This window comes from Ostrea edulis, chromosome 9 (genome assembly GCF_947568905.1).
Source record: "Ostrea edulis chromosome 9, xbOstEdul1.1, whole genome shotgun sequence".
Lineage (NCBI taxonomy): Eukaryota > Metazoa > Mollusca > Bivalvia > Ostreida > Ostreidae > Ostrea > Ostrea edulis.
Window position 1 is genome coordinate 10,586,253 of NC_079172.1, and position 121,936 is coordinate 10,708,188.

Consider the following 121,936-nt stretch of genomic DNA (forward strand, 5'->3'; position numbering starts at 1 on the left):
TTCTATAAAACAGTCATTTCCTATCATTTCCAGTTTTTCACTATTTTTGTTTTAGAAAAAGGTAGGTTTTCCTACCTAAAATGGTATTTTTCATATATATTGCCAATAATCTATATATCTTACTTGTTGAGCAGTTTTTAAAATAAATCCTAACTACAATTTTTTATTGGTAGACTCAAATGTATGACAAAATGTGGGGTTTTTTCTTAAAATTTCAATCTTTAACAATTATATTCAAAAAAGCAAGATTTTACCCAAAAAATTACAGTCAAGGAAAGAATATATTCTGCTGTAAAAAAAATTAATCGAACATTTCCAGGTTGAAATTTGAGATATGAAACTTATTTTCACTGCATGTTACATAAAATGGACATTTTCTTCAATTTCCAGTTTTTAGCGATTTTCATGAAAAAACACATCCTTTTACCCCAAAATTCCAATTTTCCCATGGAAATACAAAAGCCGATTTTTAATATGTTGTTTGCATGTGTTTTCTTGCATGAATAATCAAAATTTCATTTCTGTTGCAATTAGTTTGAGGTTTTGCTCATTTTTGAGCTAGATTGACTAGACTATACAGTAAGTAGCTAATCGTAAATACATCAATATTGTTATAATCAGTTATTACAACACGTTCTTTGCATACAAGTCTTACAAGACATTAATTATCAAAGACAAAAATGTTCCCTTCTGTTTATTCCGTGTGGTACATAAGTATTTAATTTTTTCTTCCATAAATTTTCTCTAAAGCGACGATAAATGTCATCTTTGTAAAGTTTTTCTATTCCTATTATAGAATAAAGAAATCAATAGCAACAGGGTCATCAGTTTCTGGTCTAATAAATGACAAGTTCAAATCATGCCTTTGGTATAGGGTTACCCCAGTTTCTCCCACATATACAATTTTGTTGCATTTTTTTCAAAACACTCCATAAACTACATTGCTGGATTTACAATTGATATAATTTTTGATATATTTGTTACCGTTGCAGTCCTCAAATTGATTGGTTTTAATGACATATTGACATAAAGTACACTTTTTAGCACCACACGGCTCGCATAACTTTTCTAAACAAGAGGCCCATGGGCCACATCGCTCATTTGAGTCACCTTGGGCCATATCCGAAGACTTTTCATATATATTTGCATGTAAAACCTTGGTCCCTATTATGGCCCAAACTACCCTTTGCAAACTTGAATCTACACTATGTCAGAAAGCTTTCATGTAAATGTCAACTTCTTTGGCCCAATGGTTCTTTTAAAGCTTTTTTCTATATTTGTATGTAAAACTTTGACCCCCCCCCACTTGTGGCCCCATCATACCCCCCGGGGATCATGATTTGAACAAACTTGAATCTGCACTATGTCAGAAAGTTTTCTTGTAAATATCAGCTTTTCTGACTCAGTGGTTATTGAGAAAAAGATTTTAACTATATATTTGTATATAAAACTTTGATCCCCCCCCTTGGGGCCCCATCCTACCCCCGGAGTCCATAATTTGAAGAAACTTGAATCTGAACTATGTCAGAAAGTTTTCATGTAAAAATCAGCTTTTCTGGCTCAGTGGTTCTTGAGAAGAAGATTTTTCCTATATATTTGTATGTAAAACTTTGATCCCCTATTGTGGCCCCATCCAACCCCCGGAGCCCATGATTTGAACAAACTTGAATCTGCATTATGTCAGGAAGCTTTCATGTAAATCTCAGCTTTTCTGGCTTAGTGGTTCTTGAGAAGAAGATTTTTAAAGTTTTTCCCTATATATTTGTGTGTAAAACTTTGATCCCCCCTTGGGACCCCATCTTATCCCCGGGAGCCATGATTTGAACAAACTTGAATTTGCACTATGTCAGAAAGTTTTCATGTAAAAATCAGCTTTTCTGGCTTAGTGGTTCTTGAGAAGATTTTTAAAGTTTTTCCCTATATATCTGTGTGTAAAACTTTGATCCCCCCCTTGGGGCCCCATCCTATCCCCGGGGGCCATGATTTGAACAAACTTGAATCTGCACTATGTCAGAAAGTTTTCATTTAAAAATCAGCTTTTCCGACTCAGTGGTTCTTGAGAAGATTTTTAAAGATTTTTTCTATATATTTGTATGTAAAACTTTAATCCCCTATTGTGGCCCCATCCAACCCCCGGGGCCCATGATTTGAACAAACTTGAATCTGCATCATGTCAGGAAGATTTCATGTAAATCTCAGCTTTTCTGGCTTAGTGGTTCTTGAGAAGAAGATTTTTAAAGTTTTTCCCTATATATTTGTGTGTAAAACTTTGATCCCCCCCTTGGGGCCCCATCTTATCCCCGGGGCCATGATTTGAACAAACTTGAATCTGCACTATGTCAGAAAGTTTTCATGTAAAAATCAGCTTTTCTGGCTTAGTGGTTCTTGAGAAGAAGATTTTTAAAGATTTTTCCTATATATTTGTATGTAAAACTTTGATCCCCTATTGTGGCCCCATCCAACCCTAGGGGCCCATGATTTGAACAAACTTGAATCTGCATTATGTCAGGAAGCTTTCATGTAAATCTCAGCTTTTCTGGCGTAGTGGTTCTTGAGAAGAAGATTTTTAAAGTTTTTCCCTATATATTTGTATGTAAAACTTTGATCCCCCCTTGTGGCCCCATCCTACCACCGGGGGCCATGATTTGAACAAACTTGAATCTGCAATATGTCAGGAAGCTTTCAGGTAAATTTCAGCTCTTCTGGCCCAGTGGTTCTTGATTAGAAGATTTTTAAATGACCCCACCCTATTTTTGCATTTTTGTGATTATCTCCCCTTTGAAAGGGACATGGCCCTTCATTTGAACAAACTTGAAAGCCCTTCACCCAAGGATGCTTTTGGCCAAGTTAGGTTGAAATTGGCCCAGTGGTTCTGGAGAAGAAGTCGAAAATGTGAAAAGTTTACAGACAGACGGACAGACAGACAGACGGACGCCGGACAAAATGTGATCAGAATAGCTCACTTGAACCTTCGGTTCAGGTGAGCTAAAAATAGATTATTGTGTTTCTAATGTACCAGAATGTCTTTTAAATTTTTGTCTCTTTTAAAAGCCACTATGGGTATATCTCTAAAAACGTTTTTGAGGCGGTCAGAATTTTCAAGAATTTGTTGACGGTTTTTTTAAAATCGTATGAATATTGGGAAGCCCTTTAGAATGTAAAACTTATACGGTACCAATTTGGATGCACCAGATGCGCATTTCGACAAATAATGTCTCTTCAGTGATGCTCAACCGAAATGTTTGAAATCCGAAATAACTATGAAGTTTTAGAGCTAAATATAGTCAAAAACAGCGTGCCAAAAAAGTGGAGCCAAATTCGTCCAAGGATAAGAGCTATGTATGAGGGAGATAATCCTTAATTTTGAAATGAATTTCTAAATTTTATAACAGCAATTAAACATACATCCGTATTTTCAAGCTAGTGACGGAGTACTTAGCTACTGGGCTGTAGAGACCCTTGGGGACTAACAGTCCACCAGCAGAGGCCTCGACCCAGGGGTCATAATGTGACAGGGTGATATTTTTCTAAAGTAAATATATTATTTCATTATTTAGATTATGAAGATTAGTACATGACAAAAGTTGTCTTTACTTTTAATTTATTTTATGTACAACTTAATAGTATATGCAAATATCTCTAAAGTTATTTATAGATTATGAGATCATAATGGTCAGTAATAGCACCATGTAAATATTTATAGAATATAGAACTCTCCAATTTCATTGGTTGTCTAAGTTCCCTCTCTTTACTATTGTTCACATTTTGAATTGTCTTCTAAGAATATAGAAGTGTTTTCCAGAAGATTTTCCTAGTACAATTTGACTGTAAGTAAATATGACTTTCTCTTGAGTTTTTATGATCATATATAATTCAAAGTACATGTGCTTACTTTGAATTGATACATTTGCTGAATAGTTAGATTTTATGCATTTTCTATGATGGTAATTGAGTAAGAGTGATCATATGCATTTCTACATTATCTTTAAGTTATCAATTACAACTAAAGAGTAAAATGTATATCAGTATGAATGTATATTAAAACTATAAATCATGATTGAATCAAATGTAGTAGTTTAAATATGTTATGTGTGAATGTCAGAGTGTTCGAGTAGTATTCAGCTATTTTTACTTTTTATGATTTCCTTGTGTGAATAAGTAATGTAACATTAGTTTCACACAAGTATTTGATATTTCATTATTTCTATATAGATTTATTACCAGCATATAGAATATTTTGGACCTGACCAGAAATTTGGCTCTGTGTCACACATAGGTATGACATTGCATTTTTTTGTATATTCTTTGCATTATGATAAGTTCTGAATATTCTTATCAAGTTTATTAATAGTCTATGATTAATTAAGTGCAATAGTCGAGTAAGATAAATCTATTTATTATTTATACCATATAGTAATCAATAGTCAAATATATCCTTATAAGCACTATTAAGGGGAATAACTCTTGGTTGTAAACTGTGCTGAGCAAATGAGTTTTCTTTGTTGATATTTTTATACTATATGTTTTAATTCATGATATATATTATATGTGATATTCTTGTTATATATTTCAGAGTTGATTAGAAAAGAATACAAACTCTGATAGAACCCTACCATTGGTGTTGAGTTGTTTATATACCTATACAATCCACACTATTACAATAATGTAAAACTTATACGGTACCAATTTGGATGCACCAGATGCGCATTTCGACAAATAATGTCTCTTCAGTCTACCACAAAGGGAACACGGTTACCCTGCTTCGTCTTTGTTCTGTAGTTTAGGAGATTTGATCGGTCGAGTTTATCTACTTTAAGTTCATTTTCTACATCATTTTCCAAATAACCGCGTTTTCGTAGATTTTTCTTTATTTCTTTCCGCTGAATTTGATATTTTTCTTCTGTGGAACAAATTCTACGCGCACGGAGCCCAAGTCCAAAGGGAATGGATTTTTTTGTAGATTCGGGGTGGCTAGAGGTTTTATTAAGGTACATGTGTTTATCGGTGGGTTTGCAGTACAAGTCAGTACAAGGGATTCCGTCTGTTATTGAGATTGTTACATCAAAGAAATCGATTTTGGTGTTTGGTAGACGTAAGTCAAGCTGAATGTTTGGATGTAATTCATTCGCGGTTTTATGGAATTGTTTAAGTTCTTTTTCTGTACCCGTCCAGATGCCAAAAATATCATCAATATAACGTACATAAAATAATGGTAGTTGTTTTGATTTTTCAAGAAGAATCTGTTCCCATCCCCCCCCATGTAAACACAAGCATAGTTTCGCCCAAGTTTGGATCCAATCGCGGTCCCTTCAGTCTGCATGTAATGTTTGTTATTAAAACTAAAATTATTATTGTCAGGAACAGCATCCAACATTTTTAATATACTTTCCGTATCTACCTCTTTTTCGTGACGCTCTTGTAATGCTATTTTATCGATATCGCGAGCTTCTTTTCTAGGTATACTGGGATAAAGTGCTTTCACGTCCACACAAAATAAAATAGAAGAATTTGGTAACGGTTGCTTACACTTGAAAGTTTTTTCAAAAAATCTGTAGTATCCTGGACATAGCTACCAAGGGATCTATTCGCACTCTCAAGTTGCGACTCAACGTACTCGGCTATCTTTTCTGTCGGGTGTTGTCGGCCATTTACTATAGTCCTGAGTGGATTGTTATTTTTGTGTATTTTTGGGTTAGCTTGGAGTTTTCCTGATGTTACTTCGGTGGGTAGTAGATAATGTCTTAATTCAGACGAAATGGATCCTTTTTTATACATTTCATTAACTATTTTTTTTTTATTTTGTTGGTAATTTGTTTGCTTTTATCGCACTCTACTTCACTGTAAGATGCGCTATTAAGCATTTCATTCTCTACTTGGTCAACGTATTAATCCGTATCCATAACCACTATCCCAGATCCCTTGTCTGCAGGTCTTATTACTATATTTTGATCTGTCAGTAGTTCTTTCATAGCCCTTTCTTCGGCGCGTGTAATATTACTAGAAAAATTTCTACTTAGACCTCTGATAACGTCTTCTTTGACTTGTCTAATGTATTCATCAAGCCATTTATCTCTTCCTTCCTCTGGTATCCAATTCTTTTTCAAATTATTATTTTTGAAATTTTCATCATTATTGAAAGAAGATTCATTCTTTGACTCTTTATCAAAAAAATATTCACGCAGACGCATCCTACGTTCCCATGTTTTTAAATCTGTTAACTGAGTAAAATCAATATTTTTCTTTGTGGGCACAAACTTCAAACCTTTTCCTAACAAACATAACTGTTCATATGTTAATTTCTTTGAAGACAGGTTGATTACTTCTCTTTTTGTTGTTGTATTTGATTTTATAGTTTCATTTTCAAACTCCTTGTCTTCAGGGGAGACAAACACGACTGAAGACCGGTAACACCGTCGAAATATTTCAACAAAGCGTTCAGTATTTTACTTCCAAAAAAGACTTATATATATATATATATATATATATATATATATTATATATATATATATATATATATATATATATATATATATATAATATGTATAAGTAGCGCTTTAGGAGCATAACAAAGCTTCCTTTTTTAGGGAAGTCGTTGTGGCCGAGTGGAGTTATGCATTGGTTTGACAATCTTGCTAGGCGGTGGGTGCCGTACGTCGCTGGTTCGACCCCGGGCTGGGGCGAAAATTTTCAGTACCTAGTTGTGATTATTTAGTGCTTTATATATTAATTGAATATCCCATGTATCGTTTAGATCCTAGGGGTAAACGTAAGGTAGGGTGTTATAATTGTTTGTTTGTGCTTTATATTAAATATTCTATACAATTGCATCGAGAGATCCACTCTCCTTTTAAACACTGAATGACACAGTGACTGTGAGATTGCATCAGTGTGTATAAGTAGCGCTTTAGGAGCATAACAAAGCTTCCTTTTTCAGGGAAGTCGTTGTGGCCGAGTGGACTTACGCACTGGTTTGACAATCTTGCTAGGCGGTGGGTGCCGTACGTCGCTGGTTCGACCCCGGGCTGGGGCGAAAATTTTCAGTACCTAGTTGTGATTATTTGGTGCTTTATATATATATATATATATATATATTTTCACGTGGTCAAGCTGGCCTTCTCCATTAATCACACAAAATCAAAGGATCAAAGTTATAAAGAAAGTTATTTAACAAGAAATAAGAGGAAAAAATATAAATAACTTAATGAAACTTCCACACTCACTCTCTCGCCCAGATTCACTCAAAAATATTCTTACTATTTACAATTTTGTTTTAATAATAACAATCAAATTCGAAACCGCTAAACTTTTACATGTATTCTTTTCACATTTACTCCCATGTTATTAAAAAAAAATCTAATGAAATATAAGCTAGCTATTGTTGCCAAACTGTCCGAATGTTTCCACTATTCCTATAATACACTGCTGCGAGTGCTCCAGATTTGGTCTGCTACTAATCATCAAATGACTAAAGCGTTCTTTGGAAACTTATCTGTCTCCCTCTGAATTAGTAGTGGTATTCCCCACACTTCCGGACTGTATTCAGGAACCTCGGTGGTAGATATACCCATGCACAGACGCTTTGTCCTTGCGAAACCCCTGTTGTATCAGGCGGTCTTCACGATCACTGGTAGTCCATGATTATACCCCTGACACTACAACAATGAATGTTTATTAAGTCAAGTGTTCTATAAAATGTTTGGCAACACATACGTATATATGTTTGGCAATGTATATATCCAATGCAAAACTTATTGACTGTTAACAATGTAAAATGTAAATAAGAAATCCTTTCCAATATGGCGCCCCATACTCACAACTTCCGGTCATTCACTTCCGCCCCGAAATTTTAACTAAGACATTTAAATGAACAAAATATTTCCAAATAAAGCGACAAATAAAAACCACAGCATTAATACAACGTTATCGATATAATACAAGAGCCATTCAAACACTCGATAGCCGTCACACTTGAGCACACATACAGGTAAAATATAGCGAGAGCTGCCCAAGTGCATGAATTGGAACGAATTGCGTTCAACAATGAATTTAACTTGAAAAAGAAATTATACTACAAAACTAACGAGTAAAATCACAAAATACAACTGTACTCACCACAGACCTTTCTCCGTGCCATTGTCAAGTGTTTTAAAACATAGCAACTGCCAATGTATATATCAGACTAGTTATATGTCGGAGTAGTCTCCTGACCACCTCTACTCTGCTAGAATGCTCGGCCGGTAATGACCCAGCTGCCAAGGTTCAGACTGGCTGATCTGACTTTGCAATGAATGATGGGAACGATTCCCAATCGCGGAAAATTTAAATTTATAAAGGTACAAGCATATGGTGATTGTTACACACACACACACACACACACACACACACACACACACACACACACACACACATGATCACGAAGAGAAGAAATGTAGGAAACCAAAACATATAATCATCCTGCGGTCGATAAGCGACTTCGGATGAGAGTATTTACATACATGAATACACCCACCCTAAATTATCTTAGTTTCATTGTGTAGCATCCGTAATTAACAGGTTGTCATTCTTACGCTTGATCACGATGGTTTATTATCACCACATTAGTTGTTTAATGTGTATCCCTACATAACCCATTTCATTATTAGCATTGTTTAGTTGTTGGATTGATTGTGTCTATACACTGAAGGGTAATAGAACGAAGTTTATTTTCATCTGGTGAATTCAATTGTTGGTCATAAACTTGATTTAGTATTCCGGAAGCTGCGTTTCCATTCATAACAGTCTCAAATGGACGCTGTGGTCTATGTAACGAATTGAGTTTCCGGTTATATTATTAGTCACCCTGCGGGCATCGTAATCGTACGAGAGTACCAAAGCCCGGATGTGTAAGGAGGAAACAGGAGTATAAATGTTTAAGAGTTGAGTGATTGGCCAAAATCAATGATGACAGTCACATTATATGCATCAAAATAACTAGGAAGGGTCAGGGTCATATGCTCATTTAAAGGTAACCATGGCAATTCTTCAACAGCATTTATGCTGCAGATATATCAACATTCAAAATGTCCATGTCACTGAATACATGGATAATTTACCTATACACTTGGTGAAAACACTTCTAATAGAACACAGCCCGCAATGATGTACAATATTATTGTGCCTATCATACCTACCTGACTCGAACTCATACAAATAATCAACCTTACCTCCAAACAAATACATTCAAATATACTCACTATCTACACATCTACACTGGGGTCTTTCATAAAATTATTACCCGTCTATAAAATACCAAACAATTTATTGTAGTAAACACGAATATCGTCTCGGATCTCAAATATACATGTAGGGGGAAAAGTACCAATTCATTTTTCATAAACCAAAATGCAAAATGTTGTCTCTCTATTATTATGAGATTGATCAGTGTCCGTTATCTTCGCCTTTCATTGATTATTACATTGGTTTGATTATCTTCTCTTTGGAGGGGGCACGATCCGTCATTTTTAACAAACTTGAATCCCCTTCACCCAAGGATGATTTGTGTCAAGTTTGATTGAAATTGGCCGAATTGTTCTGAAAAAGAATTTCCTCTATATCAGTATTTAAAACTTTGATCCCCTAATGTAGCCCCACCCTACCCTCTGGGGCGATGATTTGAATTTGAATCTACTCTATATTAGGAAGCTTTCATACCCACTCTTATAACCCGATGTCCCCTATATATTCACATATAAAACTTTGATCCCCTATTGTGGCCCACCCGACCCCCAGGGTCATTATTTTTACAAACTTGAATTCCAACTATGTCGTGAAGCTTTCATGTATATTTCTAATCAAGTGGTTCTTGAGAAGAATATTTTTAAATGACCCCATACTATTTTTATAGGGGGGTATACAGGAATCACTCTGTCTGTCTGTCCGTCCGTCTGTCTGTCTACAGATTCGTGTCCGGGCCATAACTTCTTTGTTCTTTGACATAGGCATACCATATTTGGCACACAGGTGGATCACCATGAGACTGTGTCGAGTACTTTCATGACCTCTATATGACCTTGACCTCAAGGTCAAAATTAAAGGTTTTTACAATGGATTCGTGTCAGGGCCATGACTTCTTTGTTCTTTGACATAGGCATACCATATTTGACACATGAGTGTATCACCATGAGACGATGTGTCATGTACCTTCATGACCTCCATATGACCTTGACCTCAAGGTCAAAATTAAAGGTTTTTACAATGGATTCGTGTCAGAGCCATGAATTCTTTGTTCTTTGACATAGGCATACCATATTTGACATATGAGTGTATCACCATGAGACAATGTGTCAGGTACCTTCATGACCTCTATATGACCTTGAACTTTGACCTCAAGGTCAAAATTGATTATAGGGTTTTGACATAGTCATACCATAAGACATGGATGTATCACCATGAGACTATGTTTCATGTGCATTCATGACCTTTTTCTTTGATCTCAAGGTCAAAATTATAGGTTGATGCCATGGATTTGTGTTCGGACTATATATTCCATTTCTTCTACAAAGGCATACCATATTTTTACACTCAAGAAGGAGGTAATTTATACCTATTAACAACACCCTTTGGGAGAATGGGGGTAAGCGGGGGGTATTCTTAGTGAGCATTGCTCACAGTAACTCTTGTTGTTATCTCCCCTTTGAAGGGGGCATGCCTCTTCATTTCAACTGTCTTGATTCCCCTTTATCCAAGGATGATTTTTTCTCAGGCTAATTGAAAATGGTCCAGTGGTTCTGGGGAATATTTTCCTATACATCTGCATGTAACATTTTGATCCCCCATTGTGGCCCCACCCTACCCCGGGGGCCACGATCTGAACAAATTTGAACTACTCTATATCAGGAATCTCTCTCCTGTCCCAGTTGTTTTAGAGAAGATTTTCTTTACATAATCACATGTTAACTTTGACCCCCTATTGTGGCCCCAGCATACCCCAGGGGAGTCATGATTTTAACACGTTTTTATGTAATTTTCAGCTTTTTTGGCCCATTGGGTCTTGAGAAGATTTTTAAATTACCTCACCCTATTTTTGTATTTCTATGATTATCTCCCCATTGAAGGGAGCAGGGACTTTTATTTCAACAAACTTAAATCCCCTTCACCCAAGGATGCTTTGAAAGTTGAAATTGGTCTAGTGGTTCTGGAGAAGATGAAAAGTTTATGACGACGCCGACAGATAACGGACAAATTTCAGGTGAGCTAAAATACCCCAAAAACTTCTATTTGAATTTACATAAAAGGTGATGGTCAAAGGTAATAAAAAATGGCACGCGACACACTGTCTTATGGTATACCAAATGCCTATGTTAAAAGACAAAAAATTATGGTACGGACAATCTTTGTATGAAAAGCGAAAGAAGAATTCACTCAAAAAAGAATATGCCCCCTTCTGGGAAGAGGATACATAATGAATCTGCCTGGCCGCCACAATTGCAAAAACGTTTGATGACAGTCAAGGAATTTTTCTTATTATGGCCTGATCGAAATAAAACTGGAAATTTACTTATTCAGTTGTTATTTTGTTAATGTTTCCTTTGATCTGATTCAAATTAAAAGCTTACAATCAAGTGAATTCTGAAAAGTAAATTTGATGGAATCAGTAAAGTGTTGTTATTTATTGATTATATTTAAACTTGAAGTGTCCCTGTTACATGACGTCATGAGTGAACAATTCCCAGGAGGGACGTTAAACAATATACAATTAATCAATACAATCCCTGTACATCACTCAAGGTTAATGAATTCAATTTTAATTGTATTTTAATTAGGTCTACCTTGGTAACAATGTCCTGATACCAATCGTCAATTTGCAATAACGTTAAGAGTACGTGATATATTTAGTCTGAAGTATTGGACACAAAGCTATGAGTGATTTAACAAAAAATCCCTTGACAGCGAATTCTTGATCAATTTTGGTAGCAGCTTTTTCCTTAGTAGTAGTTACTTAGTTTGTGTGTTTGATGTTCAGAAGCCAACATCATTTCTTTTAAAAATGGCCCGCCCTACCACCAGAACTCCTGACTAAGGGGTCATTAATTTCACCGTTATGGAAAAGCTTTGCATTCTTACTATGTACTCAATTATTTTATGTGCACGAGTCAAGAAGATGATTTTAACAAGATGTGTTTGTGAAACACAAATGTCCCGATAATGGCCAATTCCAAAGATGGCCAAGGTCACAAGGATAAATATCTTGGTAGTAATAGAAAGATTCTGTCACAAGAAATGCTCAAGTGCAATATGAATGCTCTAATATTTACCATTTAAAAGTTATGTCAATTGTTTTAAAAGTAGGTCCAATGCCAAGGTCAAAAGGTTTAGTACCCACGGAAATGTCATATCACACGGAATACTCATGTGAAATATCAAAGCTCTAGCACTCACTGTTCAAAAGTTATTAGCAAGGTTAAAGTTTTTAAAAAGTAGGTCAAACTCTAAGGTCAAAGGGTAAAAAATGGTGGTACGCACGGAAAGGTCTTGTCACAGGGAATACTCATGTGAAATACCAAAGCTCTAGCACTCACTGTTCAAAATTTATTAGCAAGGTTAATGTTTTTAAAACGTAGTTCAAACGCCAGGGTCACTGGGTAAAAAATATTGGTACCCACGGAAAGGTCTTGCCACAAGGAATACTAATGTGAAATATCAAAGCTCTAGCACTTATTGTTCAAAAGTTATTATTAAGGTTATAGTTTTAGACAGAATGACAGACAGGACAAAAACAATATGCCCCCGATCTTCGATCTCGGGGACATAAAAAAGTAATTGTATTTTCACTCTATGAATGATAAGATCTCATCCTAACACCTGTCTGACTCGAGGGCCATGAATTTCAAAATCTTGATAAAGACCTCTCTTATCCGATTTGTTGTATATGTTCATAGGTTAAAAATGGAAGACCTTTAAAGATGTGGGCCATGAAATTCACCTAGCACCACAACCATTGACTCAGGGGCTATAAACGGACACTTCTGGTACAGGCATCCTTGTTCATGTGTACAGTAGATATACATGTTTCTGAGTAAAGAACTTCAAAACAATTTCTGAATAATGCATATTTTTAAAAACGCTTTTAGTCCACCCGTCAAGCCTAAGGGATGCAATGTCCTTAAAAGCCATAGTGTAGTGCTTGTAACCCCAAAAGATGTTCCATACCAAATTTTAATTAAAAAGTTGATTATGTTAAAGCGTGACGGATAGCTACCAATTGCAAAAGGTCTCCCGAGTGACACGGACAAACTAAGAAGGCGAATTCAAGTTATACAAAATCATCTTTGTTGTAAAATTTTGTGTCATATAGAAATTTTTAAAATCCTCTGCACTCTAACCTTTTCAAATAGTTCTTTCAAAGGATCTAACATTGAAAAGTCTATGTCTTATAGAAATGTATGTAGGGTCACTGTATTCCAACATAAAGTGCTGTATGATTAATGGCAGTCACAAAAAAATATTTGATTAGGAAAGAAGTTTACGACTCGGCGAATATGAGTGATTCAATTTGGAATTAAAAGTTTGGATTCTTGAAAGGATAACCTGGTCTTGATGTTTCAGACCAAGATCGATTTTCTTATTCACTCCGTCTTGTATACGAAGTTGCATGGTGATAACGATAAACATATTGGTTGGAATGTCATCGTCGTCGTATTTACAACACGCGACAATATATTATCAATTTAGCTGTTGTTATGCTAATAATATGTGTAAAGTGTACAATTCATCATCGTACTATTGACAAAGTGGTCATATTTATATCCTCATTTCTCCTAAGTGATGTATTGTTGCCATGACTTTAATTTATTAAAATTTTAACCTCTCAGTTATTGGTGGTTCCTATGATAAAATTATTCAAAACATACTCTATACGTGTCATGAGTCCACAGTTACATGTCTATAGAGTCTTAAAAAAGTTTTAATGAGTAACAAGAGAAGCATTGCCGAAATTAAAGACGAAATACTCGTGACGGAAATATTGGGAAGATTTACTAGTTCCTTACTATGAAACTGGGAGGTAGAAGCAAGGCTTCTTTATTGTACCCAGGAATGCCTACTGTGACACGGGGCCTCCGTATTTAGAAGCATATTCGAAAGACCCGTGACTTTCACCTCCATTTAACATCTAAGTTTGATCGAGCTTCGCAACTAAGAGGCCCAGGTTCGAATCTCGATCGCGATGTCGCGTCAAACTTATGATGTTTATACATAGTGTTTGCTCCTTCGCCGAGCGCCCGTCATTCTAGATGAGATTCACGGGCTCCTTTTTCATCATATCTGATACAAAGGTACATGTAGTCGATCCTCCAGTTGAACCTTGAAATGCATTTTTTTTTTGCCATCATCTTTGAAAGCCAAGGGGTTTTCGGCCCACTCCGCTCCCCGGCAGAATACGCCATAAAAACTCGTCCGTGTTAGCGACATCTAGCGAACTTTCTGAATTTGAAAATCTAGCCAATCTGGTAATGCTTTCATGATACTGTTCGTTATAAATGCAAATAGGTATGGCTTCGCGTGTTGACATCTGTGTTTCTGTTAAATGACAGCAATTTTTTGATTGCTTCTAAGGTTAAAACCTGGAACTAATTAAAACTTGGCTACAGTTTTCGTGGCGTAATCTGCCAAGGGTATGTGTGGAACGGAGTGGATCGAGAAACCTTGCCTTGCGAAGATGTGCCACTACAGGAATGTCAGAGTTCTATTTCACTAGCACGAATATATGAAATTCATCAATTAAATTCTCCGCGGGGTCCTCCCTGGCTGAGTTTTCTAGTTAACATTTAATGAAACTCTCGACATTCAATTTCTCCAGAAATGTTTTACTTTAACAATGTAAAAATTATTATAATATTTTATATAAAAGTTATAGCTGTAAGAGTACATTTCCTAGGAAACATAATATAGTAGGAGATACAGCTCTACTGCCGGAACACCGTTTTTATCCCATTTTCCACTCCTCTCAAATTTGTTAACATGGTTACTTCCGATGTACACACACTTCTATGGAGCACCAAATTAGCATAAACAAAATAATTAGGGATATTGTTAATTTTTTAAAGATATCATCAATTCAATTATTGCGCGCGACAACTGAATTGAGGGGATTGCTTACTCCTCCTAGGCACCTAATCCACCTCTGGTATATCCAGGGGTCCGTGTTTGCCCAACTCTCTATTATACATTCCTTGTAGGAGTTATTAGATTGATCACTGTTCGTTATCTTCACCTTTCATGTTCATATGAAATATTAGGCCTCGTCCACTTTGGAATATAATAGAATCTTACAGTAGTAATGAGCAATATGAAGTTAAGCATTGAAGGGGCAAACGTACGGTTTAAGAAGATACATGTAGTGACCATGTTATTATTTATACATACATTGTATACAGAGTTAATTGCAAGGTTTGATTGATTGTGGGTATACGCCGTTGTGGCAATATATCAGCCATTTTACGGCGGTTAACTAATTGAAATATGTTTGGTTGCGAGTGTTTGAGTTTTCCTGGTGGCCTTAACTGTAAGGATTAAAAATCTCCGATCTATGTTACATGTAGGGGGAAACAGTCTTGATTCGTGTTTACCAATGCTCTTTGGGAAAAGAGTAATGGAGGTTTTCTTAATTTTTACAAGAATGAAAAAGCGGCTTCTTGATTTGAAACAACGGGTGACTCCAATTACAAAATGTTAATAGACACATAAAATTTATAATGAACTGTACGTTACACTGTCCATATAGACATCACTTGTTTAAAGGTTCTATGCGGGGTCCTGCCTCACTGAGTGAGTTTTCTAGTTAACATTTAATCAAACTCTCGACATTCAATTTCTCCATAAACGTTTTACTGTAAAAATGTCAAAATATTTCCTGAAGATTAAATAGTAACACATTTTATATAAACACAATAGTTGCAGGCATACCGTTCCTAAGAAATACAACCGGATCACCGTGGGGAACGTTAAGTAAGAAATACATCATATACCACCGGATCACCGTGGGGAGCGTAAGATTAAACAAAAATGTTATAACAATGAAATCTGATTTTTGTTAAGTATATTGGAGCAGGTGGTTCGTTTTGCCTGGGGGTTGAAAGTACGTTTCAAAGCAAAAGAATCCTATTAAGGATGGATTTTTGTCATTCTTCAGACAGATTTGAATATATTTAGTTATAAAACAAATGGGTCACGGAGCCACATTGATTTGTAACAATCAACTCGAAAATAGGTTATGGAAAACGTCAGTTGTATGGGACTATATTTTCGGTATAATCAACGATATAGTAGACTATCACTCCAAGACTAAACCTTCACCTGAAGAAAATGAAGTTATAACTTGAAGTGTTTCCAATGGGAACAATGCATTTTCAAAAATAAATGATTGTAAAATGTTAATTTACAAAAAAGTCAAACTATGGACAATTTGCACAATATGCTGAACTTACTATTCTCCTTCTCAAACCATTGTATATATCCTATCCCTATTCGTTTGTCAAGGAAAAAATGAACATAATTTTCTTTCTTGTATGATCTGATACCCCCTATTCCATGTTATTATACCGTATTACATCAATGTTATTATATATAAATAAAACGATAATTTAAAAAATATTTACAAGTAAATATACACTAAAAGAAAACAAAACTTACCAAGCATACAGTCTAAAATCATATCAAATAAGAAATAAGATCAATGTGCGAAGGTGTGAACTAACAATGTATCACTAAAAATTATCCCTAACTAAAGCCCCCTTCAAATGCGCTGATTTACCCACGGGGTGCAAATTCTGCATATATGCAAAATCTGCACCCGGGTGTAAATTTGAGCATGTGAACGCAATTGCATATATGCAAAAGTAAATATACATATGTGCAAATATACACCCGGGTGTAAATCTGCACCTACTCAGACCAGATGCAAATTTACTTTTGCATATGTGCATATTTACTCCTAGTGTATTTTTCGTTATGTGAACGCGCAGCAAATTTTACACACGTATGCAAATACTGAAATCGATGCACTATGTATTGCGTCATTGCCCAGTTTAATGAAAGCGCGCCAAGTTAAGACAAAAATGGCTGTCAGAAGAAGGGGATCCGCGTGGCCAGAAGAAGAAACACTAACATTGCTGTCTATTTGGGAAGAGAATGGAGTAGAGGAGCAATTAGAAAACCCAAATGCAAACAATACGAGCATTTACAGAACTATTTCCACCGAAATGACCGACACAGGGTATGAACGGACCCCAGAGCAATGTAAGATTAGAATGGATACACTGAAGCGTTCTTACCGACAGTGCTAAGGTAACATGAAGAAAAGCGGTATGGGGAGGAATACATGTAAATATTTTGAACTTGATGCCATTTTCGCAACACGACCAGCATCCTCCCCAGTTAAGGTGATCGAAAGTGGAACCCGCAAACACAATGCCGATTCTTCTTCGTCAGGCGAGGAAAGTTGTGACGAAGGACATGAAATCGAGAAACAGGCATCTGAAAAAGAAGACTAAAATGCAGATTTGGGCAATGACGCAACAGACCGAGGAAACAACATTGACTGGGGATAAGAAACGGAAGGAAACACCTAAAACAAGCAAAATTAATGACACGAAGGACCGAAAAAAGGAGGAAAGTAAATTTAAAAAGGACAGTAAAGGGAAGGAAGCCCCCCCCCCCCCCCAAAAGTAGATAAGTGGTAGCTCTTGGAGCCGTTATGGAAGGTTTCGGCACCACAAACGAAAAGTCAGAGGACAAAGTGGACCTTGAAAAGAATAAGCTTGAGATCGAAAAGAAAAGGATTGAACTTGAAAGGGCCAAAATGGAGTCGGAAGAACGACAAAAACGAGAGGAACGTCAACATCAGTTCAATATGATGAACTTGATCATGGGGATGGTTAGTGGACAACATTCCCCTGGGCTCATCCCAAGCATACCCCAGTCCTCACATTTTGGAGGCCCAGGACCTATGTGCTACGTACTCCCCTCTCCAGGTACCTCTTACGCCTTACCTACTCCAGCGTCAAGGGAAAACGTTCCATCAAAAGAAGACAGTACCAGTAGCTTTGGTGATGCATCTTACTATAATTTGTAGGTGTGAACATTTTAGACTAATTTTGTGCATACAGGAATATGCAAGCATCAATCTCGTGTACGCATGTTTTCCTCTTGAAATATTGTTGCATAATGTTTAAAACTCATTGTGTTTTGTCAACAAATGTAGGTGACTGTTCATTATTAAATTTAAACTAGTTCAATGCAAGGTGAAGATAACGAACAGTGACCAATTTCATAACTCCTACAAGCAATACAAAATAGATAGTTGGGCAAACACGGACCCCTGGACACACCAGAGGTGGGATCAGGTGCATAGGAGGAGTAAGCAACATTTCATTGAAATAGACATTAGAGTAACTTTCCATCATTTATTTTAAATTTCAGTGAAAATTAAATCTTTAACACAGCATGCAATGTCAATAGCAACTGATTTGTTGCAATTTCACTGTGCATAACGTAACATGTAGATAATAGGTTCATCGTGTATAACGTAACATATAGGCTAATCGTGTATATACCTTCCAAATTATCAAAATGTGTCTCAGCCGACATCATCGAGGTCATAAATGCTTTTAAAACATTATATGAATTTCAAATAAGGTCATTTGCAAAACAAAGCACAATGTCATCACGGAGCTGCTTAGCACATGGATATTCCGTCGCCTCAACATCGTCGTCCAGGACGTCATCATCTTCACGGTTGTCATCGTTCCATTCAGACCTGTATATTTCGTTACTGAGTTCGCATATGTTGTGTAGAACCACACATCATGACATGTAGCTATCACTGTACAGGCAAACTCAACATCAACGTCTTGTCGCTTTGATAGACATTTCCATCGACCTTTCAGTCTTCCGAATGAATTCTCTATTGTCATCCTGGCCCTGCTCAACCGGTAATTGAAGTCATGCTGAAGGCGCTGGAGGTTAGCTCTGTTTGAAAATAGTTGCATTAGCCATGGTTTTAGAAGATAGACAGGGTCACCAGCAGTACAATGGGCATGGATATTTCGCGCCCTTGAAACTTAACCTTTTTATCCCAGTTGGGAAACAACGTTCCGTTTTCGCCCATGTGAAAGATTTCTGAGTTGGCGAAAATTCGAGCAGCATGCACTCGTCCGGGCCAGCCAATATTTATGTTCCGGAAAATATATTTATGGTCGCACACAGCTTGCATAACCAATTCAGCTGGTGCAATGATTGGCACATGTGTTCCATCAATAGCTCCACCACAATTTGGAAATCCCCATCGATCCTTGTATCCTCTTATAACAGTTTTAAGGTCCTCTCCAGATGGAAAAGAAACATATATCTGTAGAAGGTTATCGTTAATGGTGGTGCAAACCTTGTGCACACACTCACACACGGTTGATTTTCCAACCCCAAACAAGTTCCCGATTGTTCGATACTCTGTTGTCGATGACAGCCAGTATAATGTAATAGCCACTTGCTTATGGACATTTAGTGGTTGACGAACACACTTCAGATGAAGTGCAACATTGTCTGATCGAAGCGTGTCTCTCAGGTCTGTAACAGTGGGAGTTGTCTATCATCTTAACGCTTACCATGTGAACGCTTAGTAATATACTTCTACACACGGGTGCAAATTTTGCATGTATGCAACATTGCATCCCGCGAGTAAATCAGCGCATGTGAAAGGGGATTTAACCTTATGGGATTTATCAGTGTTTAGTAGTTCTGCTCTCTAAAATGATAAAAATATGTTCACATCCAGTACCTTAAAAGAAGGCACTATTGTCTGCATCAATTGAATTTAATAGTCCTCGTAAATGAAAAGACCTTTATGAACTTGACTAACCTTGACAAGAACCGCAACACCCGGTTTATTCTGTTTCAAAATACTGAATTTATATTCAAACTACCACATCTCAACGCGTCCATTAAATACGAGAATGATATATCCATATCTTTAACATCGTTTAATGATTCCCCGCCCACTCCTGAATTTTTACATCTACATTATTAAAGTATGATGTGTTTGTGAAACACGTATGCCCCCGTACTTCTGGTACCCAAAGAAGAAAGATCTGATCACAGGGAATAAAGATGTGGAATATCAAGCCATATCACTAACTATTCAACAGTTGTGACCACAGGCTAACAACGTTTTAATTATATGTAGGGGTAATAAATACAACATCTTCCAGTAAACAGTTGTATCCACCATCTTGGTTTTCGTTTTTACCAGCTGCATCGCTTGCAATTTTCGTAGAAAAGTTCGATTTAATATGATGATCATACCCTACCGTTTAGAAGCTACTTTATGAAGGTCGTCATGGTGAACTGGAAATAAAGTCCATTTAACGGCTATAATCAACCGTCGAATATCGTCTTGTGCTTCTCAAATGCGAGAAATCGGTAAAGAGGGTTACGAGATTGATCACTGTTCGTTATCCTCACCTTTTCATAAGAAATACAAAATAGAGAGCTGGGCAAACACGGACCTCTGGATATACCAAAGCTGGGATCAGGAGCCTAGGAGGAGTAACCACCCCCTTTCGACCGGTCACACCCGCTGTGAGCCCTATATCTTAATCAGGCAAACGGGGTAATCTATAGTCAGAATCAGTGTGTCAAGAACGGCTTAACAATTGGTATGAAATGTTATGGCCAAGGGCTATAGCGGACAAACATATTGATTGGTTGGTTTGTTTTTACGTCCGGTTTTGCACTCACTTTGAGACGTGAGCAGCTATAGGTACACGTTTAGCAGTGAGGGTTCTTTAATGTGTTAACGCCTTTTTAAGGTCACATCCGGAAGACCTGCCGATAGTGTGGCGAAGGAGTAATTACTGCCTATGTTTGCAAAGTCTTAGGTTTTGACGCGGCCATGGCACAAGCGGGGCCTAAGTCCAGACATCCCAGTTACGAAACGAACGCTCTACCACTTAGCTACTGCGACCAGTCGGACAAATAGACATACAAAAAAGTATACGTCCCCGAATGTCCGATTACAAGGGCATAAAAAGAATGGAAGATTAATTTTAACATTTCATTTCAAGAGCAAATGACGAATTTAAATTGTATCATTCCACAAATTTTCAAAGGGGGAGGATGTTGCACCTTAAATGGTATTATAACTAGGGAATGTAGTTCCTTATTGCAGCAAACACTAAAAATTCTAAATGAAGATAGCTCTTTAGCCAAAGTATGTCCTCTATATAGCCAAAAGCATGTCTCTCTATAGCCAAAAGCATGTCTCTATATAACCATAACCAAAAGCATGTCTCTCTCTATATAGCCAAAAGCATGTTTCTGTATAACCAAAAGCATGTCTCTATGTAAAACGTATACGGTACCAATTTTGATGCACCAGATGCGCATTTCGACAAATAATGTCTCTTCAGTGATGCTCAACCGAAATGTTTGAAATCCAAAATAACTATGAAGTTTTGGAGCTAAATATAGCCAAAAACAGCGTGCCAAAAAAGTAGAGCCAAATTCGTCCATGGATAAGAGCTATGCACGAGGGAGATAATCCTTAATTTTGAAATGAATTTCTAAATTTTATAACAGCAATTAAATATACATCCGTATTTTCAAGCTAGTAACGAAGTACTAAGCTACTGGGCTGTAGAGACCCTCGGGGACTAACAGTCCACCAGCAGAGGCCTCGACCCAGGGGTCATAATGTAAAACGTATACGGTACCAATTTTGATGCACCAGATGCACATTTCGACAAATAATGTCTCTTCAGTGATGCTCAACCGAAATGTTTGAAATCCAAAATAACTATGAAGTTTTGGAACTAAATATAGCCAAAAACAGCGTGCCAAAAATATAGCCAAAAGCATGTCTCTATATAGCCATAGCCGAAAACATGTCTCTATATAGCCAAAGGCATGTCTATATAGCCAAAACATGTCTCTATATAGCCAAAAGCATGTATCTCTATATATAGCCAAAACATGTCTCTATATAGCCAAAATCATGTCCTTCTCTATATAGCCAAAATCATGTCTATATAGCCATAGCAAAAAGCATGTCTCTATATAGCCAAAAGCATGTCTCTATAGCCAAGGGCATGTCTTTATAACTACACCGTTTTCATTATGAGAGAAAATAAGTGTTTTAATTCACTCACCTTGATTTATACTTTCTGCCGCGTTAATTGTGGCAGCCCCGGTTCCGTGTGTTAGGATAACAGGTGTGATCACCAGCTGTAGGTTTTAGTTTTATGCATGGCGTTCAGATCATTGTTTGCTCTATTATTTACATGAGTCATGATAATAATTTTGGATACGGACTGCTCCGTTTGACTGACTACAATGTAGGGCTCATGGCGGGTGTGACCGGTCAACAGGGCATGCCAACTCCCATTGGGTGCCTCTTCCTACATCTGGTATGTCAAGAGGTCAGTGTTTGCCCTTCTCTTAATTTTGTATTCTTCATAGGATTTATGAGATTATCACCTGCATATGGTGTTTATATCTCTCAATTGATTCGATACGCAAAAGCTTGTTCTGCGTATAGTCAGGTTTAAAATCGAGGAAAGCTACTGAAAAACAAGTTGATGTTACAGGGGTTTCAACAGCCTTGATTGAAATCAGCATGTCGCTAATTATATGGTCGTTATAACGATGTAGTTCGTCAATACAACCTATCATTGGGTCAAATGCTGTCTGACGTGTTTCATACCGATTGTTACAAAAAATTCAAATAAAATACTCGAGAGCTTGTATCACTCTTTCGATAGTGAAATCATACTTCATAATAGATGTTTTAATGAACCGTTAAATAAAATGTTGGTGTAATGAGCTACCCATCTTTGCAAAATGTGAGCTACCTTAAAATCCGTTACTTTTTTATCCGTTGCCTTGCTGGTAATTTCCTGTTTCTGTTTTTTGAAAGCCCAATTGCAATTTCCCGTGGGATCCGGGTTAGAATAGGTCCTCAGTACTCCTTGCTTGTCGTAAGAGGCGACTAATTCTATCCAGTTAATTCTGCTATCTAAACTTTTTTCTCCCTTCGTTGTTCAAACAGTATGCTCTGTTCTTTTAGAACGAAGATATTTAGGAATTACAAAAAGGTATTTGATATTTTCATTTTTATTTAACAAAAGTGTAAAACACGGTATTGTAGTAACCGATGATCTTACCTCTGGGTTTGAACTGAACACGTGACTCACTCGATTTATCTCCTGAATAATGAATATGCATTAAAAATGACCAAGTGACCGTTTATAAGTACCGCTTTAAAACCAAATAATTCTGGTTAAAACAGGTGAAATACCCGATATTGTAGGACATGTCGTACAGACTCATAAATACGTGCAATAATTTAACAGTGTTTTTACGAGGTGCACAAAATTTGTGAAAGTCGGTCCATACAGATGAGTTAAAAAAGGGGGGAGCAAATTTTAACGATATAACCCTTTATATATGACTGTATCACATTTCCATTCTCAATGACCGTGTAGCGTGTAACATCGTGGCGAGAATATTCCATCGCTATCAAAAACAAGTTTTTAGAGTTGTCTAGATGGTAGAGTGCTCTGGACATTGCTAGCCAGGGCATTTGGTTTTGCGGGTCGCGAGTTCAACCACGGGGCGGAAATGGTTATCCATATATAGTGAATTTCTCTGTACTTTTTAATTGATTGAATATTGTTTAACGTCCCTCTCGAGAATATTTCACTCATATGGAGACGTTATAAAAATACATCAAATACAGTGTGTATCATCTATGATACTCGTAAATTTAAGTCAATGTGACTGTCCCATTTACATTCTCAATGACCGTGTGATGTGTATTTAATAGCGGGACGAGAATTCAATCGCCATTAAAAGCAAGTTTTTAGATTTTTCTAGATGGCCAAGCGGTCTAGCGCGCTGATCACGCGATTCTAAGAAATTTAGTTTCGCATGGCGCGAGTTCAACCTCGAATAGGGACGAAAGTGATTATCCATATATAATGAACCCCCTACTCCTCTCTCTCTCTCTCTCTCTCTCTCTATATATATATATATGCTACGTAAACATTGATTAAAAATATTCAATATTTTAAAACGGTTATTGAATTTTTAAAAAATCGAAAGAGAAAATGATATAATTTCCGGAACTGCAATCAAGTTTTGAATTTTCTTACAGACAATAGCTTTATTCTATGTGAAGCTAGTTTGGTTTTATACAGTTTAATGTCCCTCTCGAGAATTTTTCACTCATATGGAGACGTCACGAAGTACTTAGTAACTGTTTGAAATGAAAATTAGCGAGTGTTTTTGGCACATATTTCTATAAATATTTGGGAGAGGAAATAATTTTTACTGTCAAATAAAACTTATACTCCTTCCACGAAAGAAAAACAGCAATAAAAATCATCATGGAGCAGAAGAAATTAATTCTGGCCATTAAAATTGACAGATATAATTTATTATGCATTAGCAAAGTCGATAAACATTGTAATGAGCATAAAATGTTACAGGACATCTCTGGTACGAAGAGAGTCGTTCTTGATGCCTTTTCTGCTCATTTCTTCCATTCAATTACTTCGCGTTAATTCCATTTGATGATTTGCATCACGTGAGCACTCTTTTATGCTATAGTTATGATGTACTAGAATGTTGTACTTCATGAAAGATGTAACAATGGTGTCGAATCAAAAGGAGTTTGTCAAAAGTTGATAACATTTACTGTTCGTGCTAGCGTTGTTCATTATATATACATGTGTGTAATAGTGCCATTTTCCTTATTTAGACGTAAACATATAAGGCATAAACGCTAATCTCAAATAATTATCTTTCAAGGAATTTAGCGGCTAAGGTGAATTTCAGAATTGAATTCAGATACACTCCCTGTAGGTCGCTTAAATTAACACGCAAATTCATTCCTGCCACTGCAATGACGCACAGGTTACATGCATACAACTGTATGTCGATATCATAAAAATGACTCTTATTCAATTCTAATCTTGCCACAATATTTCATAAAAGATTTCTTGTAAAAGTGGTCTGTTCTTAAATTGATACATAATTGCAAATAAACCCCATAGTACCTCAAAATACTCCATTATTCACTATTTCTTTCTTTTCAAAACGCTACGTGCTGTAAAAATAGTTAAATTGTCCAAATCATTTGTACCATTCCTTTGTTATGTAAACATAAAAATTGTAAATAGATTCAACTATTTTGGCAGTATATAGATTATAGACGCCGGTGTAATAGAGTGAGAATTCTCCCATAGTGACACTTTTACCAAATGTCTGGCTTCAAAGTGAGACTGCCGGAAGTCTGTCACTAGATTAGAGCCACTCTACAGCCAGTGTTGCCAATCCCCGAAAAGTCAAACTCCCCGCAGAAATCTGGCTGTAGAGCGAGGTTTCCCTTACGGGGGAAGACTTCAGTTGATTGATTGATTGTATCTTGTTTAACGTCTCACTCGAGAATTTTTCACTCATATGGAGACGTCACCAAGATCGGCGAAGGGCTTCAAATTTAGGCCTTTACTCGGTGCTTACGGCCATTGAGCAGTGAGGGTTCTTTAGCGTACCACACCCACTGTGACACGGGACATCCGTTTTTAAGGTGATCTCCAAGGACCCGTGACATTCCATCTGATGCTGAGCGTTTGGCGATGGAACTGTCACTACCTGTTTTAACGACCTTGGTTTGTCACGGCCGGGAATCGTACCTCGGCCTTCTGCATGCGGGGCGAACGCTCTAACATCTAGGCCACCGCGGCGGTTGTTCAGAGCAAGTCTTCCCATCCGTTAAAATCTCTAAAGTGAGACCCGTCAGAGTGAGCTTTGAATCTATAAAAAGAAATTCCTCACAGAGTACAATTCACACCAGAACCAGTCTCCCCCGCCTCGAAAGTGCGACTCCATGCATGAAATAGGACTTCTCCTATAATCAGTCTTTTATCATCCCATTTGAGGTTTCTGAATACTAGCCCACCCCAGCACTAAACTGTAGTAAATGTTGAAGATTAGAAATTTGACCAAATGACTCCTAGTCCACCTATATATAGTGTAAATTCAGATTTTGAATAGTTCGTGATCTCAAAGATCAGAAACATCGTGCCCGTAATTCAGTGAATTACAAATGTTCATGGTCCGTCGGAAGAGACGTAAAATGGCGTTATGTGTTTGGGATCACAACCCTTTTAGCACGCGCAAGACGGTTCTCATGCGTGGTGTACGATAATATACTTATCATGAGCCGCTAGGATGATCCAAAGCTTGAAACCCGACACTGATCCAAGTTAAAGTAGAAATATGAATGAAATATCGACACCTTGCCTTCAAACCTCATATAAACAAACAGGAGGTCTACAGGCCATATCGGTCACCTGACCATTAGTTAAAAATATCACTGGTACCAAGGGCTCAGAAACTTATAATAAATTTCTTCTTCGGCATATCTAAGCTAAATTCTAATATCCAGCGACAAATTAAAACAAGAATAGAGATAGATATTATCCTTCTAAAATTACAACCCTCCTCCCTCCCTTCTGAAGCCGTCAACATTGGTAGCTGGTATTTCCTGAAATCGTGTCCATGTCCATTGAAAAGAAATGGAAAGGTAGTTATCAAATGCTAAATTGTTAACGCACGACGACGGACGCAGACTAATAGCTGTAGGTCACCTGAATGACGAAGGAGACCTAGGAAACCTAAACTTGTACAATATGTAAAAATCGGAGTTCAGTTTGTACAATTGCTACATGTTTACTCAAAATATTAAACATCTCATTCTGATAAAGCATGTATCTTTTGAGCAACATTTTAGAAATATTAAGATGGCGGATTTTGACTATTTATAACACAATTGCATGCATCTTTATAAATAGTACTTGTGACGCAGTATTTCAATAAAAGACAATAAGCTGCAATAACTGCATTTAAACCAAGCATTCTGAAAGTATTGCATAAACAATACATGTCCCCATTAATCCATGATGTACTAAAGAATTTGAGGAAACATAGATTTGATGTTGTTTGACATTGAACTGTGACCCGATACACTGGTACCAAGTCACCATGTTTACTAGTGTCGAATTAATTTAATGTTTTGTTGTTCGTACTGATGTAGTTTTAGCAGGGATGAAAAGGTAGTCTTTGTACAAAATACGTGGGGAAAATCTTTAAATAATCGTGCAAATGGGACACAAATCAACACACCGATATAATATTCATATCTGTATGTTAAATACTTATAAAGGACTTCAAAATACTACTTACTATCAACTGTTTGAAGGCCGATGGACTGCAGGAATGCGGTAAATTGAGAACTACCGAAGCACCAGACCTCGCTCACCGACTACATAAAATACTCGCGTAATTAACTGAATTGATATATATTTTTATTGATATGTTCCTTTGCGCCACATCGAACCTAAGACGTTAAACGGAAGTAAGTGACTGATCCTTTGTGAAGCGGCTGGCATTTGAAGTGAAAGCCATGGCCATGTCCATGTCCCGTATCATGGTAGTCATTCACACGACAAAGAACAGTCACTGCTTCCTACGACAATAAGTGCATGCACAGGTCAAAATTTGTGGCAGTTTACAAATTCCTTATCGTACCAACACCTACAATTGTACCATGAGACACGGGGCCTCCGTTTATAATTTTTTGAGGTCTCGGGCTGGATAAGAAGGAGAGCACGTGTATGACAATTGTTTTTAAAGTCAAAGTTATTTTTACAGAGAGAAATTAAAATTGTCATTCCAGAAACGCCCAGTCACTACCGTTATTGTGGTATCATTGAAAAACAGTTTTATTATCCACAGGGAGCAGGTGCTCCGAGGTGATGTATGCTACTTCTCACACGAGCACTGATACATGATTAAACACTAGCATTAATTCATTTTGAAACAAAAATAAATCATCACATAATGTACATCGCTTAAGTCAGCAGCCGGGGGGTATATCTTTGTTTTGTTCTCTATTGGATTTACGGAAATTATCGATCTATTCTTTAAACAAGAGGCCCACTGGCCGTATCGGTCACCTGAATATTAGTTAAAAGTATAGATCAATAGCCTCCTGGGCTAAATCTAACCTAAATTCTGATATTCAGTAACAGTATAAAATGAGACGTGTTCTTAAAACCTTTAAAGATGCCCCGAAAGTGCCTCTTGCCACAATATATGTAACAGTGGTAGGGTAGAATAGTGGTAAACCGTTCTTTTCGTAAGCAGGATGTTGTGAGATCGAGCCCCACTCAAACCTAAGACATTAACACAGGAAGTGATCATAGGCACTCGACGTTTTAAATATTTATAACTTCCATCCACCTTTCAGCGATTTTTCGCATTTGAGGACGCAACTCCTCAGAAACTGCGCAATGGATTTTGTTCATATTTTGTAGTATTGTTAGTCACCATATGTAGTTGATCATATGTGGCTGACATTTTGATTCGACAATTTGTACAGGAGTTATGGGACTTTGTTGAATTTGTACATGCTACACTAAAGGAACACTGTCGGTGTGACTCCTCAGGTACCGCTGAATAGATTTTGTTCAAATTTTGCAAGATTGTTAGTCACAATATATAGTTGATAATCTTCCACATCAATTTATATTTTACAAATTTTACAGGAGTTAAGGGACTTTTGTGCTTCAATCTTTCTTTGCGGCGGCGGGGGACATATGGCTAAGCGTAGTAATCTTGTGTTAATTTAAAAAAACAAACATGTCGTTGTTCACTGGCTCATGCATGTTGAATAGTTATCTATGAAATAATATTCAGAAGTTAAATTAAGCATACCTTAAATATTCTGAGTAACGCTCTACTACAGAATATATATTCTTGCATTCACATCAATTACTTCCAAGATATATGCGACATTCAGAATTTTAAAAATCCAAAATGTTCATAAAATTTTAATTAATGAAGCTTAGAATGCTATTCTGTGGCATTGATGAACGTTGAAAGGCAGAAATACCAGAATTGATGTACAGGAGTGCAGCCTTGTAATGAAATCATTGGAAACTTATTCATATGAGCAATTACCTATAAAACAATGTATACTATTGAATTAGGAGGCAGTTTGTTTGTTGTTTTTGAACGAACAATCCTCTGACTCTGTAACGCATTTTAAAAAATGTATATTCCATGACACCGTTTGGACATGTTGTGTATATCATAACTTCCCTATGGCATCATTTCTCCTCTCTTAATTATTCTATATTGAATATCGATGTTATCGGTATTGATAGAATATGTGGGTTTGGAAAACTATTCTAGTAGATTGGCGTATTCTATGAGGTACCGTCACGCTTGCTTCATGATCGAGTGGCCTAAGGGATCCTCAGGGGAAGTAACAAGCGCTCGTAGTCTAGACTTCACTTAATTGTTGGACGTGAACTTATCAATTTTTCAATACCTGTATCAATTTTTGGATTTTTTATAGTTGAAAAGTTTTCATATCAAGTAGAAATCTACTTAAGAGTCATCCAATATTAAAAATAAGTGATTGAAAATGAAAGAGCCTACAGAAAAACCTATTTATATTGAAATAATGATTTTAGATACCGGTATATCGCTTGTGCTAGCAAGGATCAGAAAATATCTCGTGTTTTCTACATGCATCACTTTTGGAATACTTAAGTGTTTCCCCGGACATCCAAATGATTGACTTTCCCCTGACCATCTCATGCCACAACCCCTGACACTCTCTGGAGACTCAAAACTTACATGGAAGCAATACAGACTTGAGTTAATAGTACATATTTATTGATCAAAAAGATTTCGGTGATAATTTTAAGTTCTGGAGTGAACTGAAAATTGCTAATATTACATTTTGAACATTATATTTTATCGAATAATATCTAAGGATTTATTTTTTTTTTTATACAAAAAACACTTTGCTATGCATAAAATCAGTTCTGCTCAAATGTTAATTTCATGCCATCAGTTTATTATCTTTTCAAAAAATGAACTCTTTTCGAAGATAACGAACAGTAATCCATCTCATATATCCTATAAAGAATTCAAAATTAAGGTAAGGGCAAACAAGGGGCCCTTAACATACCAGAGGTGGGGTAAGGTATATAGGAAGAGTTAGCATCCTCTGTTGACCGGTCACACCTGCTGTGAGCCCTATATCTTGATCAGGAAAACGGAGTGATCCGTAGTTAAAATCAGTATTAAAGAACAATCTAACAATGGGAGGAAACATCGACCTAACGAGAGGCTGTATTTGTAAATTAGAGCATTATAACGACCATATCATTTGCGAAATGTTGACTTAAATGAGATTGTTAAAACTCTAATAACATCAACTTATTTTTCAGTAGTCTTTTCGATTTAATACCCGCCAACACAGAGAACACGCTCTCGTGTGTCGAATCAGCTGAAAGAAGATGCGTAAACACAATACGCAGGCTACGATGAACACTGCTACACAAACATGGGAAACCGATGTCATCCCGCATGTCACAAAGCCGCTCCTCCAGCCTGCCGTTGACATCCATGTTCAACAAAATATCAAAATCCGTGGCCGAGTGGTTAGAGCATCGCGCTCAAAATCACACGGCCTCTCACCTCTGTCGGCGCGGGTTCGAATCCCGCTCGCGCCAGTAAGTGAGGAAGTTTCCCAGTTTACTTTCGGAAGGTCGGTGGTCTCTTCCCAGGTAAATTGTATCTGGGTTCTTTCTTCCACCAATAAAAACTGCGCGCCACCATATAACTGAAAAATTGTTGAGTGTGGCGGAAAACATCAATCAATCAATCAATCCATGTTCCGTTTTTTATTGAAGAAACAGCTGTTCATGATGTAAAAAGCCTGGTCTCTAATTTATCATGAGGAATGGTTGTGTAAAGTGTTGAAAAGCCGCATTTCCTGATGCGTATTGATTTGGTAAAAGTTTTATGATTTCAAATTCATCAAAATCGCTTTAGAAATTTGCAGAATTCACATTAAATCTCCGCCACTTCTTGTATATACATGTATTGCGGCATAACACGTCCGAACCCCCACCCATTAGTTTCGTGAGTGTGAGAAAGACGAGAAATGAAAATATAAACTTGGTGTAACATTGCTTGGATCCTGCAATGTATCTCTTTAAGGGTTATTGTGTACATGTAATTTTGTAATCCAGTACATGTATGGTAATTCATAATAATTCGTATCAAAGCTGAAACATGTTTATGATGGTTGGTTGGTTGTATATGGTTTAAAGTCCCTGTTGAGAATTTTTCACTTATATGGAAACTTCACCATTGCCAGTGAAGGGCTGCAAAATTTAGGCCTCTGATCGGCGCTTACGGTCTTTGAGCAGGGAGGGGTCTTTATCATGCCACACCTGCTGTGACACGGGGCCTCGGTTTCTGCAGTCTCATCCGAAGGACCGCCCCATTTAGTCGCCGCTTACGAGAAGCAAGGGGAACTAAGTAACGATCTAGATTGCCAATACAATCTGTCTTTGGGTCAAATGCTGTTTGACGTGTTTCATACCAATTGTAAAGCCGTTCTTGGTACACGATTATGGTTACGGATTACTCCGTCAACCTGATTAAGATACAGGGCTCACGGCGTGTGTGTCCGGTCGACAGGGGCTGCTTACTCCTACTAGGCACCTGATCCCACCTCTGGTATGTCAGGGTCCGTGTTTGCCCAACGATCTATTTTGTATTCCTTATAGGAGTTATGAGATTGATCATTGTTCGTTATCTTTAATTACCTTTTCATGTAAGTGAAAATGTTATGTTTGCCCAACTATTTTGTATTGCTTGTAGGAGTTATGAGATTGATCACTGTTCGTTATCTTCACCTTGCATATTACTACATAAATATGGGAAGCTGGAGTAATCACGTTTGTCATAAAGTTGAGGTTTTACTTTGCCGTTACCATCGATGTTCATTAAAATAAATGTCAGTATGAAGCAGATGTGGAAGAGGATGGACAAGGGAAAGAGAAGGAAAAGTAAGTAATTCTTTTGTAATGTCATACACATGGTTCCTGTATCTGCCCTTTCGGTATTAAAAGTAATACAATTTTATGGACTGAAATCTCGCAAATGCCATTCTATTTGTTTTGTTTGTTAATTTCTTTACGTCCCATTCGAGAGTTTTTCACTCATGTATAATCACGAGTTTTGGGTAAAGTGAATCGTTTATCTTATGCGTCTTACTTACGGCCGTTTGAGTGAGAGTTTCTTTTGTGCTATAGCCTATCGTGTTTTTCAGGTCATACCTGAAACCACCTTGACTTTCTCTTCTATTGCTGGGCGAAGGCACAGTCACTGCCAATGTTAATTTGCTAAGGATTGATTTGGGATTGGGAATCGAACCATAAGACGTTCCGGTTGCTCTATGAGCGCCCTAACCACCAGACTACGTATATAATCAGATCGCTGTTTGTCTTGTTGGTTGAAGTTTGAAATGACACCAAATGATGTTGATTAATTGTATATTGTTTAACGTCTCTCTCTAGAATCTTTCCTCATATGGAGACGTCACCATTGCTGGTAAAAGGCTACAAAGTTCGGCACTTACGGCCTTTGAGCAGGCAGGGATATTTATCGTGCCACACCTGCTGTTTCTGCGGTCCTATCTGAACGACCACTCCATTTCGTCGCCTCTTACGACAAGCGAGGGGCACGAGGACATTCTAACCCGAATCCCGACGTGAGAAAATGGTGTGGAATCAGCATTTGCATTGTATTTGAATTCAACAGGACATATTCCCATCATGATTTCTTGATAGACAGGAGATATTGTTACATTGAGAGAATGGTGTACTACATGTGCTATGTATACCTGACAGGTATATGAAAATAGCCGGTCATGTGGCTTGAAACAAAAGTAAGACTGAGTTTTCAATGGTACTATTTTATATTTATATAATCAGGGATGACAATTGTTTACCGGTTTACCAATCGAAACAACGATAATCGGTTGAAAATATGTAATCAGTTAATCGAAATTTATTTTAACTGTATGTATAGTTGAATGCAGTATCATTAAAATATTAATTTGCAATTCAATTTCATTTATAGAAAGGGTGACACCCTCTCCTTGATTGTTGCCAATCATTGAAGATAATTTGGTTAAATAATCATACATACAATGACATGGGTTACCCAATCATAAAGCATGGCTTTGAGGGGTACCGAGTGATTTCGAATTTGCAACAATCATCTGTATAAGGTGTGACACACGTACTAAGGATAGGTTGAAAACAGTCCACGCTCTTGTCCGATATCTGAAAATGACCCAATTCCCCCACTAGTCTCAAGTATTTTCGAGACAGACGAAGTCATCCTGGGCGAGGTTCGTGAAATCGTCAGTCATTTGGAATACACCCAGTTTTGTGGTGTAGACATGAGAAACTGGCTTTATACAAAATCCTACTGAGGAAAAGAAAAGAATATTTTGCGACAAAATCAAGAGAAACTCGAGCATCTTAAGATAAATACAAGTCTCGCGTTGACAGACTTATTGAGCTCAATGCACGAACAATATTGAACGAACTGCCCACCGGTGAACACTTTAGGATCACTCCAAACGGTAGAATTGTCAAAAAGGCATCATCTGAACAATGAAGACGTGACGAAGATGCATTCCAAGATAGATAAAACAACATAGAATCAATCAGAATAGCAAATCATTATCCGAGATAGATAAAACAACATAGAATCAATCAGAATAGCAAATCATTATCCGAGACGTGGATAAAATAATTGACTTGTGATGTACAATGTAGTTAATGCGGATTTAACTCAACTGATAAAGATGAATATCAGATCTAGGGTTATAAGTGGAAACGATTCAATAGAGCAAACCTGCATATTAACACACCGAGAGGCTATTTTGGGGCAACGTTTCTTATTAAAAAAAATTGCATATTTGAGATGCTGGATTTAATCGTAGTAGATCAGTCATATGAAGGGATTGTCGGTGGAGATGTCCACATGTTACCTACCGCCAGAAATTGGCCTTGTGGTCGAGCGGCATCCATACTGAAACATTAAAATTTGAAATTTGTGGTTATTTTAATTGAATGGAAGCTACAACAACACAATCTACAACATAAAACGCAGACTTGTAAAAATCTCACACTGAATCAACACGGTAACGCTTTCATTAACTTTCCGAATGAATCTAGGTGTTGCATATTAAACGGGCGATTTGGTGAAGATTCTAAGAAATACATTTTCCAATTGTCTCATGGTCACTCCTTTGTCGATTATACATGCGTTCCCCTCTATGGAGAGTTTCGTCTCATTAACTGTAAGGATATCACAGAGCAGCAGAACATCTGTCATCATTAAGCGCTAGTATTCGACTTTAAAACCAGTTACGGTATTGAAATTACAGACACTGAAACTGCACAACAGCCCACCGTTACTTCAAACAAACTCAAAAATAGTTTAAGGAGAAATAACAGCCTTATTATAAAATCTTGTGTGAATGGAAAATAGAGGATACATGTATGTACAATGATACCGTATAAGCAGAATTTATAGCGAGGATTTAATTTTGGCATTATTAGTGATGAGGTCGCTAAAATTGAATATCGCCAATAATATATTCCATATCGGAGGTAATACTTGCCTTCGTGGAATTATAAAGTCGCTAATAGATTATATACCCATTTTAAAGGGATAATTGCAAAATTTGTGTCTCGCCAAAAATTCCACTTATACGGTATTTTGAAATTGAACTCAAATTTACCTTACTTAGTTTAGAAAATACAGTTGTAGTAAAACGTTATCTGAAAAAAAGAAGAAGAAAAACCGTGCAAGACTCCAACCCACACTCTACAGATCAGTAGTCGACATGTTAACCTACTGAGCTACCCAGCTAGGCAATTAGATATGAAATGAATATTCTAGTATTATATATATTTATATTTCCATTCATGTTTCAAAAGAAAGTCAGCCATTATGACAGTGTGTTGTTCCTCCTGAATTTGCGACACATTCCCAACACAATTATGAACTCAGAATCAACGAAACATGATTACGAAAATCGAGTAACAACACAAAATCACGCTGACTTATTTGTATGGTGAATTTTGTATAATTGGTGCAAATGAAATGAAAGTATCACCCCACAACTGGTCACCTACTATAACCAGGTATATTCAGGGGTCCGTGTTTGCCCAACTCTCCATTTTGTATTTCTTAAAGAAGTTATGAGATTCTTCGCACACTGATTTTGACTATGGATTACTCTGTTTACCTGACAAAAACATAGGGCTCACGGTGGGTGCTACCGATCAACAGGGGATGTTTAGTTCTCCTAAACACCTGATCCCACCTCTGGTATGTCCAGGGGTCCGTGTTAGCCCAACTCTCTTTTTTGTATTGCTTATAGTAGTTATGAGATTCGTTATCTTCACCTATCATGCCAGTGAACTCGGAATAAAAGACACCACATTCTTACATGTCTGCTTCATACTTGGATATCTTATTGAATATAGATGTTAATGGAACACTAACAACTCAACTTTAGAACAAATGGGATGATTTCAGTTTCTCCATCGTCAACTTCCCATATTTATGTAGCATTATTCGATTATCACATGCATATGGTGTTTATGTCTCTGAACTGATTTGATACGCAAGAGCTTGTTCTGTGTATCATCAGTTTTTAAATTGAAGCAGACAACTGACAAAGAAGTTGATGTTACAGGGTTTGAACAGTCTTGTCTTAAAGGCATTGGGTCTATCTTTTATCTCAAAAATGACATCACAATATTTTGCAAGAACTCCTAAAAACAAGTTTGTAGTATTAATTATGAGTTATCTATAGCTGCAGCGGCGCTTTGAAATTGCAGCCATTTTGACATCTCAGTCCTTTATAAAATGTTTGTCCGGAGGACAATATATTAAACTGGTACCCCGCTGATAGTTGGCTACACACAAACATAAGAGATGCAAAGTCAATAGGGTATCAGTTTAGGCAAAGGAGAATTATTTTGTAATTACTATCGTATCCAATGTGTTTGTTAACATTCTGAAGAACTTTTCGTGATTTTCTAGTTATGATCTTTAATTTCACCACCGTTTTGGAACATGCAAAATTTTACCAATATCTTAGACCCTATGCCTTTAAAGTCAGTATTTTTCAAATTCTATTGTCTAATTTGCCAATACAACCAGTCAGTGGGTAAAATGTTGTCTGATGTGTTTTATACCAATTGTAAGACTGTTCTTTGCACACGGATTTTGACTACGGATTACTCCGTTTACACGATCAAGATATAGAGCTCACGGCGGGTGTGACCAGTCGACAGGAGATGATTACACCTCTTAGGCACCTGATTCGGCCTCTGCTATACCCAGGGGTCCGTGTTTACCCAACTCTCTATTTGTATTCCTTATAGAAGTTATGGGATTGATTACTGTTCGTTATCTTTACCTTTCATACAGTAATGAATATGAAAGTGACTGTCCCATAGCTACTTCTGACATATGTGTGTATATGCATTGAATATCTAGAAAATGTCTTACTTTCAATTGTAGCATCCGAAACCTTATTGCACATCTGCGGATTAAACACAATTATTCTTGTTGTTTTCGATCATTTCCATTTGGTACTTAGAATCAATGACACCCATTTCTTGCTTGCTCAACGGCCTTTATAAATTATGTATAAGAAAATGTCTGATGCATGAATTTATGATAGTCAATATTGCGTCTTCTGTTTACTAATGGGTATGCTAGTTATTTACTTTAGCACATTTCCGATTACGATTTTTATATGACGGAAAAGATATTACTTTTAGCAATCAAAAGCTACTTATTAATAAATTCATTTCTTAAGACACGTGCCGGTGTTTGTAGATTGAATGGCTGTCTCTTCAGAGCCGCTCAATGTCAGCTTGTGGTTCGGTTTTACACCAGAAAATACCCAATACATTTCGTAACTAAGCTTGTTCTATATATGATGTAAAGGAATGACACCAACATATGGCGTCACAGTTGCTGTTCACAATTTTCGCAAATATTATTGTCATTAAAACGATATAGTTTGCCAAAACATCCTGTCATTAGGTCAAATGCAGTCTGACGTGTTTCATACTAGTTGTTAGACCCTTCTTTTACACAATGATTTAGACTACTGATTGTTCTGTTTATATGATCAAGATATAGGGCTCACGGCGGGTGTGACCGGTCGACAGGGGATGCTTACTCCTCCTAGGTACCTGATCCCGCCTTTGGTGTGTCCAGGGGTCCGCGTTTGCCCAACTCTCTTTTTTTGTATTGCTTATAGGAGTTATGAGACTGATCACTGTTCGTTATCTTCATCTTTTCATTTTTTTTTTAAATTTTCCCGTACCCATGTCACGGTTCTTCCAGATCTAGAGGGACACTAAACACTCAAGTAATCTTTATAGACATATATACCTGTAATTGAAAATGGGAGACATACCTATCAAAAGGAACCGATTTTTCAATATTGCATTTGTTCCCTGCGTATGTTCCAAGTCAAAACAGTATGATGAAAAAGTGAAGATAATGAACAGTAATTAATATCATAACTTCTATAATGGATACACAATTCAGGGTTGGGCAACGACTAGCTGCAATAATGTAGCCCTATCCAATTTTTTTTATTCTGACGTTTTCGGGATAGGGCTACAATTCCATAGGATCTCCGTAATGGTGCAAAATAATTTTATGAATAACCGATAATAAACTCTCTGTGTATTAGTCCCAAATGTTGTTTACACCAAAAGGAGTACCAGCTTTGTGATCGGGCATGTCTAATAAAGGTCTTTTTCATTAAATATAATGTACAGCATGCAAAATTCTTCGTCTGCTCCGCCATGCTTGTTATCGCGAGATCTCGTAGGTGGATCTAATGAAAAACCTAAACATTGACAATCAGCGCGAAAATGTAGTTACTCGAGCCACTTCGACAAAGAAAGGAAAATCATATTGTTGCAGAAAGAATTTACACTCTGCTGTTCGGTTTTTAACTTGATATTAAATTCAAACCTTTTCAATACCGACGAAATAGCTTTCGCCTCCATACTTGTCCATTGATGTAAATACTACCTTATATGGCATATGCAAATGACTTGACAATCGGAAGTTGAAACTTCAGTACATCAAACATGGCACACAAATATGAATGGAGAAATTGGAATTTATCGAAATTGTTGCAAACGGTAGAATAGAGCCTCACAAATCTTAAGTTGCAGGTTGTAAATTTATATATTGACTAAGAAACATAAAATATCATTTTATTTACGTAAAGAAAGTCAGGAAATGTTTAGAATGAGCGCAAATGTTGCGGGAGTGAATCACTCCCGCATTTGCACCATTACGGAGATCCTAAGGAGTTGTAGCTCTCTCCCTAAAAAAAAATCAGAGAGGACTACATTATTGCAGCTAGGCAACGACGGATCCCTGAACACAACAAAGGTGGGATCAGCTGCTTAGGGGCAGTAAACATCCGGTTTTGACTGGACACAGAAGCCGTAAGGCCTCTATCTTGATTAGGTAATTCGTAGTCAAAATTAATATGTACATGTAAAGAAAGGTTTAGCATTTGGCATGAAACATTCTGACAACATTCGACCTAATGACAGGTTGTATTTGTAAATTAGATCACTATAACGATCATAGAATTGGCAAAATGCTGACTAGACGGTTGAAACCTTTTAACATAAACTTATTGGTCAGTAGCATGTCTTTATAAAAAAAAAAACTGATTCATACTAATGATACTAAAAGAATATATTGAATTAGTTGTCAATCATCTAATAATTGGAAATATTTAGATTGTTTGTGTATCAATTGTGTCGTCTTTATTTATTGCAACTTTAACAAAGTTTATTTCATTAAATAAAATTCATACCGATTGTTATGCCGTTCTCGACACACTGATTTTGATTGCGGATAACTACGTTTACCTGAACAGGATATAGGGCTCATGGCGGGTGTGACCGGTCGACAGGGGATGCTTACTCCTCCTAGGCACCTGAACCCACCTCTGGTGTGTCCAGGGGTCCGTGCTTGCCCAACTATCTATTTTGTATTGCTTGTAGGAGTTATGAGATTGATCACTGTTCGTTATCTTCACCTTTCATGGAATAACGATAATCTTTTCTTGTTGTAGTTTGGAACTTATCAAACAACTGCGCTTCTCAAAAATTCTCCAGCCCATGTTGTGGTAAAAACTCGAAGTTCTATTTTGTTATAAAAAAAAAATAAGTACAAGTACACCCTTGGTGTCATTATAGTCGTGAAAATTGTCTTTGACGTCTTTTAAATTTTTCAAAATTGTAGACGGTGCAGTGAACGATCTAAAATGAGTTTAAGTTCAAGGTCACAATCTTTTGATACCAGAATATTATGACATTCCATTGTAGAAGAGCTCAGTGGCATTCGCGAGTGGCGTATGTTAATTTACCTCCTAATTTGATGCATGAAGGTATGTCTGTCTTTTAACAAAGCAAAACGAACAGACACCATCTAATTCAATAAGATTTGAGGTAAACCTAATTTCCTTCGATAATTATAGAATTCTGCATATCGATCGCTATTTCTGTCATACTTCTAGACTAAATGATAAGCCTTGACAAACCATTTTTACTGTCTTTATCAAGGAAAGGCTTGGAAAATGATTTTACTAAAGTTTACGTAACGTGTTAATTATGTATAGGTTTTTTTAATTGTCTTGATTTTGAGCACTAAAGTGTCGGAAGTTCACAAGACAATTACTATGGTTGATGATCGAATTAGGCCCATTATAAACCTTAATGGTGTAATGTTTTGTCGCAAGGCCCTGTATCTTATATTGGATGGGTCAGAACATCCTATTAGGATGTTTTTGTTTAGTAACAACATGCGCAAATTAAGGTATTTTCCCATTCTGCGCAACGCTAATTTGATGAACTTTAACTGATGATTTTTATCAAAACATTATTATTCTTTTCAATATGAAAAGCATTACCATCGTTATTTATCTATTTTCTACCAACCATTTCTGTAGTTTTAACCATCTTATATTTTTATTGCACTTAAAAGTCTTATATTCAAACGCTTCATTAACAAACATTTGTCGTGATTTCAGTTTTCATGTGGCATTTAATTTTTCTTAAACATGGGTGGTTCTAAAGAAGATTTTTGAAAATTGGTCAAATTTGGGCAGTTTTTGCCCCGACCCTAAGGTCCCGGGGGTGCAGGAATCTTGAAATTCACAATTGATGTCCCCCTTGTTCCAAAGATGCTTCATACCAAATTTGAATACACTTGGAATGTTATCAAGAAGTTAGAAATGTTCAATTGTTAACGCAAGACGACGGATGACAACCAATTGCAAATTCTGGGTAAACTCAAGTGACCTAAAAATTATGAAATAAAAAATAACAATTTCCGTCCGTCCCCCCCCCCACTTTACGTAAATTTCGTGGGCAATTACTCATTAAATTTTTAAAGACCTTTCTAATGATTTAATGTTTCTAAGAAGTAAGAAAATTGGCCTGCCATTGCAATTTTTCTTTATTTGCTCGGAGTGAAAAATCGTTTTTCAATTTACATCAATATCCTGTTTTACTGTCTTTATCAAGTAACAAGTAAAGGCTTCCTTGGCAAGATCATATTAACTAAGGAACATAAAATCCCTTTTTCATATAATAACACTGATATAGTATGGTGCATAATGATATAAAATAGCGGTAAAGCATCACATAACAAGGAGAATAATTTTCTCATCATTTTCCTTATAGGTAAAGAATAAGCACAGAACATCTAAAATGTTGTCAAGAGCGTATTATTACATCATATTCCCCCATAAACTGACATTTTCCAGATCCAATTCAACGTTAATAGTTACAACTGTAGAAAAGATAAACTACAGAGGCGGTGACAAATTGTTTCATTACAAGAGGCCTCAGGCCTTATTACAGGCCCTATCACTTTCCCAAGGGCTAAAAATCTAGAAACAATGTCCTGTTCTGAATATCTATTGGTTGATGTTTTCCGCCACACTCAACAATGTTTTAGTTATCTGGTGGCGCCTAGTTTTTCATGGATGGAAGAGAGAACCCAGATACAATGTACCTGGGAAGAGACCACCGACCTTCCGAAAGTAAACTGAAACTTTCTCACTTACCGACGCGAGCGGGATTCGAACCCGCGCCGACCAGAGGTGAGAGGCCGTGTGATTTTGAGCGCGATTCTCTAACCACTCGGTCACGGAGGCCCCTTCTGAATATCTAAGCTACATTCTAATATTCAACAACAGTATAAAACAAGATGTGTTCTTTAAACTTCAATGCCCTAAAAAGTGCATATATACTGATGAAAGGCTTTACATAATGCATATGTATTGTCATTAAACGATATCACTAATTTGGACCCAAACTAAAGTAAATTAAAAAAAAAAAGGGTTTGCAAAATTCACCATTTATTGTACATGATCTTTTCTGCTTTTCCTAAATATGCATTTAGTTTTTATACTTAAAAGTACATATACTGGTGAAAGGCGTCACATAGTATGATATATATAGCAATAGCAATATTCCATTATCGCATGCATATGGTGTTTATATCTCTCAACTGATGAGATACGCTAGAGCTTGTTCTGCGTATAGTCAGTTTTTAAATCGAGGTAAAATACTGACAAACAAGTTGATGGTACAGGGGTTTCAACAGTCTCGATTGAAGTCAGCATTTCGCAAATTCTATAGTCGTTATAACGATCTAGTTCGTCAATACAACCTACGGTATCATTGGGTCAAATGCTGTCTGATGTGTTTCATACCGATTGTTAGGCCGTTCTTTATACACTGATTTTGACTACGGATAACTACGATTACCTTATCAGGATATAGGGCTCACGGCGGGTGTGACCGGTCGACAGGGGATGCTTACGCCTCCTAGGCACCTGATCCCACCTCTGGTATATCCAGGGGTCCGTGTTTGCCCAACTACATGTCTCTATTTTGTATTGCTTATAGGAGTTATGAGATTGATCACTGTTCGTTATCTTCGCCTTTCATATACGATATCACTAATTTGGACCCACCCTTAAGTCAAACCCCGGGGTTGTTGTATCAATAAACTTAAAGAAGTCCTTGAAATGATAAAGACAATAATCACTATAATGATTTTGGCTCCACCCTGAAACCAAAGCCTTACCCCTAGCATCATGAAATTTACAATTTTTGTAAAGGACTACCTACTCCTTCTAACTATCTACTGAGTTTTAATTTAGTATTAATAACATTAAAGCAGATATCATCTACATGTTTTGCACATATACACTATGTATACCAAGTTTGACCCCGCCCTGAAATCTGAATCTCTACCCCAATGATCATGAAATTTACAATTTTGGTAGAGGCCTTTCTGCTTTATATCACTATGCATTTAGTTTTTTTTTTTTTTATAGATATGCAGTTGTAGAGAAGATTCTTTTAAAATTCGTCAATTTCTGGCAGTTTTTGTCCCGCTCATAAGGCCCCAGGAGTCTTGAAATTTACAATTTACACCCCCTTTGTCCAAAATATGCTTAATACCAAATTTGAAAGGAATTGGAAGAAGTTAAAAATGTTTCATTGTTCACCCTTTTATGAACATACCATTTGAGCCCCCACCATGATATTAAAACCCTACCCCTGGGATCATCAAATTAAAAAAAATTGGTAAAGGACTCCCTGCTCTTTCTAAATATATATTTAATTTTAATTTAGTATCAATAGCACTAAAGAATATCTTGTGTAAACACTATACAGATACAGATAGTTTAATGCTAAATAATGGGCCCCAGATACAGATAGTTTAATGCCAAATAATGGGCCCCTAGGGGCATAAACATTTTAAGCATTGCAATTAAGTACAATACCAAGTTTGGCCCCGCCCTGGGGTTCGAACCCCTACGCCGGGGACCGTCAAATTTACAATTTTGGTAGAACTTCCTGCTCTACATTATGATGTATTTAGTTTTTCTTACACATTCGGCCCCGCCCCGGGGTCCGAACCCCTATCCCGGGGATCATCAATTTTACAATTTTGGTAGAGCTTCCTGCTCTACATGATGCATTTAATTTTTCGTACAAATGTGTGGTTCTAGAGAAATCGATTTTTGGAAATTGATCAATTATTGCGCCCCCGGGGTGTGTGTGTGTGTGTGCAAGAAACCTGAAATTTACTATCTATGTCAACATTGTCGCAAAGTTGCATCATACCAAATTTGAAAAGAATTGGAATGGTAGTTATCAAGAAGAAGTTAAAATTGTTCAATTGTTAACGCACGATGGACGACGCACGACGACGGACGCAGACCATTTGCAATAGGACACCTGAGTGATTCAGGTGACCTAAAATTATTCAACACCAAGTCATGAAACAACATGCATGCACTATCTAGAATCTCTGATAGAAAACTACGTATAGAAAACAATTATTAAACTCATGTAGCCATATTGCTTATTGCCGTGATGTTCGTAAATTTCCTTAACATGTTGTGAAACCTTCTTACATATGTACATCAAAAGATATCCTTGTAAATATTGTTTCTTGTAACGCTACAATAGCTAATGGTATTTTGTTAGTGGTGCAGTATTATCTTCTTGGTGGGTGCAAAAGCTTTATTGTTTTCTCTATACCATTTAATATTTGAATTCATTCTACACCAATGCTCTTATCATCTCACCTGTCTCTGGATGATTTAAGATCTCTTCTTGATTGTTTGACCAACAGAAATATTACTTTGTACTAACTAAAGCATGCAATGGCACGAGAATAGTTACGAAATATTCGATATGATATCAGTAGTAGATTGAAAAACCGAAAAATAATCTGTTGGTAGTGGCAACTGTTTTATGATAGTTATTATCTTTGGTGTCATTATAACCCTTTTATCATTGACAATTTTACCTAAGAATTGTACTTCCGTCAGATAAAAAATATTTGGTTTTAGCATCAAATTGTCGTTCAGAAAATTAAAGAACCACAATTTTTTAGAATATCTTCAAAATGCTACATTTTAACTAAAACTGGACATACAGTGTAGCAGAGGTTAGATCATGTGCCTAAGAGTACCTATTCCCTGTTGACCGGTCACACTCACCGTGAGCCCTATATCTTGATAAGATAAACGAAGTTTACCGTAGTCAAAATCAATACATTAAGAATAACCTAACAATTGGTATGAAACACGTCAGACAATATTCGCGCCAATAATACTGTACTTTGTATTTCCAAATTAGATCATTATAACGACCATATTTGTGAAATGCTTTAAAGGAGACTGTTCAAACTACTGTGACATGAACTTATTTGTCAGTAGCCTGTCTCGATTTAAATATTGTTCATATGCAGAACATGTTCTACAAGGAAGGTTTTGATGGAGAAGCTGAGTGAAGTAATCTTATTTGTCAGATAGTTGTTGTTAGTTTGTTGTTGACATCTATGTTCAATAAAATATCCAAATATTACACGGGTATGGAAGACTCTGTGGTATCGTTTATTTCGCGTTCGAATCGAATCAATGAATGAAAATGAGTATTATAAATAGATAAAACGGCATTGATAGATCTAAATGTCGAGTGGATGGCCACAGCAAGATATATTTTTCTGCTCATGGTTGGTTGGTTGGTTGTATATTGTTTAACGTCCCGCTCGAGAATCTTTCACTCATATGGATACCATCACCGGTGAAGGGCTACTAAGCATGGACCTATTCTCGGTGCTTACGGCCTTTTAGCAGGAAGGGATCTTTATCGTGCCACACCTGCTGTGACAAGGGGCCTAGATTTTTTCGGTCTAATCCGAAGCACCGCCCGATTTAGTCGCCTCTTACGTCAAACAAGGGATACTGAGGACCTCTTCTAACTTGGATCCCCACGGGACTTCTTCTCATGTAGAAACATTTGAATGAATTCTGCATCATAAGAATATATAAACAGGTCAGCTATTAATGGAACACAATGTGTGACCATGGGTATTCCAACAGTGTTTTGGAAGACTTGATCACCGTAGACTATGTAAATATTGTCCATTAGTAACCACCATCTTTTTCATATGAAATTCAGAGTACTTGTGAATAGAATCAGTGTGGCGTTTAACAAAGTGTGGTTTTGGATGACTAAGCACAATATGAATATTTCCGGCGATAGGAAAGCATACTTAATGGTAACTTAATTTTAAGGTTTTTAAATCCTAACTAACATAGGAAAAGAAGACCAGTGGCATACAGAAGGTTTTATTTGCAAATAAAGAGATTCCAGATTTCGCTGTGATTTAATGCATGATATGAATATGTAATTAAACATGCCTAAACGACTCAGATAGACGTTCTAAGTTTTTTAATAAAACATATTTATGAAAATTTAAAATGTTATTTAATATTTTTTCAAAATCTTCATTACATGTATCTAACTTATCTTTGTAAGGCGGCATTTATTCAAAAGCCTCTACATGAAAAGAAAAATATCTTGCTGTGGCCTTCAACTCGACATTTTTATACATCGAGGATGTTTTAGTTCTTACTAATATACTCACTTTCATTCATACGTTGATTAGGTATATCTTACTGAACTCGAAAAAACCGTAGTTCTTCATATTTGGATGTTTTATTGAACACAGATGTTAACAGCACACTAACAACTCAACTTTATGAAAAGCGGTATGACTTCAGTTTCTCCATCGTGAACTTCTTATATTTCTTTATCACCTGCATATCATGTTAATGTCTCTTAACTAATTCGATACTCAAGGGCATGTTCTGCGTATGATCAATTTTAAATCGATACAGCCTACTGTCAAATACGTTGATGTTACAGGGGTCTCAATAGTCTCGTCTGATCTAGTTTGTAAATACAACCTGTCACTATGTCACATACTGTCTGGCGTGTTTCATACCAATTGACAACCTGTTCTTTACATTCTGTTAATGGTAACTTAAATAATAACTTAATAAAACATTCTGATTTTGACTACTGGTTACTCCGTTTACCTGATCAAGATATAACGGTCACTACCTATGTTAAGGAGGTACTCTACATCGTCATAATAGCTGACTTCCTTTTAAAACATGGATGAAAATATAAATATCAGCAATATTTGCCTATTCATTTAAAAATTCACCGTCTAACTGAGTAGCTCAGGTCCGAGTCCAGCATAGGTTTAAATCTTTTGCAGATTGCTTTCTACTAAAAATGCATTTTTTTTTTTTACTAAATAAAGTAAATTAGAAAGTTTTCAATTTCAAAATATTGTTGTGCATATCCTCCACTTTTCAAACTTATCAAATTTCTCTGATGCAACATGCCTCCTGTTTTCGGTTTGCTGTGGCGTCAGGATCGAGAATGGAAGCGCATGCCTTAGCATCTAGGCCGTGATTTGGTGATCCGAGAAGACTTAATCACGTGTGTGCACATGTACATGTATGTTTGAAAAAACCCACATTTGTTTAGACTAAATATTTTAATTAAAAAAGATAAATTCATTAACAAGAATTAAAGCAGCGGAAAAAATACACAAAGCAAAGAAGAACAAAGCACAAACATTACTTATTTGTTACAAGTTCTTATTTGTAACAAATTGCGTGTAAATTCCAGTAGAAGCTAATATGATGGCTATTTTCATTAGTTCTGCAAGTAATTCTCACAGAAATAACTGTAGTGACTTTTAAGTATGGGGAGATGGCATGGGAGCAATATTTGTATAATGGGCGGAAATAATCAGCAAAATTGTCAGGTCTTGTAGAAAATCCGATAAAATTGATAGATCTTTAAAACCAGATAAATCTTGCATTAAATGTTAAACATCAGCCTTTGAAGATGATAAAAACAAAATTTGATGTCGCATTTAATTGGATATACCCTTTTTCAATATTTATGACTTTAAAGGATTTTCCTTCTCATAAAATGCCTGAATTATGGATGAACAGAATTGACTGCGAGGAAATACTCCCTCCCTAAAAAAGACGGGGAAATTTGTACACAGAATTACTGGGGTAATTTCCAACTGAAGTGTTTCCCTGACGAATCTTAAAAGGGGGAAATATGGGGGCGCCTTTCGTGGTCCGAATTCCTTTGGAATTTTGCCATGTTAAATGATATAATTCATTACAAAAATTATTTTGCTTCCGATAATCCAACCCGAACGGCTATATACTCAGTATTTCAATCATCAATCTTTGCTTGTTCAGTATAATCTATATATTATATAGTAACGCATGATTGCATTATAAAGAAGGTTGAGTTGTAGGGCATAAGGATCAATATTTTTCTTATATGAATATATGGAATAAATGAAAGGTGAAAATAACGAACAGTGATCAATCTCAGAACTCCTATAAATGTAAAGGATTTTATTATATAAACAATGCAAGGATTGCAAGCATGTGGTAATTATAATGAGATTTACACATTTATTCCAATGACGAAGCCAGAAAATTCAAAATATTCAACCAAAGGGGGTGCAACCCCCTCTTGATCCGCCACCGTATTTCTTAACTTAAACTTATTCAAAAGCTTAACCATGATTAAACTAAAACATACATTATATGACAAATACAATGTATCATCTACATTCTTAATCAATATGTTGGTTAGAACTGCAGGACATGTAAAATTGCACTAAAATCAAAACGTTCTACAGGTAAGCATCCTTACTTTGTTTATAACACGGTGTATGTGATTTCGTTGTATCATATAATGATATTGTTTCCATTCATTAGGTGTGTATCTCCATATTTCAGTCAAATGGACACAATGCATATAAAATGATTGTCAAGATACAATTTTCAAGAAAGAAATCAAAATACAAAGAAATAAAAAAAATGAAAAAAATACCCCTTTAAAATTTCACAGTCTGACAATAATCAAAAAATGAATAGGGTAAGGGCTCTAGACCGAAATGAATGATATAGTGCATAAGAATGGGAAGTTGTTTTGTTATTAAATGCTGGAATCAAAACAAGTAATATTCTTGATACACTGAGTGCCTGTATTGCTGTACTACATGTAAAACACAAAACTCGATTTTTAATCAATCATCACGGAAGACTGGAGATGATGTATCTTGAACGCTTCCGACCAAAGTTTTCTCTATCCATTACAAATGAAAACTTGCCTTCGCACTCTACTAAATTATAAACTTCTACATGTAGTTGCAACGCGCGCAAGCGGATTATAATAGCATATTAATAGACAGATGAAAATCAGATGTGGATGAAGCAGATAGAAATAATATTATGTCAAATATTGTGAGATTGATCACTGTTCGTTATCTTCACCTTGCATATAAAATAATTGTGTCATTGGCTGGGATAAGACTTCATTTCTAGTCGTCTCTATTTTGCAATTATGTAACGCAAATTTTGTCATATTACTTGTTCTTGCATAATCTTATCCCAGCCTTTAACTTTGTTTTCAAATCATTTGTTCAAGAATAAATGACCAAACCTCACTCAGATTTCATGTTGTCTGTTGTATAGACGTTCATCTGATGGGAAGATGCAAAAACAAGCTGCGTCAGTCAGATAGCTCAAGTTTTCAAATAGTTGTGGATATAAATAATATTATGTCCTTAGCAGGGTTCTGTCACCAGCAGTCACCCCCAGTAAAGGATATAAGCTTAAAAACTGTCCATTCTGTAAGAGAAAGAACTGATCGAGGCCCGTTGGGCCGAGATCGGTTCTTTCTTTCGCAGAATGGACAGTTTGAGACTTATATCCTACTTTGAAATATAATGTCCATTGTGTGAAGAATTTACAATATCCGGAAAACATGTTGACACTGATGATGGTTACTGTAATGTACACTCCCTGGTATTTATTTAATATATCATACTTTTAAATACAGTAGAACTTTTTTAAATACGATGCTGGTTTTAGATGATATACGGCTTGTATGAGGGTTTTTTTTTTTTTTTTTTTGGTTTTTGGTTTTTCATAACACAAAACCATTTCTTGATATACCAATGATTTAGCTCATTATTGGGATGCAATCTCCTTAATTTACTTAATACCTGTATACGTAATTTGCTGTTTTCAGAGGTTTGAAGCACTTAATTAATTACCCGGTGTGCATATAAAGTGGGCAGTAGAACTTGGAACATCCACTGAAGTGGTATGGGAACAGGATTAGTCAGGTTCCAATGCGGTCAATTAATTATTCTTTCAAACCTCTGAATTGCTGTCCTTCAGGCGTGAAGCCCTTAATTACCTAGTATGTACTTGTGGCCTGCCGGATTTGAATATTCCATTAAAATTGTGAATTAAGGGGAGGGGATTATAATTATAGTAAACAAACACGAACACTATCTGATTCTCATGACTGTCATAAGCTGATATCTTTTAAAAAATCTGAATGCCAGCGCCACATTTATTATTTACTATGCAAGGGGAGATTAGAAGAAATGCTTATTAATTATAAAATTTCTATCAATTCAAATTACTTTTACTAGCGCCGCACCTCTTATTCACTAAGCATGAAGAGGTTAGAAGAAAGGTTTCATTTATTATTTAAAAAAATCATTGATCACTGTTCGTTATCTTCACCTTACATTCTAGTGAATTATATAGTTACTATTTTTATTTTCTGTAACTGATTTCAATACATGATAGAGAGATAAATTATCATTAATAAATAATTCTATTTAGTGGTACAGTACCAGGGCCCAGCTAAAATAATATGGCTGGCATTTTTCTGAATTCATTTCTGCATGCGGTATCTCAGGAAGGATAAGGGATTACGGGATGGACTTCGGTTGTAATGTAGATTGATTATGTGTGAATATATTAGAATACAGTGTGCAATTTTGTACCATTTGGTTTATTACTTTTTTATCGGCGAACTCGGATACCCAAGTTCAAGTTCATTTATTCACTCAAACCACATTATATATGGTACATGAGGTGCAATAAATAAACATATATTTGAGTAAGAATAAGGTCAAAGTATGTACAAATATACAATATACATATATTGAAAAAGTATTAACAAAATATATTAAGGAGGACAGACTAACTCATAGATTTTTGAGATAAACATACATATTTTTTTTAAAAGTGTTTTAACCTTATTGGTTGACATAATGTCATGAAATTTAATAACATTAGGTCTTGTGTAGTACCTACTGTGTAGGTAGTTTTTTCTAATATTTGACAAAGCACTGCATTCTAATATATAATGGAATTCGTCTGCAATTTTCGATTCGTTACACAAAACACAAAATCTTTCATTATATGGAATACCAATCCATCTACCAGTCTCTATAGGGAGGCGGTGATTTGTTGTGCGAAATTTAAGAAAAATAGTTCTGAATTTTTTTGACAATTTTTCTAAATATTTTTCTGGTCCAAAGTCTATTTTAAAAGTTCTTTACATGAATTGAACATATCGCTCGACCATGTTTGAATAAATTGATCCTTAAGTCTTTGTTTGACAGTATTTGTTATCCATTTTCCATTTACGTTCCCTTGTTGATGCCATATATTTAAAAGTCCACAAATGTTTAAAATTCTATGAATACATTCAAACCAGGGGGTTTTAACAGTACCGTTAAGATATTGTGTATGCAAACATTTATAAAATACATTAACAATTTTAAAGTCACAACCTTGCAATAATTTAGCCCAGTATGAAATCATTCTACTATATACATTAATATAGATTGGGAAACGACCTGTTTCACCATACCATAAATGAGGGCGTAGAGCTTTTCAGCTGAAAAATGTGTTTCAGAAATTTTAAGTGAATGCGCTCTACAACTTGTAAATTTTCATACTCCCTTATATCACATCCATAAATTAAAACTGGTAAAACTACTTTGTCAAACAGGTCAAATTGACAACTAAACAATCTAATTTTCCTTATAATTCCACACATAGCTTTCTGGGCTTGTTCACATAAATGTATTTTAGCTCTACAAAAAGACCCTGATCTAAAAAATATAATACCGAGATATTTGAATTCTTTTACATTCTCTATAACACCCCCATTGTAGTAAAATTGCCTTTACATCAATGGACCCTTTGAGAATATCAAAATTTTTGTTTTATCGACATTAACATTCAATTTCCACTGAGTACAGTACATTGTATATAAAAAAATTATTCAACGCACATTGTAAATCACCAGCAGATTCAGCCAGTATAACTGTATCATCTGCATATAGCAGAATTAAAAGTTTCAAGTACAACATAAGTACCTCTTCAATTGAATTAGTAACACTTTGTAGGCCAATAATGCCTTTCTCTTGTAAAAAAAAAAAAAAAAAAAAATTCAAGATCGTTAATATACAATCCTCAGCGCTGCTGTCATTTTGTCCTCTGTGATTTTCTGGGCCTGTGTGCACTGCTGTATGTTTTTCTTACAGTCAGACACTGAACTTTTATTGCTTTCGACGGATTCCTTAACTGAATCGAACACATTTCCCAAAGAGTTCATGTTAGTTTCTAGACACTAGATCTTTCTTAACACCTTTTACATCTTCATCTAGAAGGACGATATGTGATTTCATGGCACTTGGAGAACTCTGCATTTCATGTAGAGATGTCATTTTATGCTGTTGCGAGTCGTGTTTCTAGAGACTCGTTCTTGAGTTCTATATTTGTCAGTTTGGTGTTCATTTTATGTCAGGAGAGAATGAATTGAAGCCAGGTTTATGTTTCCGTAAGAATCATCATAGATACTAGAATGACTCTCTGCCACCAGGATAGTTGTATCAGCATCACGTACAGACATATTTGAATATATTTAGATAGACAGTGTCCACTGATGTTCAATAGATCACATCACATCATGCACACAATACACAGGCAAGAGAGTTCATATTAGTCAGTGATCAGATACAATGGCCGTGAACAAAACTCACAGGAGTCGCAAAAACGCCAAAGTTCTCTGGCATAATCATGTTATTCGCTCCGCGATAAAGTGTAAGATTTATTTTTCCTTTAGTAGGAGTTATTTGCTCTTTAAATTTGGTTTATTCCGTTAAATTATTATAGGAATATGCAAATATTCAAACATTTGCATATGGCATCGGTGAAAGAAGTATAAATTAAAATAACCTTGTGGGTGGAGGTGGGTGCTAAGCATTCTGAAAGTATTGCATAGCAATATTGCATAGCAATGCAATACATAGTCCCCTACCGGAGGGAAGATTGGGAAACCAGAGTTGGAAATCAACTACTATTCAGGTACAAAGACTAGACCAGGAAAACTTCAAAATCGATCTGTAACTTGTTATGGCAAAGTAATCATCATGATTTACTGAATATCAAATGAATAACTGTACGCACACCACCAACAAAAAAGTTAGGAAAACTGACAATTCATGTTATTTTTCTAAGTCCAAGGGCCATAACTTAGTGAAAAATCTATAAACCAAGAAAAAATTCGAACTTGATCGGTAACTTATTATGGCCAAGCAATGTACCAAATATCAAATTAATATCTGCCAGCACATAAAAAAAAATAGTCCCGAAAACTGATAATTCATGTTATTTGGGCCATAACTTAATTAAAAATCAATGGACCGAGATGAAATTCGAACTTGATCTGTAACTTGTTATGCCAATGTACTAAATATCAAATGAATATCTGCAAGCACAATCAAAAACGTTCGGAAAACTAATAATTAATGATATTTTTCTAAGTCCAGGGGCCATAACTAAGTGAAAAATCAATGGACCGAGATGAAACTCGAACTCGATCTTTAACTTGTTATGGCAAAGCAATGTTCCAAATATCAATGATTATCTGCAAGCACGTCAAAAAAAAAAAAAGTCCGAAAAACTAATAATTCATGCTATTTTTCTAAGTCCAAGGGCCATAACTTAGTGAAAGGTCAACGGACCGAGACGAAATTCGAACTTGATCTGTAACTTGTTATGGCAAAGCAATGTACTAAATATCAAATAAATATCTGCATAAGCACATTAAAATAAAAATCCGGAAAACTGATTTGCGGGACTGACGGACAGAAAGACGGACGGAGCGCAAACCGACGAAGTCGAAGGGGACTAATAAATCCCCAGGATCTGATGGGGTTTCTGCCGAATTCTTCAAAATGTTTTGAAAATATATTGGTATTTTTGTAGTAAGGTCTATTAATTATGGATATAGAAATAGCAAATGTTTTGTCTGTTGCACAAAGACAAGGTATCATTACATTGCTACCAAAAGGTGACAAACATTTAAGGACTGGTGACTAATCACTCTTTTGATTACTGTCTATAAAATTGCATCAGCTTCAGTGGCTAGTAGAGTGAAACGATATCTAGATAAATTAATCAACCATGATCAAACAGGTTTATTCCCAATAGATATATTGGAGAAAATACAAGGCTTATCTGTGATATTATGCATTATATCAAAGGCAATTGCATCCCTTGGGGTCGAATTTACTAGTTCTCTTTATATAGTAAATTCGACCCCAAGCGATGCACTTGCTTGTGCATTACACTGAGGAAGAAAATATACCTGGTTTATTATTACTTATTGATTTTGAAAAAGCTTTTGATACAGTGTCTTGTGAATATATTTTTAAAAAGCCCTTACTTTTTTTAACTTTGGGAATTCTATTCGTTTCATTGTTTTGTACAGGTGTCATATCTGCAGTCAATCAGGGTGGTGATTTCTCTTTTTAAAAAATCAATATTCAGAGAGAGTGCAGACAAGGTGACCCTTTGTCGCCATATATTTTCTTAATGTGTTCAGAAATATTAGCGATTCAGATTTTTAGATTAAAGAGACACTACAGCTCATTTTCCACAATTTAATAAAGTGTTTTTGAAAACACGTATTGATAAAATGATAAATATCATACCGATACTGACAATTTTGAACAATTGGGATGCATCGATTTACTCTCAAATGCGCTTTGAAGATCGTGCGGAATTCAAAGGTTTCTTCATGCTGACTCGGACTTTTGAATGCTTATTTACATCACGTGGTTTTGAATGACAGCAAAGGCGTTGTGTAGGAAATTATTTGTGAATTCCCCTTCAAAGGGGTCCACACCTTTCAAGTATATTATTCCCTGCTCCTTATAACAAATAATTATATAAATCATTGTTTCAACAGAAACCCTTCCATGTTCCAATTGACCGATGTTTTTACAACTAACACGTGTCGTGTTCAGATAAAAATAGCACTTACTTTTAAAACAGTGTCTTCGCGGCTAGTCCCAATGGCAGAGTTAGGGGGGAGGGGGCAGGATCCCCCTCCCTCTCGCCACAAATTGTGAGTGAAAATCCAAATTTTGCACCCAGAAAGCCGATTACTTTGGCTAATATTTGATTTTCACATCCCCCTTCGGAAATCCTAGATCCACCACTGAGTTACAATCGTTTCTCCTAGCCCTTTGTTTTCCAACAGTCATACTGATCGCAAAGTCAATTTTATTTCACATACAAGTTTTATCTCATTTTATTTTAACCTCTTTTCTCACAGAATCTGTCAAAATTCTGGATCTATCCACTACACTTTCTCTCATGGACGACATGCTTCACTATTTACTGTCTATGCGCATGCGTCTGAAGACCGAAAGGAGGAGACTCGATATTTTTTTGTATAGGCCATCAAAAAGTATTAAATTTTACGTTAAAATGAGAATTTTTGACTTTAAATAAGTGTTATTTTCGCAAAGTTCATACATTCAACAATGCAACAAAAATTGAAAAAGCGCTGGGAAAATTGTGATTTCATGATTTTTACGCAAAATGAGCTGTAGTGTCTCTTTAAACAACCATTCTGAGAGTATTGCATGGCAATACATAGTCCCCTACCGGTTGCAAAAATTACTGTACCACAACAATATTCAGAGTTCATTATATAGGTTATGGTAAAAGGGAAAATAGGGGAACCAGGATAGGAATGGTTGGAAATCAACGAGTAGACCAGGAAAAGAGACAAATTTATAATTAGGTTTAGATCTTTAACCAAGTCAATAAACTGTGACTTGTAGGTGATCATGAATAATTTAGCTATATTGTTGTAAGTTTTAATGAATGTAGTACTGTTATCTACAGAGATAAGAAACTTGGATATAAACTGATAATTCATGCTATTTTCCTAAGTCCAAGGGCCATAACTACATGTAAATGAAAAACCGGGGCCATATTCAAACTTGATCTGTAACTTGTTATTGAAAAGCAATGTACCAAATATCAAATGAATATCTGCATGCACAACAAAAAATAGTCTGGAAAACTGATTATTCATGCTATTTTTCTGAGTCCAAGGGCCATAACTAAGTAAAACATCAACGGACCAAGACGAAATTCGAACTTGATCTGTAACTTGTTATGGAAAAGCAATGTAGCAAATACCAAATGAATATCTGCAAGCACAACCAAACAAAGTCTGGAAAACTGATTATTCATGCTATTTTTCTGAGTCCAAGGGCCATAACTAAGTGAAAAATCAACGGACCAAGACGAAATTCGATCTTGATCTGTAACTTGTTATGGAAAAGCAATCTGCAAGCACAACCAAAAAAAAAAGTCTGGAAAACTGATTATCCATGCTATTTTTCTAAGCCCAAGGGCCATAACTAAGTGAAAAATCAACGGACCGAGACGAAATTCGAACTTGATCTGTAACTTGTGATCGTAAAGCGACATACCAAATATAAAATAAATATCTGCAAGAACAGAGACAAAAAAGTGCGGAAAACTGGACTGGTGGACCGACGGACGGAGCGCAAACCTAAAGTCGACTTCGTCGGTAGGGGACTAAAAAGGTTAGCAACTTGTAATATCTAATATATCGTATAATCAACATTACCATTTATAAGAAATTGGTATTTAGTATGCATGAATGTCTTGAGTTCATTAAACAAAACAAAAAAGAAAACATGCCATGATAATCTTTAAATCAATATTTCAACATTAAAAAATGTCACAGAAAAAAGAAAGCGGTAAGGTATGAAAATTCACATGTTATTCAATACTTTGCATGGCTTCCATCAGCAGCGACCACATCCATGCATCGACGTTCCGTGTTTCTGATGAGGTTTCGGAGCGCGTGTATTGTGATTGGGTTGCATTCCTGCTGAAGCGCACGACTCAAATAGGCTTCGTTGTTGACGTCACGTCGCTCTCTCACACGTCGATCAATTGTGCCCCACACATGCTCAATTGGTGATAAATGAGGTGACCTTGAAGGTCATTCCAGTTCGTCGATATTATGCCGTAAAACGTCTTGGGTGTGTCGCGCGGTGTGCGGTCGAGCGTTATCCTGTTGGAATATGGTTACTTGACCATGGTGCAAAACTGGCACAATTACAGGAAATATAACTTTGTCACAATACCGCTGTGAAGTCAGAGTTCAATTTACTGTGACGAACTGTGTTTTCCCATGACTGATTCCACCCCAAACCATGACACTCCAACCAAAATAGCGGTCACGTTGAATGACGTTTTCGGGATGAAACCGCTCAATCCATCGTCTCCAAATACAAGCACGTCCATCTACAAAATCCACATTAAAACGAGACTCGTCAGTAAACAAAACTGTATTCCACTGCCGCCGAGTCCAGCGCAGATGTGTGGTTACCCAGGCAACGCGAGTTTGGCGATGACATTGGGTCAAAGAGACCACAATAAGAGGTAGCCCCCTGTTTGCTTACATAATTTGTTGCACACCTTTACACATAGTATCTCACAAGTGGTCACCTCAAAAGCTTACAGAAGGTAAAAACTGACTATTCAGAATGACTTATAAGAGCGATCGGTGGGGAAATAACATGCATGTTTTGGTTAAATTATTGGTTCTGTATAAAAATAATTTCATTCTAGAAGGGGGGAGGGGTATTACATGCATGTACATAAGATCTATACAGGCTATCCACACTTGCCTGTGTTCATGCCAACAGACTGAATGAAATTATTCCTTAAGTATTTAGTAGCTTTCGTGTAATGATAACTTTAGCTATGTGAATATTTCACACGCATATGAAGCTACCATCTTGTTGCTGTATATACTTTATGTGGTTTATATCATTGTGCATACACATGTACACTGTACATCTGTAATTATAGGGAGTCAGTATATTATTGAAGTACCATTTTGTATTGTACGTGTGATTAGCTGTTAGTCTGAACCCTTATCAGGGTTTATGTATTTTTCACCATTTTCGTCATTTTAGATAAATAACATTTTTTGTCATCTCTACATTAGTGCTCGTGCAATTGACCCCTCTCAGCAAAAACAGGGCTGCGGTGGGATAGTGCAGCATGATGAAACAAACACGATGGCTATTATCCTTTTATCTTCTACACAGGCGAAATATTCATATGAATTGTGTGAGAGTTTCAAATGAGAATCATCTGAACCACTTTCCCCGTGAATTTACATCTCCAAGAACGCAGATACCCAATTTTCAGTTTCTTTTTTAAAACAAGAAAAAGAAATTATCTTGTTCGCATTGCGTATATCTATTAACAACAGTATTTGTTTGTCACACCATTGATTTCATAAATAGAATGATTGAGTGGTTTATTTCTTTAAAAACTAATTAATTTAGTTATGATAACGTATGCCATGGTATGTATATACCGGTGGTGTCCCATTATAACCGTAGTCTCAAATTCTTTATAATCCAATAACAGTCCAACAGGACAGAATGCGCTTTTAATTGAGGTAGGGTTCCGTGAAAGTTTCCCGCGAATGTCAATTAATCACTTAACATGGATTGGTTTTAGGGCTGACGATACACACAGAACTATGTCCCCAGTAAATTTTGAACACCTTCAAACATTGTCATCAACGAACAATGATGCTTTCAGCTGGTGTGAATTCGGACAAACGAAGTGAGGGAGAATATAAAATGGGGAGATATCGCTCCTGTGTAACTTTTCCTTTCGCTGGCCACTTATCATGCAGTAGCGAAATCACTAATTACATTCCACGCGAACCCGTGTATGGGTTTCTTAATAAGGACAGCTTGTATGTGTACTTATTTCAGCGTAGGCGCAATGAAAGCTAATGTACTGTATGGCACAACCATGACTTCGCGCTTGTTCTGTGTCTTAGAATGGATAAACAGAGATTTTCATGTGCTAGGTGCAACCACGAATTAGCGCTCTTGCTTCATCAAAGATGCTGAAAGATGAATACCGCTAAATTATATACACGCATGGGTATTACAAGTATTTCCCTTCCACGAAAACTTCTTGCGTCCTTCTTATTGTAGAATGCTTGTTCAGACAGTGACCAATATAATGGGCTACGGAGGCTGCATCCCTCTTATGCTTAGAAAATATTTCACTAAAAAAAAAGATAGCATAGATGGATTATCCCTTTGAAAAAAAAAATTCTGGATGCGCCTCGACAGAAATGGAAATAGAATATCACCAGAGAAGATCGGTATAAGATTCACTTTAAAATTTGTCTCTTACAGCAGATATTGAAAATTAAATGGTAAATCAAAATTCCGTTTTTATACATATGAAAATCCACACTTGTGATTGCGAAGGGGGATGGGGTGGCTGCTCAACTAATCGTATTTGCTGCTATACATTGTACGTAGCACATCAAGATAAATTAGCATATGAAAACCATATTTTATTCCATTGAAACGCGTCTTATGCCTAAGTCAGGCAGTAGTGAAATTATTTTTCCAATTTCGACAGGTACGTACTTTTCATCTAATTTCTATATTGACAATAACGCATAATCGAGTATTACCCGGCTTGTATACAGTATCTGATGGGGAGATATCATTGCCGATAGCAAAAGGAATAGTGAACATCTAGCCATGATAACCTATTTTGTAGATATATTTGGTCATGTGAAAAAAGGCTTTCCTAAAATAAAAACACGCCCTCTGCTCCAAATATCGCAAGAAATATAAGACATTTTCATATCTCGCACACCGACATTGATCGAAATCTGACGAAGTTGTTGTACTATAATAGAACGATCGAGCGTTCCCTGTAGCAACATTTCTGTGAAAAATCACACTGGTATCCGTCACGGCTGCTGCTGCAGTTTGTTTTACGAATTCAATCTCGCTAGTTTTCATTTTTTGGAATTGACTTTCAGAGCGACGCAAAGGCGGTAAGAAATTCTTTTTTTCCCCATTCATTAATTTCATAGAAAGGACCACATCGGAGAAAAACTTTTCTTACCTTCTGTAGACAATATTAAGCAGTTTAAATATTATTGGCATAGAATGTTCCAGTGGTTAGATATAATAGTTTTTTTGTCATTACATTTTGTGATATTTATACTTGAGTAAAATTAAATGAAACGCAAAACTATTATAACAATTTCCAACTTATTCAGAAAATCTTAAAATCCTGAAATTAAAAAAAAAATCCCACGTGATATGACCACTTTCAATGTTTGGTGTCACAAGACTTTCCCAATACCGTAAATCTGAAAATGTATCGTGATTTTTTTTTAAAATTCAAATTAATTTGTCCTAAACTATGATGCCATGAAGTAATGCTTTAAATGCATTGAAAATTATCATCGAGAAAAAGAAGTTTAAATATTTTAATATCTAACAAATGTGTTGTAAAGTTCTTATACTTTAGCATTTGAGTCTTTATGTGGAATTCGGTGACTTTTTGAGACACTGTGTGCATGGGTATATACGAAATCGGTCAATTGATTCTAAATTTGCTAGATCTATTCTGTAAAAATGAAATTAATTCAGTAGTTATCTTTATACAACTTTTCGTCATCACATAGAAAGGGATGCTACACAAGAGACAGACCGCGGTACCTTAAACACATTTCTGACCAGGAATTTCAACGTATTCATTATTGAAAATATGGCAAAAGACTAAAGCAATGCATGCTTTTATCAGAAAGGATCCTGAGTAACTTTAATGTGCTCTCAGCTAAATGAAAATTGATTGTTTACAGATTCCAAACAAAAGATGGGATAACTAATGTGCTTTCGCATTACCAAGGTTTTAGACTAAAGGAACCCAACTACACGAAATCTGAAAAATAATTTTCTTGAAAGTACCCTTATTTATAACAAGTATAATAGGATGATCTAAGATAGTAATACTTTTGACGATGGACTCGCATCATTCCAAGTCGTTTGTACATAGTATCAATTATGCAGCATTAAAATGTTATTCATAGGTGTACATAAATTTCTCATTTGAGATTTTGTATATCACAAAAAGTATATGTTAAAATATGGTACCCAGTCATAAAGTGCTTACAGTGCGTGACACCGAGCAAATCTGAATTTAGGGTCATTTATGGAATATATCTCAGATACTCAATATGGGTTTGACAAGAATTTCCGACTGTGACACATTTCATTTCATTTATTCACTCAAACCATTCACAATGGTACATAAGTATGATTCTATTATTAAATAAACAATTCAGCCAAGGGTACAATTATATAGATACTACATGCACATACAATGTATATATTCATTAGCGCAAATAGAGGTGGGGCATAATGCATCGAAAGAGATTCGGACATTTAATATATAAACATGTTAGGGAGGACAGCAGACAAACTCGTGGATTTTAGAAATAAATATACATAGTTTTTATTAACGTTTTAAAGTTTGATCTTGTCATTAATTCTCTAAATTTCAGTGTATTTGGTACATGGACATTTTTTTACAGAGTAAAACGCCCCCTTTATAAGCAGGGATCGGTGGGTTCGAACCACAGACGCAAAAGACCTGCATGACGCTCAAGATCATGGCAGTGAGGGGTTTCTTATCGTAACACGGAACCATCGCTTTTAAGGTCTCATCCGAAAGACGCTCGACTTTCACCATTCTCTCACCAGAGGGCGCATTACGCAAGCTTCTCTTACACCTCTGTCAACGCTTGGTTGTATATTGTTTAACGTCCCTATCAAGAATATTTCACTCATATGGAGACGTCACCATTACCAGTGAAGGGCTGCAAAATTTAGGTCTATGCCCGGCGCTTACAACCTTTGAGCAGGGAGGAATCTTTATCGTGCCACACCTGCTGTGACACAGTACCTAGTTTTTGCGGTCTCATCCGAAGGACCACCCAATTTAGTCGTCTCTTACGACAAGCAAGGGTTACTGAAGACCTATTCTAACCCGGATCCCCACGGGACTGGAATCACATGAAAACATGATGACATGATATAAACAGTCATTTTCGTTTCCTTTCCCTTTATTGTTTTGGCAACAGGCTCCTTTTATAGCCCATTCAGTCCTTTTAAAGTATATTTTAACCATTTAGCTGTTTGTCTCTTATTTTACACGTTTTATCGGTTTTTTTTTTTTTTTACAGCTTTTCTTACCTTTGACCCCATGTTTACATTAAATCTCCACCACATGAATGTCCTACATTCATACGAATAATACGAAGTAGTTCCAAATTTAGGATAAGAAAACAGCGATTTTAAACAATTTACAGTAAGTGTCAATCTAACTGCACCAAAAGCATTTCATAATATGACTAAATATTTAGTCCAAAACATATATATTGGATATTTGAAACTTTTACAAGATTTCTGTAACTTGAGCGTTGACAGAGGTATAGTGCGAGTAGCAAAGGGAACTCTGGGTATAGAATGGACTTTCACTTCTAATAGCGGCGCCTGCCGAAAGAGCGAGTCAGTAATAGTCGAGTATCGAACCCGAGCCTACCGCCTACAAAGCGAGCGCACTACCCATTGAGGTACCGCGACCGGTGACAAAGTTCTAAAATAAAACAGAAAATGAAGTGCCAAGAGGAGAAAACTATAACTAATGTTATAAAACCTCTTAAATTATTCGCAAATTACTTTATTGCAAACATTCGAAATTATGAATTACATTTTCATGAATGAAAGGTGTATGCAAATGGATATAGCTATGATAATGATATTGATGACAATATGTTCCCTGTGCATCGCCCATTGGTACCTTTAGTTGTTGATCAAATCTGTTGTACTTAGGGACCTATTATTTGACAATAACCTATCTGTATCTGTAATATCTAAGGACAGCTCATTATAAGCACAAAAAGTACAGTCTTAATTCTGTTCCATCTTTCTTATCTTTTTTTTTTTTTTTTTTTTTTTTTACGAATGATATGTTTTCGTACTCTCATATAACTCTCAAAGCGACAAGAACAAACGCCCCTTAAAATTGGTAAATATTTCAGTAAAGTATAGCAGCCTCTTGATTAGCTTGTAATAAAACGATGCACTCAATGGGCATCCTTAATGAAAGATTTTATCCGCAACTTTGAGACGGATGAGAAGGAATTCAGTTAAAGTAAATGCTAATAATGAGGAAATAATTACATGAACTTCATTTACCATATAAAGAATTGGAAATATCTATTGTTTATCAAAATGTAATTCAAATTTTCTTTGAACTACAAGCATTATCCAGCCATGCCACGTGATGTTAAGTATTCATCAAAAGTTTCGGCTCAAGTAAAATATGATACGAAAATAGTTGCTTAAAATAACAAAATAAACTAGAAAAACTGACACGGTCAGCTGAGGGTTATCAGAGGAAAGTGACATCTGTATTTGATAGAGCAATGTTTGGGGCTGGTATATATGTTAGAATTAATAATATTCAAAGATAGATTGGAATGAAAATTTGTGAAAAAGGAATTATGGAGCATATTTATGAGAGACTGGTGTAAATTACTTCTGTTTGGCACACACTCATCCACAACAAAGTGCAACTAAATCCCATTGTAGGGGGATTCAAAATGGATAACTGTTACAAAATGTGGTACATTTAGAAAAAGATTATGAATTTGACATATTCATGTCTAGGAAAAGGAAATTCTGACATCTGGGGTTTAAGTGTTTTCATACACATTTGATAGAAGTGTTCTACATTTTTAAAAATAGACATTTATAGAATATGTACTTACATGCATAGGTGAGGCAGTGCCCCTTATTCCTAGCAGAAACATACCATGTATGTGCTAAAAAAAATAATAAGCAAATTTCACAATACTCATGTAGAAAATGTGGACTTTACCGTCAACAAGCAGTGAAACACGCCATTTCGAGATTTTCACCAATGAAAGTTCGGTAACAGTAATGAATAAGGTACTCATTTTCTATCTATTTTGTGACTTTCTTTATTAAAAAGAACAGTTCTTTTAGGTGTAATGTGCAATTAGTACATAATTCAAATAAGCAATTACGTTTGAACATACCTTCACTTTGCAACCGGATGACAGAAATTTAATTTCGTATTCCGATCCCGATGGAGAGTTTTTGACTGGGAATGACGTATATTTAATTCAATATACATGTAATACCAAGCATTTTTTAAATATCACATTTAAAAAAAAAAAATATACACATACACAATGTTGTAAATTTATGTTTTTGTAATTTTTGTATATCAATACAACATATCCATAATTCAAATTGATTCATCTCTCTTAGAAAGTCATAATACTAAAGATGATGACATACATACAGACAAAGTGACATGACCCCAAAATCTATAGGTGCCTTCCTCTTATTGTAAATTATTTCTGTACAAAATTTGAAAACTGTACAATGAAAACTGTTTGAGTTATTGTGTCACAAAGAAAGTGTTGACGGACAGACAATATGGTTACTGTAGGGCTCCCGCATTTCACGTCTCGAGAGGGACGTTAAACAATATGCAATCAATCAATCATAATTCTGATCATCAGCACGTCTCGTCGCTAGTTTCAATAAGAGCCTGTACATTACTTATCCATTAGAAATCAGACATAAATCCAGAGAGTGGATATCTCGTCATGACTCTTTCTCATTCTCCTCTGCTCCAATCCAAATGTTCGGTGATGACCCCTCCCACCCAAGAACAAATGTTGGAATAAAGTCATATCCCATGACAAATAAATAGATATCTGATTAACTACGACATTAAATCAAAGTGGTGTCAATCATACCCATCTTGTAGACGTGTCAACCTATATTTAATATACCTATAAAGTACAGTATTCACAAGATACACATATATGTATTCACTATTGATGGTAGTAAAACAATAATAAAGCTTTGAACCGATTTACTCATCATTTATATTAATTAAAATAATATTCATAGAGGCAAAGTACATGTCAGTTGACATTCAAATTAGGGGAAAAAAAATATATCACAGATTGGGACTGATTTACTCAACATTCCTTCAAAGGATCTAATTTTTTTTCTTCAAATTTTTTCAAAGGAACTAATTTCGTCCTATTTTATCCTCTTTCCAAATTTCTTTCATCAATGTAAACACGGATTTGAAGGTTTCATCTCTCGCAGATATCAATATTCGCTTTTTGCTATTCATATGATAGTTTATACCATATTGCATGTATTGTGTCGAATAGTTAGAGATTTTATACACAGTGCAAGATCGCAAGCCGAATGCTTAGATAGCTAAGTCGGTAGAGCAGTCGCTTTCAGATAATGGATCGATCCAGTGACGACCGGCGTGCTTCTACGATTACGCCGTATAAGAGAATAACACAGATATAGAGATAGACCTGCAGAAACGTAAAAAAAAGGAATGTTTCAATGTTACTTAAAAGTGAAAAGTTTTCATGTGATATTAATTGTTTATCGAATATTCTATATAGTAATAAATTACGTAACAATGGGACCTACGTGTAGGATTGTTCTTAAAGCATAAAACAGTTTATCAAATTTAAATGACAATTTCTACAACGTCATAATTATACATTGTGAATGAAAGGTGAAGATAATGAACAGTGATCAATCTCATAACTCCTATAAGCAACACAAAATAAAGAGTTGCGCAAACATGAACCTCTGGATATACCAGAGGTGGAATCAGGTGCACTTTCAGAAGAAGTTACATTGTGCAATACATTGCATATGTTTGGAATACATCTTTAAATACTCCATCGTAAGTTACATGTATCAAATGCATTTGGTATCCCCAATATTTCGGTGTATATATATATATATATATATATATATATATATATATTGGCAAGCCTAAAGACAAAACAACATGTAGTCTGCGTTGTAAATACGTTTGTAGATTAGTGTAGTTGTAGTGCTAGATGTATTTATATGTAGTTTTTGTTATTATTCTCTGTTGATATTGGCCACGTTATGTAATTCTTTTCGTTTGTCCTGAAGAAGGGACGGGTCGTCCCGAAAATTTGACAATCTGGTTGTTCGTGTTGTTGGTCATTTTAGTGCTTTATATATATATATATATATATATATCATACCGATTGTTAAACCGTTCTTGGCACACTGATTTTGACTGCGGATAACTCCGTTTACCTGAACAGGATATAGGGCTCACGGCGGGTGTGACCGGTCGACAGGGGATGCTTACTCCTCCAAGGCGCCTGATCCCACCTCTAGTGTGTCCAGGGGTCCGTGTTTTCCCAACTATCTATTTTGTATTGCTTGTACTGTTCGTTATCTTCACCTTTCATATATATATATATATATATATATATATATATATATATATACATACATACATGTATATACATACATGTATATACATACATGTATATATAAATATATATATATATATATCATCGACGCGTGTATCGGTTATCTACATAACAATATATACATTATATAATATACATGCTAGAAACCCACATGAGTTGAACATCGTAAACACAAATGCTTAGAAATTGCTACCAAAACAGTACTGATCAACAAGAAATTCAACCATTTTATTGTATTCTTACATATGTAAGTGGTGTTATAGTTTTCAGAATATATGTCCTATGATTAAACAAATTTTCAATGTTCAACCCCCTATTCGTAGAGATAAGATGTCTTACCCAACACAATTTCATTGAGACTATAAATGATTTTAGATTTATCATGTTTAGGCCGCCATCCTCATATTTCTTGACAAGCGTATCCTTGAGCAACACCACACATTTGAAAACAAAATAGTTTTTATAATTCTTTACACTAAACAATAGATGGGCTAGGGATGGGCATCAGAATATGATTCAACAATGGTAACACTAATGTTTTCATAACTGTTATCTTTCCAGTGGGAGTTATGTGTATCTTCCTCCATTGATTTAGAATTTTACTAACTTTGGATCATAATTTAATTTAGGTATACTTTGCAAATCAACATCAAAATGTATTCCTAGTAAAGTGAATTTAGTGGTTCTCCAATAAAATTTACTGTTGGGAATAAGAACATCATGACTGTATCATTTTGAGCCAATCCATACTGTTTTGAGTTTTGTGAAAGTGATATATAGTTCGGACAATTCTGAGAAAACATAGAGATTTTAGAGTTTCTAAACGACATTTTTTCACAACCATGAAGAATAATTGATGTGTCGTCAGCAACTTGAAAACTTGATTATGATATTTCATATCAAAAGTTAAGCTAAATGCATTCACATCGTGTGGATTTAAATACACTAACATTTTTAAAGTCATTAAAAAAGAAATTTTGGATAGATATGTTCAAGGCATGGATTGAATTAAAGAACACTTGTACAGAGTCTTATGTTACTACAGATTCACCTTTGGTTGACAAGCTTATGATCCATATAAGTTACATTATATTGTATTCTTTCATAAACATTTATTCAACAGTAACGTCAGACATACTAATATTCACCTTTTCGGGCTAATTTTCGACCCGACAAGAGACATTAACGAAAAGGTGAAGGTAACGAACAGTGATCAATCTCATAACTCCTATAAAGGTGAAGATAACGAACAGTGATCAATCCCATAACTCCTATAAAGGTGAAGATAACGAACAGTGATCAATCTCATAACTCCTATAAAGGATACAAAATTAAGCATAAGGCAAACACGGCATCCTGAGCATACAAGAAGTGGGATTAGGTGCAAAGGAGGAGTAAGCATCCCTTGTCGACTGGTTACACCCGCTGTGAGCCTTATATCTCGATTGGGTAAACGGAGTAATCCGTAGTCATGATGAGTGTGTAAAGAACTACCTCAATTGGTATGAAACATGTCAGACAGTATTACACTCAATGCCAGGTTGTATTGGTAAATCATTATCAGTTCTAGAACTTGTTTGGTAATCGTTGTAAAATGAATAAAGTTTATAAACTTCAAATGGTTTAATAAAGTGAAGTTTTTCTTTCCCATGCTTACTAGTATGTATTTAATAGGACGCCTTTTGATATCAAGAATTCATAGAACGATTTTGCAAATTACTTCATTTAAATACAAAGCTGTTATCAACAATTGATGTGACTCTAACTTAGGCTTATGCCACACGCAGACCACATCGTCTGAAACCCAGCGAAACTCTGCCGCATTAACATGCTTATATCGTATTGCTGACTCGTTTAGAAAATGTTCCTTTATTGATTAACCTTTTTTCCTTTAAAAGCATAAACATTGAAGCTGGGCATACGTTCACCAAATCCGATTCACTTATTACTTAATGCAACAAAGCTTTTGCTAACCTTGACAGGAAACCCAGTAAACTGAAAACATGTATTTATTAAACAAGAACTATTTATATATTGCATTGTTATCAATCATATCACACTAACTAATGATCAATTGTTAACAATGGAAAATATACTTATGTACTTCAAACAAAAGTTGTATCGATTCTTTTAAAGTATTGATGTATTATCTGAGCAATCGTGGTAAAGGCATTACACTTTTTTCACAAGTACAGCGATATTCAAACATTTTTGATTTGGTTATCGATTCCTGTGTTATTAACTGCATCGGAATGACCGATGTTTTGGAATGGACCGAAGTGATCGCGTTTCAAGTCTAAAAATATTCAAATGATTTTAATTATTATATGAACAACTTAGTACGCTGTACGTGATGTACGCACAAGGGTTTTTTTTTTTTTTGTTTTTTTTTTTTTTGCTCAGGGCAATAGCACTTGCAACTGGAAATTTTAATATGTAATTCTGTAAAATAATATATCGGATTGTTGTTGTGCGGATATTGTTTTGCTTCAATACCCCTATCAATCCCCCTTTGAAACGTAAACATCTCGTGGTTGCAAAAGCGGTATACAATTTCTTTGTTATGCCCACAGGGGCTAAGCCCGTTTGGGACCTGAACTCTGTGATACCATAAATATAGAAAGGGGTCTAACTCTGACCCAGAAAAAAAACTACCCACTCGCTTCAAATGCCTACAAAATCAAAAAGTAGGTGTGGTGTGCGTAATTTGCCGGTCTCCCTGAATGGATTGATGTTTTGAATACTTGCACGCGAATGTTCAAGCCATAGGTTCTTAAAATAACAGAGATATACCTCATCGTTCTCTCGAATGCACATGTTTATTTTCACTAGGACATTTACCGGTCCAGGTCATCGGGTGGATTCTCGCCTATGACAGCAGCGAAATCCAGACTAGTGTGGAAGATTTCAGACTTATCAATTAAAATTTCACATAATGAGGCATAACTCCAAGAAAAAAATATTAAATCAGAATTTACTGGGAATATGCACATCTACACAGTGTATTCTTATTAACTACCAAGTGTCACGAAATTCTGTTGAGCGGTCTCTGAGGAGTTGCGCTGACAAAAACAGGTCAGGCGGACTCGAAATTATAAGTTCAAAGAGGGCATAACTCTCAGAAAAATTATTGAATTAGAATTTCCTAGGAATATGTACATCTAAACAGTGTGTCCTTATCAACTACAAAGTTTCACGAAATTCTGTTGAGCGGTCCCAGAGGAGTTGCGCTGACAGGTCTGAATCTAAGTTCTAAAGGGACATAACTCCCAGAGAAATGATTGAATCAAACTTTCCCGGGAATATGCACATCTACACAGTGTGTCCTTATTAAGTACAAAGTTTCTGTTAAGTGGTGTCAGAAGAGTTGCCCTGACAAGAAAGGGACTGACAGACGGGTCAAAAACATTATACCCTCTACAACTTCGTTGCGTGGGGTATAATTAGTGTAAAGAAGGAGGATATCATCTAAAATGGGAGATAATTAAGAAACGTAAAATTAGGACAAGGTGTTCAGAGAATCTTTCACTGAACCAAAGACGTCAAAACTTAATTGAAAGCTTCTTTGTTTATTGAGGATTCAAATTTGTTCACCTGCATATGGTGTATACCTCTCAAGTAATTCGATACGCAAAAGCTTGTTCTGCGTATGGTCAGTTTTAAAATCTGGACAGGCTACTGACAAAGAAGTTGATGGTGCAGGGGTTTCAACAGTCTCATTTAAAGTCAGCATTTCCCAAATTCTATGGTCGTTATATCGATCTAGTTTGCCAATACAACGTATTATTAAGTCAAATGCGGTCTGACATGTTTCATACTACAATTGTAATTGATAGGCCGTTCTTGGCACACTGGTTTTGCCTACGGATAACTCCATTTACCCGATCAAGATATGGGGCTCACGGCGGATGTTACCGGTCGACAGGGGATGCTTATTCCTTCTATGCACCTCATCCCACCTCTGGTATTTCCAGGAGTCCGTGTTTGCCCAACTCCATTTTGTATTGCTTGTTGGAGTTATGCGATTGATCAGTGTTCGTTATTTTCACCTTTCCGGAAGTAATTTCAGGAGAAGGCCTTGCAACAGTCGAAGGTCACCGTTTTATACTGTAACATACTCTTTGTTACATGTAGGTCGCAGTATTGTAGTTTGTTAAATTAACAGTCATCTTCGTGTAGATTTTGTTCACACCATAAAAACATCGGAGTTTGGATGGGCCACATGAGAGGTTTAAAGTTTTTCTTAAGAGACATGAAAATCCTTTAAGAATAATTTCTCAAGATAAAACCAGTACTAAAGATGTTAAATTGATATGCAATTTGACACAGGTCCTTTCCCATGCCAACACGGAATTGTGAGGATATAATGGTGGGACAAAACAACTGCTCAAATGAGCCCTATGGGGGTAATAATCCAATTTTTTATCATCAATGTAGTGAGGCATGTAGTAAATTACAGGAGGAAACAGATACTATATACTTAAAGCAATCCAATATGTCACGTGCCTCTTGATTGCTGTAATCGGTTACGGCACTTTTTCATACAAGATATTCATCTTCATTTCATTGTCAGTATTTATAATCAAATCAATAAATCAAACCATTGTTCATTTGCTTTGAATAAGCATATTTTAAACAATTGTTCATTTGTCTAAATCTAACCTATTTTGAAATATTTTAGTAGCTAAACCTGGCTTTCGATAAGTATAAGGTTATTCACATCTTCGCTAGACTGTGTCTTAATCGTTTACTCTGAAGTTGGGGAAGGTTCAAGTCCAGTATTCCGACGGTCCGATAGTCCGACGGGCCGGTAGTCCGACGGTCCGATGGGCCGGTATTCCGACGGTTCAATATTCGACATGTTGACCATCACCAAAAATGTTAATTAATAGAGTTAAAATGTATTCATGTCAGGCATTATTTTAAGGAAATTACCAGAAACCGCCAAAATCGACACGGCCTGATTATAAATCAGACAATCAATTTCTGACCAAAATCATTCAAGTGTGAACTTACGGCGGCGTAGAAAGGCCATATATAAATATATTATTCGTTCGGACGAATTAGCTATTTGTTCGGACGAAATAGAAAATCGTTCGGACAAATTAGCAATTTGTTCGGACGAATTAGCTATTTGTTCGGACAAATTAGCAATTTGTTCCGACGAATTAGCTATTTGTTCGGACATATTAGTAATTCGTTCGGACAAATTAGCAATTTGTTCGGACAAATTAGCCATTTGTTCGGACGAATTAGCTATTTGTTCGGACAAATTAGTAATTCGTTCGGACGAATTAGCTATTTGTTCGGACGAATTTGTTATTAGCTATAAGGCAACGCCAATGCCGTAGTCAAATACCGTAAAGTGTTGGTAGGAGAGCACAAAACTTAGATTGGGACACATGCTTAACATTTGATCCAATTCCAAAATTTTCCACATAAACGTCATGAAGATGGCGACGGTAACCTACATAATCACCCCCAACCCCTGAAATAACAAGCTAAAAATGGTAGGAATCCCTACACCCTGCTCATACTTAAAAGTTTGAAGTAGGCCTCAAGTCCCCCCCCCCCCCCCATTCACGGGCAAAAGTTTATTAAATGAAAATTTTCTGTATAACGGGGCATAACACAATCAATAAGGAAATCAATTTTTGTATGGAACGACAATAATGCAATTATGCGCCAATCAGAGCCTATCTAAGTTTTTCAACGGAAATCTGTATATCCGAATTTCATACCAATTTTATGGTATACCTTTCTTTATAGCAAATAACAATTTTTGAACAGAAATTTCTTGCACTAGAATTAAGGGGAGGATGTTATCAAACAACATTTGATATAAAGATGAGGATCTCGTTTGGGGTCCCAGAAGTGTAAGGAGGGGGCACATACACACTCTTGTCGCCACTCCCTACTTTTGAAAGTGTTAAGGGGACACGAGCAGGCGCGTGGCATCGTTTTTGAAAGGGGAAAGCTGGGGGCCAACCAGAAAGGGTTAGTGGGAGGGGGGGGGGGGGCAGCCGAACCAAAAAGAGTTTTAACATGTAAAAAAGAAGAAAGGAAAATTTTTTAAAAAGTGGGGAAGGGATCAGCCCCCCCCCCTTCTGTTGCTACGTCCCTGACGAGTATCCGCTGTCAGCCCTCCCTACAAGCCTATAGATATCTGTATATATGTATACCTACATGTATCTACATAGCTCTCTATAAAGACACGATGAAAATGTTCCTTAAATTCAGCATACATACATACAGACAGACACACAGCGAGTAGGAATGAATGAACCCACGGGTGATGGAGAAAGGAACGAAGCGTAATTAACCGTGGGTTTCCGACGATGCCGAAATATATACATGTAAATGTAGGTGGGTACCTGTAAAGTGCGAAACGAAACGAAATCTACCGAAACGAAAACCCACCGAAATGAAATGAAACAGATTGTATAACCGAACTCTTTTATTAGAAATGGTATCTTAGGCCCCTGTGAAAATTACCACATATAAATAAAATTCGCTTCCCCTTTGATATAGGCTTTCAGCTTGACTGATACACAGTTTTAAAAGCTGAAAAGGGGGGGGGGTGAGTAAGCAAAATGAACATATCCGAAGTTGATTAAATAACATGTGCAATTAGTTTCAGATCAATAAATTTCAGAACGGAGAGTTACAGTCTCAGAGGTCTGGCGAAACACACTAAACAAGGGGTGGGGTCGCTGGCGTTGGACCCGCTTTTGGGTATAGATACATTGTTTTAAGAAACTGGTGTCTGAGAAATTTGAAAGCAGGAAGAGCTCTTAACCTTTTATTTTATCTCTAACTGCTGAGGTGCGAGTACTTTCAATAATGGAAAAAGTTAGATAGTAAACCATATTATATGAATGCAATTCGGTAAAATATATATATGTGTGTTATTAAAAATTATTATTGATATGTAGTGAGTCTTTGTTGCTAGGACGGGGAATTGAAAACGGGACGGAAAACAGAATTTTTTATGCAATAATATCAGGAGGAGGTCAGCATTTTGTAAACTCAAAAGGCTTATGAACAAGGGAAGCAGAAATTGCAAAGAGAACGGGAAGACACACTCAGAATCCACCGTTTGATATACTACATAAAAATACACAATATCCACATGTATACATAGATTTTGACTTTAGAGCAAAAAATACTGAAACGTGTATTTATGCCGAACTGTAACCCTCTGTTCTGAAATTTATGGATCCGAAACTAATTGCACAGGGTATTCAATCAACTTCGGATATGAACTTTGTGCTTACTCACCCTCTTCCAACTTTTAAAACTTTGTATCTGTCAAGCCGAAAGCTTACCACAATGGGGAGGCAAATTTTATTTATATGTGGTAACTTTAACAGGGGCTTAAGATACCATTTTTAATTATTATAATTTAATAGAGTTCGGTTATACACCATTTTTAATTATTATAATTAATAGAGTTCGGTTATACAATCTGTTTCGTTTCGTTTCGGTGGGTTTCGTCTCGTTTCGGTGGGTTACGTTTCGGTAGATTTCGTTTCGTTTCGTTTCGCACTTTACAGGTACCCGATGTAGGTCGAACCCGTTCAAAGTTTTCCCACTGTGCGATGTTTTGCTCTTGTGACGTAAAAAATCGCTCTGGCACACGGCACTTAATACTGTTTTCTGCTGCCTATTACATAGCGATCTCTTATATATGTGGCCACAAATTATCGGAGTTTCGGACTCTCGGACCGTCGGACTACCGTACCGTCGGACTATCGGAGTGTCGGACTATCGGACTACCGAACCGTCGGACTATCGGAATACTGGGCGGTCACCGTTGGGAAAGGTTTGATGTACCTGACAGGTTTCGTGATTTGTACAGGTTGGTTGGTTGTTTGTTTTACGCCCCGTCGAGATTTTCACTCATGTCAAATTTTTTAAAAAGTGAATAAAAAATAAGAAGGAATTTGTTTCTTGTCTTACATCTCATTCAAGATTTTTCAATCTTTTAAAGATGTCGCCAGCTCTAGATGAAGTGTTGCAAATTTTGACTTGCGCATAGCTCTTATAACCCTTACAGTGCGGTTCAGCGCTTACTGTTCCACGGGATCTCCGTTTGAGCAATCGTCGGGATCGAGAATCTGGGTTGTAAAGCGAGTACCCCGCAGAATGATGGTAAAAGTTGAAAATCTTTTAGACCGGCATGTACTGCTGACATTTCGCAAAAGCTTTAGATATTTTTCCAAGAGTTTCAACGTTATTGAAATGAGCATTAATTTACTGTAATGTAAGAGGGTTTCGAATTTGGGAAGTTTCAAATCACGGAAGAATTTGGGTTTTAAATAAACAAAATACAAACTTTGTGGTAAGAAGCACTTTGCAGAATTGAGGACTGCACTTGTAGCCATTAAAAAAAACCAAGATTATGGATTCGTCAAAAGAAGTAGGATTTTGCAATTTGTTTACGTTGAATTTTCTATTATCCAATCAAACAAGAATGTAAATCGGTCAATACACAAAGACAAAGACATTTGTGAAGGATTTCAATTTCGTGGTAATGTTTTTTCATTGAATTTTCAAACAAAGAGTTATATAAATAATGCAAAAATAATGGTGGTTTCCTAGGAAAGGATATTGGTGTGGCTAATATTGGTTTTAGCAGTATTAATACATTCATAAATAGTTTTACAAAATTTTATGACAATTTTGGGGTATCCTATATCCTTAACGACCGATTTCGGCAGCGCTATAAATAGGCTTATTCTCGTGTGAGAATTCAGCTCGGCGATGGACAAAGCATGCACAGTACTTTATGAACTTCGATAACTGTTTAAGCATTGTATTGATACACAGTATTTTATTGTATTAATTGTAAATAAACTTTAATTGTGTTATTGATTTTGCTGGACTTGTGTTATTCTGACACATAACAAAATTCGGGTTTCGACCGGAATAATTATTGTATACCTGCAGTGTTTTGATTTATTGAATATAATAGCCAGCAGAAATCAACATGTTATCATTCACAGATTTTCTTGATTCGCCCACCGTTCAGGTTTATGATTCCTTGTAAAAGGGTGTTTGATTGCATTAGCTGTACTTATTGCAAGATGAAATGTAATCTTATGAATGAATGTTTGAAACTTGCAAGGAAAATTACTTTGACATACCACAGTCACATGCTTGTACAGCATTTAGATATGATAGGAAAGACTTGGTTTCGTTTTGTTCTAGCACCCTTGATGTTCAGGGTTCGTACTCCACTTCTGTTGATTCTGTGGAGATTTATTAGATCCCTTTGTATCGGGGACTTGTTTCACGTAGTGACTCTAGTAAAGTTAAACCTGCTCAGATTTTGAAGAGAGATAATGTTCATTTCACTATCTGAGTCGAATGCTTTTGAGATATTCTACAATACACATTACAGCCCTCGTAGATATTTTATTGAAAGTATATATTAACGGCAAACTAACAACTCAACTTTCTGACAAACGGGATGATTCAACTTCTCCATCGTCAACTTACCATAATTATGTAGCAGTATTCCATTATCACCTGCATATGGTGTTTATATCTCTCAACTAATTCGATACGCAAGAGCATGTTCTGCGTATGGTCAGTTTTTAAATCGAAGCAGGCTACTGACAAACAAGTTGATGGTACAGAGGTTTCAACAGTCTCGCTTAAACTCAGCATTTCGCAAATTCTATGGTTGCTATAACGATCTAGTTTGCCAATACAACCTATCATTGGGTCAATTGCTGTCTGACGTGTTTCATGCCGATTGGTAAGCCGTTCTTGGCACAATGATTTTGACTACGGACAACTCTGTTTACCTGATCAAGATGTGGTGTTCACGGCGGGTGTGACCGGTCGAGGGGGGATGCTTACTCCTCCTAGGCACCTGATCCCACCTCTGGTATGTCCAGAGGTCCGTGTTTGCCCAACTCTCTATTTTGTATTGCTTATAGGAATTATGAGAGTGATCACTGTTCGTTATCTTCACCTTCCATGATAGGATTCACCTTGTTTTATTCCACGAGAGACAGTTCAGGAATTTCCTGGATTCAGCCCGTTTGAACTTGTGTTTGGTCGTACGTTCAAAGACACTTTGATATTGTTGAAGGAGAAGTAACTGAACTAAGTGCTATTCACCTTTTAGACTACGTGTGAAGCTTTAAAGGACACATCTCATGTTTTCAAAGTATACAATATTACATGCATTTTGTCTTCTTTATGCTTATAGTAATTAATTCCAATAGTTCGTTCGCCGAAATTTTGCGATAATTAACCACAATACAGACTTAAATCTAAGCCCCGATTTCAAAAAGTCAAGTTAATTAGGTAGGTAGTCACGTGGTACAGTGACGTCACATGCGCCCTTCGGATTGTTAAAGTACTGCGAGATATTATTAAAAACTCAACTTTTAGGGGCCTAATTAATTTACCATGGGCAACATTTAAATCGATGTTGATAAATTGTCCGAGTTTTATATGTGTTCGCCACCAGTGCACACAAATAACGATGTAAATACCCAAATATAGCGAGTAAAACGTGTATGAAATCGGCAAAATTGTGAGTAAATAATGTTTATATGGGTCGCTGTCTACAAACTGTTTGGGGATGTTATTCCTTTATACATCTGTAATTGACGCTGTTTTTCTAAAATAAACAGTGCAATCATTATTTATTTTTGGATTAGACAAATTATGACACGTTAAATTGTTGACAACTAGGCCCTATGCCAAACTATTGTCACGCGTGCATTTCGGAAAGAAAGAAAAAGACAACACACACACAAATCAATAAAAATATTCAAATTTAAAGTGGTAATCACATTATTTTATTTTGATAAAGCAATCTTATTACTATTTTTTAATTGTGATCTGCACGTCTTTAGGAAGTACGAAGTGGGAGCACGACGTTATAGCCTACTGACGCACTCAAGATGCTACGAGTTCAATAAAAAAATAATTTTATAATTCAATTTAAAGTTAGGAAATACAATATTCTATTAAATTTTACAAATCTTGTAAATTGACTCGAGAAAATCTCAAGACTTCTCAAAACCAAAATGAAATTATGGTATGACAAAGATGTCAGGAACAGAATTTTTAAACCAGGTAATAAGGTTCCTTATAATTTGCCTATTCTTAGCCATCCTTTATAAGCCAGATATTGTGGCCCTTTTGAAATTGAAAATAAACTCTGATATCAAGACTCCAGGCCGTCGTAAAGAAAATCGAGTCATGTTGATGTACTATTTTGACAGATGTGACCAAAATCTTGCAAAAATAGTTTCCACTTTAATGTTGAGACATTTCTAAACGATTATACTGAAATTGACACTAGTACAGAGAGAAGACTTAAATCAGAATGTCTGTTTGAAGAACTTAAATTCTTGCCTATCTTGTCGCCTATCCCGGACATTTGAATATTCATCATTTTTTTGTTCTGGCCAATAATATTAGTAGAAAAAAATTTAACACATTTTAGGAATAATCGACGAAACATATTTATGTGTTTTCTCCAGGTTGTTGGATTTAACACAGTAGTGAGAGCATTCTACTTCCTTTACGTGCGTGTCCTCCGTTGGTCGGTGTCGACCATATATATGTTGTCTTGTTACGTTTGGTGCAGTTTCAGCTGTGGCTGAATAGTCCGATTTGGGAGGGGCATTCTCTTCAGCATCAGGTGTGGATGGTCGTTAGGTTCGACTCGTAAACATAAGCTTTCCGTCTGGCTCTCCTTCCCTCGTCAGAGACCTGGATCTTCTCTTCTCTCGCCTAAGAACTTATTAACTTTTTGACAAACAGGATGACTTCAGCTTCTCCATCGTCAACTTCCCATATTTATGTAGCAATATTCCATTGTTACTTGCGTATGGCGTTTATGTCTTTGAACAGATTCGATACGCAAGAGATTGTTCTTTTTAACTTTCAATAGACTATTGACAATAAATTGATGTTACAGGGGTCTCGTTTAATGACAGCATATTGCAAATTTCATGGTCGTCATAACGATTTAATTTACCAATATAACATGTCATTGGGTAAGATTTTACTGTCTGCATGTTTCAAACCAACACGCAATTTCCGAGATATCATTGATAGAGGTACATTCAGTACACTTGGTGGGTATAGGGCATATACGTACTTATAGGCTGGCTATATAGATGCCAATAAATTTTATGAAAGCGTGTATTTTGCTTATATTAACCGACGGTATATATAAAACTTACCATATCAAGAACGAATTGTTGGAATTAGGCCATTGATTTGAATTATGTAATTATCATCCATTCCCTCTTCGACACTTTTAAGAAAGAAAGACAGTAAATTTCTAGTTTCGTTTGAGCTATTTCATTCTCAAAATACTCGTAAACTCACTAAATTTTAGTTCCCTTTCAGTTCGGGTGTTTCCATAGCAGCTGGTAATTATCCTTTCAGCAATACATGAACGCACCGGTTAGTGTACTCACCGCATGTGGACGAAAATATGTTTTGCATCACATCGTACGTAAAAGTTCAACAAAAGGAAACAACGATAAGGCAACTCGAAAATTGTACATTGAGGTCGTTGGAAATTGCATATTGAGACCGTACTCTACACACTGATTTTGACTACGGATTACTCTGTATACTTGATCGAGAAATAAGACTCTCGGCGGGTATGACCAGGCACAGGGAATGCTTACTCTCGACACCTGATCCTAGCCCTGGTATGTCTAGGTATCCGCGTTTGCCTTACTCTTAATTTTGTAATCTTTGTAGGAGTTATGAGATTGATCACTTCGTTATCTTCACCCTTTAACTTTGAAATTTTAATTGCGATTCCTGAAATACCATTACTTCTGTATGGCCAATGTTTGATTTCCATATGTAATTCCACTTTGAAAACACATGGTTGTAAAAGAGGAAGAAGTGGTATACCATTTATCTTATTTCCGACACCTTTTGAATACCTGTATATTTCTCCACTGTTTGTTTTCTTTCTGTTTCTATAAGAAATATTTAAGATGGTGAGTAGCTACTTATCATTATTATCTGTATGTAAACTAAGGACAATGCATAAAATATTTCTAACTAGGCTAAAAGAGCATTGAACACTTTTGGAATGAACAAAATAGTTAGACTAAATTATTGCTGATAAAAACAAATCAAAGAAATTAAATACGAAATGAAACAAAAAAGGCGATGCATAAAAACAGCGTTGCATTCAATCTTTACTTCCAGCAGCTGGTCGCATATTGTTTAATGTCCCTCTCGAGAATATTTCACTCATATGGAGACGTCACCATTGCCGGTTAAGGGATGCACAATTTAGGTGTATGCTCTGCGCTTACGGCCTTTGAGCAGGAAGGGGTCTTTATCGTGACAAGGGACCGTGGTTTTTGCGGTCTCATTAGAAGGACCGCCGAAATTAGTCGCTTCTTACGACAAGCAAGGGGGTACTGAGGACCTACTCTAACCCGGATCTTCATGGGATACCAGACTGGTATTTTTGATGCTAAATAATATGACCGATAAGAACAGTCTTGTGGGACATCCATCTCCTCCGAGAAGAGTGGTGATCCTAGGTGAACATTTTATCGTCTTGTGGGACACACATCTCATTTTATCGTCTTTCTGTGAAGGGTTTTTCAATACATATTATACATTTATTGCATGATAGTGAGGGAGATACCCAAGAAAAATCATATTCCCCGCGGGCAACGCCCGAGGGGAATATGGTTTTTCTTGGGTGAATAAATCTTCATATCTCCCGAACATTCATGCAATAAATTGTTTGTTATACCGAAACAAAGCAAGACCACAAAATTGCATTTGAGATTGGAGTCCGCTCATCTATACATTGTACATGTATGTAGCTGAGATTGCCCTAACGGTAACACCGCGCCTCAACGAATTAGAAGGTACAAACAGCGAAATACAGTGATATGATAACCAGTTTTTGTTTTACCATTCTCCTTGAATGCTGATTTACTTGCTTGTTTTTGTATCAACCAAAATCAGGGGATTTAACTGTGTATCAGAGACCCGCATGTTTTGTGCCTTACGAATTATGGAAGTAGAATGACTCGGACTTACGAAATGTATTGTGACGTCACAATAAGTCCGAGAATTCACTATGACATTATTGCACATCTTCCATGAAACAGTATCGAATGTCTCTTGCAATTGTTGTACACCAGTGGAGAAAGATCCTTTGGACAATGGTATATTTCCACCATCCTGGTCACGGGCAACCATTATTCTCATTCCAAAATCAGATCACCGTCAATATTGTCGACTTATTGCTCCAACCAGGTGTGTTTGTAAAACCATGAAACGGATGAATATAGTTCTTGAAATTAGCAATAAAAAGTCTAACAAATATACACTCTTTAACAATTAGATACCACCGTCACCGACCATTTGGTACGAAATCAATCTTTCATGTGAGATACCTTAATATAAAAAGAACGCGCTGAATCCATATTCTTCGACTTGGAAAGGCATATTATACGACTTGCAAACATAAAATATTACAAGGCATATATGATATTGGTCGTCATCAAAATTACTTTATTATACCTCAGTATGAGAATTCTATGCAACGCATAATCTGATTGGTCTAGACGGTCACATGCCAGGGATAACAAAACTTCATATCTCCCTCTCAAACATCATATCTCCCTATCATATTTACCGCTTGGGCATGTATTGCATAGAATTCTCATACTGAGGTATAATAAAGTTGCCCGTGACCAGGATGGTGGAAATATACCATTGTCCAAAGGATCTTTCTCCACTGGTGTACAACAATTGTAAGAGACATTCGATACTGTTTCATGGAAGATGTGCAAGAATGTCATAGTGAATTTGGTCAAGGCTGACTGCAGAATTATGAGCTATCTAGTGAAAGGTTCATTATAAGTGTCTTTGTTTTAAAATCTATAATTTTCTTTTCTTCTGTCTGAAATTCGGAGACAGGGTAATTGAGAAGATTTTCTCGGTCAGTCTATTTCATATATCTTTTTTAATTATTTTGAAAGATCCCATTCCTTAAAGGAGATATGAGATTGATTACTGTTCATTATCCTCACCATTCCACCTTTAGCATAAACAAGTGAAGATAACGAACATTGATCGATCTCTAAGTCAAGAAACATATTCATTGTTCGTTAATCATTCGTTTCGTGGTTTTCAAACGGAACGTGTTAAAACGATACGTATATAATTGATTGAGATCGTGTTTTGGAATGGGAATAATGGTTGCCTGAATGGAGGATGGTGGAACTATTATACAATTTCACGTTCAAAATGCAGGAGACACTTCTTGCAATCCCAGGAAATGTTAAGAATTTCGTAGTGAATTTGTTCTAGACCGACTCCAGTATTATGATTTTTTTTTATCTTGTCTAAAGAGAAGGGTGCGTTGTGATTTTGTTCGCTGTTCGGTTTTTTTTCTTCGAAATAGTCTCGGTCAGTTATTTAAAATTTCTTGTTTGGTTGTCAAAATATCGTTTCCATGAGTATTTAGTGCTTAATCCTTTTCCTTTTATTATATTTCTAACTGCATTTTACACTTTATTCAACGATGCATTCCGGGATTTTCATCTATCAATTAAAATGTGTTTTAAATGGGTTCTGTGTGGTTGTCAAAGTTTTCAATAGAAATGTTTTCTAGACATAAAGTAGGGGAAAATTCAATCAGTTCTCCTTAATTTCCAATTTTGAATACCATAATTGTTTTCTTGATATTTCTTTGTATTGATGACGATTGGGAAATACTCCCACAGAGAAGGTCATACACCGACCAGTCAAAACCTATAAGTAGAAAAGGATCAATTAAACTAAGTAAAAACGTGTATTGCAGAGTATGAACCATTACCCGGATGCAAATATTGTTGGATCCGTCGTTTAAGATACAAAGACCGCAATTTGACATTGCAGCTTTTAATTTCTTGCTTTTGTCCGTTAATTCATCACCGCTATGTGCGTCAATGTCTTCCAATATCAAACACGAGGAAGGAAGATGTTGAATTAAGTTCTCCAATTCATGGAGTTCTACGTTAGGTGGAGTATAGACGGAACAATAGTAATTAGGACACCTCCAAAGGACGGGTGTCCTGTAGTAATTCACTCGGTCTGTCCGTCCGTTTGACAGCACTTTCTATTGCACGCGATAACGCAAGTTTCAAAGCTATAAAACCCAGGAGCCACAAGCAGGCTCCCAGACCACCTAGCTCATTAAGTTGCGTCCCCTAACCACAATCCTAGATCCGCTCCTGGTATCGACCATTCCAAACTTTAACAGAGGACTCCAATATCTCATGACTGTGTATTAAAACTATACATAATATCCTTTTAGAATGTACTTTTTTTTTTCGCTCAGATGAAATAACCATTTAATAATGTACCATTGATATCAATGCAAGAACATTTAAAAAGAATAGCTATCATATTATTATAAAAGTTATACAAACATGTAGTTTTCACAGAAAAAATGTTAATACTTTTTAACACAACTGCTTACTCCTCCTAGGCACCTGATCCCACCTCTGGTGTGTCCTGGGGGTCCGTGTTTGCCCAACCATCTATTTTGTATTGCTTGTAGGAGTTATGAGATTGATCACTGTTCGTTATCTTCACCTTGCATACATAAAATGACATCTTTTATCTGTTTACATAATTTTAACTTTTATGTCCGTCAGATGGGACGTTAAAGGGTATCCCGTGTCAAGGATCACAACCCCCTTGGCACGCAAAAGATTGTTTATCTGATGTTCGATAAAGAGTAGGCTCACTGGGAGCCTTTAGAGAAACACAAAACCGAACATATTTCATTTACTTAACCGCCATAAAATGGCTCAAATATTTCCGCAAAACATTTTGATGTGGTTGGTTTTACAGTCGTACTGTCCTACATTAGATTTTCTACGCATTTACATGTAAATGTTTTTTTCCATTTGGGCTGCAACTATCGCCCAATATGGATTTGTAAGTTTGATTACGGTCACAACACATCAGATTTTAATATTTATTAATTCATTTGATGACAACATTGATGAAATACAAGATGAAATACAAGAATAATATTGCACCTTAAGAGGATTAATGCAAGATTATTTTAAAATATCAATATCAAGTGGATGATTTCGTCAAAATTGGATTCAAACAATTCATGTGCTGTATCGTTTTGATAAGATATCGAAGACAATTATGCGCTTATGAAATCCCCAGTTTCCAAAAACACGATTATTAAATCAATTGATAGATTTTTGTTGTTGTGGATTTCTGTTGAGAATTTCGATGCGTTCGATATCTTTAATCTGCAAAACACGTATTTGAATGCTAATCATCGACATTCAGTAATACGTCTCAAGTACAAAGGCTCTCAAAGCAATACATGTAGTGATTAAGAAACTAAGACAGGGTTGTGGATGGGAACCTAATATGGCTACTTCTACATACGAATTTTTTTGAAGTTGTGAGTCTTCGGTTCGCATGCACCCCAACAAACGTTATTGAAAGTAACACGTACCTTCTTCATTCTTTGTCCTGCCACTACAACGTTTTAGACAACTTGTACAGTTATGAAATCAAACACACTGCACTGGCATACACTGAATATTAGTTAAAAATTAAAAGGAAGCTGCATTTAAAAATTAAGTATATAAATAGCGTTATCTATACCACACATACCGAATACATAACCCATTGTTATTTAACTTTTGAATTAAATAAACGCTATGCATGCGATTTTTTAAAAGTCGGATACGCTGGGGATACGTTGTGTACCAACTCCCCAAAGGCCATGTCACACTATGACGTTCTCACCAGCGTTCGAGAAACGCAGAGGGACGTCGAAAACGTTAGAAACAAGTTACAAGAAAGTTAGACGAGCGTCGGCAAACGTTGGGGAACGTCGAGGGACGTTGGCAAACGCTGAAGGTGAAAAATATGTTGGGTGTGCACAAAAATTAACGGCGTTCTATCAAAACGCTGCTTACGTGGTAGAGGAACGTTACACGAAAGTTGGCGGGCGTTACTCGAACGTTACTCGACAGTCAGGACGCTAGATGGACGCCGCCCATCAGGGTCGAGTGTCCGGCGCGTGGTAAACGTTGGGTAACGCTTGTGTAACGTCCGTCGAACTTCTGTCGAGCGTGTCGCCAACGGTTCACAGCATTTGCTGAGCGTTCTTTACGCTCTTTCAACGTCTTCCTAACGTCTGTCAGCATTCTGAAGTTTTGCAGCGTCTGTGTAACGTCCTTGTAATGCGCCTGTAACCTACTGGTAGCGTTCAGAAGGGTTTGGCAGCCACTTGCCATATGCAAGGCGAAGATAACGAACAGTGATCAATCTCATAACTCCTATAAGCAATACAAAATAGATAGTTGGGCAAACACGGATCCCTTGACACACCAGGGGTGGGATCAGGTGCCTAGGAGGAGTAAGCATCCCCTAAAAAGGGGGATCCCATAAAGGGGATTGAAGAGGCCACCGCCCTGTTGGAACTTTCAGAGAGTGAAGACCTCAGAAGAATGATTGACCAAGATAAACACCAGTATGTTGTTGCTGCGCTCATGCATCACAACCTCTTGCAGTTGGCATTGCACAAGGTCAAGATGTCCAAGAAGGAAAAGGAAGAGAGAGGAAAAAAGAGCTGGGTGAGACCCTGGATAGGAAGACGACCCCAGTTTGGTGTTTATGACAAGCTGATGGCTGAACTCAGAGCTGAAGACCAAGCCTCCTTCCACAACTTCCACCGCATGCCACCAGATATGTTTGATGTGCTGAGACAGAGAGTTGGACCCAGGGTCACCAAGGACACTCGCTTTAGACCGGCCATTGACCCTGGTATGAAACTGACCCTGACTTTGCGACACCTTGCCTCTGGTGACAATTATACCTCGCAGTCACTGGTTGTCAGAGAGGTTTGCCATGCCATACTGGACGAGATGCTGACCTGTCCCAGTAGACCAGAAGAGTGGAAGGAAGTTGCTTGCAGATTCTATCAGATGTGGAACTTTCCCCATGTCCTGGGAGCACTACTTGTAGATGGCAAGCATGTGGCCATTAGGTGTCCTGCACACAGTGGCTCCTTGTACTACATCTACAAGGGGTTCTATTCCATCGTGTTGCTGGCCCTTGTAGATGCTTACTACAAGTTCCTGCTGCAGGTGAGGCTCTGTTAGGTAGGATGGGCTTGGCTGGCTCCGATCTGTGTCGCACTACCTCCTGCAGGAATCTGAAGTTGCTGAGCACCCACTCGTCCCTCTCTGTACTTCTTGCCTTTCTCCTGTGACGTGGAGGAGCTCGACCCTGGGGAGGCTGGAGATGGCGACTGGGACCTGGAGGGTGTGAATGTTGCCCTCTTCTTTGGTTGTTTCTGCTGCTGGCTGGCTGTCGGTCTCGCTTTCGACACGAGGGGGTGGACCTCTACGGTGATGGTAACAACCTCATGGCTGGGAGAGGATGTTGTTTGTTGGCCCCTGCTGCTGTCCCGACCTCTGTTGCTGGCGAAACGTTACAGGAACGTTACACAAACGCCCCACGCGTTACTGGAACGTTACAGGAACGCTAGGCAGACGCTGTGGAAACGTCGACAAGACACTGGTCAAACGTTGGATAGACGCTCGAATAAACAATGAAATGCTACCTGGACGCTAGGCAGACGCTACCCGAACGCTATTAAAGCGCTGAGAACGCTAGATCTTGCTGCTATTTTTGACCACAAACGTCACTTGACACTGCGCGAACGTTGGCTGAGAGTTACCCAAACGGTACAAGAACGTTATAACAACGTTGACCTAGAAAATCAATTTGAAGAATGTCGACGTTTCTCCAATTTTTCAAAACGCAACCAAACGTCTAACAAAACGCTGTAGTGTGACAGGTGCTTTACGCTTATCGACTTTATACGCTGTAGTGTGACAGGTGTTTTACGCTTATCGACTTTATACGCTGTAGTGTGACAGGTGCTTTACGCTTATCGACTTTATACGCTGTAGTGTGACAGGTGCTTTACGCTTATCGACTTTATACGCTGTAGTGTGACAGGTGCTTTGCGCTTATCGACTTTATACGCTGTAGTGTGACAGGTGCTTTACGCTTATCGACTTTATACGCTGTAGTGTGACAGGTGCTTTACGCTTATCGACTTTATACGCTGTAGTGTGACAGGTGCTTTACGCTTATCGACTTTATACGCTGTAGTGTGACAGGTGCTTTACGCTTATCAACTTTATACGCTGTAGTGTGACAGGTGCTTTACGCTTATCGACTTTATACGCTGTAGTGTGACAGGTGCTTTACGCTTATCGACTTTATACGCTAAAGAAAAATTATTGATAAGTTACTTGTATATATTTATTCATTATATGCGTGCATGTAACATAACGTTATCTATGTAAGGAAGGTGTGTTTGAGTCTTTATAGAAGTGAACGTGGTTTGTAAGTACATGTACTCTATCGTAAGCTATTAATGACGTGTAGAGCATTCTTCACATGCACACGTTTTAAACACATTGTGTAAGATCAAAGTTTGTCTGGCAAACATTGAATAAGTCGATACACATTATGCAATTGTCTATAAAAGAAGTACATTTTGAATAGGTTAGACATACATTATACATATACCTACGCTACACGAATTTACGACGAGTATCAACGTATGAGGAGTAATGTTCATATAATGCGAGTGTACTTGTACGTCACCTACCTGTTGAGTTCAACCTTTTGAGCAATACTTTGAAGAAGCATGCAGAAACGTTCGGTTCACATTCAGCGCACAAATTATACCACCGTATTTCAACATGCCCGGGACTTGTTAAACATTTATTCTCCTTTAAAACCCATTCATTTCTGATATAAGATCAGTAATAAAAACAACATAACACACTAAATGGACTAGCAACGACACGCGGCAACTTTAAGGTTGTAACAATACAACGTACTATAATTACGTAAATGTAAATACAAATTAGTATTAGTATGAAATTTAAACGTGTTAACAGCTCTATGTGTCGTCCTAAACTGATTTTACATCGTTACTCGATTAAAACCGGTTCTATTGAACCGCATGACTGAACATACCTCTACAGGTATTTGAATTGAAAACTTGAAATATCCTGAATAATCCATTCATTATAATTACCAAGTAGAAATTGATTTCTGTCTAATTCGTTCCTCAAACGAAAGAAATAACATTTTCTAACGTATCCCACGTACAAAGGCCTGTTTGCTTTATCTTAAAATTTAATGTTACGTGTCGCAGTAAAAGAAACCAGAAATTCATCAATGCATGTTTCAGTTTATTCCATATATTGAAGTGGTCAACTTAAACTTAATGCGCGAGGCAATTTCATGAAGCGAGTTTTTTTTTTGTGCCTATAAATATAATGACCGGTCGCGGCAGCTCAGTTGTAGAACGTTCGCTTTGTAACCGGTATGTCGTGAGTTCGAGCCCCGCTCGTGCCATGTCCGCGTCAACATATTAAAATAGGTAGTAATTGCTCCTTCGCCAAAAGCTCGGCATGTGCAAGTGAGAATCATGGGTCTTTTGAATATGACCTTAACAACGGAGGTCCCGTGTCGTGGCAGGCATTGGGAAGTTAGAGAACCCTCACTGCTACGGCCCTGAGCGCTAAGCGTAGGTCTAAATTTGTGGTACTTCATCTACAGCTGGTGACGTATCAGTATGAGTGAAAAATTCTCGACGGGACGTGAAACAAATAATCAATCAAAATATACCACTCTGCATCATATTCTATTTCTGTTTTGTTTGTTGTTTTACGAAGATAGCCTCACTCATATATCACCAGCTGAAGATAGCCTCACTCATATATCACCAGCTGAAGATAGCCTCACTCATATATCACCAGCTGAAGATAGCCTCACTCATATATCACCAGCTGAAGATAGCCTCACTCATATATCACCAGCTGAAGATAGCCTCACTCATATATCACCAGCTGAAGATAGCCTCACTCATATATCACCAGCTGAAGATGAAGTGCTATGAATTTTATCCGATGAAAAAATCTCGACGAGACGTGAAACAATCAATCAATATAAATATAAGATTTGTGTCATATTGTCAAAGCTGTAAATATTATAAAAACCATTACTCTACTCTTATTCTAAATTTTGTGTTACACACCCGTTGTCATTGACATACGGGGTGCTACTAGATTTTCACAATACAGTACTTCGTAATAATGGAAAAGTGTCGCTCCTTTCATTAGTTAATTACTTCATGCGAAATTTCACCCCAAATTAATTTTAATTGTGAAATGGCACAACTAACCAAACAAGCACCCCCCAAAAAAAAAATCACCATGAAGGGGGTGATGAAAATTAAAATATTAAAAAATATCGAGTGTCAAACAAGATGGTTGCATGCTGTATCAAATTCACCCGATCTTCATGCTCTAAATATCTCCTAAACGGTAAGATTAATGACATTAATGCGTTACTCTTTATCGAATTACACATTTAATTTAAACTTTCATCTCATGGACGCCCAACACTTCCATAACAACATTCAGCACCGAGATCCCAAACAAAAGTCATTAGTATGAAATGACGACATATTGATTATTTATCACAAGGCTCCCTAACATGTGCTATATAAACATAATATAAATAGTACGAATGTAAAAAAAATCCTTTCTCCATTATGACATGAAAGATGAAGATAACGAACAGTGATCAATCTCATAACTCCTACAAGCAATACAAAATAGAGAGTTGGGTAAACACGGACCCCTTGACACACCAGAGGTGGGATCAGGTGACAAGGAGGAGTAAGCATCCCCTGTCGACCGGTCATGTAATTAGTTGCATAAAACAAATGGTAGATTTGCAGAAGAGAAGCATTGTTTGTAGAAGGCATTGTTTGCAACCTTGGATTTTGTTTTCTGTATTGGTATGATCTGCTGCTGCTGTACCATGCATTGATTCACTCCGATTTAAGTACTCATTTGTGTTTCAATTTTGTGTTAGTACATACAATCATAAACCAAAATTGTTACCAAATAAACAATAAAATTCAGGTTGAAAGAGAAAATGTACGTTGTTAATATAGATAACTTTCCATATTTATGTAGCATTATCCCATTATTACCTGCATATGGTGTTTATATCTCTCAACTGATTCGATACGCAAGAGCTTGTTCTGCGTATGATAGGTTTTTAAATCGAGGCAGGCTACTGCTACAAGTTGATGTTACTGGGATTTCAACTTTCTCGTTTGAAGTCAGCATTTCGCAAATGCTATTGCTGTTAAAAGTATATAGTTTGTCAATACAACTTGTCATTGTGTCAAATGCTGTCTGGCGTGGTTGATACCAATTGGTATGCCGTTCTTGGCAGTTGGCACACTAATTCTGACTATGGATAACTCTATTTGCGTGATAAAGATATAGGGTTCACGGCGGGTGTGACCGGTGGAAAAGGGGGCGCTTACTCCTCCTAGGCACCTGATCCCACCTTTGATATAGTATGGGGTCCGTGTTTGCCCAACTCTTTATTTTGTATTGCTTATAGGAGTTATCAAATTTGCTTATAGGAGTTATGAGATTGATCCCTGAGCAGCGTTCAAGATCGTAGCGGATTGTGGCTGATTTCTGTCATTTTATCGTTTTTTCGAGTCGAAAAGACAACAAAACGACATTTAGCGACATTTCGTCCCGAAATAACGAAAAGACGACAGAGTGATAATATTAGCTACTTTTCGTCTCATTAAACAAAAAGACAACATATTGTAAAATGGTACAAATCAGCCACCATACCTAGCCCCTAGGCTAGCCGCTACGATCTTGATCGCAGCCCTGTTCTTTAACTTCACATTTTCAAGTATATAGTAGTAATGTTTGTCATAAGTTCCTCCCCGGGTGCTAAAATGATGTAGACTTAGAAGCAGGAGTATATGCTGACACTTTATGAAATGCGTTTTAATTTTAGGATAGAGGGAGGCGTACGTTGTTCTTTATTAACAATTACTCAGTCAGTAATATGTTAATATTTAATAATTTTGTTGTAAAAGGAAACCATAGCTGTAGGTCTTGAACATGAAAAAATGCAAAGGAACATTATAACATTTGGTGCGGCGACAAAGAAAAATGCATTTTAAAGCTGACATGAATTCCTGACTAAAAACATTTCATCCCTTCCGCTATTTCTTTGAGACCATCTGTTTTACTCTACCCAAGTGTAATTGTTACATCATAGTGAATTTCTAGCTTACCTCGACCGGTGAACATATCTGCTAGTAATGCACAGGGAATAAAAAAAGAAAAGAAAAACGTTTCAAAATACTGAAATGTTCAAAATAAAAATCATATCGTAAATTAGTAAATCATTCTAAGAGCTTTCGATAATTCAGACGAAGAGGTAAAGGAAAAGCTTTTCTTGTATGTTTGCACGTGCATATAATCATTTGCAGTAATCATGCCAATATTAAACATGAAGGAATCGTTTACCAATTACCTGCTGATGCATGTACATGTAGAATGAAAAAAAGCAAATATTTGATTTACATTATTCATATCTACTTTGTGCAAAACACAGATGCATAAACATAATTAATGACATGCTCGCTAAAGACAGGAATCGAACGTTAACAATTGTTTGTTTGGGATTAGCCGAAAATATTTGCCCGTTGTCTGCCGTCGTCGTAAACTTTTCACATTTATTTTAATGAATTAAATCCATGAAACAAAATGATGAACTCCATTTGTATTCCTACTGTAAACAACACGAGTCACATTTAAAAAATCAATTCTTGAAATGAGATATGTCTGAAAAATAAATGCGATTCAATTTTGATTTTTTTTCAACTTTATTTGAATAACACAACATTAATTTACCAAAAAGTTACAAGGGACAGGAAAAATAACATTTATTTTGGAAAAAATTGTCGTTTAATCTGTCATCCAAAATACAATGTCCATCTTATTACTTTGATTAAAAGTATGTAGAGAGGCTTGATTTAAAAATATTCAATGGATCATTCGTATTTCACCAAACGATAGAAAATTATACTGACATGCTTAGACATTGGTTATTTGACCACTAAAGGAATATTTTACAAAATAACAAAATACCACACAGTAATTACTTTTAAAATCTATGGATTTTTCCCCTGAAAGTTCAGGTCGGAATATTGATATTTTAAAAATATATTTTATTCCGATGGGAGCATCCTGAAATTTTCCTGAAGATGTTTCTTAGGAAAATCTTCGGAAAATTTCGTAAACATGCCTGCTGATCAGTAATTTTTTTTTACATCGTTAGCTGTCACTTAACATGACTGATCAAATCGCTTAGTGTGAAAACATTTCAGGGGAATTGGTTTTTATCGTTATGCAGATCTAATCCGAAAAATTCAATGGTGCCACCGTAGATGATGCATTTTCCGCCCTTAATCAAAATGGTTTTGCACCGAGATATACGTTTTGTTAACTACGAACTACTATATTTCAAGTTCCCAACATTAAATTATTCAAACCATAGCCAATTTGTTGAAGGAATGGAGGGGGTAGACACCTGAACAAACCGTACTACTGGCGAACGTATGTATAACTCTATACGCATATAAATACTATTAAGGAATTGATTCTTTTAAAATAGTAATGCTCAATTTCTTATCAATAACTGTTTGTTCCCCAATGTTAAAGTGCAACTGGTTCAACAACAAACAAATTTTAATAAAATATATCAGAACGAGAGTGAAATAATGAATATTTAAGAAATAAATTTCATTTTTTTTTTTTAAATACATGAGCGGTTATGAACAGTGACGCCCTATGTAAGCATACATCAGGAGGTGCACTTCGTGAAAAGCATGCCGCGTGATAAACTGGTTCCCCGCTGATTGGTGCTACATGTACGCACGAGAGAAACGAGGCCAATAGGCGATCAGTTTAGCCGCGTGAAACATCGCAGTTCTAAACGCATGGTTCTCATGCTAAGATACCAAAGGCAAAACCATTGAAAATGTAAATATTCAACAATGGTGAATGAATGACATCTATTTGATATAATACAATTCCATTTTTTAGGTGTATTGTTCAATGCTGATGGGCGTTTTCCATTTCTCATAATGTTAAGCGAATGAATTACAATTAAAGTAAATATTAACACTTAATCATATATATATATATATATATATATATATATATATATTATATGAACCTACCATCGAACTTCAATGCAAGTAATGAGAGACGTTCGTTGAATTTTTAATTAGAATCGCATGGTGTGAATACTCCAATGCTTATGGCATGTCGAGTTTTTAGCTCACCTGAGTCGAAGGTTGAAGTGAGCTTCTCTGATCAAAATTTTCCGTTGTTCGTCGTCGTCGTAAACTTTTCACATTTTCGCCTTCTTCTCCAAATCCACTGGGCCAACTTTAACCACACTTGGCGCAAAGCATCCTTTGTGTAAAGGGGATTCAAATATGTTCAAATGCCCCGCCCTTCTCTAAGGGGAGATGATAGCAAAATAGTGAAAATAATTTAACAAATTTTAAAACCTTCTTCTCCGGAACCACTGGGCCAACTTCAGCCAAACTTGGCACAAATATTCTTGGGTAAAGGGAATTCAAATTTATTCAAATGAAGGGAAACGCCCTTTCCAAGTGGAGATAATAGCGAAATATAGTGAAAATACATTAACGACTTTTAAAAATCTTCTCCAGAAGCACAGGGTCAATTTCAAGCAAACTTGGCACAAAGCATTCTTGGCTAAAGGGAATTCAAGTTTGTTGAAATGAAGGGCCATGCCCCCTTCAAAGAGGAGATAATCACAAAAATAGGGTGGGGTCATTAAATTTTTTTTCTAGAACCACTGGGCCAGAAGAGCTTAAATTTACATGAAAGCTTCCTCACATAGTGCAGATTCAAGTTTGTTAAATACATGTCCCCCCGGGGGTAGGTTGGGGCCACAGTAGGGGATCAAAGTTTTACATGCGAATATATAGGTAAAATCTTTGAAAATCTTTTCAAGAACCACTGGGCCAGGAAAGTACAAATTTACATGAAAGCTTCCTGACATAATGCAAATTCAAGTTTGCTACAATCATGGCCCCTGGGGTAGGATTGGGCCACAATAGGGGATCAAAATTTTACATACAAATATATAGGGAAAATCTCTCAAGAATCATTGGGTCAGAAAAGTTTTCATTTACATGAAAGCTTCCTGACATAGTGCAGATTCAAGTTTGTAAAAATCATGGCTCCCGGGGATAGGTAGGGGCCGGAATAGGGATCAAAGTTTTACATGCGAATATATAAGGAAAATCTTTAAATATGGGCCAGGGTGACTCGGGTGAGCTTTATGGCCCATGAGCCTCTTTTTGTTTAGTTACGTTACATGTATATGGTATAACCGAACAGATGCTTGGTATTTCGATCATAGCTTTCATTTAGAATCATAAATGTACATTTTCTAAGCATCTTTAGAATGTGTAGCAGGCAATAAGCGGGGGAAAAGTCGCATTTTAAACTAATGTTTTTGGAGGAAATCTATTATTCCATAAACCGATTTTATTACATCTATTTTCGTATCCTCTACAACAAGTCTTACTCTTACGTTTAATAATTCAAATACCCGGATTAGCCGACTTCTTTTGTGATAAAAACCCTTGCAATTTGCATAGAATATACAAGACGAGTTATACCAAGCAATTTATTATCCAGATAAGAAACAAGATCAAAGAAGTATAACTAGATAGTTTATTCTTATATTGTGTGAAATCTTTGAAATCGTTTCGAGCGATGCTAATGGATCGGTTTTTGCTTTAAGATAACCTGATCCCATTAATTCTGAGTAGATGTTACAAGAGCAATCAAAAACGACACAGAGAATCTGAATATGAAATAGTACAAATTTTCCATCGTTACATCTACATGTTACAACAGATTTTTTCAAGTGTTCTCAGATTATATTCATCAATTATTATATTTCGTAATTCCAAAGCATAAGCATGAAAACCGGCGTTGAAAAAAAATGAATTATCCCATAGAACGAAAATCTAATTTCTCTCAATTTAGAAACATATTGAAAGTTATAGTTTTCATTATAAACATCGTATAAGTTTTTTTTAAATTGCTATTGTTGCCCCCAATGTTACGATTATAAAGATTGGTTGGTTGTACAGTGTATATCGTTCAACGTCCCACTCGAGATTCTTTCACTCATATAGGGACGTCACCACTGCTGGTGAAGGGCTGCAAAATTTCGGCCTTTGAGCAGGGAATGATCTCTATCGTGTCACACCTGCTGTGACACGGGGCCTCGGAATTTGCGGTCTCATCCGAAGGACCGCCCCATTAAGTCGCATTTTATGACTGGTAAGAGGTAACGAGGACCAACCGGATCTCCATTGGGTAAGGGGTACCGAGAACCTTCTCTAAACCGGATCTCCATTGTATTAAATGAGTGACAGTAATTAGATAGAATATATTTAATATACTCCCCTGGATGTAGTATAGTGGACTGTCCGGTGTCATCCACAGACAGAAACCGCGTATTTCTTATTCGCTTCATCTGTTTGCTCTATCAAATTCAACCCCGTTCATGCCAAGGAGTGAGCCATGCGTCTTTCGGATATGACTTTAAAAATAAGATTCCGTCCACGTAAAAAAAACCTCACTGCTACGGCCCTTAGCGATAAACATACCTCTTCTCTGTCACTTCAAAATCATGGCGCTCTCAGTTAGATGACGCTCCAGGCCATGAAAATTACAGTGAAGGGAAGTAACTGTTATTTTATTTTTATGCCCCGTAAGCTGAGATTTGATCTGTCCGTCTGTTTGTTCGCAAAAAAAATTGAACGATCGGGTTCATACTTCACATGTGTATTCCTTGTGACAATATCTTTCTTTTAGGTAGGTTGTTTGTTTTACATCCCGTCGAGAATTTTTTGCTCACGTTGAGACCAGCTACAAGTGAAGTAGCACAGACCAATGCTTAGCGCTGTAGCAGTGAGGATTCTTTAACGTGTCAACGCCTCTCGTGACACGGGACCTCCGTTTTTAATGTCATATTGGAAGAATCCGTGATTCTCACTTCTAAATGCCGAGTATTTAGCGAAGGAGCAATCACTAACTATTTTTACGTCTTAGGTTTGAGTCGTTTGACGCCGCCATGGCACGAGCAGGGCTCTAACTCACAACTTTCCGGTTACGAAGTAAACGCTCTACCACTGAGCTACCGCGACGGGCTTTTTGGGTAGATAGTGATTGTTCTTTTACCAAGCTCCCGACATTAGAACTGAAATTCACCGGTCATCGGTTTACGTCCTGTGTCATCATGGTAGGCATTGGCACGATGGAGAACCTCGCTGTTTCTGCCTTGAGTCCCATGTATAGCTACATGTCACAATGTGTGGCGACTCGCCTATTACTGGTGACGTCCTTATATACGAGGGCTGTTCGATATGTAATGTGTATTGTACCACAGTGCGATAACACTTTGCACGACTTCGTGGATGATGATACTCTTGAATAACTCTATTCAGTACCTTTCCAACGGTATAAACAAGAGCCTTCAGCTCCACATAGTTTTAAACTTATAGTCATTTCAATAAAGCCATCGTTGACCACTGTTGTAAAAATGGTTGGGAAACGGGTTGAGAATTGAAGAAACTGGAGCTTATATAAAGTTCGCACAAAACTCGGTCATTCGGTAATGCAGATTTTTACTAAAATGGGGGACGTTTATGGGTCAGATAAGGTATCTTATGAGACAGTTCGTAGATGAAGAAAGAAATTTCTGACTGACACAGAGTCCGTCAAAGATGCTGCAAAATCTGGCCGACCTGTGACTGTAACAGACAAGGCAAATGTCTCAAAAGTCAGGGAAATAATTGAAAGTGATGGCAGATACACGATTCGTGATATTGCCAAAGCTGTTGGCATATCGCTATCGCGGGTGCATTTCAGTTTGAAAGTACGAAAGATTTCTGCCAGATGGATACCACATTTATTGACAGATGACCAAAAACGGGTGCGAGTACAAACCGCTAAGCAATTACTCAAAATGTTTCCCGAATTCAATTAAAAACCATTTGCAAACATTGCCACTAGTGACGAAACATGGGTTCACTATTTCGAACCAGTAAGAAAAATTGGAAACAAAATATGGCTAACTAAACACGGTAGAAGGCATGTACATGTAGTTGCCAAAAGAACCAAAGCACAAAGAAGGTTCTTTATTGCATATTCTTCTCATATGATGATATAGAAGGGCAAAAGTGTTACAGGTTGGTATTACCGAAATGTTATACATGTTCTGAAAAAGCTCAAGAAATATTATCATAAATGCCGCTCTGTGTCAGGATTTAGGCATGTTCGTCATGATAATGCTCCATCACATACATCTGAGCTTGGGAAGCAAGTGTTGAAGGCGGAGAAGGTTACCGTCTTGCCACACCCACCATACTCTCCAGATCTAGCCCCATGCGACTTTTCCCTTTTTCCAAAACTTAAAAAGTTCTTATCTGGTCGTCGTTACAAGTCCCGACAAGCCCTTTGCTCAGCCATTAGTCAGTGCCTCAGAGGTCTACCTAAATCAGCGTACCGTGACGCATCTCAGATTGAAATTATGTATTTCAAACCGCAGAGAATACTTTGAAAGGATGTAATGTTCATTTCACTATTTGAGTCGAATGCTTTTGAGATATCGTACAATACACATTACACAATCGAACGGCCCTCGTAAACGGACATTTCTCCTACATGGTGTATAAACAGCAAACAAACTAAATATTTTCATTATTATACGCCCGTCGTCAATGAGTTTCTAACCTTTATATTATTTCAGTGATATAGTATTTTAGAGATTGAGATGTTTCTCTTTCCCAGCATTACAATATCCTTTCCTCTAGATCCGTTTCATGTTTTTAGAAATTGGTGGCTTTACTCGTGGTAAACAGGATTACCTAATGTGATGACATCAAGTTACCACTTGTACTACAGTTTCAGTTCAATTATTCCCAAGATACATGGTTTCTTATTCACAAATTGTCTGAAGATCCAATAATCTGACATAATGAAATTTTCTGCACAGCATGTTCTCAAGAGAATAAAAACTTATTATTATTTTGAAGCTTAAAAGTTCCACGTGTCTTGGGCTCCCTGGTGTGGAATAGCGCTTTTGAGAATGGTGCAAGTAAACGTGATAATGCAAGTAATGACCTAATGCAAAGCGTTGGTTTGACAGGGCTATTTACATGTTTTAGTGTTCAACGCAAATAGAACACACGATTCGCACGAGTGTTATCTTAAGTAATTGTACCTTTTAATGCATTAGATATCTTGTGATTAATTAATACTCATATAGAAAATACGTATCACTGTCTTAGTTTAATTGTTCACAAAATTGATACAGCGTAAGTTGTCTTTAGTTTGCTCGATAATTTTTCATTCACCATTGCCGGTGAGGGGCTGCAAAATTTAGGCCTATGCTCGGCGCTTACGGATCGTGTCACATCTACTGTGTCACTGGGCCTCGGTTTTTGCAGTCTCATCCTCTTACGACAAACAAGGGCTACTGAGGACCTATTCTAACCCGGATCTCCACGGGATACTGTGAAGGGATTTCTAAGCTAGAAACTGTTACATTATTACCTCTAATGTGCTGGAGAGTTATTGAACTGGAATTGATGAGTAATAGTGCAGGTTGGGTTTAAAACTGCGATCTTGAACATGTAATATTTGATATTCCAGTATCGAAGATCGGGGGCATACATCTTCGCTAGCTCCACGAAGATGGGGACATGTTGTGTTTGTCCTGTTTGTTTGTCTGAAATCTTCACCTTGCTGATAACATTGGTGCGTGATAGAACTCTCATATTTCATATGTACATTTCATGTGACATTTTCATTTCTTCTGTTTAATATCAAAGGCTTGGAACCTTGGAGTTTCATCCTCAAATTGTCGGAATTTTGGTCAATATTTTGTGATAAAAGCGTTTGATACTTTACAGACGGGCAGGGACAATTTTAATATAGGTAGCCATAAATACAATTATTGTTTTTTAAATTACAATCTCTATAAAATTCACCTTCCCCATTCTCCCGTAAATGAAATGTCGGTATGTTTGGATAAAAGTTTATTGCAACATATGTATTGAATCAGTTTGACGCTCATACTGAGACATAGGCGGTGTTTTATAGATCGGCCTTTTTCGCTTCTGTATCTTTTTAATGAAAAGGGTAATGTTTTCCTTTTTATCTTGTAAGTCTCAAAAACTTTATGTAGTAATAAAAAAGCAATAGAAATATTCATTTACACTTCAATAACTATTACAATATGGAAATCAGTATAAACTCTTAAGCTTATGTGTAAATTACTCGTGTGCATTGTAAGGAAATTTCGTATATATAATAAGCAAAAATACTTCTGTAAGCAAAATCTAATCTGGGGTAGGTGCAAATGAGCAAAAGCGTCTGCTTCTTGGGACTGTCGAATTAACGCATAGTAAATCTTTGCAGACAAAACCGTGTCATCATTATCTGCAGCAATAGTAACGGCGAGCTTATTTATTGAATCATCATATTTTCTTGACCTTTCAAATTCTGTGAGTTCAGACTACCAAACATGGCCTTCATTCATGGAGTGAGGAAATGATGGTTTTCTTCTCATTTCACACTTATGGGAGCATCAGATTGTAATTCCAATGTTTTTACATATGAGAGAATTATTTTTCTCCTGAATGAAGTCATTCTTGTGAAAGCTGCCATTCTTTTGAAGTTATCACAACATAATAACTTGCCCACATAATAACTTGCAGGACCACAATGGAAACTAGCTATATGCTAATTTGTGTTATCCTGGATAAATAAAGGCTATTATTATTATTATTACCCACAGTACCTAAACTCACAAGTGAATGCATAACAAATTTACTCAATTTTGCTCATTAGTACGCAATTATATTCTTGAATGATTTCCTTGTCGTACAAATAAAACTTGCGTATGGGAATCGCAGCACATGAAAGCTTTCGTGTTTTACTATATTTGTTTCCTCAACGGCATGACCAGTTTCCACGGTACTGAGCAGGTGAGGCCATACATTGTTTTAAGACAGATGAATTTAATTTGTTATCGAAAGTTTTCTCCCACCATTTCATCACTTGTGAAGCGATGTGAAATGTACATGTAGCACGATCTCCATGAAGCCAAATATCATTGAAATCAATGCCTTTCCTTCACAACTTGGTAAAATTTTCTTCTGAGCAAATGTAGATAATAGACTTTTCCCGCGTTTCGTAAAATAGCGGGGAAATATTGTATGATAGAAACGTATTAAAGCGCCAAAAAGTAGAAAAGTAGGCATGCAGGGCCATGGGAAGGCCAATAAAATTCGAGTAATAGTTTTTAGTTTGGTCATTCTAAGCCAGCGCTTCACAGGAGATGCACGAGCTTCAATTTTTATGCATTAGATTTTCAAAGGTTCGGTCATATATCATTGCTATCATTATGTAATGTTTAGTACTGCAGTCCTGCTTAAATGTTCGTCCGACATTGCCTCAGAGACGTTATTTACACTTGTGCGGACACAGGGTTCCATAGTTAACCATTTATGGTTTTTCTTGGGTGGTTTTTAACGTCAATGATGGGGGTTAAAAATTTGAGCACTTATTAAAAAGTAATGTACATAATTTTATTTTGTTCGTTTTCACATATTTTTCATGATACATGTTATTGTCGTTCATAATGATTTATGACATTGTATGTATATATATATGCATTTGTATAGCGTTGCATATTAAACACCAGCTGTTCCAACAAGCTCACCTGGCTTACGGCTTTATAGTAGTTAGTTTGTGTAGATTTAAAGTACGGGAGGATAAGACGTAAAGATTATACCGCTCACTGTTAACAGGTTAAACATCTCCATCAGGGTCCTCAAAAAAGTACGGACAAATGTCCTCAAAAAGTACGCACCAATCACACCAGAAGAACTGAGGGCAGCCTAAAATGTGACTTGGTCCCCATGTATAAGCTTCTCCAAATACATGTAAATAATGGGCTATTCTATTCCCCAGAAACGACTATTTTTTCATAGCTGCAATGAATAAAAAGTGTACTTCAGCAGAAAACCAAAGTTTCATGTTCCTATAATAATAATACCATATTTATATAGCACCCTTTTCATACACTATGTACGCTCAAAGGTGCTTTACAATGCATATATACCTTACAACATAATGTTATACACATAATACATAGAACATAAATAAAACATTAAAAGCTGTACCTATCCTCATTGTACATATAAAACATGAAAACACAAGATACCATAAATATGCTAGATAAGAATAATCATCAGTTTCAGGGCGTATTAAAATAATAATAATAATGAAATACCCACACGCATATACAGCATATAATGTCTCAGGTATAATACATTAAAACATACAATTCCTTTTTTTTTTTATGTATCCTTTTTATGTATGTTTTCCTATGTATCCATTTCTAAATTGAACTGTGCAAGCAATGTCCGATTCTTTAAGATGTTGCATGTTAGGTATAATATGTGGCGCTAATTTCAAATCCAAACGAAGCATTATGTACACACTTGATTTGCTAGCACTATGGTTTATGTCATTTGTCACTTTCCGGACTGACCTTTGTGGAGTTTTTTAAATCATTCTTTTAACTCTTGAAATGACACCACGTGTCTTAGCAGATGTAGGTCTGCCTGTATTATTTTTTGTCCATCATTAAATTCCTTTACAAGACGCTGTATCTGCTTTTTTATGAAGTTCTCCCTGAATTGGATATTTTCCCTGCATATTATGAATAACAGTAATAAGCGAATGACAGTCAAAATACAATTTCAAAAGTTCAACACCTTGTTCCTTGGACATAACCATGTTAAAAACATTAATCATATATGATATCATTATGAACTTTTTGTAATAAAAACTCATTCAAGTGATATTTTAATTTCAAAAACACGATAAAACCTACAGGTAAATACAATGGGGACAGGCATTATGAAACACCTTGTATGAATAATGTACAGCTGGAGGTGAGCGCAATTATCGATAATAAATAGCTGTTTACCGGCAGTTTTTCCTCAATTCCGTATTGTTGTTATTGGTTTTATCATAATGCTTTAAGGGAAGAAGAAACAAATGAACATGGAATGCTGAGTCATATGTTGTTGACTACGAAAACAAGAAATTCAATCAAATTAAAAAGGTCTCTATCCAAAGCACAAGAATGACCAACAACACAAACAATATGTGTTACAGGTGTACCAAAGGTTTGCAATAACCTGCTCCTTCCTCATGGCGGACAGTGGATGATTATATGTATAAATAAGAAAATGAACAAAACAGAATTACAACTAGCACAAAATCCGGACTAATAAATCCAGCAACATTCTGTATATTGTGTACTGTTGCTAATTCTGTCGAATGAGTGCAATTATAGAATGATTGTAAAGGTCTACCTGTGTGGTTCCATAAAATGTCATGGAAAGTTCATCAACCCCCTCTCCCCACCCACTGTAGAACGAATTATAGCCCTATAAATGTGGTGACTTTAACATTGCTTGAGGAATGCTTTCGGAGGGGGGTGGGGTGGGGGTTGTAGCCTCGGTTGTTGGTTAGTTTACGTGTATATTATTTAAAGTCCCAATCAAGAATTTTTCACCCATACAGATACGTCATCAATGTCGTTGAAGGGCTTCAAAATTAGGCCTATGTTCGGCGCTTACAGCAGGAAAGATCTTTATTGTGCCACATCTACGGAACAGGACCTCGGTTTTTACGGTCTCATCCCCCACCCCGATTTAGTCGCCTCTTACGACAAGCAAGGGGTACTGAGGACCTATTTTTGTAACAGATTCCAACGTGGCTCATACCGATGAAGTGATAACTTCTCGATGGAGTGATAACGTACCTAATGCACGTGATAATTACCTTAATGAGGTGGGGATTTAATTTCGCAAGAAATGTCAGACTCCCAGGTATGCTATCATCTGCCTGTACACGTAACTAATTATTTATTCCTAGCACTTTCCATTGCCCTCTCACTGAGTCCTCTGTGATTTTCATATCCCGATAGCCATTTAATATTACATGTAGACTTTAGTGACCTCAATCAACGTCAGATTAGTTGCTCATTAAATCTAAACGATTTTGATATTCTTTAACATTTAGGATTACAGGAACGGTTTATATGTTGCTATGGATACGTGTACATGTTTATTTACATGTAGTTTTCAAAAGATAGTGACATTAAAACCGACAAAGAACTTCGTATTGAGAATTTTGTTGGAAGATTTGTCTTCTCCATTTCTAGAATATTTAACCCGAACAATTTATTTTTCTGTCCTTTTATCACTGCTTTTTGTACCTTTTAAAACTTTCAACGTATTTTAAAATATAAATAAATACTCGTAGTTGAATTGTACAGTGGTGAAGCGTCCATTAAGAGGCAACTCCCTACACATGATTTTATTAAATAAATTATAAATTACCACAAAGTTAATATTTGGATAACTGATTTGATGTTAAGCAATTCTCAATGAATACTAGTAATACCTGTTAAAGTTTTGAAGATAACAATCTTTTAGTAGAGTTATATTTCTGGTTATAATTTCCCCCTTAAATTACAAATATGTCAACCAAATATGAGCAATTTCATCCACCCGACAGTGAAAAATCACCTACACTGAGTATACTCGAAAGAGTGCTCCCGAAAGAAAGGTGGTTACCGCCCCCTTTTAGCGCTTCGCGTTTAAATGAATAATAATAAATAAAATTTATATAGCGTCTTATAATATAATACAAATTACTCTAGGGCGCTTTACAAGGGTAGTGGTGAGGAAAGTAACAATAAATAAAAACCCAATTAAATGACAGTATGACATAAAATCTTACATCTATAAAATTATCAAAATAAAACATTATTATCAAGATCGATAGTTAAAGGTTTTTGATTATTATTATTATTATTATTGGTAGAACACAATGCTAAGTATCTAATAAGTTTCATAAAATGTTAATTCAAAAGCTAAAACACTATTGGCATAAATGTTCTAGGGAAAAGTAATAAATACCAATGTACACATTAAAAATAGAATCGCATATCACACATAAAAAGCAAGACGAAATAGGTGGATTTTTAAACCAAATAGGTGGATCTTTAAATTTCTTTTAAAACAGTCGCCTATTGCTTCCATTTTTACCTACATATATTGTATATGAATGGAGCATGTTCACCTCCGATATAATGCCCTGTTCTTAGACGAATTCCAGCGCATGCCTGGTTAATGCTGTTTCGAAATTTCGATAAATGTTCCAACCTACATCAGCTGTACCGTACCTCACATTTTCTACTTTACATAATGCATAAACTAAAATAAAAACCTTTTGAAAAAATGGCTTTTCAACAAAGTGATAGTCGACCCAGGTATCATCTATTCATGGGTGATATTTATTCATGTTGAGGTATTTTTACATGTTTATTGGTTGTGAAAACAAAAATCCAATTACGGTCATAGGCGCTAAGCATGGGTCTTCACCTACAAAATTAACTGTAGGTGTCCCAATATAAGTGCAATACACTAGAAGGGACGTTAAACAAACAAAACAACCAACCAATCAAATCTGTTACATGTAACAGTACCTGAACTGTTCGACTTGATGATCAAATGATCAATAAACGGAGTTCATGGTAAATGAACGGTGAACGAACGCAGACTGTGAACGGAGCGCACATTGAACGCTTGGCAATCGATGAACGATTTACTTGGAATGTCTCAGGTAGTTTGCTTGCATTTATTATAATTATTTCAAAATCAGGTAAGACAAAAGATCAGTTAATTCAATCCATGAATAAATTTTGTAGTGCCGACACCACCAAACTAGATGGAAAGCCAAATCGCTCCTTTAATAGCTGAACGGTTTTTATAGTTTTGCGAGGCAGAATTTCTTCAAAAGCTTGCTTCTGCTTCACACTTTGATATTTTATTGAACATAGATGTTAACGGCAACAAACGATCGGACTGACTTCAGCTTCTCCATCGTCAAATTCCCATATTTATGAAACACTATTCCATTATCACCTGCATATGGTGTTTATGTCTCTTATCTGATTTAATGTAGAAACAGGCAGACTTTTTAAACCAAATAGGTGGGTCTTTAAATTTCTTTTAAAACAGTCGCCTAGGGCTTCCATTTTTACCTACATATATTGTGTATGAATGGAGCATGTTCACCTCCGATATAATGCCCTGTTCTTAGATGAATTCCAGCGCATGCCTGGTTAATGCTGTTTCGAAATTTCGATAAATGTTCCAACCTACGTCAGCTGTACCGTACCTCACATTTTCTACTTCACATAATGCATAAACTAAAATAAAAACCCTTTGAAAAATGGTTTACATATATGTACTTTTCAACAAAGTGATAGTCGACCCAGGTATCATCTATTCATGGGTGATATTTATTCATGTTGAGGTATTTTTACATGTTTATTGGTTGTGAAAACAAAAATCCAATTACGGTCGTAGGCGCTAAGCATGGGTCTTCACCTACAAAATTAACTGTAGGTGTCCCAATATAAGTGCAATACACTAGAAGGGACGTTAAACAAACAAAACAACCAACCAATCAAATCTGTTACATGTAACAGTACCTGAACTGTTCGACTTGATGATCAAATGATCAATAAACGGAGTTCATGGTAAATGAACGGTGAACGTACGCAGACTGTGAACGGAGCGCACATTGAACGCTTGGCAATCGATGAGCGATTTACCTGGAATGTCTCGGGTAGTTTGCTTGCATTTATTATAACTATTTCAAAATCAGGTAAGACAAAAGATCAGTTAATTCAATCCATGAATAAATTTTGTAATGCCGACACCACCAAACTAGATGGAAAGCCAAATCGCTCCTTTAATAGCTGAACGGTTTTTATAGTTTTGCGAGGCAGAATTTCTTCAAAAGCTTGCTTCTGCTTCACACTTTGATATTTTATTGAACATAGATGTTAACGGCAACAAACAATCGGACTGACTTCAGCTTCTCCATCGTCAAATTCCCATATTTATGAAACACTATTCCATTATCACCTGCATATGGTGTTTATGTCTCTTATCTGATTTAATGTAGAAACAGGCAGACTGCCCATGAACATTGTTCGCTGGTTTAGAATTTTTAAATTTTGGTTTAAATTATTACAAAGTGAAAATTGTACTTTGAAAACATGTTACAAAAGTTTACGTGAAGAAGCAGACAAGGGTGGAAATCGTGTGATTAATTGGGCTATCCATATAAAAAACAAACTATTTGATATTGGTTTGGGTCATGTTTGGTGTAATCAAGAATATAATGGCGTATATTGTAATACTTATTTCCCAATAATTAAGCAAAGAATTTCTGATATTTTTGTGCAGAGTACTGTTGAACAACTGAACTCCTCACCAAGATGTAAAATTTATATGTACATTTATGACTATTTTTCATTGCAATTTTACTTGATGAAGGCTATACCACATGTTTACAAAAAACATATCAGTAGAGTTAGAATGTCTTCGCATAATCTTGCCATTGAGAGTGGACGTCATTTTAATGTAGGAAGAAATAACCGCTATTGTAAACTTTGTAATTTAGATATTGAGAATGAATTTAATTTCATTTTAAAATGCCCTTACTTTATTGAATTGCGCAGGAAATATATCAAGAAGTATTATTGGAAAAACCCATCTGTTTTTAAACTTATACAAATATTAAGTGTAAAAAATTTCAAAGAGTTGTGTAATTTGAGGAAATATCTTTACTGTGCCTTTAATTTACGTAATGATTTACTTATATAGCATTCTCTGTCTATAAATTCACATCAGTATTGTGTAACATACCATATAATGTCATGCCATGCCATACAATACAATTGTTAACTTGTTTATTATTTTGATTTTGTAAACATGTATGTCATAAGACGTATGTCTTCAGCAATAAAGAATAATAATAAAACGAACATGTTCTGCTTATAGTCATGTTTTAAATCGAGGCAGGCTTCTGACAAATAAACTGATGTTGCAGTGTTTTAAACAGTCTTGTTTAAAGTCATCACTTCGCAAATTCTATGTTCGTTATAATCTGGTTTACCAATACAACCTGTCTGTTGGTCAAAGTTTCATCACAATTGTTAGACTGTTATTTACACACTGATTTTGACTACTGATTGCTTTGTTTACATGATCAAGATATAAAGGATTCACGGCAGGTGCGACTGGTTAACAGTTCATGCTTACTCCTCTTAGGCACATGATCCCGCCTCTGATATGTCCTAGAGTCCGTGTTAGCCCTATTCTTCGAATAAGTATTCTTTATGGGAATTTTTTAGATTGATCATTGTTCGTTATCTTCACCTTTTCATGTATTATAATATATAGATTACAATGAAAGTGAGTAAATGGACCATGAGTGAATGGAAAAGTAGAACGTTTCAGGGACAGTGCATTTACATACATTTGCATGAAAAGTGACGATAATGAACTGTAATCAATCTCATGACCTATAAGCAATACAAAATAGATAGTTGGGCAAACACGGACCCGTGGACACACCAGAGGTGGGATCAGGTGCCTAGGAGGAGTAAGCATCCCCCTGTCGACCGGTCACACCCACCGTGAGCCCTATAAACAAGTTTTCTCTATACATTCCAAGAAAACTAAAATTACATTAATTTGTTGTCATTAGATATATATATATATATATATATATATAAATAATGGACGCAATTCCAAACCACGACCAGAGAGGGCAACGTTTCGAAACATTGAACACGGCAAGTTTCAAGTAAGAAAACGTTAAACAGAAATCAAAATTGTAAAGTTTCTAAATATTTTACAATGTATCACACGAACCCAAAAGAAAGAAAGGGGCATAAAAGCCTATCAAAAATTCACGTGACAACTTGATATTCCATTTGGTGTTTTTACTTAACGTATATGTAATATGGTTGTATTGATTGATTGAGGTTTTATGCCGTTTTGGCAATATTTCAGCCACTTTACGGCAGTTAACTAATTGAAATATGTTTGGATGCAAGGTAAAGATAACGAACAGTGATCAATCTCATAACTCCTACAAGCAATTCAAAATAGATAGTTGGGCAAACACGGACCCCTGGACACACCAGAGGTGGGATCAGGTGCCTAGGAGGAGTAAGCATCCCCTGTTGACCGGTCACACCCGCCGTGAGCCCCATATCCTGATCAGGTAAACGGAGTTATCTCAGTGTGCCAAGAACGGCTTAACAATCGGTATGAAACACGTCAGACAGCATTTGAACCAATGCGAGATTGTATTGACGAACTAGATCGTTATAACGACCATAGAATTTGCGAAATGCTGACTTCAATCGAGACTGTTGAAATCCCTGTACCATCAACTTGTTTGTCAGTAGCTTACCTCGATTTAAAAACTGACTATACCCAGAACAAGCTCTTGCATATCGAATCAGTTGAGATATATAAACACCATATGCAGGTGATAATGGAATATTGCTACATAAATGTGGGAAGTTGACGATGGAGAAGCTGAAATCATCCCGTTTGTCATACAGTTGAGTTGTTAGTTTGCCGTTAATGTCTACTTTCAATAAATGGATGCGAGTGTTTGAATTTCCCTGACGGCCCCCAGTGAGCCAACTCTTTTTAAATGAATATATTCGACATAAAAAATGAGCTACTGTCAGTTCAGTTGATGCAAGTAGATCAAATTCAATAATTTCTCTTAAACCATATTCATGTATTATGTTACATGATGTACAAAGTAATATGTAAGTCAAAAATAAGATATTAAAAAGGAAAAGCAGGATTGCTACAAATCGTAGGCTGTTTACGTAGGAGAGCCGCCCATTTCATAGTTTCCTGCACTATATGCTTAGAGGTTTCGAAGGACTTCAGTGGGTTTTTTTTTAGTGGGTATAGATACACAAACTTCAACATGTTTGGATTTTTCAAATAAGTTCAACTCAACCTTTTTGTGAAGTTTGCATTCCAACTGACATAGGTTACTTATGCATTTATCTGCTGGAGTAAGATTTCAATAGGGAGGTGATGATTTGTTCTCCTATACTTTATAAATATATTTCTTTATTTTCGTGGTAATAGAAACATAATCTAAACAAGAAAAATGAGATTTTTGGGTGCGTTGTATCTCAATATCACACAAAATACAGCATTGAATATAGCGATACAATGGAATCCCGTCGAACGTGTTCAAGCCTTTGTGCATTTTCTTGTGAACAGGTAAAGACTATGTTTTTGTAAACAGACAGCGACTATTTTTGAGTAAAAGCTTCGGGGATGTTTTCTTGGACTACTAATCTTCTTATCGAGAATTCTGCAGTTTGTGGGTTGATGTAACACGTTATATGTAAATAAAGCGGACTCTATATTAGCAGGTAGTTGTTGCAGTGATAATAGCAGCGCAGATGACAGCCGGTGCTCAGCGAAATATATAAATCGATCACACGCCACGGATAACTCATTCCAAGCAATGCCTTCGAACTGATTTGATGGTAGGTGTCTTTACGTTTTTTAATGGTAATATAATGCATATATTATTGGAATCTTAGTTGTTTCTTTACAAGGGATAATTGGAATTGTTCTGTACCATGATCATGAATATGTTCAGCATATCGGCATTAATTTTGGTGAATTCCAATTGCCGTTATTTGAATATATTGCTTTATTTTGATATATTGTTCTTTTAATTTTTATTGGAAGAAAACGTCTCGGCAAAACGCAACATAATCGCAAGAGGTGTTTCCTAGGTATAGAATTGATATAACCAGTACTTCTATAGAATGATATACTTGTAACCAGAACTTCGATGGCTTAGAGTCGCTTATCCTTTTAAGTTTACAAATGTACATAGGACACGTCTTATTATAATTTAAAGACGCGGAATACTATCCCCGCAATTACTATATCTTTAGATCGTAAAATCGTAAACCTCTCATTTATATTGTACTGCAAAAAAAACCCCAAAAAACTTTACTTACTATCCATATATTTTTAGATCTTGTTGAATTCACTTATAAATGAACTTCGTAATCTCTGTATAAAATTATCATTCTTTAGCTCTACAAAATGCAGGCTATTTCTCTCTCAAAGTTCCGAGGATAATTCATTGTGACTGACACAAACGTACATCTAAAACAGGAGGGAACTATATTTTAACACTATTATGACTTTAATGTTGAAATCAAGTAGGTAGTTCTTGGATCTATTGAAAGAGGGTGTTGCAAAGAAGCGGTACCTTTCCTTAATCCAAGCTCCGTGCCTGGTATTTAAACATTGTGACGTAGAACTGACCTTCATCCATATTTAAACCTTTAATTACTACGTATTTGACATTTAAAAACCTGTAGGATTCCCCTGTACTAAGGGCAAGCCTAAAACATTATTAATATATTATAGTCTAAACATAATTTTTGAAATCATGAAAATTAAATTGTCTGGTTTTTTCTGAGTATGAGGCAAAATGTATTTACATAATATTGTATATATAGTCATATATGGTACATATAACTACATAATATGTAGTTATATGTACCAGCATATCAAATATTAATTATTCTATACTACTACTGTCTAAAAGTTCTCATGTTCGCATGTATTATTTTCTACAAACATCTGACTCTGACCAGAAAGTAAAGTATGGGAAGTTTAATACGCATTAATAAAGTTTAACAAAATTCTAAGTTCGTGCATCTGAAAACATTAATTTACTATAGTAATTTGCGACTGGAATAAATATAATCTTATCCACTCAAACTGTTTAACAGTTATTTACCGTATTTGACCCCTTTGTTTCAAAGCTTTGCGAAGTTTACAACAGTTTGTTCTAAAAAGCATGCCTTTGTTAACACCTTTCCCTCAGAAAAACGGAAAAGTTCTCGTTAGCAGCCTTGGCTATTAAAACACAGGTATAGCATATTGTATTCGGCATGTTGTTAGTTCGTTCACAAACTAAACCGTGTCCAGTTTGGAAGTTTATTTCAAACTCGGCACATTGTAATAAACAGAAATTTGACACGAAGCATTCATAAAGAATGGAACTGTGTTTCAATTAAGAAAAAAAAAATTAGATGGGAAAAAGTAATATGGAAAAAAAAATCTTGTGTCCGTGAGGAATTGGAACCTGGATGTAACCCACTGAACCACGCAGTATACCATAACTTCTTAGGGAAAATCAACGTACAGGTGAAGTTGAAAATAATACCAGTGAAATCGTTTCGATTTTTTGCAATTCACAAAAACTACCCTCGAGAAACAAAATTTCAAAGCAACAGTTTTATAGTGGAAAGCTCAAAGAACATGTTAATGCTAAATTAATTTTGTTTCACGGAGGCAGTTTTTCTGAAATTCGGGGATACCCCTCCATTTTAAGGCTAAAATATAACAAATCGCTTATTGCTTGATTTAAACTCAAATTATTTTGGCTAATTCTGTCAATACACATCTTTTAAACTTGTTTTCAAAAATGTTTGAATCAAGACATAAGGCCAATTCAACTTAATTGATAGATTATCATCCCCGCCCGCCCCTCAAAAATCGGCCCGCCCGGAATTTTTTTATTTTGCGAAACTTGCGATTTCCGGAAAAATGTTCATGTCCGACTCCGGTATTTACACTTCTTGTTTACTTTTCCGGTGTATCAACGTGAAAAGCCACGTGAAGAAAATAGATCATGTGATTTTCTTGATATCTTATGGACGTAAATGAAAGGAAGGGATTAATATTCTTCAAATCTTGAAGAAGTTTGGTATCTTTCTGTGTTTGAAATGTTTGAAAGCTTAACCTGGAATTTGTCTGTGAAATAAGAATAAATTGATATCCATCTGGCATTAAATGATGCACTTAGAACTAGTTTGTCATTGATATTTTTTTTCAGAAAATGAAAATTAAAAAATAAAATCCTCCCACCCGCCCCATAATTTTTGGTGACCCTGGATGATAAAATACTAATTAAGTTGAATTGGCCCAAGTTCCAATTGGTTTTATCACATTTGAATAACTTAAATTTCATCGATCTGTCACGCAACATCCCCCCCCCCCCTTATCTCTCCTATCCTCTCTGTGCCCGCTGGTACATATTGCCCCAATATACTGCTTCCACCTGTCTCTGGCGACTGCCCTTGCTGACGCCCAGCTATTCCACCCCCAGCTTTAACCTTTCCTGTTCGGTAGTTCTTCTCCATGTTGTTTTTGGCCCGCCTACTTTCCTCCTTCCCTCTGGGTGCCTGTCAGTACGGTGGTGCAAATCCTGGTGTTCTCCATCCTTAGTACATGGCCAATCCAATTCCACTTTCTTGAGATTTAATATTTCGCTTGCTCTTGTTTTTGTTCTATGATGGAGTTCTTCGTTTGATATTTCCACGCAACACCTTTAGGGAAATTGACATGTAAAGTGCGACACCTTTCATGATCGACTTTGAGAAAAATACAGTATTGAAAAGTTATTGACACAGGTGAAATGACATGTTAAGAAATGCATCCATTGAATATCTTGTCAAGGACTCCCATTTAACAGAAGGATAGTTTCCAAAATCTCTGTTCGAACGATTGTACATCATGTATGATTGATTATATATTATTTAGCGTCCTCCTCGAGAATATTTCACTCATATGGAGACGTCACCACTGCCGATGATTGATTGATTGTATCTTGCTTAACGTCTCGCTCGAGAATCTTTCACTCATATGGAGACGTCACCAAGACCGATGAAGGGCTTCAAATTTACCATTTCCGATGAAGGGCTTCAAAAATTATGTCTATACTTGGCGCCTACGGCCTTTGAACAGGAAGGGATCTTTATCGTGCCATACCTGCTGTGACACGGGGTCTCGGTTTTTGCGGTCTCATCCGAAGGACCTCCTCATTTAGTCGCCTCCTACGACACGCATGGGCTACTGAGGACCTATTCTAACCCGAATCCATATTGGACTCTGTTCGAACAACATCTCATGGACTTCTCCGTAACATTTCATTAGAACTTCTCCGTAACATTTTATTAGGTGCCGACCAATGAAAGATCGATTTTTTTTCAGTGAACATTGAAATAAATTTCAAAAGATCTGAAATCCTTTTCTTGCATTGTTATTTACAATAATCAGTAGAACCAAATCATAGTGAAATGTGTCAAAGCTTTTAAAACATTATAAATATTCAATGTTTCTGAGCCTTTAAAACATAAGTTTTGTGTATGTTGAAATGAATATTTTAGTAGTTGCTATATGTAGTAATATGTCCATTATGGATTAAACAAACATGTATTCATCTTGAACTTGAATTCATAGCAAAATGCCAATTTCAATTCAATTTATTCTCATATTGCACAAAACAACATAGAGAAGGCATACATATATACAGAATGTTAAACAAAGAATTCAGTTGATGCCGTGCATGAAAGAGTGTACAGTTCATAATTTTAAACCTGGAATGATAACTCTCTTGTGAATTATATTTATGAATTTGGTATGATTACTCATAACAGATAACTTTTTACATGAAAACAAGTTAAAGAATTTTATGACGTTTGGTCCGTCTGTGTATTTAGAAGGTAAATAAAATTTTCTACTATCCCTAAGAGCTGAACAAGTCAAGATATAGTGAAACTCATCCCCAACCTCATTTTCACTCAAATTACAACTTCTCTGGTTTCTGGGCACACCACTCCACCTGCCTGTCTCAATAGGTAATCTGTGATTACTTGTTCTAAATTTTGCTAATACAAGAATAATATGTCTTGGTACATTAATCAGCCATTTTTCATTTTCTACAGATTGTAAAATCAAGCTATAATTCAAACCACATTCTTGTAAAGTTTCTGTATTTATCTAACCCATTTAAAATCAGCATTGTCTGTTGTTGAGTTATATAAAAAAAAATGTACAAAATACTAGACAACTTTGTGTCTTTACTATTCAACAATCTTATTCAGAATTTAATAATTTTACTTTTGACATGTATACACAATGGATATCTATGAAATTCATCATAACTCATATAATTTGGGGTAGTTGTCTTAAGATTCAATATAAGTTTACAAAATTTTAGATGCAGTCTCTCGATGATATCTCAATTTTCAAAATCCCATAATTCACACCCATAAAGAAGTATTGGAACAACCATATTATCAAACATATCAAGTTGACAATCGATAGATAAATTGAGCCCCCTTTGTTATTTTAATGATGGCATACATAACTCTGGTTGCTCTTTGAACAACATATTTTCTGGTATTGTAAAAAGAACCAGTTCTTGAGAAAATAACTCCTAAGTATTTGAATTCTTTAACAATTTCAATTTCATTATTACTGTATAGAAATATTAAATTTGAGGATTGTCTACCTTTGCCAAAAATATTACAATTTTAGTTTTATCCACGTTCACTTGCAACTTCCACTCCTCACAGTATTTTTGAAAACATTTCAGTTGGTATTTGAGATCATCTTTAGTTTCAGACATCAGTACTATATCATCTGCATACAACATTATTATGAGCCTTATAAAACAGTCCAATTTTTGTTCAATTTCATCAGATAAGTTGCTCAAAGCAATAACATTTTCTTGTATCAAAAATTCTTCTAAGTCGTTAAGATGTAATGCAAAAAGAAGAGGGAGACAAATTTTTTCCCTGTCGAACTCCATTTTGACAAGGAAAATATTCCTGCGCTTTACGAAAGGGCGTAATCCCGCTCGTAAACTTAATAATAAACGTAGATGTTAACGTATCTTACAACTGGATATTTTTCATATATTTTTGACAAAAGAGAAGAATGGCAGCAGGTTTATGACTTGTGTACACTTAGAATGATTGCACTTGATTTTTTCATAACATAGTCAATGGGATATATTGTTACCAAAGAAATACAGTGTACATTAAAACTTTAACCCCACCTTCTCTTCTCGTCAGAATAGTTATCTATATTGTTACAATATTTTGAAATACGGAATACGTAATAGAAATTACATCAATGATTTGATCTTAGAAAATAAATTATTTCGGTGAGAATGAGGTGCAAAGTGCCAAAAACATGGCGTCACTACGTCAAAACACAATGTGAGGCCAGTGTGACTTCAGGATTAACATAGAAATGATATTTAGATTATTTTTGTTAGGCGGATCTTTGTGTTTTTCGATGAGAAACCAGATTGATTGATTGGTTGTAACCAATGTTATACGATAAATATGCATCAACAGTAATTTACTATCTTACAATCATTTTTCTCTTTTAGTTGTTTTTAAGCTTTCGTGAAATGTAGAACAGAGTGTACATGTATGATGAAATATATGCGTATGATGTACATGAAAGGTGGAGATAACGAACAGTGATCAATATCACAACTCCTATAAGCAATACAGAATAGATAGTTGGGCAAACACGGACCCCTGGACACACCAGAGGTGGGATCAGGTGCCTAGGAGGAGTAAGCATGTATCAAATCCAATTATCTCAATTTGGCTTAGTCTTTGGAAAAAGCTTTTTCATATAAATATTTTTGAATTTTTTTTTTTTTCATGAATTGAATGCTTTCCTGTTTTGAAAACTTTGAAGATAGAACACGGTTATGGCATTGATTAGAATCTCGTCACAGTTGATAATAATTCAAAAGTGACCACATACTTTGAAGATTTCTTACAATTCCCACCTCAATTATTAATTTATTTGATATTATCATGCAGTTTTAATAGTTCTATGTAGATCTACGTGAGCGAAAGCACCTGTAGATTTCCCACGTAGACGCACGTTACGACTTTCACGTAAAATACGAAAAAGCTTGTTAAGTCACGTCCACGTCTAGGTTACGCCTAAGTTTAAGCTTGTGACCTTTAGTAAAATTGCGTACCGACATTTTCACTTATTGTACATGTATATGAAAAGGTGAAGATAACGAACAGTGATCAATCTCATAACTTCCGTAAGAAATACAATATTAAAAGAGTTGGGCAACACGGAGGACCCTGGATATACCAGGGGTGGGATCAGGTGCCTAGGAGGAGTATGCATTTTCATATATGAAATATGCATCCCTTTCTCTGTATTGCCCATACCTTTCCTTTAATATCAATACTTTTTTTCATTTATTGTACATGCTGGTACTATTTCATTTATCATATATAGATACATTCTTTCCATGTATATTTTACCGCCGCGGTGGCCGAGAGGTTAGAGCGTTCGCCCCGCATGCGGAATGCCGGGGTTCGAATCCCGACAGACCGAAGTCGTTAAAACAGGTAGTGATAGTTCCATCGCCAAACGCTCGGCATCAGGTGTGAATGCCACGGGTCCTCGGAGATGACCTTATAAACGGATGCCCCGTGTCACAGTAGGTGTGGCACGCTAAAGAACCCTCACTGCTCAATGGCCATAAGTGCCGAGCATAGGCCTAAATTTGAAGCCATTCACCGGTCTTGGTGACGTCTCCATATGGGTGAAAAATTCTCGACCGAGACGTTAAGCAAGATACAATCAATCAATCAATTCATGTATATTTTAGTGCAGCCTGTAGATGAATGGGAAATATACAAATCATCATGTACTCTAAAAAAAATAATAAACACCAACACCCCTTCCACCAACATGCAGATATATTCCTTAACAGTACTATTGAACTAGACATGTTTTATTTATTATTTTAATTCTTTTCTTTTCTTCTTTTTATCAGACACAGTAGACCACCAGGATGGACAATATCACTATTCCAGAAAATATATCCAATCCGAACAGCAGCTGCAACTCCTCCACTTGCTCCCAGGGAGGGACACAGTCACTGACCGATAATCAACTGGTCTACCAGTTTCTCCAAGTCTACATCTTGCCTGTGATTGTTTTCCCTGGTCTGCTAGGAAACACATTGTCAGCTTGTGCATTTCTAGTTAAGGACCTTCGACGAATATCATCGACTGTCTATGTGCTTGCTGTTCTCGTTGCTGATAACGGCGTTTTGATCTCTCTACTGTTTGTGTGGATGGAGGTGCTTGGTTTTCGTTTCAATCATGAAGAGGGAATGTGCCAATTTCAAGTCTACTGGAGCTATATTTGTACATTTTTATCAGTCTGGTTCGTAGTGTGCATAACTGTCGAAAATTACATCACGATATGTCATCCTACACGAATCACCACCATGTGTACCGTGCGCAGAGCTGTGGTGACCACGGTGTCGTTGCTGGTCTTTGGTCTAAGTTTTTACGCTGTGTTTATTGTGACTACAATTGTGAATGTTCACAATATTGGTGGGAGATTGGTCAAAATGTGTGAAATGGGAAACCAATACACAAAACTCGTCGTCCTGTTCGTCAATGCAGACACAACGATAACGCTGATCGTACCGTTAGTTTTAATCCTGTTCATGCTTATTGCCATTTCTCTTTCTGTCATCAAGTCTGTACAAATGAAAAAGAAACGAAGTGTTAATCAAGAGAATGCAAACAATAACAGATTCAAATCTATACCGCAAGTGCGTGTAGCCAAAATGTTGTACATCTTGTCTTTGACATTCGTAATCCTTAGTGTACCCAGTCATGCTCTTCGAACATACTTTTCATTTGGACCGGCGACAGAGACGATGAAAGTTTCAGAGCAGATCGTCTTAGTACATACTGTTCTGCAATTTGTATACTATACGAACTTTTCTATCAAATTTTTATTGTTTGCGTGTTGTAGCAAAAATTTTCGTAAATCTTTGTTTTTCGCTTTAGGGTTTCGCCATTTTACATATTTGCCTGTCACTAGCACAGGAAGCACAAGGTGTCAATAAACTCGTTTGATTTTCTTCAGTGGTATTTTCTACACAGGAAATACTTGGTGTCAGTAAGTTTGTTTTTCTTCATTGGTATTTCTACACATAAGAACTAATAAATCGACAAAGCATCTTGGGTTTCAGTTAATTTACGACAACATTGTCCCGTGCACACAGCTTTCTTCTGTAAATTTCACCGATTGATTTCACCTGGGTTTTTAAAAGATATGAGATTACCCGTCCTTAAACTTGTGTCTATCAAAAACCCATCGTATATTTTATGACTCCGCCCAAATTTAGGGTATTGAATTCAAACATCGAAGGGAGCACTAAAACCCCGGGTAAAAAAATAAGTAATTCTGTCAATGCTAAGAATGGTAAACTCTAGGCAAATTATATTGCAGATCGGAAATTTTCGTAAAGCTGGTTACTGGGAATAAACCGTCACAAAATTGAGGAGTACTCTTAATACAAAGGTCTAACAATCTAATGAAGACGATGAAATCCCTGAGATTTAATATATGTTCAACAGAAAATTTCTGGTACATGTAATTTAAACCAAAGTCAATTTTTAGTACATGTAGTTTAAGATCAAATATTTTGAACAGGTATTTTAAAACCACGTTTAGAATTTTAAGAACATGTAAAAAGAATTTCATGAATTATTTCATACCGACCGATTTCCTAAAGAAGTGGAGTAGAAAATATCAAGCAAATATGCTTCCAAAGTCTTATTAAAAGGTTATTCTAACAGATGTCGTTATATTTTAACCAGTCTAGACTAAATGTCAACGAATTGAGGGTCGATGAATCTGTCTTTGGCATTGTCACGTGCGCGTGAGACGTCTTCTTGAAAATCACCAATTTGTTCACGAATCAGTGAAAGTGCCACCACTCGTGACGTAGAGCTGACCTTCATCCATATTTATACTCTTTGCGTATTTGCCATTTGAATACCTGTTGGATTCCCCAGTACTAAGGATAAGCCTAATACATTTTATGTGTCAATACATTATACATGTAGTCTAAACATAGTTTTTGAAATTTTCAAAATGAAATTGTCTTTTCTTTCAAGTATCAGATACAATGTATACGGTTACGAGTGTATCAAATATTTGATATTCTATACTACTACAGTCTAAAAGCTCTTATACTCGTATGTATTATTTTCTACAACCAACAATTGGCAACTGTAGATGACTCTGACCACAAAACAAAATATGGGAAGTTAATACGCATTAATAAAGTTTAACATTATTCGAAGTACATGCACTTGTAGAAATTTATTCACCATAGCAATTTGCTTCTGGAACACATATCATCTTCTCCACTCAACGGTTATTTACCTTGTTTGGCCTTAAAGTTTTCCTTCCAAAGCTTTGCAAAGTTCACACCGGTTTTTCGTAAAAGGCACCATGCCTTTGTCAACAACATTCACCCAGAAAAACGTACAAGTTCTCGCTTGCAGCCTTGACTATTAAAACACATGTATTGCATGCTGTATTCAGCGTGTTTATAGCGAATCCCATTCACAAACTAAACAGTGTCCAGATTGGAAGCTTATTTCAAACTCGGCACATTGTAATAAACAGAGATTTGACATTAAATATTTATAAAAACTAGAAGCGTGTTTCAATTTTTAAAAAATCGAGAATGAAAACGTAATATGAAACAAAAATGTGTTCGTGGAGGATATGAACCCGGTCGTTTTAAAACGTAAACACATTTACATCAAGAAGTTGACCATACCCACTGAACTACACGGTAGACCATACATTACTAAGGAACATTAACGTACAAATGAAATTGAAAATAATATCAGTGAAGTCGGTTCGATTTTTTTTAATTTACCAAAAAAAAAATGTCTACGTGAAACAAAATTTCAAAGCGACAGTTTTTTAGAGGAAAGCCCGAAGAACATGTTCATGCTAAATTTATTTTGTTTCACGGAGGCATTTTTTTTTTAATTCGGAGATACCCCTCCATATTAACGCTAAAAATCATATAAATCGCTTACTGCTTGATTTAAACCCGAAATGTTTTGACTAATTTTGTCAATACACGTCTTTTAAACTTGTTTTCAAAAATTCTGAATCAAGACATACGTTCCAATTGGTTTTATCAATAACTTAATTTTATCGATCTTTCATGCAACACCTTTAGTGAAATTAACACGAGACGTGCAACACCTTCTTTAAAACCACGGCATTGTCAAGTGCACGTGGAACGTGTCTTCTTGAAAATAACCAATTTGTTCACGAATCAGTGAAATATAAACCACCTTTTATTGACCCAAACAACAATTTCCGACAAAGTTGATGGGAATTCCCTGATAGAAGATATCGGGAGTTTTGAATACATGTACTGATCGTGTGATCGTATATTTAATACATTTATGAATTGACTCTTTTGGGATACTATTTAATCTACTTCGGATGTGAGGATTATCTGTGTAGATCATCTCTAATGACATGAATAACTAGTATAAAAGGTGAAGATAACGAACAGTCATCAATCTCATAACTCCTACAAGCAATACAAAATAGATAGTTGGGCAAACACGGACCCCTGAACACACCAGAGGTGGGATCAAGTGCCTAGGAGGAGTAAGCATCCCATGTGGACCGGTCACACCCGCCGTGAGCCCTATATCCTGCAAATTCTGCAGTAACCAACTGTTAATGAACAACTCCATTTTAGCTGTAAAGTTGTTGGTTGAACCGTGGATTACTGTATGATTAATTTAATGGTGATAACGTTTAATGCAATTGTGAGAGCATTTTCAGGTTGTTGGATTGGTCAGGTTACATTTATTTATTAATCAATGTCTTTGGATGTGGATCGATGCATTTGTTTTAATCATGTGTCATAATTTGTTTTTTATGAATTTGGTTATTTTCCCCAGTGATATGGATTTGAAGGTGTTAAATTCGAGTTGTTGAAATAAGTAAATCCATGTTTAAATTTTACCTTATATGGGATATTTCAGCAAATGTCAGGAGCCATTTAAAACAAAAGGGGGGAATATGTAACCTCTGTAAATAAATTATCATTAATCATTTATTTCTCATTGTTGCATAAGTGTAAATATGTTTTTATTTTTGCGCTCAAGTGTGACAGACCACGTGTGTGTGTTTATAACTGACCACTGGACTTCCCTATACTTGTTTAACCGGTTTCTAATACTCACTCACTTTCCCGCTTTTACTAACCCAGGGCCCGCACTCTCGGCGCTACCCTTGAAGGGAACAGACGTTAATAGCTACTTAGCATTGAGTTTTCATATTTCTTATTGAGGAAATATATGTACCGGTGTTTGGTTTTCACGTAATAGTTTTAATAAACTTATCCCTCAGACTGATGGTATTTGTCTCTCTGGTTGCATCAGTTATACTTATAATAGTTTTGAATAGACCCATATGTATCATTTTATGAAGGTTTATAATTATATTACTTATATACATCTTATTCAACGAAGTACACCCCCCTCCTCCCGAGACCAACGATCTGATACATCGATAAAATTTTCAAGACCATATTATTCATCTGATATTTTCGATGTTCTCAATTTTCCCCGTGACTATAGAAGTCACTGTTACGACTTTTTGTAATAATTTATTAACAGTTACTGATAGGTACAAACACATGGATAAACACAAAATAGTTTTTTATTTTTGTTGAGCATGTTTCATGATAACAGAGATCTTAAAAGTAAGTAATAAGTCGAAAAATGTCCAATATGTCAGATATCAAATGCTCTATAGGTCTGTTCTGGGAGGTTTGCGCTCTATAACTTTAAAGTTTAAACATTTTACCGAAATTGCTTTTACATTGTCACACTGAACAAAAAACTACCATTATAAAAAACATTCGCAATACTCAGTTTCAAATTTTTAAATTATGAACGACGGTTCATTTTGTTTGGTCCATTACTCGGCATGACAGATTACAAGTACATTCGTAAAAGCATTATCTAATTTTCAATACGGAGAGAGATAATTTATGTTACATAAGGAACATTCAATTTGGAGCCCCACGTGACATCATAATACTCAAGTTTTAATTACTGTATATGATATCCATAAATATAACATAATTTATGCACGCAATCATTAAAAATATGTTCTTAAATTCAATTGAATTAAAGTTATTGTTCGTTCAATTCAAGTGCGCAAGAATTCAAACACGCATTGAAAAAAGTCCTTCCTCTATACATATAACATGCATTTTTATTGTGATTCCCCGCCCTTGCGCGGGGTTTAATCTAGTGTTGACATATATCAGGTCATTCACCCTCCTTCATTTTCTGAGTGCAAATGCAGAATTGATGCCTCTGTATTCAATCATGATTTATGAAAACCAAATAATTCAGTGCAATGCTTTGTTCACAGACAGCGCTGCCTTTTTGCACTTGTCTAATCTAACATGCGACAGGATAAAAATGGCCTTTCTCCTTGTTGAATAGATTAAAGAGGAGCATCACAGATATTTACTAACATTCACATGTTATTGCATTAAAAGAAGAACGTTAAAACATTTGTCACTGCAGCAAGCAGCAAATTTGATATCGGGTTGACAGCCGTATCCTTCTCTACCAGCCTTCTAAAAACAATGAGCAAGATGAATTACCAAAAATTTATATTTGATCACCTTGTAATGGGAGTAACATTCTTTTCAAGTTCTCATACCCTAATTTGATAGTTCACCTCAATGAATCGGGCATACAATTAGTTTCGGAGCTGTCTATACTGCTTGTTTGTGACAGTGCGTTTCTTTTCTCAACTATACCAAATGATGGGCTTGGGGTAATTTATGGAGTGGAGTCATGGAGAGGAGTCTCTCTGCTTCATAACTTTATTATCCCCCAACTGCCACTCTTTATTTTAGAGTAAAGTAACTCAACACCCTCATCCGGTACAAATAGGTGTGCTGGAATTTGGTTCAATCTGTTTGTTTTACTTTAGTTGCACACACATCTGTCAACGCCCCTTTATCCCCATAGGTGGGAGGAAAATTTTCCTGTCACAATTGCCAAGAATGAGGTCAAATTTATGACCTGCAATGTCAGATAATCACTTCATCATTTTAACACTGTGTAATGCATGGCCTTGGCAATGGCATTTCCTATTCATGTGTTTTTATTAAAATAGCTGAGTATTTTTTGATGAATTATAGATTGATATAACATATCAATATTATTGATAAATTGACAGAAGTAAATCTAGAATTTTATTGGGTAGCACATGAGACAGATTAAAATGGAAGGGGTTTAGCCTCTCTCCACAGCAGTGTAAGAGGGGCTAAGACATTATATTATTATTATTTTTAATTCATCTTATTTGTTTGGCTAGTTATGCTGCATAATTATCATGGCCATAATTCAAGTGCAATTATTCTATGCTAATAGTCAAATTACGCTAATGCTATAATAATTACTGGTTAAGAGTTGCAAAATCATGGTCAGTTTTTTCCTTCAGTAATGCATGTTCTTTTATTTTATTTGTAAGCATTTCTATCAAAGTCCTGTGTTGTGGTTTGTAAATGGTTATTATATACATGATAAACATGAATTTTATCCACGACTCCACTCCATAAATTACCCCAAGCCCACATTTACATTTAAAATTGACGGAGCCTGGATAATACTTTTGTCATCACTTTAAATCTTCATTACATATATACATGTAGCTTTTGATTGTATAACTTTTTCCAGATTAATATCACTCCACTCCACTTTTTACTTTTCAAATATATGTCTAAAATGTTACTTTCAGCTACTAT

General features: G+C 36.2%; 1 protein-coding gene across 1 annotated transcript; it reads left to right on the forward strand.

Moving 5' to 3' along the window:
- Positions 1 to 58,853: 58,853 nt before the first annotated feature.
- On the forward strand, positions 58,854 to 116,287 carry LOC125667867 (growth hormone secretagogue receptor type 1-like). The gene is made up of 3 exons (XM_048901535.2): positions 58,854 to 59,033; positions 107,805 to 107,921; positions 115,082 to 116,287. The coding sequence occupies exon 3, from the start codon at positions 115,100 to 115,102 to the stop codon at positions 116,171 to 116,173; it is 1,074 nt and encodes a 357-aa protein (XP_048757492.2). The 5' UTR covers positions 58,854 to 59,033; positions 107,805 to 107,921; positions 115,082 to 115,099; the 3' UTR covers positions 116,174 to 116,287.
- Positions 116,288 to 121,936: the final 5,649 nt, after the last annotated feature.

What these genes read in the sequence shown, in the direction of transcription:
- LOC125667867 (XM_048901535.2), top strand. Translation starts at nt 115,100, where the DNA reads ATGGACAATATCACTATTCCAGAAAATATATCCAATCCGAACAGCAGC.